The following is a 144,179-nucleotide window of genomic DNA, read 5'->3' as shown; positions in this document are numbered from 1 at the left end:
AAACTTCAAAACATGTCTTCTTTTATTAATCTTACAGCAATCCTATAGAGAAACAGCAATTGGCTCAGGAACCATCCAATAAACTACATAATGAATGCAGGATCTGAGTCTGTATCTGTACGTCCAAACTCACTTACCAGTTGATTTGTCAACTAAACTTCAGAATGGATGTTGCAATTCTTTTCAAAAAGAGTTTCGTTTTCTTTGGAAAGTTTCAGTGTTATACACGACTAACCACCCAGGGGTATAAAACACAAATTTCACACCTCAAAGATCGACAGCACCATGAAAGACGTTGTCTTTTTCATAGAATTCTACCCATTCTTAGGGCTGAATTGTCACAATCTGCCAAGCAGTGAAGCTTAATTTCCATTAGCAAAGTTCTTGTTAAGGACATAAAATGATAATGAAGTGATGACAACCGTTCTTTGTTTCTCTTTCAAATCAATAGCTTTTCTAATGAAGTTCTGGCACTAATTAAAATTGGATTTATTTATTTATTTTTACTTCTGACCTCAGGAGGTAGAATAGATTAACGCACTGACAGAATATCTTCAGAGGGTTTTGGTGCATAAATTAGTCAAAACCACCAAGCCATAAGAATATTGGTTTTGGAATCTGCATCAAAATGTAAAATTTTATAATGAGGGGTTTTTTTTAAATTTCATGGACAAAAACTTCTAAAATTCTTTTCACAGAGAACCTCATAAAAATGAAGAACCATTTCTAAATTCCAGAGGGCTAGTTACAGCAAAAACAGTGGTGAAATTAAACACAGGGAAGTATAAGCTTGAGAGGGGGGAAAGAGGAAATCCTCAGAAGGTACATGATCCAACGTCACTCATTCTCCAAGATATAGCTTTTTTCAGTGGTGGTGTCTTCCATGAGTGCTTCACTTCTCAATTTAGTTTCTGGAAAAACCAGTTGGTCAGAAATTCATTAAGAATCCGCTGACTTTCCAATCTGGACAAACATCATGAGAACACTGCTCAATAAAATGGCCCAAATATTAAACTTATAATCAGAGTTCCTGTTAAATGTGTCCTGGCCTACTGAGGAAAGGCAGATAAATGCTGGGGGAGGCAGAGCCTTTTTCTGTGGCAACATCTTGCCTTGACCTGGCACATTCCTGATTTAGTTTTAGGTCCCAGATAGAAATATTCTTGTTCCCTCTGGTTCCTAATGCTTCATTTTCATATTTCATGGCTGATGTTAGTTTTTCATTTTCAATAGATCTGCAGAACCTTTACTGGTTCTCTTAATGTTTTTCCCCTTCATTTTACTGCTGCTGAATTTAATCTGTTTTATTCATAATAATTGTTTTCATCTTCATTTGAAGTTTTAATTTTTGAATTGATGCTCTTTAGTTACTCTAATGTTGCTTATCACTGGTTCTACTGGTTGTGATTTAATTGCTTTTTCTTTTCTTTTGTGCACTTTTGTGCACTTTCTTTTGAAGAATGTTATGGTTGTGAGGTGGTATAATAATAAAATAAAATTGACAATTTGAGTTTGCTGAAAAACTACTGACCACTGACACTAAGTTCTTGGGCTTACTTGAAATGGCAAGTTGCAGAGCCTATTAATAAGTAAAACAGCTGAATTGGAAACCTGACATGCTTCTCCCAAGTATATTGCCTTGATTTATCCTGTACTACCTCTTTCATCCCTTATTGCTCCCCTAAGGGATGAAAGAGGTAGTAGAGATGTGATGGAAATCTGTAAAGAGTACAAAGGAACAAACCCCCCCCACCACCACCACAAAAAAAGGACAAGAATCACAATGAGGTAGAATATGAAACACAATTGACTGCAATAGAGGGTCTGGTGCAATCATTTCCTAAGACCTTGAGAAAACCATCAGGGAGAAGCACTCCAGCAATTATTCTGAAGTTATTTTTGGTGAGTCAGATGAGGCCTAGCAAATAGGAATTAAAACCTTGAAGGGGATAAAGGGAATAGAAGCTAGGAAAGAGACCTGAAAATCAGGATAGGAGTAAGAATACTAAAGACAACAGGGGCAAGGGGAGAGGCATCCTTTGCCAGAGTCTCCTGGGTTCTTCTGAAGCACTTCCTTCTCCAATGAAGTGGAGAAAAGCCAGGATGAGCTTTTAGCTTTAGGTCAGAGATGCTTTGGGGAAGAAGCAAGTGGGTATCAGAAAATACATCACTGGATGTCATGGTGACCTCATCCATCACACTGGGGACCTCAGCCTTAGCCTAATAAATTCAGTCAGTTTTGGTATTGCTGTTTCTCAGTTCTTGTTTATTCAAAATCTTTCATTCAATTATTTATAATTTCTCCCAGTTCTGTTCAATTAACATTCTCGCAGCAGTTTAAAAAAAAATCTAGTACCATACATAAGTGAACACTAGGGATTTGTTCTAATAGAAGTCCCAACAAAAATCATATTGGGCTTTTTGGATTTCATATCCTGCAATTTGAGTAATTTCACCATGTATCTGTTCCCAAAATTGTTTAGCTTGTGGTCATTGCCAAAGTATATGTTTTTACCTGCTTTTATTGACCCATAGTTCCAACATATGTGCTTATTAGTTTAGTAAATTTTATTTAATCTGTTGAGTCTGCTATTTTGTCTTGTAAAAATACCTTCCATGGCTGAAGCAGCAGCTGATGAGAAAACTATCAACCATTTCTTCCCAGAAACTGTATTAGCTACTAAATTTTCCCATTTACTAAAAGTGCTACAATTTACTGCTAAAGAGTAAGGCAATAAATTTGAATAAATGACATATAACAAAGCACTGGTCCTTTGTAGACATTAATACCTCAAATGTTATATACAGTATTTGGTGCGTATTTGAAGTACTCCTTTTTTGACTAATAAAATTACAAATTGAAAGATACTGAAACCATGTCGCTTCAGCATTCTTTAATTAGTGTAATTTCCATATTCGGGAATCAAGATAACATCTACCTCATGGTCCATTTCTTTCAGCATTTTTCTTCATCCAGGCTAACATCCTGTATAAGAACTGAGCTGGAAGACTGAATGTATAAGAATGCAGTAAAATGAAACATAGGCATAGCTCTCTTCAACTGAATGCCAGTTTGGTGTAGTGGTTAAGTGTGCGGACTTTTATCTGGGAGAACCGGGTTTGATTCTCCACTCCTCCACTTACACCTGATGGAATGGCCTTGGGTCAGCCATAGCTCTGGCAGAGGTTGTCCTTGAAAGGGCAGCTGCTGTGAGAGCCCTCTCAGCCCCATCCACCTCACAAGGTGTCTGTTGTGGGGGAGGAAGGTAAAGGCGATTGTGAGCCGCTCTGAGATTTTTTGGAGTGGAGGGCGGGATATAAATCCAATATCTTCTTCTTCTTCATTCTTGTTTAAAAATATATACTTTCCCATCTCCAGTCCTGATGGAAATGAATGGAGGATCTCCGTAGGAAAAATTCACATTTTACAAAACAGGTTGAGGAGTCGGGTGGTATCTCTGCCTGGCTGCTGCCTCTTCAGTAAGTCCCTGCTTTCCCAGTACAGAGATGGCCCAACATTCCTGCTAAATGTAGTGCCTTATGATGACTTATTTATATGTTATGGTGTGGATTCGTGTTCCTGGAGCAAGTTGTGTTAACTCTAATGGATTTGTACGTGATTTGCACCTAGCACTTTTCTGTGAACTTCAAAGTGACTTTGAGAAACAACAGGTGTAAAATCATTGCGTTTGGAAATGGACAGTTTCTTGTAGTGAAGAATGTGTGCAGTTTGTATTGCCTTATGAAATTATGAAACTGAATCTTTCAAAATTGTAAATAAGTTTATTTTTCAGAATTCTTGTGCATGGTAGTTTTTATTTTCCTGTTTGTCACACTGTGTATTCCTGTGGATAGTACTACTGCAGCAGGAGAAAAGGGCAAGGGAGTGAAATCATGGACATGGCAACATCCAGTTGCTGTTTCTGTGACAATCTAGGAATTTCCCCAGTCTCTGTGAATTTTACTGTTCCATCCCCAAAAGTCTCTGTGGTCTTTACTGCTCCATCCACAAAGGTTTTGGTGGGTTGCCAGACCAGCTACCCACCCTGCAATTAAGGAATGTACAGTGCAATGCTAAGTGGAATTACACTAAAGCCAAAGAAGTCATGGGGTTTAGAAGGGTGATTCATAAACCCAGTGTAAGAAATAAATAATAAAGGGGTAACTCTTAGAATTTCACTGCATATTGTCTCTAAAATGGAGGGGGGGGCAGCTTTCTACTGTTTGTCTGCAATTTAGCAGACAGTATCTTTTGGGTGTGTGGTAGAACCTCTTGAATTTCATCTTCAATGGAGATGGTGGGAAATTACAACAGGAAAGGCATTTCCCATTGAAAGCAATGGAAACTAAACATGAACAAAAATATACAGCTTTAATAACAACTTCAGTTAAACTAGGTTTTTTTGAAAAATGAAAATAAACCTTAAAATCTTATCGTGTTTGTGCATTTGTCTGCATCCATGCATGCACGCATAACCCTATATTATAACTAACTGCAGACAAGTACTTTTTTTTTTCATTTCAGGTGTAAGCTGATGAGATGAATAGAGATGAGAATGCGGTCAGAAATTGTTGTTTTTTCCTTTATCTTTAGCAATATAATTGTCCTCATTAAAGTTTCCTTGATTGGTCTGTACACATTACTTCTTTGGGGATGAAATGGTAAAGTAAGTAGACTCCATTGGCTAAGGGCACATGGCCAATTAAGGACTTAGCTGCCATCTGTGCAAAAAAGACTGCCTTTAATTTTTCAGTTCAAGGAAAGATGGCATCTGTGAAAATATTTTGTAGAGGAAGGAGTTCAGTAGGGAGACACATTAAACATATCTGTTCAGAGTACCTTGGGAGCCAAGTACTTTGTTTAATAATGTACTGTTCACATAAATGGTAGATTAATTTGTCATCAGGGCACATAAGCAGTAGCCAGTCCAAAAATCCCAGACAAAAAATGTTCCAATTCTGAATAATACTGTTAGCAAGATAAGCAATTAAAAGCTTTCTTTGGGGTAGATTCATATCCTGGATTAGACTTTTTTCCCCTTACACAGAAAAGGGCAGCAGATGCATCATAATCATGCTTAATCTTTCATATAGCATGTTTCGATGCTGAACACAGATCTTAGCTCAGTAATCCTTGCAAAAATCTTCCCAGTAGAAAAGAGACCAGAAGCACCTTAAAGACTAACAAAATTTGTGGAAAGGTATGAGGTTTCATGAGTCATTGCTCACTTCTTCAGAGTAGTGACTCAAGAAACTCCACATCCTGCCACAAATTTTGCTAGTCTTTAAGGTGCTACTGGACTCTTTTCTACTGCTGCAGACAGACTAACACAGCTTCCAGTCTTGAAAAAACCTCCCAAGTTGGACAAAGTTTCATATGGCAAGAGACTGCTCAGCCTTGACTGAATAGCTGCTTGATTAAAGCTGAGGTGAGATTTAAACTGGGGGCTCCTAGCAGAGATGCTAAACTGCTAACAGTAAGAGAGTTACACCCTTCTGAGTTCATTGAAGCCAGTGGTCTTAGAATGGTATAACTCTGCTCAGGATTGCACTGTAAACTGCTGAGCTGGCTAATGTAGGTTAAAGCATGGATAGCTTTTATGAACCTAATTTTTTGCTTCTCTGGATTTCAAAGAATTACACTGCCAGAGGCAAGAATGCCACCTCCTAAAATCATGGTGCTAATATCCTTTTGCTGGCATTGAGTCATGAAATAAATAAGTAATTCTGTAGTCTTTCTAAACATTAGGGATCTGCCAATATCATGAAATCAATGAGCTTAGACTGGCATAACTCTGCATTGGATGGCACTGCCAGTTATGTTATCACTCCCTTTGGTTTCAGTTCGCCTCATTTTCATTACTATAATTGATGCTTTTGTTTTGCTTACACAAATTTATGTGCGGTTTCTATGTCCTGTGCTGCTGACAGGCCTTAAAAAAACACTTTGTATCCTCTGTTAATAGTCATGAGAGGAAAATGGGTGTTAAGAAAGAGACGCTTGTGTGAAAATAAGAAACAACATTCAAATAGGATATCTGAATCGAACCAGCAAGTTTAGAAATTCCCTCTCATCTCTATTAAATATCTAGTCTACCTCCAAGCTGTCCAAAGACATTTCTATTTCTCCTTTCAGTAAACACGGCGTTGCCAACTCCAGGCAAGAGGTTTGGGGGCACAGCCTGGGGAGGGTGGGGCTTGAGGAAGAGAGGGCCATCCATGGAGTATAATGCCATAGACTCCACTCTCCCAAGCAGCCATTTCCTCCAGGCAAACTGATCTCTGTAGTTTGGAGATCAGTTGTAATTCTGGGAGATCTCCATCCCCACCTGGAGCTTGACAACCCTGTGTGTGTATAACATGCTGTCAAGTCATAGCCTTGGTGACCCTCCGTGAAGTTTTCAAGCCAAGAGATGTTCAAAGGACATTTGCAATTTCCTGCTTCTGCATAGTGACCCTGGTATTCCTTGGTGGTCTCCCATCCAAATACTGACCATGGTGGCCAAATCTGTTGAGCTTTCAAGATCTGATGAGAACAGGCTAGCTAGATCAGGGCTGACAACCCTAGGTGCTCATTATTGCAGGCAGTCTTTCGCAGAACAACTGTCTGTTTGCTGAGACCCAAACGCCGCTGCCAGTCTGAGAAGACAATACTGACTTTGATGGACCAAGGGTCTGATTCAGTATAAGGCAGCTTCATATGTATATATATATGTTCATATAAACTCCACAGGAAGAAGGTGGTGTCATGTTTAAATGCATGCCAGTGACATTCATATACAAAGCAGATGGCCGATTCTGGCTTAGGAAATATCTGGAGATTTGATAGTGGTGCCTGAGGAACAAAAAAAGTGCACCAGGGATAGCATGTCACAGTGTTCACTTTGCGAAGCTGCTAGTTGAACACGTGAACATATGAAACTGCCTTATACCGAATCAGACCACTGGGCCATCAATGTCAGTAATACCAAGGCAGAGCGGCAGCAGCATTCCAAGGTCTCAGGCTGAGGTTAGTTGCAATTCTAAGAGAACTTCAGGTGGACAACTTTAAAAACAGAGCTGGCAATTTAAGAGGGAAAGAGTGTGGGTTGGTTGAGTTCATCCTTCACTGCCCGCAGCTCTTCCCCCTTAGTTTGTCCTTCTGAAAGCTTTTCCTCAGGTTCATCTCTAATATCAGAAGTGGATCCACCTGGAAGAAAAGTATCTAGGGAGAATGTCACAAAAGAAAAAGCATGGTGCTTTTGGGGAGAGTGTTACAAAGGAAAAAACATGGGTTCAGGATCCTATACTTCTGTTCCCCTTTTACACCTTTGTAAATGCATGAGTGGGGCAGACCCCTGTGTATTGGGGATATAAAATATTTTGCCCAAGCAGATATTTGAGGCAGCAGTCCAATACCTAGTAAAACTGGATACAAAAATCAGTTTTGATGATACTTCTTTTTGTCTTCAGTTTGAATGGAGCTTAACTATGGTGGTGGTGATGGTGATGATGATGAGAAAATTGATGCATTAGTTTGCTTGGAGTTCCGGTTAAGTAAATGGCTAGTGATCAAAGTGATGTTCAGAATTTTACAGACTGTAACTATAGATGGAACAAAAAATACCAGATGTTCAACTGGATTCAGAAAAGGAAGAGGCAGTATAGATCATTGCAAATTTATGTTGGTTACTGGCGCATACAAGAGAATGTCAGAAGAAAATCAGTTTATGTTTCATAGATTATGGCAAAGCTTTTCACTGTATGGATTATCAAAACCTATGGTTGGTTTTAAAAGGAATGGATGTGCCACAGTGTCTTATTGTTTTGATGCACAACCTGTATTCTATTAGCACAGAATGTGTTGAAAAAGAAGTTTTCAATTGGCCAAGATGACAGACAAGGTTCCATTTTATCTCACTATCTCTTAAATCTATATGCAGAGAGGAGGAGGAGGACAAGGAAGAGGAGAGTTGGAGTCTTAGAACAGTTTACAATCTCCTTTCCTTCTTTTCCCCACAACAAACACTTTGTGAGGAAGTGGGGCTGAGAAATGAGAGAACTACTCTTGAGAGAACAGCTCTGAGAGAACTGTGATTGACCAAAGATCACGCAGCTGCTGTACATGGAAGAGTGGGGAATTGAAGAAGAAATCCTGGTTTGAGCAAATGCTGGTGAAAAGACTTGTAAGGTCATTTTCTTACATAAACACCCTGTGTGCATCATGGCCAAGAAGAGGGGGGGGAAGCCGCCAGGGCTCCTGCAACCTCTAGAAATGGCCAAACGGCCATGGTCGGTAGTGTCTATGGACTTTATAGTAGAACTACCCCCCTCTCGGGGGAAAACAGTATCCTGGACCGGGCTCTCACTCAAGCCCGCCTGGACACCCTGGTGGGGTGGATCCAGCTGGCGGGGGAAGTAGAGACCAACCTGAAGAGGGTGGCGATGCAACGCCAACACCAGTCGGGCAAGGGCCAGCCCAAAGCCACCCCAGTGAAAGCGGAAAGCCAGAAGTCCAAGAGGCCCTCTGGGGGGGGGGTGCCGGTGGGGCCCCGCAGGTGCTTCCAGTGTGGGGACCCGAGCCACCTCGCCTCCAATTGCCCCCAACCCCCGTTCGCCTCACCCCCCCAGGCGGGCCCCAAACCCGGCACCCCGGGACCCAAGAAGGCGACCACCGCTATTAGCCACAGTGTGTGTGTATATATAAAAATTTTTGCCACTGTGTGACACAGAGTGTTGGACTGGATGGGCCGTTGGCCTGATCCAACATGGCTTCTCTTATGTTCTTAGTCCAGTCTCATCAGATCTTGAAAGCTAAGCAAGGTTGGCCCTGGTCAGTATTTGGATAAACAAGAGACCACTGAGGAATGCCAGGGTTGCTATGGAGAGATAAGAAATGGAAAACCACCTCTGAATGTATCTTGTCTTGCAAAGTCTATGGCAGTGATGGCCAAATTGTGCCTCGGGAGCCACATGTGGCTATTTTGGGTGGCTCTTGGGTGGCTCTTGAAGCCCCCACTGCCCCCACTGCCCTGTCGGCTGGCTTGGAGAAGACATTTAAAGTTAAAGTTGCTTTCTTTCCACCTATCCCTCCCTCCTCCCTGCCCCATCTATTTGCCTGCCTGCCTTCCTTCCTTCCTCATCTGATGTTCACATCTTGCAGCTCTCAAACATCTGACATTTATACTATGTGGCTCTTATGTTAAGCAAGTTTGGTCACCCCTGCTCTATGCAGTAGCCATAAATCAGTAATGGTGACCTGAGATGGCATTTTCTACCACCATCATCATCTCATGACATGCACATTTATTCTGCTGCACATCAATCTGACATTGAGAGTGGTGAGCCAGTTTGGTGTAGTGGTTAAGTGTGCAAACTCTTATCTGGGAGAACCGGGTTCGATTCCCCACTCCTCCACTTGCACCTGCTAGCTTGGCCTTGGGTCAGCCATAGCTCTGGCAGAGGTTGTCCTTGAAAGGGCAGCTGCTGTGAGAGCCCTCTCCAGCCCCACCTACCTCACAGGGTGTCTTGTTGTGTGGGAGGAAGGTAAAGGAGATTGTGAGCCGCTCTGAGAATCTTCGGAGTGGAGGGCGGGATAGAAATCCAATATCTTCTTCTTCTTCTTCTGCCTTAGTAGGATCTGAGAGGCCTCCATTCACATCCCCATAGGGTTGCCAGGTCCCTCTCAGCAGCTTGCAAGTGGGTGGGTAAAGACTTACCAGAAGCAGGAGAGATGCCCACTCTGCATTGCTGGTAATGTGGCAACATCTCTTCTGGCATGTACCAGAAGTGATGTCATCACATTGTGATGTTGCAGTGATGCTCTGGTATTTGAGTAAAAACTCTATGGTAAAAATGGCTTTTGACAGAGATTTTGCCCAAATACCAGAGTATCGCTGTGACATCACAGACCTGATGACATCACTTCTAGTACATGGCAAAGGTGATGTTACCATGTGTCACCAGAAGCATAGCCTGGGCCTCCCTCCTGCTCCTGGTAAGCTTCTCCCCCCTAGCCAGTTTATCAGTGCTAGCAGTGGGGCCTGAGAGATGGAGTAATCCCCATCTCTAGCAGAGAGCTGGAAACCCTAAATCTCCGCTATGCCAGGAATTTGCTGGGTGACATTGGCCCAAACTCAGTCTCTCCCAGCCTAATCTACTTGAACCTGCCTTACACTGAATCAGTCCATTGGTCCATCAAGGTCAGTATTGTCTACTCAGACAGGCAATGGCTCTCCAGGGCCACAAGCAAAGGTCTTTAACATCATGTATTACCTGGTCCTTTGAACTGGAGATGCCGGGGATTGAACCTGGGATCTTCTGCATGAAAAGCTGACACTTTATTACTCAGCCACAGCCTCTCCCAGGGTTTTTGTGAGGATAAAATGGAAGAGGGGAAAACGATGAGCTCCTTGGAAGAAGGCAAAAAAAAAAAAGCACTAAATATGTAATAAGTTGGGAGAACATGTCTCTCTGAATAGCTGTCTAAATTCACTTTCCATTCTGCTTAATGAAAGGTTCCATGTACCTTGATTCCCTGCCATCTCTTCTACCGATTGCTGGTTCGATTTAATGCCAGCTTGGCTGTTTTGCATTTTTTATTTTTTGGGACCAACATACCAGCCTTCTTTTAATGAATCTCCACTTTTGGCAGACTTCCTGGGCCTGTCTTTTGCCAGCTTAACTGTCTGCTTTCATTTCTAAATAACTTTTAATTACTTGGGAGTTTTAAAAGTGTAGTGTACACAGAGAAAACTGTGGGCCAACAAGCCTCCTTGCATAATGAAGCTGTCCAGGAGAATCAGAAACATATCAGGGCAAAGCGCCTCTGAGCGAGCAAACATTTGTGCTACTGGGATCAGTGTTCCCTCTAAGATGAGTTAGTGGGAGCTAGCTCACAGTTTTTTAGTCTCCAGCTCACAGATTTCTGTCTTAGCTCAGGAAGGATGAGCCCAGAGCACACTAACTAATGCAGTAGCTCACAGCTTTAATGCCAGTAGCTCACAAAGTAGAATTTCTGCTCACAAAACTCTGCAGCTTAGAGGGAACATTGGCTGGGATGGGGAAGACTGCAGAGGGCTCATGGCAGAACTCATATAGCTGAAACATTTGATTAAAATTGGGTCAGATTCCAAAGCAGTAACAGGTGGGTGTAACAGGTATCCTCTGGATGCAAAGCAATCTTTGGAGTATTTTTCAACAGGTGTTTTGTTGTATAAAATCCTATGATGACACCAAGGGATTTTTTTTCCTGCCCAATATTCATATCTGCTGATACAGTCTTGGTAAGTCCAGATTTATAGGACACAAAACCATCATCTGAAACTTGGGCTGTAAACCCTTGGTATCAGGGGTACACACTCTTGAACTCAAGAGGTCTAATTTCTCATGGGAAAATTCTTGATTTGCACTGCATGGATTGTTCTTCCAAAGGAATTATTCACTATGAGGCCCACATTTGCCTAATATTGCTTGATTGTTCTTTTTACCATAACCTCCGTAAAGATTTATTTGGCAAGCTTTCTTTTTCTCCAGATTTGTCTATTCTGCCACCCTGTTATTATTTATTGAGTGATACTGAGGGGGTGGTTAGTGAGGCTGTGGCAAAATTTCTGGCTGACATCCTTAAATTTAATTCTGACCATGTTTGAATGTATCTGTAAGCTCGGTTTTATTTTGATTTTATCTCCAATGTTTAAATTTTTATATTCTGTGTATTTTTATCTGAATCTATTATGCCATTAAAGGTTTGGTATGGTATGGCCTAATAAAACGAAGGCAGGGGTGGAAAACGGGGCAAACTTGACAACAATGAAACTTTCCAACATCTGCTGAAAACCTGGGGGAGGGGGGGGAGAGAGAAAAATGGATTTTTTTTCTGGTCTCACCTCAGGCCTTTACATCTCTAGTTTTGTTTATGCAAGGTCTTGTGCATCACCTAGAGCTTTCCTCCAATGTCTTGCAGAAGTTCATGATGCACTAAGTTGAAAGGAGCTAGTTTTAGGGTTTTCTATACTCCTTGCACAAGTTCAGGGCTTTTTTGGTAGCAGGAACTCCTTTGCATATGAGGCCCATACCCCTGATGTAGCCAATCCTCCAAGAGCTCACAGGGCTCTTAGTGGAGAGCCTACTGTAAGCTCCAGAAGGATTGACTACATCAATGGGATGTGGCCTAATATGTAAAGGAGTTCCTGCTACAAAAAAAGCCCTTCCATAGTGTGTGCAGAAATCTTCCCATGGATCCAAGCCATTATATCTGCCTTCTCAACTGGCTAGCTTTTTTAAAATGCTGCACGGTCCAGCTGATGTTAATTTCATCCAAGTCCCCACTGATTTCAAGAGGGATATATATGTTGAGTATGTCCATAAGTATCCTGTTGAAATCATTGAGACTGAAATGCACTTAACTTTCATTGAATCATGTCAGTTTCAAAGAGGAATCTGAGAAAGGAACACCCTCTCCCTGCCACTTTCAATTTCTTGTCTGCTGCAGACAGAAACAATTAGATTCCAGTCCAACAGCAACTTAGAGACAGACAAAATTTCCAGGGTATACGCTTTTGAGAGTCAAAGCTCCCTTTGTCAGACAGGAACAAGACTCTATTGGGAATTGGTGTTGTTTCTCTGACAGTACAAAGATTTGACATGCCATTAAAAAACAAATCCTGTATCAAACAAATCCCTTTGATACTGCATCTACCGCACAGTTTCCAATGGCTCCTTTATACATCTATGTAAAATCCATTTTTGATGTCAATGCTAATCCAAATAAACTATGTGACAGTTTCTCAAAAAAGGTGGCACAGTCAATAATATACATTCCTGACCTGGATATCCCAGGATAGCCCGATTGTGTCAGATTTCAGAAGCTAGGCAGGGTCGGCCCTGGTCAGGGCCAGCCCTAGACTGTCTGGCACCCTAGGCAAGCCTAACTTCTGGCACCCACACACACATGCACTGAGAACATCACCAAGTCACATGAGGCACCCAATTTGGTGCCATCAGAAGGCGGGCGCCCTAGACAACTGCCTAGTTTGCCTAGTGGCAGGGACGGCCCTCGCCCTGGCCAATATTTGGAAGGCAGACCACCAAGGAATACCAGGGTCATGACGCAGAGGCAGGCAATGGCAGAGCACCCCTGAACATCTCTTGCCTTGAAAAACCTATGGGGTTGCCATAAGACAGCTGTGACTTGATGGCAACCCCCTTCCCGCCTTTCTGCATTATGCATCTAGCCACATGCTTAAATAATGTGCAAGGAAGCAGCTGGATCATAGCCAAATGTATTGAGTGGTGGTGTATCTTCAGGGTGATTTGCCAGATGTCTGTGGGTGTGTCAAAACTTTCTTCTATTTATAAATCTGAAAAGGTCGAGGACTTGTATGAAAACCTTTAGCATTCCAGGCCTTGGCAAGCTCCCAACTCATCAGAGTGCATTGGGACTTCACAGCTTCCTGAGTTGCCTCTCCTGGAATGGATGAGACAATTGCCGCCAATTCTCTACAACAATACTTGCCAGAAGCACAATTAGCAGTAGAGAGGTCCTGCCCCTGCTGGGAGCAGCACTATGTGTAGAGTGCTTTTGTTTTGTGCACTGGCGTTCGTGTGCAGTGCATTATTCAGGGTGACTGAGCATCATAGGAACAACAACTTTGTCATTCAGCATTTAAAGGTTAAGGCCTTGTTTGTAATTTATCCAGAAAAAATCTGCATCAATTGTATGACTCATGGCAGTGTTAATTAATCGGGTTGAGCCAGATTATTTATGAATCAGAGAAGAACGGGAAGGAAGATAGGAATGGACAGGAAGCCCAGGTGATGTATCTGTTTGTCCCTTCATTACAAAAAAGGGCATCAGAAGCTCCTGTGTAAGTGCCAGAAGAGACAATGGTGGGCTTCTTGATCCACACAGGACTGTAGCAGAGAGGGCTCAATTGCAGCTTGGTGTATGCTTTTTTCAATGGATAGTTCCTGCCATTGTTCCACTTTGTTGCCAGATTAGGAGTGAGAGATATTCAGCAATGGCTGTGTGATGGACAGGGAGAGGACGCCATGATCGCAAAGTGATCGAGGGGGTGGAACCCCCTGCCCTTCCAAGCAGGAACTGGGATCCATTGCGGGAGGGACTGCTTGATCCACAGTATGCAAGTGCAAGCAATACCCAGTACAAGCCACTGATACCACCAAGCCATGTCAGATTATGCCAGCCAATCAACAGACAAACCTATCAACCCCCTACTTCTGCTGCTGCCGTGCAATCCCTTGCAAAGGTGTGCCTAGACCTGGATGGCCCAGATCAGGCTAGATCAGTCTCATTAGATCTTGGAAGCTGGCCCTGGTTGATACTTGGAGTGGTGACTGCAAGGAAGTCCAGGGCTGCTGCACAGAGGCAGGCAATGGCAGTCTTCCTCTGAATATCTCTCGCCTTGAAAACCCTACAAGGTCACCATAAATTGGCTGCAACTTGATGGCACTTTCCTCCACCACCAAAGGCATGGAGTCCTCCACCCCCACACATATGACAGCCATCTCACCATTGGTCCTAATAGATCTGGGGAAGACCAGACTGAAAGGAAAATCATTGGGAACAATCTAGGGAAAGATGCATGCCAACATGGGAAGTAAACCAAAAAGAAAATGGAACAAGACCGTGACAAAAATTTATATATTTCCATACATACACACACACACACATATATACATATATATATATGCATTGTGCATACACATTGTACATACATTGTACATACACACACACACACATATATATGAAAAGTTTTGAGCAGACTTCGGAGGATGGTGGAAGACAGGAGGGCCTGGTGTGACTTTGTCCATAGGGTCACAAAGAGTCGGACTCCACTGTACGACTGAACAGCAACAACATATGAAAAGTATATAACAATTTTCCATACATATATGAAATTATCACAATGTGTGTATTTCATAATTTCATATATTTATGGATAGCGTAGGGATTCAGACTGCGGTCTCCCAGATCCTAGTCTAACATTCTAACCATTACACCAAACTGTCTGCAATAGCTTAATGATGCTATAAAAATCTAGGGATGCCAGCCTCCAGGTGGGACCTGGGTATCCCCTGGAATTGCAGTTCATCTCCAGATTACAGAGGTCAGTTCCCCTGGAGGAAAGGGCTGCTTTGGAAGGTGGACTCTATGGCATTGAACCCCACTGAGGTCTCTGTCCTCCCCAAGCTTCACCCCCAAATCTCCAGGAGTTTCCCAACCTGGATCTGGCAACTCTACTCAACACCTCTCTCCAGTGGCCGGGGAGGACCTGGCAACTTTAAATATAGCTAATAACAATAATAATAACTATTAAAGAACTATTACTAAAAAAAAGGTACAGAGAAAAGGACAGTTTTTAATGGCTGTTAAACCATATGATCTTTTTAAAACAACGATCCTAGTCTCTAGCTGTAATTACATTTTCATTTCACCTTAAACTGCCAATCATGGGCTGATTTTTTTTTTAATTCCAATTATAAAGGGGATTCCTAAATTATTTTATCACCATATTGCTCTTTGTGGAAACTTACTCTTAGATAAATGAGAGCAGAGCTTTTTTGGTAGCAGAAACTCCTTTGCATATTAGGCCACACACCCCAGATGTAGCTAATCCTCCTGGAGCTTACAGTAGGCCCTGTACTAAGAGCCCTGTAAATTGTTGAAGGATTGGCTACATCAGGGGGGTGTGGCCTAATAAGCAAAGCAGTCCCTGCTACAAAAAAAAGCCCTGAATGGGAGTGATTAGGAAAGCTTTGTTTTACCAAACAAAAGGTTGCATTATGAGTGATGGACAAGTAACTCTGAACATGCAGTTCTTTTTATAGTCTATAATATTATATATCATGCTTTTCTAAATCATAATGAATTGTTGCAAAACTTTGCTTAACTCTAATGAATGTCTGTTATTAATGCTGGGCTCCCTAATTGCACATTGTTTTTTTACTGCTTTTGTACTGATTTTCATGAACGAATTAAACCATGATATTCCGATCCTGTATCTTTTAAAACAGTTGTCTTTTCTCTTAGCATGCAGGGTCCCAGAAACAGATAACAACCCAGTTTTATGCACAGGTAATAGCCAGATAAATAATAAAATAATTTATATCTTTGAACTGTATTTCTTGAATTGCATATTGTATTTCTTGGATCTGACTCCTTTTATAGATATTGATACATGTAGGTTTTGGAGTCACATTTGCAAGGATGAAAACCAACAAAAAGTCTTAGTAATATGTATGGTTTCTCATTTTGCAAAATTTATTGTACAATGTTCACTATGTTACATAAATACATTCTGTTTCCATTTGTCCTTTAGCAATACAGCCTAAGTTCAGAGCTGGGGAATTTGTTGTACAAATTCCTCATTTGGAACTACTGTGCTAGATGAGCCCTTACTTTTCCAACATTTGGGCTCAGCTCATAAATTAGTTTAGCTCCATCAGCTGTTCCCATCTGTAGCAACCCTGGAAGCTACAGTTGCTAGAAACTTTGATGCCTGTGATTGTTAAATTCCAGGGTTTAATCAAAGTTGCAAAAGCATCCAAACTGTTTGTCATTACCATGTGAGTTTTGGGGGAGAAGAAGACAAACTGTTGTCTGCAGCTCAGTTGTAACTTTGGGAGATCTCCAGGCCCCACCTGGAGGATGGCAACTTACAGACAGACAGACCACCATTATTGGCATAGCAAGGATGGTAACCCAACCTGGCATACAGCTTGAAGCTATCAGGCCCATTCCCCTCATGACTTCAGCCAGAAGAAGAGAGAATTCACTCACCTGAGCCCTCTTCCTTCTCTTCTGTCCTGGCACTGGCAGTTTGCCCTGCTGCTGCTCAGCCTGAGAGGCATCCTTGCTTCAGACTTCTCCACCAAGACACCACCTCCATGAGCAGCAACCTCTTTCCACACCCGAAGGAATTGCCAATTGTGGTGGGTGAGTTTCTGACCAAGGGCAAATAAAGCCTGCAGATCTCTGCAGTGAGATGGCATCTTGTCCCTGGGGTAAACCTGTGTAGAACAGATGCCACAGTTCCTCCCTGCCAAGCTCTTCAGGCTACCCTGTCACTGATGCTGAGTGTCACCCATACATAAGATGTGGAAGTCTTATAACTCAACTGAAACAGGCATGAACGTAGGTGGATGTAGGGTTGGTTCCAACCAGCTTTTCTGCTGGTAAAAGTAGGAGGGGTTCCCTTGACCACCTAAAATCCCCGGCATCTCCAAAAAAGGGTCCAGGCAAATAGGTGTGAAAAATCTCAGCTTGAGACCCTGGAGAGCCGCTGCCAGTCTGAGAAGACAATACTGACTTTGATGGACCAAAGGTCTGATTCAGTATAAGGCAGCTCCATATGTTCATATGTCCATATGTTCATATATAAAAGGCTGTGCAGCGCGGGGTGGGGAAAGGGAAAGGAAAGGTCCTCTGTGCAAGCACCAATCGTTTCTGACTCTGGGGTGACATTGCTTTCACAACGTTTTCATGGCAGACTTTTTATGGGGTGGTCTGCCATTGCCTTCCCCAGTCATCTACACTTCCCCCCCGGCAAGCTGGGTACTCATTTTACCAACCTTGGAAGGATGGAAGGCTGAGGAGGATGGGGAGGCATGTACAAAAGCCACGTGGGATATAGAATGGAAGGGAATTGAGCAAGATTGTGTTAGAAAGTTAGATAGGCTTGGGCTGCAATCCTATACATACTTCATTCAAGAAGAAATTCAGCCCGTGAACAGATATGAGTAAGAATAGTTTGTGCATACATTACAATTTCTCCAACCCTCATTTCCTATTGTTTTTTTTTCTCCTTCTGAAGAGTGATTTGGAGATTTCTGTCAATATTTTTTAGGTCCTGAATTTACATATTGCCTCTGTTTAACTTTTTTCCATTCTCCAACTATAAAGTACACATGGCTTAAATATATAGGAGCAGAGCGCCTCCATTCTAATAATGCTGGTCGTCTGAATGGGGGAAAAAGATGAGAGAAGAAGACAATTCTTTGACGGGAATAAATGCCCCCACTTGACTTCATCTTTTTGCGTCTTGTCATTTGCATCACAATCCAACTCCTTTTGCAAGGAAAGAAATGATTAGCTAATAAACAGCAAGTGATTCAGATGCCTAAAATACATCATTGTCTCCCACCATAATTTACATTTGAATAAGCATTTGCTCTTATTAAAGTACATTTGCTTCCCTTAAATGGAGGGGGAGGGGAACAGAGATGATAATAATAAAGCAATCACGCCATGCTCTTCTGTGTTTTTAATTATACCGTGTTTGTTCCAAAATAGACTTGCCTTGCTGTCACCCACAGTATTCTGTTATGACAGCCAAAGGGCCGATGTGTAGTTAATAAAACATTATGCGCAAGTCATAATGTGCGTGCACATTTTTGTTTGCCGGTGGTAGTGTTTCCTCTGTGACTATGTGCCTATGAGGAATTTATCCCAGTCCATTGCTTTTCCTGTTAAATGTCACCATGCAGATTTTCGAGTGTTCCGGTTGTTTAAAAAGTATATTGATCATGCCCTTAGATGCTGTCAGTTTCTCTTTGAGGTGCAGAAACGCAACCCAGTCCTGAGCATAGCCTATCTTTGTAAAATGTCATGTGGTCCAGGCTGGCTGTGTGAGTCACACATCTTGAAGCTATCCAAGGATTGTAAATATCCAATGCATTAGGGTGATTTGGAAGGCAGGCTGTTCTCTGGCCTGTTATCGAGCGCAGTAGCATTTCCACTTTCATTTCTTCACTGAAGTGTCTTCAGCTGTCAGGTTTCTGCACAGAACTAAAGCAAAAAGGTGCAACCAATGTAAAAGCAAGAGAGGAATAGCAGAGATGGCCTGAACCAACACTGCAGTGAGCATTCCGCAAGGAATCCAATATAGACAAATACATGGTTTTGTTAAAGAATCATATACATATCAAATAGGTCAGAAATGGTCACAGGATACAGCTGTTTCTGAACTTTAAACTAACTGGTCAATAAGTGCAGGGTATTTCTGGAGCTAAAATCCGTATAGGGCCTTAGCCAGCCTTGAACTCTAGATGGGGCTGCAACATTTCCAGACTTCAAAGGAATGGAAAAGCAGGGGTTGTGAAAATCTGCTATAACTTTGTTGCTCTGGTAGCAGATTTTTAAACTGCTCCCTGTAGATGACCCTTTGATATCAGTAAGATTTGCAGCAATTATAGGGGACGAAAAGAGTTTAAAGTTTCCCTTTCTCCTGAGCCTTGAAGAGACAAGTTCATCAGTTGCATTTGTTTGTTGTAACAGTATTTATTAGGTTTCAAGGGGTGGGGGAGATAATACACACATCAACAGAAGGGGAGGGGAAAATATACAAGGGGTATTAATCCATAATCTATAAAGATCTACTAGCACAACTTCTATCAACAATTCTCTTATTTAACCTTGACATATAAAGGTCTATCACAATTCCTTATTCTTTTTCCATCTAATTTAATGTCAAAATTTAAAAAATTTCACATTATTGTGGCTACAGTCTTACTGTTCTAGATTTCTAATAAATATATTTCTAAATTCCATAATTTCCCCTAATCCATTCATATAGTGGAAACCAAAGTTCTTTTGCTCTTGGTTGGAGTTCTCCTTCAACGTGTCCATCAAAATATCGATTTCAGCTGCTTCTAAAAATTTTTTCCAAGAGTTCTTGTAAAGGCAGTTGCATCAATTGCATTTGCTAATGGAAACAAAGTCATTTAAAAAGAATACAAGAAAAATCTGTGTAGTTTCACCCTAATTTTGTGGGAAAGGATTGCTTGTAGCACCTAGACATGAACTGTGGTAACTATAATGTCTCACAAATGTTCACAAATAAGGAGCAGCTAGAAATGATCCTTAAGCGTAAGGATATGTCCCTGCCAACCAAGGTCAACATAATTCATCCCTGGTCACCATTGGTTGGACGTGACTAGATGGCACTAAACACACATAGGCTGATTCCCCACTAGCCTTGCTGCGGTCTTGTGCTCCCTTTTCCTGCGGTGCTTCTGCCTTGGAGCTGCAACTTGCCCTGCCTCTTTCCCAAATTCTCTCCATGGCTTCAAAATCCAGTTTTCAGAGGGAATCCTGCAGCCGCAGAGAGAACTTGAGAAAGAGGCAGGGAAAGTCGCAGCTCTGAGGCAATGTGTGCAAAATTGGGCAGAAGCACCACGGGGAAAAGGAGCGCAAGAAAGCAGCAAGGCTAGTGAGGAATCGGCCACAGGGTGCTATGGAAGTTCCTTCATCATAAGGCCAGAAGCCAGATAAATCAATGTATTTGTGTGAGGGGAGGTTGCTCATCCTTCTCCTCCCCAGTAGCTTTTCTCCTCTCAGTTTCTCTAGCTTTGGTGTCTCCGTGTGGTTAGAGCCAGTAAGATAGTTTAAAGTCTTTATTTCAAGCATTTCTATGAATCCACATAAAAGCACCTCTGCTGTAGAAGGCACCCACTGTTGTTGGTGTAGCATTGCTTCTTGAGGGATTCAGCTGGCTGATCAAATGTTATACCTATTCTTATTCAGAAACTTTCAAATAGGCTTGCCAATCCCCAGGTCCCAGCGGGGGTTCTTCCGCTTTCCCAGACTCCTTCCTACCCCCAGTCAGCTGGTCGGTGGGGGGAAGCCCCGCCCCCAGAGGACCATGTGCCTTTCTACCTCCAGAGGCTTCAGTCTCCGATTGAAAGGCTTCCTCTAGGGATGGTGTTTCTGTGTTACTTTGAAGAAGTTGGCAGCAACTCATGAGTAGAGAGGCCAATCCCTCACTTCAGAGTCACCAGAAACGGGAGGTGGGGGGAGGGAAACGTCTGCTGAGCACTTTATTATTCCCTATGTGAAGATCAATTCTCATAGGGTATAATGGGGAATTGATCTGAAGATTTTGCAGGCTTTGGAGGAGTTATATTTTGAGGTAGAGGCACCAAATTTTCAGTATAGTATCTAGTGCCTCTCCCCAAAGTACCCCCCAAGTTTCAAAGCGATTGGACCAGGGGGTCCAATTGTATGAGCCCCCCAAAAAGGTGCCCCTATCCTTCATTATTTCCTATGGAAGGAAGACATTTTTAAAAGTGTGCTGTCCCTTTAAATGTGATGGCCAGAACTCCCTTGGAGTTCAATTATGCTTGTCACACCCTTGTTCCTGGCTCCACCCCAATGTCTCATGGCTCCACCCCCCAAAGTCCCCAGATATTTCTTGAATTGGACTTGGCAACCCTACCTTCAAAGGAAGTTTAGAATACTAAGGGGGCACAGGTTAAAAACATAACATTTGTTATGGACAAAAGTACATGTGTTTATTACAAAAATATATATATATAAAAATCTTGTAGGGACCCAAATGAAGCCTCAGAAAATCATTGACATGACAAATGCACATGAAAGATACATAGATGACCTGATGCCTCCTTCAGAGGTCAAATACAACACAGTCCCCGTTACACTTATAAATCAATAAACTATTAATAGAGGACCCAAAATGGAATATTCCAATATGGAAATGAATGACACATTTTTGGGGGGAGGTCACTAATGTATCTGGCCTTATATCAGCAGCAATTACATATATAGCAAACTTGGAGGGAATATAGGGGAGTATGTGGGGGAGGTCCCTGCAGCTTTGATTACTCCAGCTTGTGCAGGAATGTCTAGAACAGATCCTTTGCAAGCTGGAGACACCAAAATTGCAGCCGACCTCGCCCCTGGATGTTCTCTATATACCTTCCAAGTTTGGTGTCTCTAATTCACATAGGATCTGTTCTAGACACTCCTGAACCTGCCACAGTAGGGCTGCCAATCCCCAGGTGGGAGCAGGGGACCCCCCGGTTTGGAGGCCCTCCCTCACTTCAGGGTCATCAGAAAGCAGGGGAGGGGAAGGGAAATGTCTGCTGGGCACTCCATTATTCCCTATGAAGATTGATTCCCATAGGGTATAATGGATAATTGATCCACAGGTATCTGGGGCTCTGAGAAGGCTGTTTTTTTAGATAGAAGCACCAAATTTGCAGCATAGAATCCAGTGCCTCTCTCCCAAAATACCCTCCAAGTTTCAAAAAGATTGGACCTGGGGGTCCAATTCCATGAGCCCCAAAAGAAGATGCCCCTATCCTTCATTATTTCCACTGGAGGGAAAGCATTTAAAAGGTGAGTGGTCCATTTAAATATGATGGCCAGAATTTCCTTTGGAGTTCAATTACACTTGTCATAACCTTGCTCCTGACTCCACCCCCAATGTCTCCTGGCTCCACCTCCAAAGTCCCCATATATTTCTTGAATTGGACTTGGCAACCCTATGCCACAGTCATTTGGACACGCATAGGTTCAGAAGTATTTAGAATGGATCTGTGAACTCTAGAGACACCAAACTTTTAGAAGATCTCTGGCTGACTCTTCTTTGCCTGCCCTCCAAGTCTGGTGAGGATTTGATTTCTAGGGTCCAAGTTACACCACCCCCCACCAAAGAAGATGCACCCAGGAAAGTGCTTTCTAGAGAAATGACAAGTGGTCATTTCCCCAGAAGGCACTTTCTTTGGGGTGCTGTAACTCAGACCCTATAAATCCAATCCTCACCAAACATGGAAGGCAGGTAGGAGAGAGTCAGCCAGAGACCCCTGCAAGCATGCTGGGAGGGGCATTCTATTACCTCACAACCTTCATAAACTGAACTGTTTGTGAGGTGGCTAAAAGTTTGTGACAGTCCATAGGGAGTGCCACAAACCACAAACCGAGCCACATTTTCCTGGTCTCTGCCCATCCCTAGTCACCCCAGAAGCTACATTGTACAAAGGGGGGGCATCCTTTTAAAGGAGCATGAAACTGCATGTGTTAGCCAAATTGCCTCTGAGATCAAATTGGGGATTGAAATTAATAGGTAAATGTCAAGAGCAGGATCAACAACCTATGTCTAGTCAGACTTCCCCAGAGACCCAGTGAAATATAAGGAGATTGATTGCTAAAATTCAATTTGTTTTATTGGAAATTAAAGACTACACAATCATACAGTTACACTAGCATTCACACGATCATTAAAGAACTAAGAATATATGGAGATGAAAATTGGATAGGGACATTTGCATTAGCAGGACTGAAGCAATGATCATGGGCAATACACATGTACCACTTTGCTCCATCCTAGAGTGCTTCAAAACGGCTAATTTTTGATCACAGATCATGTCTTTCACCTCGTGAGACAGCAGGATGTATCATTTAGAACTAATGTGCACTTTATCAGGGCAAAGAATTTGCTTGCTTGCTAAGTACCACCAGGTTTCTGACATAACAGAGGGCCAGAGAGCAGCAGATTACTTGGTCCTGGCCAGAGTAAGTGGGGCAGTCTATCTACACTACAGGTAGAATGAGGAAGCACACTAGTCTTGCACACATGACACATAGAGTGACCAGCCAATCAGCAGAGGAGCTGAGGCAAGCTGGCTAATCCTACCCCTGGTGGTGGCCTGGATGTGTTTCCCTGAACATGGGTAGAGCTCCTATTAGGCTAGCCGATCCTCAGGTCCCAGCTGGGGTTCTTCCACTTTCCCAGGCTCCTTCCTGCCCCCAGTCAGCTGGTCAGTGAGGGGAAGCTCCACCCCCACAGCTACCATGTGCCTTTCCCCTTCAGAACGCTAGGAGAAAGCTTGCAAAGGCTTCCTTTTTGGATGGTGTGTCTGTGTCTTTAAGGCTGAATGGGGGGCAAGGTGAACAGGCAGAACAACATGGCTGCTCCCAGTAGCTGTGAAAGCAGCCCAGACCCTCCATTTGTTGTACAAGCTTTTCAGAGGTTGTTTGTATAGTAAAGGGTAAACTTGAACCTTTGGTTTCCCTGTGTTATTGGAAGTTCAGCAACTCATGAGTAAATTGCCCCAGTGAGACCACATGAGTGTGGGATTGCAAACTATTTTATTTTTGCTTGTGTGTGTGTGTGTGTGCGCGCGTGTGTGTGTGAGAGAGAGATGATTTGCAGCTGTTTGGGTGAGGAAATGAAGACTGTATTCAGGAGAACTGCACTGCTGTGTTTTTATTTATTTAGTTTAAGGATAGTCTCCTGGCTCAACCTCCAAAGTCTCCCACCCCCACCCCCAAAGTCCTCAGATATTATCTGAGTTAGACTTGGCAACCCTAGCTCCTATGCATGTACAAATTGTACAAGTGCAAGCTCCTTCTCCAGGATTAAGAATATTCAAAATGCATACTTCCTCATTATTAGGCTTGAACTTGCACAACTGCAATCGGGTACTGTGCATGTTTGGGCAATATATGTAGGACAAGGACAATGTTCTCATTTCCTGCTCAGCCTCTGCACATATTGACTGGCCCCTTCTTACATCATGGGTATATGTTTACTCAAATGGCAAACTTCAGGACCATGACATTTCAGAGCTGAGGATCAATATAGTATATGGTATAGTGGAAAGCATTAAAATATGAACTTCCCCCTGAAACAGGAAGAGCTACAAGGATTACCAGCTCCAGACTGGGAAATTTTTGGAAATTTGGGGGTGGAGCCTAGGGAAGGCAGGGTAGAAAATGGACCTAGCAGGGTATATAACACCACAGATTCCACCCTCCAGAGCAACCATTTTCTCCAAAGAAACTGATCTATTCATTGGGAGATTTGTTGTCATTCTGGGATATCTTTGGGCCCCACCTGGAGGTTGGCAACCCTATTTACAGCCTAGTATTTTTTTTTCCACTTCTTTGCATATAGTGTTGCGAGGCCTACATGGTAGGAATAGAGCAATGCTGCATAAATGGTGACTTGCCTCCCTCTCTTCTTTTACTGCAATCTTCTGTCCTGCCCTAAATGGTGCCACATTGGGTCAGCAAACCACCAGGAATGTCACAGGAGTCAAATGAAGGTCTTCAGTGAAAATCACCCTCCCCTTTTCCACTTAAGAGCTAAACCAACATCACTGTTGGTTCAGAATCAATCACCAATCTGTTCTGTTTCGTATGTTCCAGAAAACTGAGTATTGACAAGAGGTTGGGGTAGATTCTGGGTGGCTGAATGGTGGCTCAGATGTAATCATATAGGTTTTTTTGCCTCCAGCACAACTCCCTCTGACTTTAAGAATATGATTCTGTATATAGATAGCTAAATTACAGAGTGTGCATGTAGGTGTGTGTGTATATATATATATATATCTGCAAGCATGTGCTCCTATGTATAATTACTATCACCCTCTTTAGGTCTGCAAGATTCATATGGATATTTTAAAGCCAGCAAAAAATATAATTAATGTTGTTGACACTTAGGAGGTGACATTTACCAGAAAGGAAAATAAAAACCAGAGGGGAACTAACCATGTATTTTCATACAAACACAAAACATGGGCTGCACTGGAGGCTTATTCTTTCTTAATTTAGTAAAAGGGACACCCATGTTACAATACTTGGCACCCACTACAATTATTTATTGGTATACTACACACAGTTATTCCCTTTTCATTTGAAATACCACAAGTGGTTAGACTGACATAGGCATGAAGCATGAGCTCATGGGCCCATCTGTCCACAAAATTTGCCAGAAGAGACTTTAGAAGACACCACTCAAGTGAAGCATCTTATAAGTTATAAGTGTTTCAACATGATAAATAAAACCTCACACATCAATGACAGCTGGGTTCAGCCGATAAATTCATTTCCCTACTTGACCGGGCTGAGAGTACATGGTCTACTGTTCTGTGGCAGAGTGGGAGGAGCCAACAGGTGTGTCTGAAGGGTGGCAGATCTTCTTAAAGGGACAAAATACCTTGAATCAGCCTCTCAATGATCCTGAGAATGGTAGTTCTGGGAGAAGGGATAGATATTTCTAACACAGTCACCACCCACACCAAATTCCAGGTTTGTAGTACAAATGTACCCTGAAATTGTAAAGAAAGAACTAGCAAAAATCCTCTAGGGGAAGGAAGCTGAGGTACATCTTGCAACCAGCAGCTTTGGGATCCCATTAGGACTGGGGTGGAAAACCTCCATCCTGAGGGGCATATGCGGCCCTCGAGGTCACTTGGTGTGGCCCTCGGGGATTGCTGGACCAAACCAAGCCATGTAGCAGCCTCCTTGGCTGGCCAGCGAGGATCATGGGGCCCAGCCGCGCTGTGCAGCAGCCTACCCAGGACCAGGCAGGGATCACAGGGCCCAGATGCACTATGTGGCAGCCTCCCTGGGGCCTGGCTGGCCGGCCAGAATTGCTGTAGGGCCTGGAAAAGTTACTGTCACTTTTTTCCTGGGTTATGTCGCCTTGAGCGCAGCAGGGTCCGCAGCTTGTCTTGCCTGCAGCCCCTCTGAATCAGGTGGGTGGAGGGGTGCCACAGATGTGACATCCACAAAGAGACCCTGAAGGGGTCTTCTTTCGGCATGGGACTTGTACAGCAGGTAGGGGCGCAGCAGCGGCTGTTCCTGTTCTTCTTGTATGCCCCAAAGCTCCCCCCGTCATGATAGCCAATACAGCAGAAAGAGGTGAACGCCCGACCGCTTGCTTTTCTTTCTCTCAATAAGCTTCTGATCTATCGCTTCTCTACCTCAAGCATGACAATTCTACATGGCAAGTAAGTGTGCTTTCAATATCACTGGCTAATGGGTCGTTTTACATAACAACAAGCGGGTCAGTTCAAAGAAAGGGAAAGAGGTCGATTACATCTCCACTTTCCCTGTGAATGAAAAGTTAAAGAACATTTTTAAACATTGGAAATAATTTGAATTAATCTGAATATAGATACTTAAATCAACCCAGATTATAATTGGATAGCTGTTAAAGAGGCTATTATTTGGCTGCAATATGGTATGAACAAAAATGAGATATATTTTAGAGAGATTTCTCTTTGTCGTCGGATTGAAATTGAAATGCTAACACTCAAAATCTCAGTTGGAGGAGATTTGGAAAGATGGACTACCTGAGTCTCTGAGCTACTTTTCAACTTGCATTAATAGACTGAGTTTGTTGACAGAGAAAAATGGCTTTGCCAAGCAAAATCTTTTATTAAAAAGACATTTTAAGCAGTATACATTCTCTGAAACAGGATCTTGGTTCATTAACAGAGTTGATTAAGAAACAAATGGGAGCTTTTGTGCTGAAAGCTAGTGAAATCTCAAATCTACACGAGCAGAGGGTTAAAGAGAACCTGGTGACGTCTGTGGAAGTGAAAAGGGAGAGTGATCCGCTGGGAAACGAACAAAAGAAAACCAAAATGGAACCCTATGGCGTAGTTAAAAAGAGAGACTGGAAATCGAGACTAATTGAAGTTATGTCAAGAGGAACAAAGGCTGTGGAATTCTTCCCACTTTTACTGAGAGGGATGACTGCATTAAGGAGAAAGAAGGTGCATCTTAACCAAAAAATCGTGATGTGGAAATTTTTCCGGAAAAAGGGTTTTTGAACTATCTCCCTCTCCGTGGATAGTCAGCTATGGAACTTGTAATAAGAACTGATATGCGATTTTAAAAGGCTAAGTGAGAGTTTTGGGCTATAATAAGTTGTTTCTCCTAGAGTAATATGAATATAAAAGCTAAAGGACTGAAAAGTTTTGAAAAGAATTTTATGTAAAAATAGTTAACAGATTAACTTTTAAGAAGGCAGATAATATAATTATTTTGTAATCTGGTAAATTTGCTTTTAATAGATAAAGATATTTGTTTCTTATGCTTATTATAATGACGGAATTGTTAAACTAACAAGCTAGTCCATATTTTGAATATGGTTGAATTAAGCAGTAAAACTAAGATGTGGAAATCTTTGAGGAAGAAAGATTTCTGAATTGTTGTTCCCACTGTGGGCAATTAGATACGGAATTTTTTAATAAGAACTGATATGTGATTTCAAAAGGGTAAGTGAGATTTTAAAGATGGAAAAGTTTTACAAAAATGTTATATAAATAAATAGTTAATTTGGATCAATTGTTAAGAAGATAGACTACATAATTATTTTTTAATTTGGTAGATCTGCTTGGGGTGGGTGGGGGGTGGGCTCCCTCTGGGTATCCTACCCCCCCAGGGAAAGTGTATGCGCAATACATAGCCTCTCCTCTTCCGGGGTAGTGAACGCTGCGTGGTCACTGTCTGGCTATGCCTGGCAGATGGTCACTGCAATGGCCTCTCCTGCATTACTGCATCCGTAGCAACACCATCTCGATGCCCCCCCCCCCCGTTTTTCACAGAGTTTGCTATGTCATGGTGCGACCGAATTGTCCGGCGGTATAACCGGATGGGCAGGCTGGGCCCACCAACCTCGCCAGCCTACGAGAAGGAAAACTCTAACATCAAACCCAGGCAGATAGAGCTTGTTAATGTAACACCTACCACCTGGAGGACTCGCTGCCGGCATCCCGGCTTACTGGGCCATGGCAGATGACCCCCAGGTGAAAGGGTGGAGCCACTACCGCGCACACTGCGCTTCACCTAAAAAATTCCTCTGCGCAGGCCTGAAGGGCATATCCACATACACAACCCACAACGCATCAAGTCCTGCAGCGATGGGCAAGGGGCGAAACGGCAGGTGGAAGGTGCCACTGGAAGCCGCAGTCCCGATCCTGCATGTAGACAGTTCAGGGTATTGGTCACCTGATGCTAACCCGGAGACGAAAGCATTTTTCGGCAGCACCCTGAACGACCAAGCAGCCTTATCTAGGGACAGCACTGCTTGCTCCACACGGAGAGGGGCCTACAAAAGGTGGCCTAAACAAAGCTCGTCTCCTCCCCCCCAGTTGGCTAGCCGCGGTCAACGGGCATCCTTACTTGCGGTCAAAAAATAACAACAAAGAAAAGGCATGCACCTGCCTCACAAAGTGTGCAAAGACTAAAGCTTGCGTGTTGGAACATCAGAACCATGCTTGACACAGTAGACAGTGGTCACCCTGAACGACGCTCTGCTCTAGTTGCCCACGAACTTCTCAGGTTGAATATCGACATAGCAGCTCTCAGTGAGGTCCGTTTCCCTGAGGAAGGTAGTCTTCAAGAACACGGTGCTGGCAATACCCTCTACTGGTCAGGTAAGTCAAAGGCTGAGAGCCGCCTTTCTGGCGCTGGCTTCATGGTCAGGAACTCCATTGCCTCCAAACTCGAAAACCTGCCAACAGGTCACTCAGATCGCATCATGTCCATGCGCCTCCCACTTCAAAACAAGCAGCATGCAACACTCTTCAGTGTGTATGCCCCAACCCTTCAAGCAGATCCTGCAGAAAAGAACAAGTTCTATGCTGATCTACACAACCTCGTACGGAAGACCCCTACAGAGGACAAGGTGATCATCCTGGGCGACTTCAATGCCAGAGTAGGTAAAGACTCAGAAGCCTGGAAAGGAGTACTTGGCAAACACAGCATTGGCAACTGCAATGACAATGGGCGCCTCCTGCTAGAATTCTGCATGGAGCACCAGCTCACCATCACCAACACTATCTTCCAGCAGAAGAACAGTCTGAAGACAACCTGGATGCACCCACGGTCCAAGCACTGGCACCTTATCGACTACATTCTGGTGCGCCAGAGAGACCTTCGAGATGTCTTACACACCCGAGTAATGCCCAGTGCAGAATGTCATACGGATCATCGTCTTGTATGCTGCAATCTCCGTCTTCACTTTAAACCCACACCCAGGAGAGGAGGTATCCCTCGGAGGAAGTTTCAGGTTGGCAGTCTCCAGTCAGCCGAAGTTAAAGCTGCCTTCCAGGCAAAACTCCAGTCAAGAATTGAGGATCCCAGTTGCCCCACAGACCCTTCTCCAGAAGCACTCTGGGAACACCTAAAAACTACCGTCCTGCAGATCTCTGAAGAAGTCCTCGGGTTCTCCACAAGGAAGAACAAGGACTGGTTTGATGAGAACAATCAAGAGATCCAAGATTTACTGGCGAAAAAGAGATCTGCCTACCAAGCACATCTTGCTCAGCCCTCCTGTCCTGGGAAAAAAGCAACCTTTCGCGCTGTATGTAGCAACCTCCAGCGCAAGCTTCGAGACATTCAGAACGAGTGGTGGACCAAGCTTGCTGAGAGAACCCAGCTGTGTGCAGACACTGGTGATTTAAGAGGGTTCTACGAAGCCCTGAAGGCAGTATATGGTCCATCATATCAGACTCAGAGTCCCTTGCGTAGTGCAGACGGCCAAGTGCTCCTCACAGACAAGGCATCCATATTGAACCGGTGGTCGGAGTATTTTCAGGTTCTCTTCAGTGCCAACCGCGTAGTTCAAGATTCAGCAATCCACCTCACCCCACTTCAACCAGTGAAAACAGAGTTGGATGAGATCCCCACTCTAGAAGAGACTGTTAAAGCCATCAAGCAACTGAAAAGTGGCAAGGCAGCAGGAGTTGATGGAATTCCACCAGAGATCTGGAAGCATGGGGGCACAGTACTACATAGCTCACTTCACAAAGTACTTGTCAACTGCTGGGAACAAGGCAAATTACCACAGGACTTTCGCGATGCAATCATCATCACCCTATACAAGAACAAAGGGGAAAAGTCAGACTGCTCCAACTACCGGGGGATAACCCTGCTCTCCATCGCAGGCAAAATCCTTGCCAGAATACTCCTGAACAGACTGGTGCCCACCATTGCAGAAGAACTCCTCCCAGAGAGCCAGTGCGGCTTCAGAGCTAACAGGAGCACCACCGACATGGTATTTGTTCTCAGGCAGCTCCAAGAGAAATGCAGGGAACAGAACAAGGCTCTGTATGTGACTTTTGTCGACCTTATCAAAGCTTTCGATACCGTTAGCAGGAAAGGCTTGTGGCAAATCTTGGAACGTTTAGGATGTCCCCCAAGGTTCCTCAGCATGATCATCCAGCTATACGAAGACCAGCGAGGCCAAGTCAGACACTGCAACGACCTCTCGGAGCCCTTCCCAATAGGCACAGGTGTAAAGCAAGGCTGCGTTCTCGCGCCAACTCTCTTTACGATCTTCTTTAGCATGATGCTTCAAAGAGCCGCAGTAGATCTAAATGATGATGATGGTGTCTACATCCGCTATCGTACCGATGGCAGCCTGTTCAACCTGAGGCGACTAAAGGCCCACTCCAAGACAATGGAAAAACTCATCCGAGAGCTACTGTTTGCTGATGATGCTGCACTCGTCTCCCACTCGGTATCAGCTCTGCAGCATATGACATCCTGCTTTGCAGAGGCTGCCAAGCTATTCGGCCTAGAAGTTAGTCTGAAGAAGACAGAAGTTCTCCACCAGCCTGCACCCCAGGAAGATTATCACCCTCCCTGCATCACTGTGGGTGAATCAGTACTGAAGACAGTCCAGCAGTTCAGCTACCTGGGGTGCATCATCTCCTCAGATGCCAAGATCGACAAGGAGATTGACAACAGGCTGGCAAAGGCAAACCGTGCATTTGGCCGACTGCACAAAAGAGTGTGGAGCAACAAGCATCTGAAAAAAGGCACAAAGATCAATGTTTACAAAGCGGTTGTGATGACAACCCTCATCTACGGCTCCGAATCGTGGGTTTTATACCGTCATCACCTGCGACTCCTTGAGCGCTTTCATCAGCGCTGCCTTCGCACCATCCTCAACATCCACTGGAGTGACTTTGTGACCAACACTGAAGTTCTCAAGCGGGCGGAGGTTACCAGCATCGAGACACTGCTGTTGAAGACGCAGCTGCGCTGGGCAGGGCATATTTCTAGGATGGAAAACCACCGCCTTCCCAAGATTGCCCTGTACGGCGAACTCTCCACCGGCCATCGAAATAGAGGGGCACCAAAGAAGAGGTACAAGGACTCCTTGAAGAAATCCCTTGGCACCTGTCACATCAACCATCACCAGTGGTCTGACCTAGCCTCAGATCGCAAAGCATGGAGGCACACCATCCACCAGGCTGTCTCTTCTTTTGAGAACGCACGCATAGCTGGTCTTGAGGACAAAAGGAGATTGAGGAAGAATCGCACTGCTACAGCACCAACCCTAAATCAGACTTTTCCCTGCAGCCACTGTGGCCGGACCTGCCTGTCCTGCATTGGTCTTGTCAGCCACCAGCGAGCCTGCAGCAGACATGGACTATTGCACCCTTCCTAAATCTTCGTTCGCGAAGCCAAGCCGAGAGAGAGAAGAATTATAACTGATATATTTGTATTCTTCTTTGTTTCTGTTTTTCCCATTCGGTATACACCCCTTCCCCTCTCTAATGTATCTATGCTTGTGCTTCTTTTTGTAGTTAAAATCAATAAAAATTATAAAAACCAAGAAAAGTTACTGTCACAGTTCAGTTTGCACTTGATTATCCCAGATGGTGTGGCCTAATATGCTAATGAGTGTGTGACCTAATATGATAATATTAGGGGATGTGGTCTAATATGCTACTGAGTTCCTGCTGGGCTTTTTCTACAAAGAAAAAGTCCTGGGCCTATGCATTTGCCTAGGGCAGCGGGCCATGTGTGTGTGTGTGTGTCAGATTAGGCTCTCCCCACATGACTTCAAATAGAAAAACAATTATTTGCATTAATTTTGCTGGCCTGAATCATTCTCCCTTGGCAGAGCACTGTTTTTTAAATTGATAATTTTTATGGCCCACGAATGATGTTATAAATATCCATATGGCCCTTGGCAGAAAAAAGGTTCCCCAGCCCTGCTTTAGGAATACAAGTGGGACATAAATTATTTTTTTAAAAAAAAAATTCAAACTATTCACAACTTCCCCTCTCCCATTCCTTCCCAGGAAATCATGTGGGAAACTACTTGTACATTTCCCTTTATATCTCCATAATAGAAAAAGTCTAGATTAAGAAACTATTTTATCAATTAAATGTTGGAGCTCAGGGAGGTGGTATAACATAATTCTGAGGGGTTATTGGCAACAGAGCCAGTTTCATGTAGCAGTTAAGTGCATGGGCTCTTCTCTGGGAGAATCAGGTTTGATTCCCCATTCCTCCATATGCAGCTGCTGGGTGACCTTGGGTCAGTCTCAGTTCTCTCAGAGCTGTTCCTTCAAGAGCAGTTCTCTCAGTGCTGTCTCAGTCCCACCTACCTCACATGATGTCTGTTGTGGGGAGGAAAAGGGAAGGAGATTGTAAACCACATGTAATTCCTATGAATAGGATTGTAATTCCTAAAAAGAGATTAGGTTGCCTTGCCAGCTCTGGACCAGGAAATACTTGAAGATTTGGGCATGGAGCCTGAGCAGGGTACACTTTGGAGAGGGGAGGGGAGGGACCTCAGCAGAATATAATGTCATAGAATCCATTCTCCAAAGCAGCCATTTTCTTCAGAGGAACTGATCTGGGTCTTCTAGAGATCAATTGTAATTGTGAAAGATCTCCAAGTACCACCTGGAGGCTGTAAACCCTAAAAGAGAATTGACAGCTTGGGAACTCTAGGGCATCACATCCCCCTAGCCAGGTGGCCATAAGTGCCTTTCCCCAGCTTTGGCAGTTCTGACCATTCCTAGAAACAGTAGACATGCTTGATTACTTTGGCTATTTTTAAAGTCTTGTCAGTCAGCAGAAGTATTCTTTTCCCCCCAGGTTCTGCCTGCTGGTTGCGGGTTTTTATCACTGGGTGTTTTATGTTATTGATTTTATCATTGCTGTGTTCAAACTCCCCCTTGAGTGCTTTAAAGTAGAAGGCCGGAGTGTAAATTTAATAAAATAAATTAATCAGTAGAACAACCCCATATGCCCAAGGGCACTTTTCTTACCCACATTCTGTATTTGTCTCTTTACAGCAAGAGAGCCATAAGTGATTCTCCATTCATCTCAGCTGCGCTCAGTCAAGGGAAATATTAATGAATAAGTTGGTGATAAGGATGATGAGCCATTTCTGTAGGCAAGGAACTAACTTATCTCCTATACTCAGTCCTGTCCTTCATCCCTGCAGTGCTATGTGCAAACAGAACCTAAAAATCTGTTTTGAAGCAAGACTTTTCATAATCTCTGGAACTACCTGGCCTGATAGATTCTCAGATTATATTAAAATGAATTACTTGCATTTGGAAACCTCTTCTAAGAAGATTTAAGCCATATCTATATAGCAAAGCTAAACATTATACACCTGCTAAGTAGCAATAAATGCATTGATCATCCCAACAATGTTATTTCAGTGCATCCTCTTCTAGCTCTCCAAGGCTAGAATTCTATTCTGTGTGGGAAAGAAGCACATAATCTAAGCGAATAATTTATTTCAATTTTTGACACCCCTCCTATACTCACAAGCAGCAGGGCTTTTTTTGTAGCAGGAACTCCTTTGCATATTAGGCTACACCCTCCTGATGTAGCCAGTCCTCCAAGGGTTTACAGTAGGCCCTATAAGAAGAGCCCTGTAAGCTTTTGGAGGATTGGCTACATGGGGGGGGGGGGTGTCCTCTTTTTACCAGAGGACATGGTATAAAACTTACACATAGTACTTTTTAATTTGTTGTTAATATGTTTAAGAGACTGATGTGCTCCCTGCTATACAAACAAGAGCCCAGCCACCTGAAGCAGAACGGAGGCAGGGTGCTTGGAATGGGGGAGCCCCATCTGTTCTGCTACAAGCTGAGGTCCATAAACCAAGTTTCTGCAGCTGAAACAGCAGTGTAGCATGGCCAATTAGCTGTTCTGAATATGTCAGCAGTATTTTAAACTGTAAATTTTAATGCTGTGATTTTAATAGTATGACTCCATGAGCCTGCTTTCAGGAAGGAAGGAAGGAAGGAAGGAAGATGTTGCTCCAGAAAAGGCTGAAGGCATAATGATGTGTAATGAAGAGAAGGTTGCCAATATGTATAGATGCCATGACTGCTTATGGATGTGTGTACAGTGAAGGGGCTGATGTATTTCAGGGTTTTGAGAGGCTTGAGGGATAGGTGGATGAGAGACTTCTGGGATTCCTTCCACCTGTATGAACCAGAAGAAACTCCTGGGAGAGAAGGAATCTTGCCCCCTTCCCTCCCATGCTGCTTTCTTGCCTCCCTTCCTGGCCACTCTGACCTCCCACTCACCTTCCTCCCCATTACAGTGTCTACTGTCTTGTTTGCTCCAGTGCTCTGGGCCTGTCTGCCTCCCTAGCATTCTGCCCACCTTTTGCTGGCTCCCCGGCTTCTCTGCCTGCCCATCTCGGGGCAGCAGCAGAAGATCCAACTCTCCCCCATTACTCACCTGCAGCACTGCCTCCTCCAGTTCTCTTGGCAGACCAATGGAGGTGTTGCCTATGCTAATGCAGACAATGGTCCTCTGTTTGGGAGGGATTTTAACAATACCCCTCCCCTTTTTTTTAACTGTTCGGGCTTTTCTGCAAACCTGGGGAGGCATTCACCAAGTTTTCTGAAAAATCTCTCTCCTGCCTATGTGGCCCTATCCACCATTTGAAGTATTTGCAGATGGGGCTATGCTTACTTAGATATCCTATACGGGATATCATAAATAGATCCCTGAGGGAAGGGCACTTTCCAACGCCGCTCAAAGAGGCTGTGGTCCGTCCCCTCTTAAAGAAACCATCTTTAGACCCGGCCCAATTGGCACACTATCGGCCGGTCTCAAATTTGCCCTTTTTGGGCAAACTTATTGAGAGGGCAGTGGCGATGCAGCTGCAGACTTTCCTGGAGGATGCTTCCATCCTTGACCCATTTCAGTCCGGCTTTCGCCCGGGACATGGGACGGAGACGGTGCTGGTCGCCCTAGTGGATGACCTTCAACGGCATCTGGATCGGGGCGGCTCGGCGGTGCTGATGCTGTTAGACCTGTCGGCTGCGTTCGACACGGTTGACCATCGGCTACTGAAGGGTCGCCTTGCCGACGCAGGGATTCAGGGGTTGGCTTTACAGTGGCTTTCCTCTTTCCTTGAAGGTCGGGGACAAAGGGTCGCAGTTGGGGGGGAGCTGTCCCGGAGGTGCACACTTGATTGTGGTGTGCCCCAAGGGGCGGTTCTCTCCCCGATGTTATTTAACATCTATATGCGACCTCTTGCCCAGATTGCCCGAAGGTACGGGCTAGGGTGTCATCAGTATGCTGATGACACCCAGCTCTATCTACTGATGGACGGCCAGCCGACCTGCGTCTCGGAAAATCTAGATCGGGCACTATATGCCGTGGCTGAATGGCTCAGACTGAGCGGGCTGAAGCTTAACCCTGCGAAGACAGAGGTCCTTTGCTTGGGTCGCCGCGGTCCGGAAAGGGGAATCCCCCTACCAGCCTTTGACGGTGCGCCGCTGATAGCGGCGGACAGGGTCAGGAGCTTGGGGGTGCTGTTGGAGCCTTCCTTAAAGATGGAGGCTCAGGTAGCAGCCGCTGCCAAGTCCGCGTTTTTTCATCTTAGGCGGGCAAGGCAGTTGGCCCCCTTTTTGGAGCGCGACGACCTAGCAACAGTGATCCATGCCACGGTCACCTCGAGGTTAGACTACTGTAATGCCCTCTACATAGGGCTGCCCCTGTCCCGAACTCGGAAATTGCAGCTGGTGCAGAATGCCGCGGCCCGGCTGTTATTGGGTCTCCCCAAGTGGGAACACATTCAGCCGGGTCTTCGGACCCTGCACTGGCTTCCAGTAATATACCGAGTCCGGTACAAGGTGCTGGTTATCACCTTTAAAGCCCTATATGGCTTGGGACCTGTCTACCTGAAGGACCGTCTTTCCCCGCACGTTCCCCAGAGAGTACTGAGGTCGGGAACACAAAATCTCCTTACTATCCCTGGGCCGAAGGAAGCCCGTTTGAAATCCACCAGAGAAAGGGCTTTCTCTGTTATGGCCCCTACATGGTGGAATCAGCTGCCGGAAGAGGTGAGGGCCCTGCGGGACCTTGTACAGTTCCGCAGGGCCTGTAAGACGACCCTCTTCCGGCTAGCCTATACCTAGCTTGAGAATTTTAATGTAACTTGCCGGATTTCTTTATATACAGTTGAAATATTTATTAATATTTATTGATAACCATGGTTTTATCTGTTTTTATCTGTTTTAAATGCTGATCCCTTTACATGTTTAAATACTGTAATTTTGTTGGATTATCACTGGAAGCCGCCCTGAGCCACTTGTGGGAAGGGCGGGATATAAATCCCAAATAAATAAATAAATAAATAAATCCTTGCTTAAGCCAGGATGAGAGATGGTGTTTAGTTTCTTGATGAGTTCTAATTCAGTATTTTCACAGTGTAAAATATCTTTGGGTACAGGAAAACTCCCCTAATGCAAATCAGCTGAATGTATTCCCTAATCTACTTCCTTGCTTCACAAACCATCACTTAAATCTAGTTAGAAGTGTTCATATCCTCCGCATGGGAACACAAATTCCATCAGTGGCAAGCTGAACAAGTCCAAGGAGATGCATAAGTGAGCTCCTTGGATGGGGAGCTGTCTTACTCTAGTGGCAGGGCTTGCCAGACTCTATTTTTTAGGTGTGTAAGATACTGAAGAGGAGAACAAACCACAAGTGATAGAGTAGGGTGGCCAAACTTCCTTAACCTCAGAGCCACATAGAATAAGCATCAGATGTTAGAGAGCTGCAAGACACGAACACAAATTAGCCACACATCTTTATGAAAACTCTTAATACTTTCTTTGCACAAAAAGATAAAATACATATGTATGTACTATATAACACAACCATTTTAGAAGGAGACTTTTTAAAAGAACAAAATCTGGGAATAACAGTCCCCATAAGATCAGCATAGGGAAGACTTGAGAGTCAGTCTACATTAAGTTCCTCATTTACCTCTGGGAGCCGCATAATATGTGTGAAAGAACCGCATGTGGCTCCCAAGCCACAGTTTGGCCACCTCTGTAATAGAGTTTATTAATGTTATAACTCTGAGCTAGAGAGCCCAGGCTAGCCCAACATCCAGTCTTGGAGGTTAAACAGGGTTGTCTCTGCTTAGTTTTTGGATGGAATTCCATCAAGGAAGCCCAGGGGTGCTATGCAGAGGCAGGCAAAGGCAAACCACCTCTAAACATCTCTTGCCTTTAAACCCTCCAAGGTTGCCATACATTGGCTGTGATCTGATGGTCAAAAAACCCCCAGCATTATAAGCAAAGTGCTGGTTATATAACAAGATATGCCGCATAATTGCATGCAAGTTTCAACATCCATCTATGCCTGGGATGCTCTCTCACAGGAAAACTGTTTAGAAGAAAAGAAGAGATTGGATTTATTTATACCCCGTCCTTCACTACCCAAAGGGGTCTTAGAGCATCTTACAATCTCCTTTCCCTTCCCCTCCCCACAACAGACACCCTGTGAGGTAGGTGGGGCTGAGAGAGCTCTGACAGACATTGCCCTTGAGCAGAACAGCTTCTGACTCAAAGACATTCCAGCAGGTGCATGTGGAGGAGTGGGGAATCAAACCTGGTTCTCCCAGATAAGAGTCCGCACTGACTTCAGCATTATCTCTAGCAATGCAGGGCTGAAGCGAACAGATAAAGAGAGAGAACGGAGGGAATGTATGAGGTTCTGTAAAGATTCACTGTTTCCTTGTCATACAATGGTCTTCTGCAAGTAAGTCTGTTACTGGACCTTTTGGCCACTACCTTGGGACGCTGATTGGGTACCTTTTCTTGCTGAAGTCTGGCACAGAGCCAGTTAGAGGTGAAATTTTTGCCCAGAGCCATGTTGATAGCAAGAGAAGAGCTAGCAACTCTACTCTAGTGAGAAGGGGAAATTTCCATTAAGCTTGTGACTACTTTTTCTGACTTAAACATCAAAGAGAGCATTCTGAGTGCCTAAGGAGGTAACTCTGAAGCAGAAATGGATCAGGGGGTCAGGAAAGTCAGCAACCTCCCCCCCCCCCGCCAACAAAAAAAATCATAATGAATCTGTGGCATCTCTGCCCATGAGTCATTACATAAAATTACGACTTTTACACTGTTAGCTGAATGATTGCTGAAAGCTGGGCTTGTCCATGGAGCAGGATAGAAGGCATCTTACACATGCAGGATTGGGACTATGATCTAGCAGTCATGGTGAATTTACACACTTTTCTCTATGTGTATCTGCATATGCATGCTTCTGATTTAGGAACAGACCTCTTAGGATTTGAGTTTCAAAAGTGAATGCACTCTGGATCAGAAGAGGGGTGACATTTTAATCTGTGCTTTCATTAAGATGCAACACAGCAGACTATGTCATTAGCCTTCAGCAACCAGCAACAGTCACGAACACCTTGGGCCTGTTTGTAATAAAACACAAGATTGCATGAGACAGTATTAGCTTTCCCATCGGCAAATAGCAGCCTAGTGTGTGACTGCAATTTTTATCCCTGGTGTTGTTTCTGTGCAAATCATGGGACTCTGGGTTTTTAAATACCAAAAAAATGGAAGTCTAGTAGAGGGTGAACCTTTACTAACCATGGCACTGAAATTACATTACTTGTAGGTTTTTACAAGAAATATTTGCCCAAACATCTGCCACAACAGCACCCCAAATGGGTGACAAAATTTAGAAATAATTTCAACAGGCACATCATAACAATAAACACACATTCTTTAGACAAATTCCGGGGGTGTCTCATATTTTGCACTTTGTGGATTATAACTTTCAAATTCTGGCTCAAAATTCCTTTAAAGGGTTTTGCTGCATAAACCTTTGTGCAGCTGATATTATGTTTCATATTGTTGCTAGTCTGGAAGAGTGGGGACATGGTGGACACTGTGGGCAATGGTGTGATGTCAATTTGGGGGAAACCCACAAGAGTTTTCTCACCTTTCTAGGAATTTCCAAAAAAACCTATGATTTCTGGGTAGTGCTTCTCTGGATGAGCTCTAGAACAAGACCACCTAAAAGATGTAGTTGAGTGATTTGAAATTGAGCTGGAGATGCATTTGCTAACAACAGCCAAAAAAACCATTTTGGCCTTTTGGGGGGAAAAGCAGAAGTAACATCACTTCAGGATAGTCCAACTAGATTTGGAAAATAGCCTTGATGATGAAATCCAGACCTCAGATTCAGCAGAAACTCACAAGAGCACAGCTCCTGAACCTTTCTGACAGCCCCCCTCCTTCCCCACACCTACCTTGTCCATTGAATAGTAGGTGCAGCTGTATAACAATCCCTGGATTAGGAGAGCGGGCAGCCAGCCAGCCACCAGGAGCTTTGCCAAGCCCCCAGCAGCCCTCATTAATCCCTGGAGAAGCCCGTGCCACCCTTTCTTCACTTCTTATGTGATTTTGGGCAGTTGGTGGCTTGCTGGCATTTTGACTGTGGAGGGGAGGCTCAGCAGAGCCCCAGGTGAGAGAGGCCTGCTTGGGCTGGCTGGATATCTAGCCAGCCCAAGCAGGCCATGCTTGCTGGGGCTCTCTTTTTGCGTTGGGTTGCTTTTGGCTGGTGGAGGGGAGGCGGCATATGCTAATGAATTATGCTAATGAGCTCCATCACATATTTTTCTACAAAATGACCCCTGATGAATTCAGCATGCTTTCTGTTATAGTTACAGGATTGGACTAGGAATTGGGAGACTGCAGTGAATCTGTGGTCTCTCATGGAAACACAGTGGGCGTTTTCGCACTGACCTTCAAGTGGCGCGACCACCCTCTTCACACCGGAGGATCTGCGCGGATTTCGCACAAGAAGCTCCGGAGCACCCAAAAGAGCCGGCGACTTCCGTCGCGAAACCCGCTCAAACGGAAACCGCCAAGAAGCAGGAAAACGTTTGAGCGGCTTTTGCGACGGAAGTCGCCGGCTCTTTTGGGTGCTCCGGCGCTTCTTGTGCGAAATCCGCGCAGATCCTCCGGTGTGAAGAGGGTGGTCGCGCCACTTGAAGGTCAGTGCGAAAACGCCCATTGAGTGACCTTGGGCCACTCACACTCTCTCAGCCTAACTTACCTCATAGGATAGTTGTGAGAATAAAAGAAGAGAATAATGATGTAAGCTGCTTTGGGTCCCCATTGGGGGAAAAGACAGGGTATAAATTAAGTACATGAGTTAATAAATACCTCCAGTTATGTAAAGAACTTTTGTGAAATATTTATTATGTTTTGATATTAATAAGACACAATGAGTTCACAGTTATGCATTTTTAAGCCTGTAGGCATGTTTCTATTTCTTTTCTCTTATATATTGCCCATTTTATTACTAATGAAGAGGATGCCCTAACCTGGTCACTGCAGAGACATACAACGGCAACCCACCTTTGAATGCCTCTTGCCCTGAACACCCCCAGGGGAAGGGGGTCACCTTAAGTTGGCTGCAGTGAAGACAAAAAAATTATAATTATTTTTTTCTAAAAAAACATTTTAACGTAATCCTGTGGGTTCCTGCTGCTGTTGTTTTTGCTTTTTTCTCTTGTGTTTCTTAACAAGTTTCCTGTACAAATATTGGATCCTCTGGTCTTCCTGGCTCTCAAAAAAGGAGGCTGAAATTTTCTGGCAAAGCCGGTGCGAGTAGGTTTCCAGAAATATCATGGCATAAATGATGCAATAAAGGAGTCCAACAGCAAAGATCACGGATGCATTCGGAGGGCACGGCCATTTCATGGAGCACTCAGCAGAGACAAAGGTCAAGTTCTGGTGGTAGCTGCGTTCAAAGGAAGATATAACTTGTCCTGTTGGGAAAGCGTCATTAAAAAGTTTCTTCAAAAATTCCAACCAAGTCAGTTTGACCTGAAAAACAAAGAGAACCGTTCTGTAGAAATGCCATTACAGAGCAAAAGAAACTTCTATTAAGGACTGCGGAAAAGTCATCATTAATTGTAAACCAGAATTCAGAGAAAGTTACAGTGCCATCCTAAAGACTTAATTCTTATAAATCCGTTCCAGTCACCTCTGCTTAGGATGGCATTGCTAGTAAGACACAACCATACCTGTTTGGATTAATGCCAAAGAACTATAAGGTCTTTTGATAGTGTTCCATGTAGCCACCCCCACAAATTCATTGAAACAACCAACAAATGAATAGATGATGAACAATACAATTTACCCTATATTCAAAAGTAACTGCAGTGAAGGGATCAGCTACCAAGGGAGCTGATGAGCTCCCCCTTACTCGCAATCTTTAAGCGGCAGCTGGATGAACCCTTGTTAGGGATGCTGTAGGCTGATCCTGCATTGAGCAGGGAGGTGGACAAGATGGCCCCTTCCAACTCTGTGATTCTATGATGGCACAATGATGTTTTGGCTTTATTTTGTGTTATGTACGAGAGTAACTGCAGTTATCAATACTGTTCTCAATGGTGTTCCTGCCTGGCTCATTGGAGCATGAAGGACTGAGCTTGGGGACTTGAACAGTGGGCAGTAGGATTCAAATCCAAACTGCCCTGCTCCAGTCACAGGCCCCCAGCTGGTTTGAATGACCAAAAACATGCTAGCTTGGGAATCCAGTGTTGTATATTGTTGGTCCAGCAGGCCCCGTTCTCCAGTCTTGTATGCAACCCTTTACCATGTGGTACCCATTAAAGAGCTTGTTATCACTTATGCTTCATCTCATCTGGGCATAGAACTCACTATATTATATTTTATCAATTCCTCTGAACTGAAAGTATATGTGGAAAGCACATTGATTTAATTTGTGCTGGTGGCAATTGTCACTTTGCACACCATGTCATACAGGAAAATCCATATAGCTCTTTGGAAGCTGAGCTGTGCAGTCTATGTTCATGGCCACAAATTTATAACACCAGTGGGTCATGCTAATGTTAAATCCATGTGAGGGTTGGAATTTAAGTCATATGTGTCTTTGGGTGTAAAGTACCGTCAAGTCATAGCTGATTTATGGCAACCCCATAGGATTTTCAAGACAAGATATGCTCAGAGGTGATTTGCCATTACCTGCCTCTGCCTCATGACCCTGGACTTCCTTGGTGGTCTCCCATCAAAATACTAACTGACTCCACTTAGCTGCCAAGATCTGACAAGATCCAGCAAACCTGGTCCATCAAGATCAGAGCTTAAATTGCATAGCATAACCCTTAATTGTGAAAAGGCTGCTTTAGAAATATGGGCAGGTGAATGATGGTAAGAAAGTATGAGCTTCGAATGCAGCATTTTATGAACCTCAGCCACAAAAATGGCACATGCGCAGAAATCCTGGGAAGTGGATATGTGATAGCACTGGTTTCAACTGCCAAGTGGAATGTTACAGGTCATTTCCAGACAATTCTAAGGGCTGGGTTTAACCAATGCAACCCCAAACAGTTAAGGACTGAGGCATCTGAAGAATCACTTCTGCCTACATGAATATTGTCCCTCTGATGACATTTCCATCACAGGTCGCACTCTCAGATATTAGGTGAGTGGCTACCAAGGTAGAGTCTCCTCTCTGCCAGGACCCCCAATTTATGGTTCTTCTTTATCAAGTATTTTAAGACTAAACATTTCTTTAAATGCCAGACTTTTTACCCATCTCTTTTCTTTTTAGGATATATTATGTTGTTTAATTGGTTGCAGGGCTTTTTTTGTAGCAGGAACTTTTTTTGCATATTAGGCCACACACCCCTGATGTAGCCAATCCTCCTGAAGTTCCTGCTACAAAAAAACCCCTCTGATTGGTTGTATTAATTGGTTGCATTGCTGATACTCCCACACCAGTTTAAATTATGTTTGTTTAGTGGTCCAGAAGACCTAAATTTTGGTGGGAAAGAAGGAGGCAAAATAAGATATTGCAAACTACAACTTGTTTTTGCTAGTTTCATATGCTAAGTTTCTAAGTGATGGCTACCATGAGATAGTAGATGGTAGAACACCTGCTCAGCATGCAGAAGGTCCCCTGGTTCAGTCCTTGGCATCTCCATTTAAATGGTCAGGTAGGAGCTGATCTGAAGAACTGCCTGAAACTCTGGAGAGCTGCTGCCAGTCAGAGGAGATAACTTCAGGGCTTTTTTGTAGCAGGAACTTCTTTGCATATTAGGCCACGCACCCCTGATGTAGCCAGTCTTCCTGGAGCTTACAGTAGGCCCTGTACTAACAGCCCTGTAAACTCCAGGAGGGTTGGCTACATTAGGGGTGCATGGCCTAATATGCAAAGAAGTTCTCGCTACAAAAAAAGCCCTGAATAACATCAACCTTGATAGACCAAAAGCCAAGGCTTAGCATAAGGCAGCTTCCTATATTCGTACCTTCATCACTGGTCCTCTCATTCCATGTTCTAAATAATGAGAACAGATTATTACCACCCTATAGTGGGTTCCTTTATACTTATCATTATATAAGCCTGATAATAGAAGCTTTCAATTGAGTCGTGTTCGGCGTTGACATCTTGACATACCTTCATTTAAAGAGACAAGTGAGAGGCTCTGATACTCACATCATATTTTATCTGGAATGTAATTGGCACTACAGGGAATCGAGAGACTTCAGCCACCATTGCTTGTGTCAAGTGGAAGGCAATATAATCTGTTGCTATGATCACCAGTGTCAATATCAGCATTAATGTGAGGAGAACCATGTGCCTTAAGCATGTCATTAATTCTTCTCGGGTCAGCTTGAGACCAGTTGACTTGATCAGTTTTTTAGGTGAGCAAACCAGTAGGTGAGTGGCTTCATTTCTCTGAGCCAAGTCTTCCAGCTTTTTGGTTATGTAAATATTGTCAAACTGGAGGTCAGTGAGATAGCTCTTCAGGTACCAAGCCGATTCAAAGATCAAGTAAAAGAGGATGAAGCCAGCAATGATCCGGTTGGCCAATAGCATGACCTTCTGGGCCAACATTTCAACATGTGAGAAATCTTCTTTGATCCTTTGGCTAGCCTTGTTCAAGTTCTGACTCAGCAGGAAGCTGTTGTTGTATGTTTCAAACTGAATATGGCCGTCTCTAGGTTTCACTATTTGATTTGGCATAAAATCAACAACTCCTTTGAGATAGCGGCTGAAATCCCAAGAAGCATTTCCCAAAAGATGTGTTGAGATAAGGAGGCTCTCTGAGGAATTCCTGCAGATGCATTTAATGACTTGCAATATGGCTTGGATATTGCTCATGATGTTGGGAACAATGTTTACTGCCACAATCATGAAGCATGCAGATAGAAGAAGCCTTCGCCCTTGCTTGGTCCCTAACGTAGGCACCATCATTGTGAACATGCAACGGAGAGGGTGTACCAAGAACAGGGTCAACAAAGCAAGAAGACTAACAGCGGTAGCCGTTGCACTGGAGAACTGGAAGGAATACTGCAGTGAGGAAAACATCCAGCGATAGAAGAGGCCTCCTATCGACACAGCAATACAACAGCATATCAGAAATAAGGACAGGAGCTGCTTGTGGTTTGAGGGGACGGGTGTTGAGTAAGCATGCCAGATTTCCAGGATGAAAGCTTGTATCCGTGGGAATAAAATATCCTGAAAGTAGGTCCAGATCTCCAACCTGTATCAGTAATGTACATTATTGAATCCAAGTTACTAAAACAAATGTTTGAAAATATTCAAAGTATACTAACATTTCCACTTTCATCACTCAGAATGATATGAGGGTTTTGTTTTTTTCAAATTCAGATAATTTATGTGCTTTCAATTCAATGGCTTTTCTGAATTCAGGGCTGGAGGCAACATCAAATATGAAATCTCATAAATGGACAATTATTGGGGCAGATTGGCCCTTTTTACTTTACCAGGAAAGTTTCTTGTGAGCCAGTGTAGAGGGCCACTAGCAGCCAAGCAAGATGAGCTGAGCTGATGACCCCCTGCATAGGCTCTTGCAGTACTTCCAGTGCTCCCCTTTATCCTGGAACATTTTAGGCTCTTTTACACTCATTTTTGTCACTCGTGTGCCCCATTGCATCTTCTTTTCCCCCACATATATTTTGCTCCCTCTTGTGGTTGCTTTGATATTACATCACCGTATCTCCAGCCTGGGCTAGTATTTGGAAGGGAGACCTCCAAGGAATACCAGGATCATGACACAGAGGCAGGGAATGGCAAACCACGTCTGAATGTCACTTGCATTGAAAACCCTGTGACTTTATAGCAAAAAAAAAAAAAATCTCCAGTATATTGCCCTGCAGTTTTAAAGCACAGGGTATATCTTGGAGTTACAACGATGTAATATTGAAGTGACCACTAGAGGGAGCAAAACACACATAGAAAGGGGGGTGGGACCCTGAAACAATAGGGGCACACAAGCAACAAAAATGAAAGTGCAGAAAAGTCCTTTATTATCCCAATCCACTGGGTCAGCTATGAAATTCAGTCAGATACTGAATACTAAGCCAGTTCCCAAACTGCAGTGAACATATGTATAAGCCATGTACAGTTTACAGTTGATTTGTATTTCCACAAATGTAAAGTAATTTTCATGATACTTTTAATGCATATACAGTTGAATGTGTGATTGAAATAACACATTTATCCAGGCACTGGTCTGTGGTTTGATTTGTAAAGTGAGTGCATGTTGGCTCTTGTCTCATAAATACACACATTCACTGTAACATGTGGACATGGGAATCCATCAAGTACTAGTCAAGTACTAGTATGCCAGCTATTGAATACACCAAAATACCTGGAGAATATTCAACTTCAAAACTGGGAGAAGGGGGTAGGGAGAAACTTGAAAGTGTTAGCTTGACCTATGGGGTCATCATAAGTCAGCAGTGGCTTGACTGCACTTTCTACTACCAGGTAAAACGGTATAGCAGTGGAAACAGTGGCATTTATTCACTTTTATATTTGTACTCCCCTTTTCTCACCAATGGAGACTCAAAGTGGCTTACAACATTCTCCCCTCCTCCGTTTTATCCTCACCAACAGCCTTAGTTAGATTGAGAGAGAGTGGCTGGCCAACAAACAAGCTACTATGGGAGAATAGGGATTAGTAAGGATGTTACAACACCACCAGCAGTCCACAAAGAGGGCATATAGAATGTAACAAATACTGTGAGAACCAGTCTGGTGCAGTGGTTAGAGTGTTAGACTAGGATCTAGGAAAACCAGGTTTGAATCGCCACTCTGCCATGGAAGCTTGTTGGGTGGCCTTGGGCCAGTCACACTCTCAGCTTAACCTACCTCACAAGGCTGTTGTGAGGATATACTGGAGGAGAGCAGAATGATGTAAATACTGCTAAACTGGAGAGGGGGGGCGGGTTGAGACATTTTAAATAAATAAACTGTTAATGGTGCTTTTTAGAATCTCTCTAAAGCAGCTTTCTAGGATGAAAAGGATCACACTACAGGTTGCTCAGTCACATTTTTACAGTGCTACATAAATAAACCCCTTGTTTAATTTCTGTTCAGGTCGTCAGACTTCTTGGAGCCAAGGGCTATAATCATTCCTCCTCCATGTAGCTTCAAACACCAATTCACATGGTATTTCTCCAAAGCAATAAATTAAATTGAATCTTAGGTACGTTTCCTCAAAGACAGAGTAGAAAGCCATTATGCCAACCAAATCACCGTAGGCTGTATTATATTAATCAAGTATTACCTTGGCAAACGCATTTCCCCAAGCAAGGCATAACTTAACCAGTTGTTCTTCTAGGGGACAATTTCTCAACAGAAGTAATAGAGCAGTTGTTCATTGGATTGTTTTTCTAGGCAGAGAAGCAGCTTGTGTAATAATTAAGTGAAAAGAACTACATACCTAATTCTGTGAAGGTGTCCCCAATTCTTTTGTAAATGCTCTGCAATCCTCCAAACATTCATCTTGCTGAAAAAAAGTATTCACTGATAAAGTTCCCAATCGACCAAGGGATGACCAAAAACACAGCTGGTTTCAAACAGAATGGTGTTTAAAAGGAGTAGCTGAAAATGGCTGAGAGCTGATCTGGTCTTCTCTCCACAGCCTTCTCCATTTCAGGGATGAGGAGATGGTTCAGTGGTAGAGCATCTGCTTTGCACACAGAAGGTACCAGTTTCAGTCAGTGAAATCTGCATCAAAAAGGCAAAGGTAATGTGAAAGACCCCTGCCTGAGACCCTGCTGCCAGTCAGGATAGACAATACTGACCTTAATCGAATAATCAGTACCTTAATGGGTATAAAGAACTTCATGAGAAATCCTGAATAAGACCTAAATACTTGTATCTGTTCCTCTTAAGAAACCTCTACCATGCTATATGTGTGTTCCCACTTAGATCCCTGGTTAAAACTACTGTAAGTATTACTGATATGAGTTCAGAAAAAGCAGAAGATCTATATTTCCAGTTTAGGATCTATTTTTACACTGTGGCAAGGCTGGTTGCTGTGAATAACCACTGGACTTTGGTGAGACATGTACTTGTCAGCTGATCCATCCCAGCTGGCTGAGATTGCAAGGTGTTTGTTAGAACAGGAAACAAAATTTCCACAGAGAGAACTCAATCCTGCTTGAAACCTCCTCCATAGACTGCAGCTGTAAACAAAAGAAAACAACAACAACAAAAAAGCAAACATTACTCTGGAATTATTAGAAAGAGAATGAAAATAAAATGGCCAGCTCAAAATGCCATTATGTAAATCCTTCGGACAGTTATCTTGGCAATATTGTACACAGCTAAGCTGAAGTTCCCTCCCACTTATCTCAAAAAGAATATTAGAGATAGAAATGACACAGAAGAAGTTACTAAAGTAGTTCAAAGGTTAATGTTAAACTTTTCTGTGTGCACCTGAGGCTTTTCAGTTTGGAAAACTGTTTCTGTTTAGTTTAGTCTCTAAGGTTATTGAGAGAAAAGGAGGAGGAGGAAGAGACTGGATTTATACGCTGCCCTTCACTACCTGAAGGAGTCTCACTGCGGTTTACATTCTCCTTTCCCTTCCCCTCCCCACAACAGACACACTGTGAGGTAGGTGGGGTTGAGAGTTCTAACAGAAACTGCTCTTGAACAGAATACCTCTGACCCTAGTAACTCTAGCAGTTGCATATGGAGGAGTGGGAATCAAATCCGGTTCTCCCAGATAAGAATCTGTACACTTAACCACTATACCAAAGTGAGGGAGATAACTATGGATGCTACTTAGAACTTCTTCATGGAAGAATAATCTTCAGATTGATCTCTCTCGCTCTCTAGGATTATTGTGGTGGGGGGAGATAACTATGGACGCTGCTCTGAGCTTCATGGTGGAAGAGACAGTTGCTCAGGGCCTGATTTGGCCCCCGGGTCACATGTTTGACACCCCTGCTCTAGAGAGTGGATGTCAATCCATGCAGACAGTGCTGAGTTTAGATGTACCAATGTATATAATCACCAACCATAGCTTTTGTTCATTTCATTTGTACATGAGGCATAACATTCCTGGAAGATTTTGCCTGTAATCATTTGTTCTGTTAAAGCTGTAACCTTCATAACCCCAGTTACGCTGTGCACTAGAGCTATTCTAGCAGTACAGAGAGAAACACAGGCTTTTTAAAATATAATTTCATCTGTGCCCAGGCAAGGATGCAATAGCAAGCTGAGGGCAGAACAGCAGAAACACATCCCATTCCAAGTTCAGGGAGAGAGGTGTTTTTTCCCCTTAATTAAATTTTCCACTTTAAAACCTTACAAGCTAATGAGGGCACAATACCTTAGCCACTATATTATGCCCAAAAGAAAGCAACAACCGAAGAGCCTCATTAATCAAAGAGAGGGGCTGTTGTCACAAGTGCTTCCCTCCACCTCCCCCAGTCTCTGACTCACATCCCTGCCTCTGACTCTACTCCCATTCATTAAGAAATAATTGGAAAATCCCATTTGGTAGATGCCTGACATGAATCTCTGAGTAATAAGGTGGTGGGCCAAAGCCTGGTCTGATTAGGAACGACAGAGGGGTTTTTTTTTGGGGGGGGGGCAGCTTCATCTTAACTCCCCTCCTAAAACTTGGCCATCAGACTAGGTGCATTACAATCTGCCAGTCACGTCCTCCCTCTCCATTGTTACATTATTTATCAGTAGAAAGAGGATGTGGCTCAGTGGTAGTGCATCTGCTTTAAACACAGAAGATCCCAGGCTCAATCCCCGGCATCTCCAATTAAAAGGACCAAGTAGGAGGTGATGTGAAAGACCTCTGCCTGAGACCCTGGAGACTCACTGCCAGCCTGAGTAGCCGGTGCTGAGCTTGATGGACCAAGGGTCTGATTCAGTGTAAGGCAGCTTCATGCGTGTTCATGTGTGTACATGATATTGAGTTTTGGACAGAAACAATTCTGCATTAGACCTTTAAACCTGATTCAGCCCTATTCCCAAACTGATTTTCTACGCTAGAATCATAGACTCATAGAGTTGGTTTCTATGATTCTTGAGCAGAATTATTGTCACGTACTTCTTGCCCTTGCCTCTAAATCACCCACCACAAGCATTTAAACTGGGGATCCACCAACTGTGCACACAGTCCCTGATGCACTCAATACACACGTCTGTATTTGTTTGTCGCAATTTTTATTCTTTCCTCCCCACAAGTGGGCTCAGGGTGGATCACAAGAACAACATGCAACAATATAAAAATAATTCAATAATTAAAACAGTTAAAAACAATATAAATTAAAGCAGGTAGCACTATCAGTTAAAGTGAGATAATCTCAAGAGCTAGAGCCATTGGGCCATTAAAGATCTTCTCAGTCTGGGCCGCCTAGAGATAGAGAGCTTCAGCATGAGAGGCAAACTTAATTGGAGGCCAACTTTTTTGTGCAAATTGGGTGACATTTGGAATTTCCCTGTGCCTATTGCCTCCATGCCATGACCTGGATGGTTCAGTCTTGTCAAGTCTTGAAAGTCTAAGCAAGCTCAGTGCTGGTTAGTACTTGGATGGGAGACCACCAAGGAAATCCAGGGTGGCTATACAGAGGCAGGCAACAGCAAAACACTTCTGTTTGTGTCTTGCCTCAAAAAGCCTACAAGATTGCCGTAAGTCAGCTGAGACTTGATGGCACTTTCTACCACCATTGCCTCCAAATGGATATGCTTAAGCTCTTTAGAGCCAGTTTGGTGTAGTGGTTAAGTGCACAGATTCTTATCTGGGAGAACTGGATGTGATTTCCCACTCCTCCACTTGCACCTGCTGGAATGGCCTTGGGTTAGCCATAGCTCTCATAGGAGTTGTCCTTGAAAGGGCAGCTGCTGTGAGAGCCCTCTCAGCCCCACCCACCTCACAGGGTGTCTGTTGTGGGGGGGGGGGAGAAGATATAGGAGATTGTAAGCCACTCTGAGTCTCTGATTCAGACAGAAGGGTGGTGTATAAATCTGCAGTCTTCATCTTGATCAGATTGTGCCTATATGTTTTCTTGCACATGGGACTTTTTTTGAGCAGGAATGCACAGGAACACAGTTCTGGTTGGCTTGGTATCAGGGGGTGTGACCTAATATGCAAATGAGTTCCTGCTGGGCTTTTTCTACCAAAAAAAGGCCCAGCAAAGCATCGTGCTAGGTGCCTAGTGCAGCTAGCCGCTTGTGCAGCTGAGTCAGGCTGCTATAGCTTGGAGTTGCTTGTGCCCAGTCCAGGACCTAAAGAACCTTCTTTACAGGAGAAAGGGGTCAGTCTGTTTGTTAGATGACTAAAATCTCCTAACTCATGTTCTCCAAATGGCTGATTTAAGAACTCAAGGGAAGAATACACACTAAGAGGACAAGATGCACGATCAATATTATGGCCACTTCAAGACAATAACAGCATATTAGGGAATGGTTTTCTCCTGATTTGAGCTGAACTCTGCTCAAACAAGCCAAGTATGTACCACCAGACCTACTACCAAACCTTATTTTCACATCCTCCTTTGGACTGAATAAGAGATTTTTACTATTGCATGTTAACGGAATCTCCATCCTTCTGTAAAACAAAAGGCCAGAAAATAAATACAAGAAATTGTCTATGGGTTTTTCTGCATGGGTGGAGGAGGGTGGGAATTCATGTCATTTAATAGAACTGTGGTTTAAAAAAGTAACTTTCAACAGTAAGTGTGGGAAGCTTGCAACAGAAAATGTGGGAAGCTTCATATTGCACAAGAAATGAAAGCCAGTCTCATCTCCTTTTTTCTCATACTGTCTATTTATTGACCTTTAATATCCTTTTTTGCAAAGGCCATTTCTGTTATCTTTTGGGTGATTGCTTATAGAACGGGGAATTAGAAAGTCTTCAATTTCAGTGATATTGGGAGGAATCAATCTGAGTTGCTGTTGTTGTTCAGTCACACCGTCAAGTTGTTTAATCTTGAAACTTCTGAACATCCATGAATATTCCAGAACACCACAGAAGGGAAGCTGATTTCAATGAACTGAAATGAAAAGTTATATTTATAAAAGAGAAAATGCCCTACATGAAATAATACTACTATTGTATTTGTGTTCATGAAATGATTGCTGAAATGTCTTTGTGTACTTTCATTTTCTTTCTCAGTGACTGATTTTAATATATTTTGCTGTTTAAACAGTTTTCCGAATCTTAATTGACTATTGCATCAAACTTGTAGGATTAGACTGATGAAAAAAAATGTCATTAAAATTTTGGCAGTTGTTAATAAAGTATTATTGCATTTCAGTTATAGGAAAGAAAAGAAAAGAAAAGATCCCCTGTGCAAGCACCAGTCATTTTCGACTCTGGAGTGACGTTGCTTTCACGTTTTCACAGCAGACTTTTATGGGGTGGTTTGCCATTACCTTCCCCAGTCTTTTACACTTTCCCCCCAGCAAGCTGGGTACTCATTTTACTGACCTCGGAAGGATGGAAGGCTGAGTCAACCTTGGGCCGGCTACCTGAATCCAGCTTCCTCCGGAATCAAACTCAGGTCGTGAGCAGAGAGTTCAGAAGAAGATATTGGATTTATATCCCGCCCTCCACTCCGAAGAGTCTCAGAGCAGCTCACAATCTCCTTTACCTTCCTCCCCCACAACAGACACCCTGTGAGGTGGGTGGGGCTGGAGAGGGTTCTCACAGCAGCTGCCCTTTCAAGGGCAACCTCTACCAGAGCTATGGCTGACCCAAGGCCATGCCAGCAGGTGCAAGTGGAGGAGTGGGAAATCAAACCCAGTTCTCCCAGATAAGAGTACGCACACTTAACCACTACACCAAACTGGCTCTCACAGTACTGCCATGCCTAATTGGGTTGCCAAGTCCAAATCAAGAAATATCTGAGGACTTTGGGGGTGGAGCCAGGAGACATTGGGGGTGGAGCCAGAAGCAAAGGTGTGACAAGCATAATTAATTTCCAATGGGAGATCTGGCCATCACATTTAAAGAGACCACAAACCTTGTAAATGCCTTCCCTCTACTGGGAATAATGAAGCATAGGGGTACCTTCTTTGGGGGCTCATAGAATTGGACCCCCTGGTCCAATCCTTTTGAAACTTGGCAGGTATTTTGGGGAGAGGCACAGAAACCTATGCTGAAAATGTGGTGCCTCTACCTAAAGAAACAGCCCCCCCCCCAAGATAACCGCAATTTAATTCTCCATTATACCCTATGGGAATCAGTCTCCATAGCAAATAATGGAGTGCACAGCAGGCATTCCCCCCTTGCTTTCTGATGACTCTGAAGCGGGGGGGAGGGCCTCCAAACTGGGGGATCCCCTGCCCCCACCTGAGGATTGGCAACCCTAATGCCTATTGAGGCCGCAAAAACAGCCAGGCAGTCCAGGTTCCTGAGGAGCAGAGAAAGAATTGTTGCCAGCAGCCAGGACTGCATCTACTACCTCTCAGTGGAGAGGAGGAACTATTGTATGTAGTCAGCAGCAGGCAGGGGAACAACACAGACAGAAAGAACTATGGGGGAGAGGATGGACAAAGAGAGAGAAAATATTTTAGTGTGTGAGAAAGTATGACAGTAGGGATGGGAGGGGGAGAATTAGAGCACTAAAGAGAGAAATTCAGTGACAACAACTGTTAGGGGATGGAGAATGAGAGAAAGATGGATAGCATTGGGGGGAGAAAGAGAGACAGAAAGAGTGATTAGATGTTGTGGAGAGGCAGAACAAAAGAAACAGAGATGGGAAGGGGGATAGAGAAAGACAGAGGGAAAGTGAGAGAAGGGGTGGGGGAGAGGGGAGGAAGCAAATTAGGGAATGGGATGGCTGCTCCGACGATTTCTTTGTGAGTCCCCACCAGTGTGCCCTCTAAGCTAAGTTAACGTGAGCTAGCTCACAGATTTTTAGCCTCCAGCTCACACATTTTTGTCTTAGCTCAGGAAAAATGGCCCCAGAGCACAATAATTTATGCAGTAGCTCACTACTTTAATACCAGTAGCTCACAAGACTCTGCAGCTTAGGAGGAACATTGGTCCCCACAGATTCTTAAGTCTGTGGTTTGGGGCCAGGGAGAAAGAAAACAAATTTTCCTGCAAACTTTGAGAACTCCCCTAGATTTGCAGAAAAATCTGAAAACATTTTAAAAGGAGGGGAATGTAACTCCCCAACTATAATTCCTGCAGAAACTATGGACCACTGCTCCTTTGTTGACCTGCTGCTGGGGGCTGAGGTGTGAGAATCATAGCCCTCACCAACTTGGGAGAAAGAGAATGAGGCTGCCAGTTTGGTGTCGTAGTATCTATTGTACCATAGTTTTCCCTCCCAAATTGCTAGAGTATCCGGGAAAACCAGAGTTTCCCAGGAAACATCTAGTGTGGCCAGCATGCAACATCACTGGCACAATGACATCACTTGCGGGTGACGTCATTGCGCCGGCAACATTGGGGAGGTATCCCCCACCGGCCCAATATGGGCCAGCAGGTTGGAAACCTCCAGGGTGGGAGAACCCCCACCTGGGCCAGGGGCTTGGCAGCCCTCGGGGGTGTGACCTAATATGCAAATGAGTTCCTGCTGGACGTTTTCTACAATAAAAGCCCTGGGTCCAGTATAACCCTGAGGCTCAGGGCTGGCCCTGCCACGAGGCAAACTAGGTGACTGCCTAGGGCTTTGGCCTTCTGGGTGCGCTGAATTGGGTGTTCCATGTGACTTGGTGATGTTATCAATGCAGAGGGGGGGTGGGGAGCAGAAGTTAGCCTTGCCTAAGGTCAGATGAATCCCATCAAATGTGGGGAGCATTACTTCTGCCTTTCCAGCACCTAGAAATCCTTCAGCGATCAAGCGAGGCATTGCTTATAAATTTTTAACTCTAAACCCTCCCAACTTTTCACATTATCCACCAATACATCAAAAGTTATTTTACTGTATTCTCAAGTTTATATATTTTAGATCCATATATTTTAGGCCAATGATCCTTTGATGATTAAGATGTTAGGATACACACCAGCCATATGTACAAGGAGAATGAGGAAGCAAGGAGCTTTAGCTTTTCTGTAAGACTTTAGAAGGTTATTCCTTTAACAGCACTGAACAGCCCAGAAAAAAATATTCCTAGTTTTCTGTTCCTATGGAGCAAATTCTCCTACCAAGCACATATCCTATCCCAGCCTGTGTGGTTTCCAATTAAAATTCTGCTGCTTCATGCAGTTCTTAGAGGCTAATTGGAGATCATTTGGGGAGCCAATAGACTTTTATTATGTATGTAGGGTTTTTTGTTAATAAATTACCATTTAATTTGCTCACACGCTCTTCCCTGCTGTGATATTTTTGACCAAAGATCATTTCTTTGCAACTCTTTTGACATCCCCCCTCCTTGTCACTTGCCAAAGGAAAGGCAGAGCCAAAATGTGACAAGAACCGCATTTTCAGTAACATCCCTGGAACAAATGAAGAGATGGGGCCAAAAGGACAGGCTTCATAATTGGATAATAATCGAAGCCAGTTTCTCCCCACCTCATGATTACTTTGGGACTAGGAGATGAATTTGCCAGGTGAAAGGGTATTTATGAACATGTGGAGCTGTCTTGTTGGTCCATTTAGCTCAGTTTCGTCTGTTCTGGCTGGCAGCAGCTCTTCAGAGTTTCAGATAGAGAAAAGCCTTTCCCAGAACCTGCTAGTGGTGGAAAGTGCTGTAAAGTCACAGTTGATTTACAGTGACCTAAAAAGTTAGGGCCTAGGGAGTAAAGGCTCACAGAGCATGGGCAGTTAGTAAAGTTGCTCTCAGTCAGTCAGCAGGAGAGGGAAGGCTTAGAACCTGACTGAGAGAACAATTTTCCCCTTTAAGAGATATTATAAAGAAATGGTTTGTCAAGTTGTTAATTAAGTTGTGGTTAAAGATATGGTTTAAAACTCTTTCCCTGGACCCTGAGTGAGTGTGTCTGGCCTGCTGCAGAAGAAAGGCCTGAAACTTGACTAAGGGCGTTTTCGCACTGACCTTAATCGGCAGCGACGCCCCTCTTCACCGCGCAGGATCTGCGCGGATTTCGCACCAATTGCCGCGGAGCACCCGGAAGTGCCGCAAAGTCCCGCGGCTTTTGCAGTGCAAATGGAAACCGCCCGGATTTGTGTTCAGATGGATTTAATGGTGAGTGTGACCGCACCCAACATCTCCATTTTGAAGGATCAGTTAGTCATTGATGGGAAAGATCTTGACCAGAGTGAGGTTCAATGTGGCCAAGTGCAAAGTAATTCACATTGGGGCCAAGAATCCCAGCTACAAATACAAGTTGATGGGGGTGTGAACTGGCAGAGACTGACCAAGAGAGAGATCTTGGGGTCATGGTAGATAACTCACTGAAAATGTCAAGACAGTGTGCAATTGCAATAAAAAAGGCCAACGCCATGCTGGGAATTATTAGGAAGGGAATTGAAAACAAATCAACCAGTATCATAATACCCCTGTATAAATCGATGGTGCGGTCTCATTTGGAATACTGTGTTCAATTCTGGTCACCGCACCTCAAAAAGGATATAGCATTGGAAAAAGTCCAGAAAAGGGCAACTAGAATGATTAAAGGTTTGGAACACTTTCCCTATGAAGAAAGGTTGAAACGCTTGGGGCTCTTTAGCTTGGAGAAACGTCGACTGCGGGGTGACATGATAGAGGTTTACAAGATAATGTATGGGATGGAGAAAGTAGAGAAAGAAGAGAAAGAAGTACTTTTCTCCCTTTCTCACAATACAAGAACTCGTTGGCATTCGATGAAATTTCTGAGCAGTCAGGTTAAAATGGATAAAAGGAAGTACTTCTTCACCCAAAGGGTGATTAACATGTGGAATTCACTGCCACAGGAGGTGGTGGCGGCTACAAGCATAGCCACCTTCAAGACGGGATTAGATAAAAATATGGAGCAGAGGTCCATCAGTGGTCCATCAGTGTATATATATATTTTTATATATATAATATATATAAAATATATTTAAAAATTGCCACTGTGTGACACAGAGTATTGGACTGGATGGGCCATTGGCCTGATCCAACATGGCTTCTCTTATGTTCTTAAAAGACTGCAGGAGACACTACAGCTGATTACAGACTGGCACTTTGGCTTGACTCAGAGACGCCTCTGAAGTCGACTCAAAAAACCCTTCCAGATGGCAGCATCTGGTGGCTGTCCTGATTGCGTACTCACCCCGTCCTCAAGGCCATTCCACCTGCCTCAAAAAGGCACCACAGCAAAAGCGGTGCTTTTTCACTGGGACATCTCTGAGGCGGCTCCTGGTCATCTGGAAGGCTAGGGAGCACCTGAAAAGCATATGGGGAGCCGCGAACGGGACCTGCGAGCATTCCAAATGCTCCCTGGGTGCCCACAGTCTGCCCCTTTTTCAAGTGCCATCCAGAAACTCCGGGGCGCTCTATTTTTGGCCAGCTTTATTTGAGGCGGCTTCAAGCCACCCCAAACCAGCCATCAGTTATCAGCCAGTCAAGGTCTTTTTAATCCTGATATATACATGTGCAGGGTTTGTTTTGAGCAGGAACACACAGGAATGCAGTTCTGGCTGGCTTGGTGTCAGAGGTGTGGCCTAATATGCAAATGAGTTCCTGCTGGGCTTTTTCTACAAGAGAAGCCCTGTACATGTGAGCTAGCCGCTCATCCTTCATGTGATTTCTCTATGTATGAGAAAATTCAATGCAAAGTTTGCTGTACATGGATGCTGCCAGGGTTCCCCGATACACATATCATCCATAATTGATGCGTCTGCAGTTAAAATGTATATGCAGTTGAGTCTGCTGCCTGAATGGAAGAACTGCCCTGCCACTGTGCCTCCTCCTGCTGAGAGAAACGGTCTTCTAGCACCATAGAGGTGCTCATCCCGCTGTGCTCAAAGATCTCTAGATCAGAGCCATTCTGTTTTGAGGAGGTTGTACCAGAGTGGATTTGTTTTACCCTAGAAGCTTCCAAGTGTCTCTAGATTCCAACACTGCTAAATTGGAGATATTCCCTTGAATGTGTGAAGCTGCCATATTCTGAGTCAGTGCACTGATCTGTCAAAGTCAGGATTGTCTACACTGATGGAAAGTGGCTCTCTAGGGTCTCACGCAGATGATGTTTCACACTATCTGCCACCTGATTGCTTTATCTGGGGACTGAAACTGAGACTTCTGCATGGCAAGCAAATGCTCTTTCACTGCTCCACATAGCCCTTCACTTTATTGTGAGTCATTGGATCCATCTCCCTAGATTACTATCTCTCAGGTTATAGCTTGAGAAAGATGTCCATTGCCCATGACAGACACCACTCAGGAACAGATTTATTCAGTACAACGGTGGCTGACTGGGATGATTTATTCGCTCACTAGTAGATGAGTAATGCAAAGGTTTGCACACAGACCTTTTTTGGAAATGTGAAGGGTTCCCTGGGGGCTGTTACACAGAGGGGAGAGAGAGGGGAGGGAGGCAATTTTGGTGACTGAACACAAAGTCTCAACTTCCTTGAATAAAAACATTTTTAACAGTTTATTTCTACCAGTGTGAAGCAATTCTGCCTCCTTGTGGCTAGATGCCCCTATTCCATGGCAGTCTTGCCTGTTGCAGTAGAAAAGAGCAAGGAAGTGTTGCCTGTTGAATATGACCCAGCTAATTAACTTGGAAGAGGCACTAGAGATCATATTGTGAATTTATGTTATTTACTGCAACATATGAGATAATTTCAGAAGAAAATAAGCTTCTCTTTCATAGAATGCAGCAAAGCTTTTGACTGTGGATCGAGAAAAGCTACAGCTGGTTTTTAAAGAAATGGTTGTGTCGCAGAATCTGAATGTTTTGATATGCAACTTGCACTCTGGACAAGAGATTCCTGTTAAAACAGAATATGGAGAAACACAGTGGTTTCCAGTTGGCAAAGGTATCAGACAAGGATTATTTTATCTCCCTAACTTTTCTGTCTATATGTAGAACATATAAGGGGATTAGATTTAGATGAAGGTGGAGTGAAAACTGATGGAAGGAATCTTAACAATTTGAGATATACAGATGGCACTGCACTACTAGCAGAGAATAATAAAATCTTGAAAATTAAATAAAAAGGTGCTAAAGAAGGGTAACAGATGAACATCAAAAAGGCAAAAGTAATGACTACTAAGGAATTACACAACTTTAAAATTGATGATGAAGAAAATGAAATTGTTAATGATTTTCTATTCTTTGACTCCATCATTAACCAAGAAATCAGAAGGAGATTGAGACTGAGAAAGGCAGCCATGAAGGAGCTAGAAAAAAGCATGTGTAAAATACATGTCTTCGGTAATCAAGATCATGATCATTCATACTACTGTATTCCCAATGGATGTGAAAGGTGAACAATGAAGAATGCCAACAGGAAGAAAGTTAATTCATTTGAAATGTGGTGTTGGAAAAGAGTTTTACAGATACCACAGGCCACACAAAAGACAAATAAGTGTCAAGGGTGGAATTCTAGCAGGAGCTCCTTTGCATATTAGGCCACACACCCCTGATGTAGCCAATCCTCCAAGGGCTTACAAAAAAGAACCTTGTAAGCTCTTGGAGGATTGGCTACATCAGGGGTGTGTGGCCTAATATGCAAAGGAGCTCCTGCTAGAATTCCTTCCCTGAGTGGAATGTAGATCAAGACAAGCCTGAACTCAGAAGCTAAAATGTCCAAACTGAGGCTATCATACTTGGGTCATATTTTTGAGAAGGCAAGAGTCACTGGAAAAGACAACAAAGCTAAGAAAAGCTGAGGGTAGCAGGAAAAGAGGAAGATCCAAAATAAAATTGATTGAACCAAGGAAGCCACTGAGGCCCTCAGTCTGCAAGGTCTGAACAAGGCTGTTAATGATAGGGCATTTGGGAGGCCATTCATTCATAGGGTCACCGTAAATCAGAAGCAAAGGATCTTTTTACAAAGATATCTTAATCATCATTATTAAAGCATATTTAACTGCAGGGCTTTTTTTTTCTCGGGGAACATGGCAAAACAGAGTTCTAGAACGTCTTTGTGAAAACAAAATTCTTTAAAAAATGTTTAAAAGTTCACAAGGGGCACCTGTGTGTTTCTTCTTCATTCCTTTCTTCAGAGTTCTGATGCTTCTTTTTCCAGAAAAAAGCCCTGTTTAACTGTAATACACAGGTAAGTGGAGATGTGGAATGGTATGCCATAGCCCAATCTCACCAGATCTTGCAAACTAAGCAGACTGGTTGGTACTTGGATGGGAGACCACCAAGGAAAACTTTGCAGAGAAAATTGGTGGCAAACCACTTCTTGCCTTGAAAGCCCAATGAGGTCACCATAAGTCAGCTGCAATTTGACAGCAACATACAGGAGCCCCATGGCGCAGAGTGTTAAAGCTTCAGTACTTCAGTCCTAAGCTCTGCTCACGACCTGAGTTCAATCCCCGGTGGAAGCTGGGTTTTCAGGTAGCCAGCTTGAGGTTGACTCAGCCTTCCATCCTTCCGAGGTCGGTAAAATGAGTACACAGCTTGCTGGGGGGAAAGTGTAGATGACTAGGGAAGGCAATGGCAAACCACCCCGTAAAAAGTCTGCTGTGAAAACGTTGTGAAAGCAACGTTACCCCAGAGTCGAAAACGACTGGTGCTTGCACAGGGGACCTTTCCTTCCTACACATGGCACATATGAATGTGTAAGTACTGCCCCTTGAAATATTCAGATGTGACTACCTACACCCTTTTCACCATGCAAGCATGATTCTAGTTCCACATAACTGCAGTCAAACAGGCTAGATCAGAGATTTTCCTTCTGAAATTTCTGTTTATATTCCTGTTTTTTGTTTTCAGAGATCTAACATCATGTGCTGTCCAGAGCCCTTTAACTTGACGTAGGTGCCTCGGTGTGCCTTCATAGTCTTGACCTGCAGAACCCTGAGTGTTTGCTCCATCTGGAACAATAACAAAGAGATTGCTTTGTTTATTTATGTTATTACAACATGTAAGTATTTTATTAAAACACTGATGTCCTGCCAGTTTGGTGTAGTGGTTAGGAGCACCAGACTCTAATCTGGGAGAACTGGGTTTGATTCCCCACTCTTCCACATACATCCTGCTGGGTGACCTTGGGCCAGTCACAATTCTCTCAAGAGCAGTTCTCTCAGAGCTCTCTCAGCCCCACCTACTTTACAGGATGCCTGTTGTGGGGAGAGGAAGAGAAGACCGTAAGCAGCTCTGAGACTTTGAGTGAAGGGCAGGATATAAATCATCCTCCTCCATCTTTCCTCTTTGTTCAAGGAGTGGCTCATGGAATTTCTCCTGTGACATGAGGCTCTCTACCTTAGTGAGATAGAATGGCTTTTGAATAATAGGCAAAGGTAGAGGCTGATCTCATGGTGCAGAGTGGTAAAGCTGCAGTGCTGCAGTCTGAACTTTCTGCTCACGACCTGAGTTCGATCCCAGCAGAAGCTGGGTTCAGGTAGCTGACTCAAGGTTGACTCAGCCTTCCATCCTTCCGAGGTTGGTAAAATGAGTACCCAACTTGCTGGGGGGGAAGTGTAATGACCGGGGAAGGCAATGGCAAACCACCCCGTAAAAAGTCTGCCATGAAAACGTTGTGATGCAACGTCACCCCAGAGTCAGAAATGACTGGTGCTTGCCTTTTACCTTTTTTTTTACTAAATAAAACCAGGTAGCAATTCCTTTTGATATATTATTTGGTGGTGGTGGAAAGTACCATCAAATCACAGCTGACTTATGGCAACCCCACAGGGTTTTCAAGACAAGAGAGGTTCAGAGGTGGCTTGCCATTGTCTGCTTCTTCTTAGTGACCATGGGCTTCCTTGGGGGGGGTCTCCCATCCAAATATTAACCAGGGCCAACCCTGCTTAGCTTCTAAGGAGGTCAGGCCAGCCGGGGCCATCCAGGTCAGGGAATATATACTCATAAATGCTTCAGGGAAGAATATAATTACTTACTGCAGATATGCTAATTTACAGTTACACTCCTATGACCATCTAAAGTCACACCTAGGATTTGTGCAAACACATCAGATCCATTAAGTAGGAAGTAAGTGTTTAATCATAACCTTTGAATCGTCCTCATGACAATTAGTGGATTTTGATATTAACAAAAGTGCAGTGCTTAGAGAGATAATCATAGCATTCCTAATACCTTCTCTGGATATATCTGTCTCTTTAAGCATTCTAATATTACCAGGGACTTTGGCAATTATGGGTCATGTATAACTGAAGAACCACTGCCTTAAGAAACTGACAAAAGGGAACAATTCTGTTAAGGAGTTAAACATGGTTGTCACCCGCTGATGATGCAAAAAGCTGGGACTGTTAGATGTGCAGTCCATGTATAGCGTATGCTGGCTGAGTGGCTATAACTGGCCTTGCAACAAGATCCATTTTGCTAATGCCATTCCAGTAGGCCTCAATCCCAAACACCATCCCCAAAGTAAGCCTAACTATAGCCATTGCACAAATCTTTGCTTTGAGATGCTGATGTGAGGATCCCATTCTGCAGTTTTCCCTGCATGGCATTTTTTAAAAGATCCACCTAAACCGCTGTGCCCCTGCAGGCATCAGATGCAAAGTGTATTAAGCTGAAATAGCAGGAATTGGGTTTGTTACCCTTTAAAAAAAAAAAAAAAAACCAGCCCTGAACTGCTGCCCTGTCTTTAGCAGCAATTTGATACACTGAAATTGACCATGTAAAATGTTTCCTACCAAATTCCCAGAAAAGTGTATCTCCTTAAGTGTGCATGCACATGCTAATAAAGGTAAGGCCAGTAAACAGTAAAAGTTGGGAGAAGACGATGGGTGAGCTGCTATAAGAGCCTGTCATTCTGAATAATGAGCCAGCAATGTACACCTGTGTACATCAGTACATTTATGTAATTTATAGCACCATTTTTTGGGGGGGGTAAGTATTTTTGTATTTTTATGTGCGTGTGTGTGCGCACCTGGAAGTCATGGTGGCTTCTGGTGACTGACCCCTACTAAGGGCCTGGAGGATTTTCAGAGAGGTGGCTGAATAAAGCCTGCCCGTCCTTCCTACTGGGTATTCCAAGGGGGTCTCCCATCCAAGTACTTGCCAGAGTTGACACTGCTTAGCTTCCAAGATCTGACAAGATCAGGTTTACCTGGGCTGTCCAGGTCAGGGCTTTACAACACCATCTTAAGCACAATTACACCCTCTAAGCCCATTGATTTCAATGAATATTACAAGGCACAACTCTTAAGGGTTTCAGTGGCACATTCTATGAATTGCCTGATTCTATTCATGTTTTATCCAGCTGCTCAACAGAATGATGCCCAAATTTCTTGGCACAGGACTGCAGCCTCTAGTTTAGCAAAGGGGCCTGTTTTTGTTTCCTTTCAATACCATGAATCTGACTGTCCTTTGTTTTGTGGGATGAAGCCTGGACAATACCTGCACTTGGGCTACAAAAGGATAATGTGCAGGATGGGGGGTGCATGCACCAACATCTTCCGGTGGTTCACAAAAATGTAACAGTGCAACAGACTAATGAATGCATTTTATTTTCAGTTTTCAAAATCATGGGCCTCAAGAGAAATCTGTCTGAGCTGACAAATGTTTTGGTTGGTTTAGCTTGACTTCATATTCATGATGCAATCTTAATGCAATTTTTATAGCAAAAGCAACAATGGCGAGAGAGGTAATTCTGATTCACCCAGTTTGCCCTTAGGAACGGATCCAGAATGATTTTAATATGGCAGGTTATCATTCAGTAATTTCTTCAACAGGTCAGACTCAAAATTGTTCCAAATATTTTGTAACAGTTAAAATGAATCACAAAGCCACTGCATTTATTTGCTGCATGTTCACTGCAGCAAGAATTCACTCTAACGCCTCCTGTCACCCACCCCTCCCCCAACAGTACAACTCCTCGTGCCACATCTTCTCATTTCATTTAAATAAATCCATTCCTTAACATTGTACATACATAACACAGGATCTTGATTACAATGGTGATTAGAATCACTGTCCATTTACAAGCACTTTCATTGAAAGTACCCAAATAATCAATGTTGTATAAAAAGTTATCAAAGAGTTAAACCCCCTACCCCATCCTTTAAAATCAAACCAAAAAGTCCTTTGCAAAGTGTTCACTCACTGAGCAGCTCTCAATTGTGCAAATTAGACTTTCAGTTTTGTATGTTTACGTTTGCATAGTTATGCCCAGTGGGGAGAGAGGGAGATCCTCTATGGGCATATTAATATGAGAATGTAATTTGGCACTGCCTATCTACAATTCTCTGGTCAGCATTAGGAACCGAGTAACATTATTCATCCCTTCTGTAGAACTCACTCACACTCACAACAGACACTCCAAAGCAGGTCACCTTTATCTCCATATTAATTGTGGCTGAGGGACCATGACTGTCCTAATGAGATCAGGATGAAGACCCAAGTGCAATATTTTAAGAGCAATTGGTATAATTTGAAAGTGCCCTCGCTACGTTCAATATGAACATACCCTTTTTTATGCTGCAGTGGTCGCCCCAAAAAGTGGGTTTTTGTGATTTTGGCATTGTTCAGTTAGACCTCTGGCAAAAAAAAAGAGGACCTCTGGCAAAAAAAAAAATGTTGTTGGCTAGCACCTACAGCCATCACTGTACTTCTCTCACCCTGGAACAGTTAGGCTACCATCTTTGCAAAAATTTGATAAGATAAATGGTGAATTTATAGGCCACACAGCATTCAGGCGCCAATGTGAAAAAGGCAAGTTATGAAGCCAGAATAACACTGTTGAAAAACACTGCATTGACCACTGTTAAAATGTCTCTGACAAAGGGAGCTCTGCCTCTTGAAAGCTCTTACCCTAAATATCTTGCTGGTCTCTAAGGTGCGACTGGACTTAAATCTAGCACTTTCAAAATACTTGATTTATCTTCTTCCCAAAGTGAGTTATTTGGTCCACAAGCTCATAGGTCAGCCTCAGAGTTCAGAAGTGCAAAGCAAATGCTTGGAAACACTCAGACTTCTTCCTGAATTTCTTAATTGTCTAGCAATTGAGGAATACCCCAAATGTCATTCTCAGTACTGCTCCTGAAGCAATAGTCTTCATGTTAGAGGACATAATCCCTTGCAAAACTTTAAGCATACAGTGTCCTGGCACACCTATTTCCATATCCTTGCATCAGTAGTTCTCTTCTTGTTGTCAGTGATATACATACTAAGGGTGCATCTGGAGTCACAGTTTTTGACTCTACTACTTACATTCACAAGAGGAGAATCTAGTTTGTCTCTCTTGATAGGTCACTAGTGATTTCCTAGATTTCTCATCCCAGAGGTACACATTTTCTTCTAGACTGAAGTTTTGTGTTGTTCCACTTCCAAGGGCACCCCTTCTCCTATTCTAACAAGAGGTGTTTTTTTTCTTAACTATTTTCTATCTGAATGAAGCTGCATCATTATACCTATGCAATCCTTCATTGAGGCACCAAGCTCTTTTTTTATCCCCTAGCAGAAACTACAAATGCAGCCGCTTCTCAATTATGTCTCAAGGTTCCTTCTTGCTACTAGCCCTTTTCTTAGCATATTGGCAAGACTTTATTAGTGTGGGTAAGTCAGAGTGTAGGTATTCAAGTGCAATTGCAAATATTAATGCCTATTAAAGCAAAATACATTTAAAGATTTGGAATTCTGGGAGGGGAAAATTAGTGTGTGTACAGGGCAAGTGCACAAAATTAGTTGTGTGAAAGCAAGCACAAATATAAAAAGAAACGAGGCAGGAGCACTTAAGACACACACACCTAAGACTCAGATCTGCTACCCATACTGTAGATGAAAAGAAAGGCCAGATGATAATTGCCTTGAAAGCCTTCAGCAAATTTGAGAAATGGTCTGAGAGGACACAACCCTGAACCCTTTGGCCACTAGGGGTGCATGAACCCAGTCTGTTGGCAAAATTATAATCCAAATGTATTGAAATGCCCAAATTCAGATATCACAACAAACTGTGGCTAGATTAAGGACTTCCAAAAGCAGGAAGTGTTTCAGTCTTGGTTGTTTTTGTTTCAGGGGGTGGAGGGAGGAGAAATGCAGGAATACACACACACACACACCACAAAACCAAGCTCATTCTCATCATGAACAAACTCTGGTTTATAATTCCAAAGGGTTCAATTTCATGAAGGCTAATTTGGGAATTAAAAAAAAAATAAGGTGCCACTACGATTCTTGTTCATTTAAACTCTGGTCTGTTCCCAACATCCATGTATGGTTTAGGGGCTCCTATAATTTTTCAACCAAATGAGCTGTCTGACAGCTGCACTTCCAAGTTGTTGCCCATCATTCATAATATAATGACTGTTTTGTTCCACTTTGTGAAGCTGTTCTCTCATTTGTAAGGGGCCTGTCAGAACCTGAAAGAATACAAGGGAGGGAAAATATGCCTCACTTTCCTAATTATTACATTTCCATTTGCTGCGTGTAGTCCCCCCCCCCCCCCAAATTTGCTACCTTATCTCAGAAGGAACTTTAAAACCCTGAGCTCTCAGTCATCAGCTGGAGCAAAGCCAGTTCATCTGATTTACAAAGTCTGCTCTCCAGACTTCTTTATTCTACACAGCGGCAGATGCAGCTGGGTAGCCATCGCCACAGACGAATGAGACGAAAGTGATCTTGTGCTCGATGCTGACTAATTTCAGTGCCCAAATCTGAAGGCGGTAGCTCCCTCTCAAGGTTGTTTTGTTCATGATTTACTCAGCGAGTTCAAAGTGACGTTTTGAACATCTTCCAGGAGGGAGGTAGTGGTATTTTTCAAATGTACATTGGCCCAGGCGGGAAACGTGCTTAGCTGGAAGATGCTATTGGCCCAAGTGTTGATAGCCAGGCTGAGAAGTAAAACCCCCATCAGATTCATAAGCAGACCAGTCTTTGCCTGTAACAGAAAAAACCCACAAAGGAATGAATTGCTTTTGATTTACAGAGTACACAGAATTTAAGGGGAGGGGCCATGTCTTAGTTCAGGGGTGGCCAACGGTAGCTCTCTAGATGTTTTTGCCTATAACTCCCATTAGCCCCAGCCATTGGCCATGCTGGCTGGATCTGAGTTGTAGGCAAAAAACATCTGGAGAGCTACTGTTGGCCACCCCTGGTTTAGTTGTAGGGCATCTGCTTTGAATGCCAAAGGTCCCAGGTTCCCTGTTAAAAGAATCAGGTAGTATGTGACATGAAAGACCTCTGCCTGAGACCGAGGAGAGCCATTTGGAGTAGTCAACACTGAATAAACTTGGCATGGCAACTAATTCCAAGCCAAATCCATGCAAGATTGGCAAGCATACAAAATAGATCCTTCCAGTTGCTTTGAGAGGACATCACAAACTCATTTCAAGAGATGGTTCTCAACATCATTCACCTTTGGGTGACAGTAAAAGGTGGTAATTAATAAAAACCACTGAGCAATTCTGAGTTTAGGTTGACTTGCAGGACAATCCTATACAGAGTTACAACCTTCAAAACCCACTGAAGTCAGTGGGCTTAGAAGGGTCAAGTAGGGTAAACGTGTTAATCTGTCTGTAGAAAAGAGTAACAGTCCAGTAGTATCTTATAGACTAAAAAAATTGTGGTAGGGTACAAACTTTTGTGAGTCAATGCTCCCTTCTTCAGATACCTTAGATATCCTTAGAAGGGTATAACTCTGCTTGGGATTGCACTGCTTTTAATAATAATAATAAATTTTTATTTATACCCCATCCTCCCCACCGAAGCAGGCTCAATCAATATTTTCAATCAAAATATGAGGCAGGCCTTTCTAAGAAGGTGCAAAATATGCTGAAAAGACTGAAGGTCACTTCTTAATCTATCTTGGTCCGATTTTACAGATTGGCTGGTCTCTATGACACATTGGGATGACATAAATAAATCCACTTTGTCTCCATTTCCGAATCAGTCTGCCAATTTATAAAAATTTACTCTTTGCCTATCCTTAGTCTGTTCTAGTTGCTTAGAATCTGCCTTCTTTGTGTGTGTTAAGTCAAGTCACGTCTGACTTATGGCGACCCTCTAAATTAATGGCATCCAAAATATTTTATTAACAGCCTTGCTCAGGTCTTGAGAACTTCCTTGACTGGCTTCCTTGACTGAGTTGATCCATCTCATGTTGGGTCTTCTCTTTTCCTGCTGCCTACAGTTTTTCCTAGTATTACTGTCTTTTCCAGTAAGTCTTATCTTCTCATAATGTGACCGAAATACAATATCCTCATTTTTGGCATTTTAGCTTCTAGGGAGAGTGCAGGCTTGATCTGATCTAGAACCCACTGATTGTTCTTTTGGGAAGTCCATGGTATCCCTAAAACTCCTATCTACTACCACATTTAAAATGAACCAACTTCCTTCCTACCAGCATTCTTCATTGTCCAACCTAAGTATGGTATATCAAGTAATTTCTCCCATATCAGGGAAGCCCTGTGTAGGAATTTCAGTTTGTGTCAAAGTCTGGCAACAGTATGGGATTTAATCCATAAATGGATAAATGCAATCTGCACTTTCAGTAAGGATGTGAGAGAAAAATTCTTCTTTTGCAGTTTTTGATGATGTTCCACTGGAGGAATTTAGTTTGATCTGATCAGTAAATTCTTGCTTGTTATCTCTTGGGGGGGAAAGCAACAGTTGGTTTTAATATCTTCAGGTCTCAGTAAATTGAAAGCTAATGAAGTCTGGCAGGAGCCAAAGGTGAGTCTGCAATTACCGGTACTTCACTGCTGGAATTCAGTTCTTTGAATAAATGTAGATGGTTGCCAACACAACTGCAAATGAACTTTCCCTCATCAGTCTGCACATTCATAAGCTACATTTATCGTTATTGAGCCTTAATAAATGAAAATATAATTACCACTGACTCACTGATTTTAGAAAACCCTACTACTGTAGAAAGAAGACATCCAGTGCAAATTTGGTGCCATCAGCTAAACAAAAAAACAGCTGCCCCAGACCCTCCAAAATGACTTCCTGGTAGGAAATAATGGCATCACAATTCTGGAATCTTGGGAGGAAAACAAAAGGAAACGAAATAATCCCAGGATGGTAACCAGAAATCCAGGGGTAACAGAGGTGGGGTGGGACACATCCTCTGAATTGGCTCCAGAATTTTTTCGGATGCATACTCCTAATTGATACAGATGAGTGTATGAGCCTCCCTGACCACACAGAAGCCTACTGGCTCATTTGTTATTTTCTGATGAATTCAAGGATACTAAAACATAAGCTCTGTGGTATCAACAGAATATAAAACAGCTTACCATATCTTTGACCATTAAGTGCCCAGAAGCAAAGGCAATTGAATTTGGGGGTGTGGAGACGGGAAGCATGAAGGCAAATGAGCATCCTATCGTTCCTGGAATCATTAAGTAGAGGGGATGCACTTTCAGATGAACGGCCTTAAAAGAACAAATCAAAAGTTGGGAAATTAGTAAGATGATATTTATTAGCTGGACTGTAGTCATCTGATAAAATTCTTGAAAAGACTAGCCAAGCAGTGCTGGTATGCATAGTGAATTCTATGTGTTTCCACTAGAGGATCTTATTTGAACACTCTAGTTAGACAGCCTGGCTGCTACTGTTCATTGGGTTCATTTCTCCAGAACCCTCAAAGTCAGATTTGAATCTCTTCACTGGAAATGCCAGGGGTTGAACTTGGGACCTTTTGCATGACAAGTTCTACCACTGAGCCATGGTCCTCCACTAAATGGTCTCTCATTCTTGGATCATGGATTTGGAACTGTAATCCAGCTGCTGCTCATCCTCATTTCTTTCCTTCCCCTGGGCTAGAATTAGGGGTGTCCACACTCAGAGAATGAAGCCCCTACTAGTTAAGTAGTGCAGAATGTCAGAATAGTGTACTTTGCCCAGTTTTTTAGTTACAGTTATAGATTCACCCAGACTCTTAATGGCTTGGGATCCTTCTAAACCGATCTAAGTCATGTTAACCTCTCTTCTAGACTTCTGCCATGATCTGCTTGACTATTCTAGTTCCCATCTACCTGGCTCCCATTTGCCCTCTACCTCCCCACCTCTCCATACAGAATTCCCTATTTGGATTTTTATATCAGCTTCTAGTCATGTTAATTGGGAACTTGCCTCAGAAGTTTTATGATAATGTTCATTGCTAACTCTTAAGAAACAGCAAGATTCCTGAACTCATAAACCACCAATTGCCTCCTATGCTAGCTGATAGATTTTGAGCAGTCAATGCTGGCCTTCAGCATAAATGCGGGCCTCTGTTGTCAAGGATATGAAAGTTGGCAGCCAGGCATGGTGAGACTGTACAAAGCAACAGAAGCATCTGTTGCTATTGTGTGACAAGTGTAGCATTCAATGCTACACCTGCAAAACATGGACCAAAAAGAAGGTTCCCTGCATTTATCAGCACTGTCTAGAGAAAAGATAGTAATGGTGTGATGGTGGGGAGCAGATAGCACCATTTGCCAGGTATACATTCTGCTATGGTCCAAAGCAGGGATGAATGTAAAAACAGATGGAAAATGCTAGGAGTCCATCATCTCTGTTTGGGACCTGACACTAACAGAGACTTTCCCCTGGCAACAAGCAGGAAAAATCATGGCATAGATGGATGACTTGGCTTGTTTTCAATTATGCTTTGCATTCTGGCAACAGGTACTGGGATTCCTCTTTCCTTAATGCCTAGAATGGTTAGTTAAATGCAAAGGAAGCCCACGCATAGTATTTACATGAATTCAGGCCTGTTCCCACATGAAGGTTTTCCTCTGCCTTGGTTTTCTTACAGAAGTGCTACCTGGGGGAGCACCCATATGTTCTCTCCTTAAATTATTTTTATGTCTTCCTCAGCTTTGCTGCAATCTTTCCTGAGAGGAGCCAGCACTTTGACTCGTCTTGTGTTTTAGAAGGATTGTAAAATGTATGGCACAGAATATAATACCCCAATGTGAATATCTAACAAAGCTCAACCGTGAAATGGCCGGTTCCAGCCTGTGGCCCCATTACCGGATTCTGAACTGGTGGGGTTCAAATACCTTGTCCACTGAGTCCGTTGGCTCGAAGAGAAGGGTGACTTTTCCCATTTGGAAATATTGTGAAGTGCGCAGTGGACTCAATCTTGTTTACAGCATGGACACTAGTTTCCGCTTTTAAGCAGTTTTGTACGAGTTAGTTTGTATAAAAAGTGCAGTGTTGCATGTTTTGAATGTTTAGGATTTATATTGAATGTGTTTGGTATTTATTGCTTTATAAAGTGTTCTTTCTATAAAGGAATACGCCAGTAATTATAGCTGTGTTATCATTGTTGTTCTGTTCTATTGTGGATTACAGCTTCCTCTTTATTGCTTTGTGTCTGCATTTGAAGCAGCAGCAAGAGCTCCACAGAGACTCACTCAGAAGTAGTCCAGAAGTCAACTTTATGGCATTTTCATTTGTGTAGCTAAAACCTTCTCATCTGCAGATGATGCCATGTGTTTGTGCTGTTAATACATGCATTAACCAAAACCAAAAGGGAAGTCATGTAGACCATTGCAAGCTTTACATTTGAGCTGATTTAATCCACATGTATGAGACAGGCCTACACTGATGCAGCTGCTACGTAGCTGAGAGATTTGTTGGCATCTCTTACCAGTTCTGCAAGGACAGGAAGGAAGATTATGATTGTGGCTGTGTTACTAGCAAATTCTGTGAATAAGGCAATTACTACAGTGATGAGAATAACAGCTACGGGAGGAGGGAGATTCTCCAAGGGGTCCAGGCGGCCTCCAATCCAGATGGACAAGCCTGACTCCTGCAGCAAGAAAGAAAATCCAGTTTGCATAAGAGAGTCGTCTTGACTGCGTCTTTTGTGATTTTCTTAGTTCTGCTTGCAAAATGATAAATTACAGCTGTGTCATGCCTTTAGTAGGGGATTATAGAAAGACATAGAGGCTAAATGGGATCTTAGCATTCAGAGGCAAAATATCTCTGAATGCCAGTTGCAATGAAAAGGGATTCTTTGGCCTCCATGCCCTCCTTGTGGGTCTTGACCTCTGATTGACCTCTGCAGAAAAAAGGGTGCTAGAATGAAGAGGAGGAGGAGATTATGATGGTGATGATGATGATGGTGATGATATTGGATTTATACCCCACCCTTCATTCTGAATCTCAGCGTCTCAGAGCAGCCTACAATCTCCTTTACCTTCCTCCCTCGCAACAGATACCCTGTGAGGTAGGTGGGGCTGAGAAAGCTCTCACAGAAGTTGCCTTTTCAAGGATAGCTTTGCAAGAGCTATGGCTGACCTAAGGCCATTCCAGCAGCTGCAAGTGGAGGAGTGGGGAATCAAACCCAGTTCTTCCAGATAAGAGTCTGCACTTAACCACTACATCAAACTGGCTCTCGCCAGATGGACCTTTGATCAGATCCAGCACAACTGCTGTTATGATCAGATACTTTCACACCCAGGGACTGGGGGCGGGGGCAGAACACCAGTGACCACTTCACCTCCCTTTCTAGCTCACCAGCATGGTGTTAAGAGTATTGGACTAGAATCTGGGAGACTGCTGTGGAAGCTTGCTGGGTACCCTAACAAAGTATGCATGGGATGTTGCCCTCCAATTTGAGAGCCAATTTGTGGTTAAGTGCACCAACTCTTATCTGGGAGAACTGGGTTTGATTGCCCACTCTTTTCATATGCACCTGCTGGGGTGACTTTGGGTCAGTCATAACTCTCTTGGAGCTGTTCCTCCCAAGAGGAGTTTCTGTCAGAGTTCTCTCAACCCCACCTACCTATCTGTTGTGGGGAGGGGAAGGGAAAGGAGACTGTAAGCCACTCTGACTCCAAGTGAAGGGCGGGATATAAATTCACTCTCTTCTTCTCCAAAACTCTGATTCTACTTCAAATTAAGGCCAACTTGCATGTAATTGTCCTCTCTGTTTTCACAAGTTTTTGTGAAAAACTGGAGATCATTACCACATTACCTATATGTCCCCCTGCCACATTTCATCTACAAAACAATCTTTGGAGGTAGGTTAGACTGATACAGACTAATTGGCCTACAATAATGATAGGCTCTTCCGCACTCTCATTTTCACAGCTTGTGTGTCCAAATAACCAAAATGCTTTGGGCATTTTTCTTTTCTGCATGAATGTTGATATTACAGTTGGCTGATCATTGATCATAATTGATGATGATGATATTATTATTACTATTACAGAAAACATGACAGAGGTACTGCAATGTATTATCAAAGTGACTACTAGAAGGAGCAAAACACATGTGGAAAAGGGGGGGGACCCAAAGCAACAGGGCACACAAGCAACAAAAATAAGAGTGCAGAAGAGCCCCCAGTGAACTTCAGTGCAGGGGTTTGAATTAGGGTTTCCCTAGTCATAGTCTTAACAATCTAACCCCTCCACCACTCCAGCTCATAATGCGTAGGTACAGTTTTTCCAGGAAAAGTCCGTACCTAGAAAACAAGAGATATCAGAAAAGTATACCTCACATCCTTTGGCCATAGCAAAACCTCCTCCAAGCAACAAAATTATATTCCAAGGTACACTCTCTTCAGCTTTTCTCCATGATAGCAGGGGTCTGTTTTCAGTGTTTGGTGCTACACAAACAAGTTAACAATACAGAAAAGAAATGGCATTATTTTTGATCTGAGTCAAAGGCTCTAGGAAGTCCTCAGGCTCAGATGCTCCCTTCCATCTCCCTCTCGTGATTGTGACTTCCAGCAATACTCTTCCAATCAAACACAATGATAACCTATAATCCACCCCCCCCCTCTTGTTTCTAAACCAGAAGTCCAAACTGTGGTCCAGATCTGGACTGGAAACTTGGTTGGCAGGCCAGGGAACAAGCCACAATTTATCATTCTGTAAGATTTGGATGTCACAGGAATGCAGAAGGCATTAGTCTCTGAGCTGCCTCCAAAGGGGGACAGCAAGGGGAATGAGCAGGTGAGCCTGAAGACTCCCAAGATGCCTTCCTATAAAGGCACACCACACTTTGCTATTTCACCTTAATATGATTTCACATTAATTCCCATACACAGAATTTCATATTGGCATGTGCATACTGAAAGTCACAAATCTAGGTAACATACCCATGGTCATGGTTTGGGGGTTGCTCAGTTTGGAAAATGATGACTAAGGAAACGTAGTAAAGGTTTACAAATCATGTGATGATAAGAAGTGGATAGAAATTATTTCCTTGTCTCAGAATTCCAAAACTTAAGAGTCATCAAGCAAAGTATTTTGGTAGTAGTAACTTTAAAAGGTTAAAAAACAACTGAATGCATAACTTGCTTATGTCACAAGATGAAACTTGTGGGTTTATTTTTTTAAAAGGGAAGAATTCATGGACTAACCAGAACCAGAGAGGAAGCATACTGCTGAATACCAGTTACTGGATTAAAAGAGTGCAAGTACGATTCTTACACTCCTATTCATTTATTAATTCATTTAGTCCTTCCCCCAAAAAAACCTTTGTTGCAAGATCATCCAGCGAGCTTCATAGTAGAAGACTGGAACCTGGATCTCTCAGACCCCACAATTTTAGCCATTTATAGCCTTATATATGGATTAGACGTGTGTCTAGCCAAGAATATTTTTTTCTGTGACATGAACTGTGAAAGGAGTGTAGCTATTACACAAGTATATCCGCTGGTGTGAATAGGAAGTTACTCTGAAAATTGCTGTGTTTAAATGCTTAGGACAGGCCACAACAAGCACAGTCGTAGCACCAGATTACAAACACACGCCAGAATTGCAGTAGACTGTTTTCTGACATCACTAATTACAGATAAGCAAGTATATATATTTAGACAGCCATAAAGCTAGAACAGAGCTGATGATCTGGTTTAACCCACAATCCAAACGGAACCCAGATGCTTTCTATTGAACCAGCTCTGAAAAACTAGTCCCTTTTATGGAAAAGACTGGGCATACAATTTTCACCATATCAGAGATAATTAAGCAAAAGGCCAAACCTAATTGACCCCGAGTGTCATGGACTCTAACTTTGACCCTGAGTGTGTGATCATATATGCTGCTGAGGCAGAAAATAAAGTCCCTGTTGATTTTGTCTGTCTAGAATATTTTTATCCCACCTTTCCTCCAATAAGTGCTGAATGGTATACCACATTCCTTTCTCATTTTACCCTCATACCAACCCTGTGGTATAATTTAGCCCAGGAGAGTGTAAGCAGCCCAAAGGTATAAGAACACAACAAAAACACTGCTGGATCAGGCCAGTGGTTCATCTAGTCCAGACATGTCAAACATACAACCCAAGGGGTGGAAGCAGTCCATCCAGGATTCTTATCTGGGAACAACGTCCAAAAGTGGACCAGAAGGGCCTATATTAGGGTATTCTACCTTCTGCTGAGGTGCCTCCTGTCCCAAAATGTGGGCCTTCCCCAGGGTCTTCACCCAGATCTCCAGGGATTGCCTAACTCAGAGTTGGCAACCATAAGGGGTGAGGAGGGATGGTTTGACCACAAGATCTGCACAGCCAGTCCCCTCAGAACCTGCTGCTGCCCTTACATAGGCGGGCAAGGCAGCTGGTCCCCTTCCTGGAGTGCGGCGACCTGGCAACAGTGATCCATGCAACGGTCACCTCAAGGCTGGACTACTGTAATGCCCTCTACATGGGGGTGCCCTTGTGCCAAACCTGAAAGTTGCAGCTAGTGCAGAACACGGCCGCCAGGCTGTTACTGGGGCTCCCCAGGTTGGAGCACATTCAGCTGGAACTGCGGGAACTGCACTGGCTGCCAATAGTATACCGGATTCGTTACAAGGTGCTGGTTATCACCTTTAAAGCCCTATATGGCTTAGGACCTGCCTACCTTAGGGACCGTCTTTCCCCACATGTTCCCCAGAGAGTACTCAGATCAGGATCACAAAATCCCTGGGCCGGATTACTAATCAACCAGAGACAGGGCCTTCTCAATTGCAGCCCCCTGCTGGTGGAATCAACTGCCAGATGAAGTGAGGGCCTTGCGGAACCTTGTGCAGTTCCACAGGGCCTGCAAGACTGTTCTCTTCCAGATGGCATTTAATTGACACAGCACCAGTATTTAAGCGAAGTGGAAGAAGGCCGTCGCCACTGGAATAGCACCAATTCAATATTCTGTTTTAACTGTTTTAACCACTGAATATCTGTTTTATTACTGAATGTGTAATTTTAATACTTATTAATTTTAATTGTCTGTGGGATTTTATGTTGTAAGCCGCCCTGAGCCTGCTTTGGTGGGGAGGGCGGGATATAAATCAAATCAAATAAATAAATACATTCTGAATAAAACTTTGTTGGTTTAAAAGGTGCTACTGGACTCCTACTTTGTTCAGACCAACATGGCTGCCCACCTGAAAATTCTTTATATTTCTGCAGCCCAAACTCTGGTTGCCACAAGTCCTGTATTAGGAAGCAGTTCACACAAGCTTTTTCAATAAGGGATAAAGATAAACAGAAGTACCCTACCTGATTGTTTAGCACACTGGTAAAAGTCTGCACATGAGTCATGCTTGAGTTACTGGCAACTGTTTGCCTCCATCATGTTTCTGTCTCTAAAGGATGTCTAGGAAGCCCTTAAATCTCATAAAAATCCTTTTCTGCCATTCCCTTCACATTCTGGTTCTTGTAACACCTCACCTATCCCTCCACTATCTCTAAAGCTTTTGGTTCCATCCTCTAGAGCCATAGGCTGTAGATCCTTCTTCAGACTGACCTTGGGACCTTATAAGGGCTCTAAGGGACCCTGTTCTGATGAGCAGGGAATGCAAAAGTCAAGTCACCTCATCTTCCATAACATCTCTATAATACCGCCCCAGATGTTTCTGAGCAAATCTGCTGAGGTTCTTCTCCTGAAACTAGCCCAGGATGGAGAGGGAGGGGAATGTGATAAGAGTGTGTTCAGGGGAGGCAGTGACATTTAACACGGAAGAGAGCACTCCAAAAGGAAACATAGCCATAGGCTGGGTCAAAACTGGCAGCTTCGGGTGTCCCAAAGTAAGCCAGTAGAGCCAATAGAGGGGAAACCCCCCTGGGGGCAGTCAAACTGTGCACAGCCCACTGCTGGGACTGGGGCAGGCCATGTGCATTCTGGAGGAACAGTCAGACCACTCAACCACTTGAGTGGCGCTTCCCAGGCATTCCTCAGCCGTTCAGAAGAGCTAGCTTTTTTGGACGCTCCAACAGTGCTGGAGGATGAGGTGATTACGGGAGTGGGACGGTCTCCAGATGATAGTATCTGGAATTGATTTTTTAATCCAACTGGGGGCTGTCCCTCTGCTGCCTCAAACTGCTGGTCTGGACCCAGCCTTAGAAACTGAAGACTTCCTTGTTGTGTGGTTAAGAGATATTATGACATCAGCAGACAGCGGACTAAGGGAGCTATGCTAAGCAAGTCTGCTTGGAAGGAAGTCCCATTTTATTCTGTGGAGCCTACTTCCAGGAAACTGGAATTACATCCTAATTCTCTCTCTTCTGCCCTTTCTGTTTGAAAATTCTGAGCTCCAAAATGACCAGGCAATTAAAGGAAGCAGGTGACCTACCTGTACTCCCACATGCATACAGAGAGAGTCAGCCAACGCTTGCATACTACTCAATACTGAAAACCCAGAAAGTAAGAACAGGGTCTTGGTGTTGGGGGACCAGCCACTTACCTTTCAAGTCAAACCACCATTTAAGGGATGGCCTTTTTGAAGGGAAGAAGAACAATATTGTCACTATTGTGACTCCAGTAACTGCATCTGTGACAAAACTAGCAAAAAAAAGGGGAGGAAGAAACATGTTGAAAGCAGGAAAAAAAAGGTCTTCATTATTTTCATATCAGGAGTGAAAGTGAATCAGGATCTCCCAAAGAATATTTTGCATCAAATGTTGGTAACATTCATGGTTTGTTTATATGCTTTTAAATTTCTCCTGTAAATTACTGCCCCAAAATGGGCTACTCTCCTAATGGAAAAACTAGCTATAAGCCTACATGAAAATTAAAGTAAACACACACAGAATCATAGAGTTGGAAGGGACCTCCCTAGTCCAACCCCTGCACAATGCAAGAAATTCACAACATCCTCCCCAACCCCATCCCAGTGACCCCTGCTCCATGCCCAGAAGGTGGCAAAAAAACACCCTCCAGGATCCTTGGCCAAACTGACCTGGAAAAAATTGCTTTCTGACCACAAACATGAAGTCCTCATGTCTTATAAAGGCTTTGCACTTTGACTGTTGATGGCTTTATTGATCACATAGGCCCAATGCCACCCTCTCCCTCTGTTAGGAGATCAGAAGGGGTTATCCCTAGGACAAAGGCTCTGGGAGAACCCTTGAGCTGACAACACAGTTCAGAAGGAACCTAATTTGGAATTATGATTTCTTTGTGACAAACTGAGACACCTACAGAATGAGTTCATTAGACAATCCTTCATTTTCAGTCAGCAGAAAAACTTAAGCATCTTCTTATGAATAGCAATTCACTCAGCTGCTTTGTTAACTTTTACATACTTGATCAATTTGATGTGGAAAGAAGAGCTCAAAACTTTCTTTCCAATGCATGGACTATGGCTGCAAATCAGTTTGTCACTCTGCAATTTCTTGCTGAAAAAAGTTTGGGAAGCAATGCATTCTGAGATTGCTGAGAAGTTAAATGGACTATGTAATTTAGCCTAAAGTATGTTTATAGATAGCATTCCCAAAACCATATGTCAATTGAGGACACTCTCATTACTCGCATCAAAAAGTCACTCTTCTACAACAGATAAACACTTAGAATGGCTTTTTCAAGAGATGTATGAACATTTAATCTATTGAATCCATTCAAACTGGACAACACTGTGAAAGAAACCAGGTGTGGCCATGCAGGTCTGAAAGAAATTCCCTATAGCAGGGAAGATGTATCTTACCCTGGTGTGAACAAGCTTGCCCAACCTGTGATAAATTTCGGGTCTCTGGAGAATAACAGGATGGCAAATATGCAGAAGAGAACAAAAACTGCCTGTTCTGCAAACCTGCAGGAGAAGAAAAAGCAATGAGTAATTCATCAGATTACACACACACACACATCCCGCTTGCTTACAAATACCATTATGTTAACTAGATGGAACTTTGAATAACAGGCTCCTACTGGGCTCCCAGTTTGTGAAAATATTATAACCTCTGGGTCAGCAATGCCTTGTACCAAAGATCAGAAAAGGATTTTTTGTAGTTAATATGTTCCAGTATCTCAAAAAAATGTGTGAAATACTTGCATCAGCCACGCAACCATATTAATTGACTGTATACAACATGATTAATTTTTTATAGAATGCAATTTTAAAAATGTGAGCATTTGCGGGACGTTTTAAGATGCAATTACTGGTATTGTGTCTGTTTCCTTCCCTTTTTAAAGCAAAAAAAAATCTCAGCAGCTAATACACTTGTGGGGCAGAAGTCTGGGGGACAGGGTTGGAAGAGAAAGCAATTTTATATGGTAGCACTTACATGGGAACTCACTCAGTTATACCTTATTCTTCCAGGCTTTATATAACTAGCAATTCTCGGATTCAAAACACAAAATTTAAGAGCAGGAGAAATGCTGACACCATGCATAAGAAACCTGGAGTTGCTAATCAAATTGGCAGTGGCTGGTTTAATGGGCTTTCAGTGCTCTTAGAAGGTGGAAAAGAGCCTTTGATTCTTGATATGACATTCTGCAGGTGGCTGGAGCAGGAAGAAGGACAAAGGCTAATTTCTTTCATTTAGTGCTGGCAGAAGTGACTTCCCAAGAAACATTTAAATTAATAATTAGATAGGTTGACTTGAAACTGGTGTCATACCAGATGAGACAAGTCCTGTGACTGTAACAGACATTCATCATTAAGTAGCATCTGCCCAGGACTGAAGCTATGAGTTGTGTGTGTGTGTGTGTGTGTGTTGAGATATGCTATAGAGGGGACCAGGAAAATGGTACAGTGGCTGAAAAGTTAAACCCTCTCCCCAATAAAGTGCATCCCAGTCTGTATCAGCCCCTGCATTTTTGCTCTTGACCAACAAAAAGCACTTGGTAGTTCTGAACACAAGACCCACTTCTCATCTCCTATGATTTTAACCAGGGCTTTTTTTTCTTTTTTTGGCAGAATTAAGTTCCAGAACATCTTCATGGAAACAAGATTATCAAAAAAATGTTTAAAAGTTTATGAGGGGCACCCGTGTGTTCTCCTTCATTTCCCTCTTGAGAGTTCCGGCACCTTTTTTTCCAGAAAAAAAAGCCTTGCTTTTAACTTATTTCTTTTTTAACTTAAGAAATCGTTAGCAACAGTTTCTGCTGACAAAAATATTAAATGAAAGGAACACTGTCCTCTGAGAAACGTTTTAAACCGAATCTTCTTAATTGCTTCTGTGCAACCTGAGCAGAACTCCATTGGCTCTTCATATTCATTAACAATTATTCATGAAGTCTTCAGCAGAGCATCATTAGTTTGCGGGATCATTCATGAACATTTTACTACAAATATTCAAAACTCAGTGGGCTGGCTAATTAGAGAATTAGTCTGTTCCTTGGCTGGTGTAATTTAGAAGGTGTAATTAACTAACACATCCTCAGCTGTGATGATTCCAGTGGACTCTGCAATTTGAAATTTACTTTTGAGGTGTATTCGAGATAGGCTTTCTTGAGTTACCGTAACATAAGTTGAAAGCCAAAATGTTTGTGAAAAGTAAATAATAATTTTAAAAGAATGAGAAAGTGATGGGACAGAGGTTTCCAGTGATTTTTTTTTTTAAAAGACAGAATAATAAAATTGACACAAAAAAGAGTGAAACTACACATAACTTTTTTTCCCCCCTGGCATTCATTTCAAAGTAATTCTTGTTCTTCTGAAAATGCACCTGAAAGGGATAATTTTTTTAAAGGGAAGAGTGCCATGGAGAAGGTGGGGAGCTCTTAAACTTTTTTCTCTCTGGTGTTTTCTTGCTGAAAAAAAATCGATTCTCAAGCTGCTTTTACCACCAGTGGGGAATACGCTAGTTCCTTCAGAAGAGTACAAGCCACACAGCTGGCTTTATTTATCAGTGACAAAATAGCACCCCACCCACCCACTCATGAACATGAAATAAACTATAATGTCTAACATGGCACCAAAAGACAAAAAACACCTCATACACACACGGAAGATAGGATGAAAGTGCATTTTACCTCAGCAAGCTTATGCTCCCAAGTCCATATTTCCAAGATAATGTCTGCCTGAGTGTGGGTAAGTGGGATGCCATTTTAAGCAGAAAAATCAGTTTTGGGGGGAAGATGCGATTAATCCCCCCCACACACCTACCAATTTTTTCCTGCCTCCTTATCAAAAGGAGGACATTTTCCCTTGAGTCAAGGCTGACTTCTAATCTTAAAGCCTCATTGTGGGAAGAACAAGCTAAAGACATTATGATGGGCATATGAATTCCTATGACTTGGGAAAGCCCAATACATTGCAGATACAAGAGAAGAAGAGATTGGATTTATACCCCACCCTTCACTACCTGAAGGAGTTTCAGAGAGGTTTACAATCTCCTTTCCCTTTACCTCCTCACCACAGACACCCTGTGACTCTGAGATAGGTGGAACTGAGAGAGCTCTGACAGAAACTGCTCTTGAGAGGAACAGCTATGTGAGAACTTGTGGCTGACTCAAGGTCACATCAGCAGGTGCATGTGAAGAAGTGGGGAATCAAACCTGGTTCTCCTGGATAAATAAATAAATGAATAAATGGTAATGGCCCTCTTGCCAGTATGGTGTGGTTGTTAAGAGTGTCAAATTAGGAACTGGAAGTTCCACTCTACCAAGGAAACCTGCTGGGTGACACTGGGCCAGTCATCTCCTCTCTCAGTCTAACTTACCTCAAAAGGTTGGTTTTGAAAGGAAAAAACATGGGCGGGGGGAGAACTGTTCTGGGTTATGTTTTTTGATCATGCTTAGAGCTTGACAGAATAGTAACTATCATATTTACAGAATGAAGGTAGTCCAATGGCACCTTTAAGACCAACAAAGTTTTATTTAAGGTATGAGCTTTTGTGTGCAAGCACACTTCTTGCACACCAAAGCTCATAGCTTGAATAAAACTTCATTGGTCTAAAAGATACCATTGGACTCTAACTTTATTCTATTCCTTCAGACCAACATGGCTACCCACCTGGATATCTACATGTCACATGCCTGGGAATTTTTCAAAGCAGGGAACTCCAAGAATACATATGATTGACAAGACACAGGGAAGATATGTGAATTTGCCTTCTCAGAGGAGATTTGTTCCTGCATCCTCCCTGGCAAACACTTTAACCAACACTTTAACCAAAACACTCCCTGGATCTCTATAACATGCTTTCTAGTTTTTGACTCATGACTCATTCCAGGCCACTTATTTCTGAGCAAAGAATATGAAGACTAGGTTTTCAGCATCAGAAGTCAGTGTGTTGTCCACTGAGCTATACTGGCTCTTGGTCCACAGCAGCCACTGACTTTGAAATAGTTACTAATGAAACTAGCCAAGGACTGATTGCCTGTGATGGGATACTGGGAACTAACATGAAAACTGGATAACAAAGTCCAGTGGCACCTTTAAGACCAACAACGTTCTATTCAAGGCATAAGCTTTCATAGGCACACACAGAGAGAAACAATGAAATTAAAATTTCCAGTCCATATATATAGGTAGAGGGTGAGCAGCAAATTAGTATACAGCATAATAACAGGGGTTTAACAGGTGAAAGGACCAAACTGGAATAACAACCTTAGTTTATATGGTCACCATTTGTTTGGGCTTAATTCCAGGGGAAAACATAGTGAAGGAAATAAATGTCAAAAATGGAGATAGATGAGCAGATGTACCCTACTTGATTGTGGAATGCTGAGAGTAATTAACTGAGACCTTGTTGTTATGCTCCATCTATCTCTTCTCAAGTGTGGATTCTCCTCTCAAGTGTTATGCTCCATCTATCTCCTCTCAAGCATGACTTACTTGTGGATTCTCTTGCGGGACTTGGCTGGCCATCTCCTACTGAATTTAAAGCTAGATGGACCACAAGTCTCACCCAAGCCGGAAACTCTCATGTTTATTTGTCTTCTTATGCTCATGTATTTGATATATTTTATGTGGTAATTAATTATTTTATTTTATTTTTATTTATTTAGAATTTATATCCCGCCCTTCCCACAAGTGGCTCAGGGCGGCTTATCTTATTAATTATCGTATGGCAGTGTGTGTAAGTAATAGCCAGGAGATCCTAAGATTGTCTGGCAGCTAGAAGTTCTAGATAGCTCTTTTAGCATTATGCACCACTAGGTGGCAAGCTAGACTAATTTTTCAAGGCAAGAGACATTTAAGAGGTGGTTTGCCATTACCTGCCTCTGTATCATGACTGGTATTCCTTGGAGGTCACCCATCCAAATACTAGCCAAGGCCAATCCTGCTTAGCTTCTGAGATCTGATGAGATCAGGCTAGCCTGGGCTATCCAGGTCAGAGAAGCTCAGCGTGATGCATATCATTTTCCCCTCTTCCATTTTATTCTTAGAACAACCCTGTGAGGTAATGCTGAAAGACAGTGTCTGGCTCAGGGTCATTCAACAAGTTCTGTGGGAGTAGGGATCTGAAACCAGATCCTAGTCCAACACCACAGCCGTAAAAAGCAAGCCATATAACACCATGCTGTTACACTACTGCTCGCAACAGTCTCATGGTAACACCGCTGCCTCTTCCACGGATATTTTTCACCTCTGGTTTATTATTACATCATTGTGGTTGTTTTGTGACTTACTTTATTGGACCCAGTTTCTGATATTCATCTTTTATTACTGATTTGGCTTTGGCTTCGGCATCAGCTCTGATTTCTGATTTCTTTGTTCTCCTACCAACATGGGAAGAAGGAAAAAACATTCTTAGCTCTCATACTCTTAAGTACATGCTGATATTTCCCCATTACTCCACAGTAAGCCTCCTTGTGGAAAAAATTATGTTATGGATGATTCTCTTATCAGAGCATTTGTAGGTTAAGGATCATTCACTTGGGGGCTGTTTCATTGAATATACAATTCACAACTTTTGTTGACAGCTATAGCTTTTTATTTTTCAGCTTTGTGGTTTTAAGGCTTTAGATTGTTTAAGACTTTAGCTAAGGCTTTAGTTTTATTTCTCAATTTAGATTTTTTTTAAAAAAAATTGTAAATCACCTTGTTAGCCACCGGCTGAAAAATTAAGACAGATACCACTAAACAAGCTGAATAAAAATACATATGTTTAAATATGCTTAAAGCTAAGCTTAAAGCACAGTTAAAATTTTGTTACATCTGCTTTACAAATGAAGCTTTTGAGGACCTTGCAAATAACACATTTTACCAAGCATGACAAAAACAAACTTTCTTTAAACAACCATGCCCCCCTCCCTCTCTAAGAGAATTTTTGATTTTAAAGAAGATCCCTCATAACAGGCATACATAGGTTGTAAACTGGATTGCCAACCTTCAGGTGGCACCTGGAGATCTCCCACAGTCACAAAAGATCTCCAGACAATCAAAATCAGCTCCCCTGGAGAAAATGGCTGCTTTGGAGGGTGGACACCAAGCCATTATACCCTGCTGAAGTCCCTCCCTCCCCAACCCCCACCATCCCCACTCCCCCCAAATCTCCCAATATTTCCCAACCCAGAACTGGCAACCCCACTTATATAGGAGAATCATCTGCCAGTCCTATTTTAAGTACAGCACTAAACTTCAAATGCAAAAAGCAATGGCAGAGGAAGAAAGCTACAATAAGGTGAATTGCTGTTTCATTTCCCTTTTATGAATCAGCAGTTGGGTGAACACAGGAAAATAAATCAGGGAAACAGTACAAGGGGGAGGCTAAAAAAACAAAACAAAATCCCTTAATTGAATGCTGTCATCCTAATCCATATCTGGCTTCCGTGCGTCTTTTTTTTAAAGTTTTTTTTTTTAATTGCTGGAAGTGCCACAGCATATCAGGTAGAATTCTTTGCCTCTGGAGAGCCACTGCCTGTCAGAATACACAATTCTGAACTATATACCAATGCTCACTCAGGCTGAGACATCTTCATATGACACTCAAACAACCACAGAAATTTGGGTTCCAATTACCTCAGCTTAAAAACTCAAGAGGCTACTGATCTTACTAGCTGTCACTGTCCTCAACCTGCCTGGTGGAACATCTCATCTTACAGTCCCTGCAGAACTGAGTCAAGTCCTGCAGGTCCCGGATCTCACTAGGAAGAGAGTTCCACCAGGCTAGGGCCAGGAATGAAAAAGCCCTGGCCTTGGTTGAGGACAGACAGACCATTTTGGGACCAGGGACTACCAGTAAGTCGGTACTGGTTGAGTATACTCTGAGGGGTATATAGAAAGGGGTGGTCCTGCAGGTACAGTGGTCCCAGACTGTTAAGGGTTCTGAAGGTGAATACCAAAACCTTGAACTGGATTTGGTATTCAGTCTGGAGCCAGCACAGCTGATGAACACAGGCTATATGTGAGTTCTCAAATTAAGCCTGCATCACTACATAAACCCATCAGACATATAGTCTACGTTTTGCTTCAGATGCTATAATAAATATGAAGAGCATTCTATAGGAAAAGGTAGGTTGCATTTATTTGTTTGTTTATTTAATTAATTCAATTATATACTTTGATGTTTTTAAACAGTGAAAACAGCAGCTGTTTAAAAGGGGGGGTGGATTAGGTTTGCCAGTCCCCAGGTCCCTGTGGGCGATTCCCCTGGTTTTTCAGGCTTCTCCCTTCCACCAGCCAGCTGGCTGGCAGGGGAAAGCCCTGTTCCAACAGCCACAATATGCCTTTCTACCTCAGAATGCTTAGAAGACATTGGAAGCCTAAAAGAAGCTTGGAAACCTGGAATGTGTGTGTGCCTTTAAATCTCAGTAGGAGCAAGGCTGAATCGAGGTGGGGAAAGCCGGTGGAGCCACTTGGCTGTTCAAAGTGACTTTGTGAAGCTGTGAAAAAGGAAGAAAGCCCAGTCCCTCCATTTGTTTTATATTCCTTTCAGAAGTTGTTTGCATAATAAAGAGTAAACTAGAACCTTTCATTTCCTGTGTTAATCTGTTGGTGGAAATAGGCAGATTTTATATTCAGCAACTCCCATGAGTAAATTGCCCCGGTGAGATCACAAAACTGTGAGCTTGCAAACTGCATTTATTTTGGCTGCTTTGTGTGTTTGGTTGGGGCGGGGTTCACTTTCATTTAGTGAAAGTGCAGCCAACTGCTGGAGAACGAGGAAATAAAGACTGTATTCAGGGAACTGCACTGCTGTAATTTTAATTTATTTGTTTGTTTTAGGGAATGGGAAAGTCTCCTGGCTCCACCTCAACGTCCCCAGGTATTTTTTGAGTTGGACCTGGCAACCTTAGGGTGGATATAGTTGCAAAAATATTTGAATTTAGTTTTTTCTTACCCAATGATGCTTTTTAAAAAAATTTAATCTCAAGAAAAGGGCACTTTTTAAAATGCTGATAGGTTGAAAGGTCAAACCTCATCTCTTTTGCCCACATGGCCCCAAGGCAAACTGAAGTTCCACATGCTTATATGTTGCATTTTAATAGCAGGTGCATGGGGTTTACCTCATCTGTTTAAATCTGAAACCACAAGGAAGCTGATACTGTACTCTGGTGCATAATATACTTTCATCAAGAGGACAAGGATCAAATCCCTCCTCATGGACTAATTGAGTGAACATCTGCAAATCTTTGTCTTTGGTCAGTGTTCTCCATCTGCTAAAAATGATCTCTTCTGTTGAGTGAGGATTTCATTTATCTAGAATATTTTTTTTCTGATCTGTGTGGAGAACGTCCTTTTTCTCTATTCTTGCACATACTAAAAGCTAAAAATGCACAATACAAAATCCATGTATCAGGACACAGGTTCCAAACCATGGTTATGTATTCTAGCTGGGATTCACCTTTTGAAAGCTTTTTGTTTCTCTGTTTGGCTGAAAACGGGGTGCAGGGAGTGAGGGACTTCGGGCTTCAATCCTGCAATATTTTTGCCACCAAAAGCAGTGGCAAGTGTTCCTATTTGCCCCTTCACATGCCTGAGGATGCACATGTGGTGCCAAAGGAAGGGGCAAACAAGGCAAAATGGAGAATTGGAAACCTTTTTAACAGTCAGTCCCTGCTAGAACATATAACCAGGGTCGTTAGGAACTCGTTTCCTGACATGTGGATTTTGTGTTGTGTATTTTGTCCCTATGTCCTGGAGTGGACTAGAGCAGTTTAAAACACAGGCATGAATTAAAGGAACAGACTTCTCACAAATGCCACACTCAGCAGAACACCAAGCAACAGGGCTGCCACCTGGAGATCTCCCACTATTACAATTGATCTCCAGACAATCAAGATCAGTTCCCCTGAAGAAAATGGCTGCTTTGGAAGGTGGACTTTATGACATTATACCCTGCTGAGGTTCCTCCCCTCTCCAAACTGCACCCTCCCCAGGCTCCACTCCCAAAACCTCCAGGTACTTCGCAACCCACAGCTAGCAACCCTAGGAAAAACCCACTGCCTGAGACCTTAGAAAGCAACTTCTAGTGCAGGGCTACATGGAGTAATGCTCTCACACAGCATAAAACCACTTTAGATGTTCTAATGGGCATGTCTCCTCAATTATTAACATTCCTCAGTTACTGGCAATTAGTGACACATACACCCCGCGTGCATCCATCCAGTTGAGAAATTGCATTTATATTCATACGTTTTCCACATAAAGAGTGGGCCACAGAGTGGACCACATATTTGATGGAACTAATCATCCAGTTAGTTTTGCAGGTTTGACAAAAGTCAGAAGAAATGCCAGAAATGTGTTTTAACAGCACAGTAATAAATTCCCCACAGCATGCTACATCTTGCGTGCAATAAAGCAGAAATATCTGTTATATCGCCTGTCCTTAATGCTCCAAGGGAAGGAGTCCATTGGGAAGGATGTTGTAAATACCCAGATTAGAAAAAGATTTGCAATAAAACCATGTTACTGCTCAGTGACAGATTAACAAATTGTGTTACAAAATCACTGAAGTTTAATCCCTGTCACGACGTAACACATTCTGGGCCAAATTTCCAACCACAGACTTTATACCTGCAAAGACAACGCAGTGTGAACACCACGCCTGAAAAAAAATGGCAAATTAATTGCCTAATCATAAAGTTTGCATCAGAAGTGCCTCCTTGCCCTGATGAACTCAAGCAAGTGCAATACATGCAGGTACCAGAAAGCTCAGAAATTAAGTGGTGTATAATCAAAAAGAACATTTTTGAGAAAAAGAGAGAATTCTACCATCATGAGTTCTACTGTAAATATGGCAAATTAGGAAGCTCTGAAGACCTCAACAGTGCCAAAACCATCACTGAAATGTTATTTGTGATCTTACATAGGAAAATGCAAAGTTAAAAAAAATCACAAGTCAAATGCCCAACTCAAGGATCCGAGCACCTCTGCAACATTGTTTGGATACTGACAGTGTGACAATATGTAGAGTTACTCCAGTCTAATCTCATTTATTTCCTTAAATCTGCCAAGTTTATGAATTGTCCTTATGACTGCTGAAATCTCTCCCTTCTTTATTGAACTGAATATTAAATACATTAATTATACCAGTTCTGCCTTTGATCCGCTGTTGCAGTTCCCACTGTGTTCATATCTTATTATTAAGAATATGTGTTAACAGTATGCACTATCTAGACAAAAATGCCTCCAAATACAAATATGAACTTATTAGACATGTCTTTCCCCAGTTTAAAAAAAGGGTGCATTAGGGGGAAGAATGACAGCCTGTAGACAGGTCAAGGTGGGTAGCTACAGCTGCGATCACACACACTAAATAATGCACTTTCAATCCACTTTCAATGCACTTTCCAATGGGATTTTACTGTGTGAACTGGCAAAATCCATGCATTGAAAGTGCATTATTTAGTGTGTGTGATCACAGCCCACATTAATCTGTCTGTAGACAGCAGTGGTGGTGGTGGAAAGTGCCATCAAATCACAGCTGATTTATGGCAACTCCATAAGGTTTTCACTCAAAGGTGGTTTGCCATTGCCTGCCTTTGCGTAGCAACTGTGGTGCATCATTGAGGTCTTCCATCCAAACACTTGCCAGGGTTGACCTTGTTTAGCTTCTGAGATCTGACAAGATCAGGCAAGCCTGTACAGTCCAGGACAGGGCATAGACAATCAAAATTCAGAGAAAATAGATACTCCCTTGAAAAAGTCCTGTATTCCAAGGTATATCAACCATGAACAACCTAAGTTATTTTCTTTGAAGTGATGACTAAAGTATATAGGTCTCTACACATCAGAAGGTGATACACTGTATGTTATAATTTGGTAATAAGACAGTAACAATAAATGATGTCTTCTATTCAATTTTATTGGTAGGAGCGGACTTCAGCAGGGATTCTTAATTCAGTCCTATAATTTTGATGTGACAGAAATTTGATCCGCTGTATGCAGGGTAATTGTTTGGTAGCCGTGTGTGTGTGTGTGTGTGCCATCAAGTCACAGCTGATTTATGGAGTCCCCAAAGGGTTTTCAAGGCAAGAAATGTTCAGAGGTGCTCTGGCATTGCCTGCCTCCACATCATGCCTCTGGTATTCCTGGGTGATGTCCCATCCAAATACTAAACAGGGTTGACTCTACTTAGCTCCCAAGATCTGATGAGATCATGTTTGTTTTGTGATTTGACCTGTACCTGCAGTTCTAAATAAGGACCACGCTGAGAAACACTAGTCCAGGATGTTGCCTGTCTTTTCAGTTCAGAGATTGGTTTTTAAATCTTATATTGTTTGAGGAAACAGAAAAAATATATGTCCTCCATAATAAATGCCCTTCAGCCGCTTCCACAGACTAATCGCTTGTACTCACTGCATGAAGAGCTCTCTCTCTCCCTCTTTCTCTCTCCTTTCGGCAGCTCCCTCCCTGTCCACCAGTGAGAATTGAGAGGCAGATTCTCCTCCAATTTGGATCAGAACCACAGCATGCTTGGGGGGAAGCCTTCCATTCCTGAAGCATTCTCCTAACATGAAATAATCCCAATGGAGAAACCAATGTGTATCCCAAGGTTAGTCACATGGGCAAAATAGCTTCCCCCCCCCCTCTCCCCTACTGTACTATTTCTGGTCAGGAAAATCTGTTTGAGAAATGGACTACTACTTTGACCACAATTAGAATTACAGCTAAGTTATACAAACAAAGCAGGCAAAAAAAAAAGTACCTTAAGGTGATACATCCATATAGGAAGGAGATCCAAAGCCATCCAAAAAACAGAAAAAGCACCATTAAGGGAAACGCAAACACAAACCAAGAGCCAAAGTTTACAACATCGCACTCTGGAAAAAAGCTTTGACAAGAAGAGAGACCAATTAATATATATATATACTGGGAGAAAGAGTGTTACATATGCAATATGTTTCTTTAAAACATTCCAAAAGACAATTCATGAAACTGATTTCCTTGTGGGGGTACTTTTTCTTTTCTTTTTTAAATGTTACAGGGCAATATAGCATACAAAAAAATCCAGATATGAATACCTGGAATATCCTAATATAAAACATCCCAAGAGTAGCCAAAACTTCTAATGGCTGATTTACACAGTATTCTGGCATAAATTACCTCTATATTCAGAAAGCCCCTTGTATATGTATACACACACACCTTGTATTCACAATGGGTTAGATCCAGCAAAAATTTCCACTGATGGAAGTGGTGATTTTTATGTCCATTCCCCCCTCTTGCAGCAGATCTCCAACTCCCTAGGGGCCATTTTGGGCTGCAGCAGAAGGAGAAAGTGGAGAAATGACTTCAGTGATGGAAATGCCTTCATTCAGCAGAGGTTTTAAACAGGATCCAACCCAATGTGTACACACACACACACACAAATGTGTACACATTCATACACATATGTAGATATATATATACATGTGCATTCTGGATCACACATGATGCACTACAGCTATTTAAAGAATGCACAAGAGCTCAAGACTCATTTGTGTGCTCCATTGCATGCAGAACTTGAAAACTGCCAGAGAGAATGGTTGGCCTGGCCTTGAACCACATATAAGAACCCTACAGCCACTTCACCAAAAACCGTTCTAAAGCAGTACTTTGGAACTGACTTGAATTTTAAAATTGGTTCAATTATATTTTAGTTATCTTGGATTGTATAGGTGGGGAAATGTTTATGTATTTTATTGTATTTTATTGTATTTTATGTTTTTTTAGGAGGGTATTTTATACTATCTTAGGTATTGTAGGAGGGTTTTATATGATGTGTTATAGTTTTTATATTGGTCTATGACTGTAATAAAGTTCATTCATTCATTCAAAGCAGTACTTCCAGCTCTACCTACCACTGTTCCACCTTCCCTCCAATAGCCCTCCGGGAACTACCTTATCCCAACCCCCAGCCACAGGTCACGCTGAGGCTGTCATTGTCACTTCCTCCACTCTCAAAAGGAATGCAAAACAGGCAAAAATCAAATTCCCTGCCAAATCCCTACAACATATTAATTACCAAAGTAATCTTTGTCCACACTGCCCAGGCACCACATTTTTAGCAATTAAATGCCATGTGCAGTTCCTGAGTCACACTTTGGCAACTCCTACTCTTGGCAGTGCCATTACATCAGTCCCTTCCCCCATACCTCTTTAGCTGCCCCAAAAGAAGGAGATTTGGTGCTGTTCCAGTCAGTGTTGCTGTCCCACCAATACTGGCAGAGTAAGGGATGGAAATGAGGAAACCTTTCCAAATGTTAGTCTTGTATTCTTCTTCCTTCCTTAAGTCTGAGGAAACGTCAATGGTCACATCCTTCTTCTCCGTCAAGTCATTTCTTTAAAACATTCCAAAAGACAATTCATGAAACTTGTTTCCTTTTGTGGGTACTTTTTCTTTTCTTTTTTAAAATTTGGTTTGCTTTTGCTTTCAGGGATGAAACTTCCACTGTGCTTTTGTCAAAAATACCGACAAGGGATTTTCTGTAAAGCTACACTACTCAGGGTCTGAAAGCGATAGAATCCAAACCAGGCCCATTGAATGACTTTTGTTTAGATGTCTGTTCTAACAGGCAGCACTTACTCTGCCTTATAGTGTTTCACATGTAAGGCTTAAATCAGCTTGTTTTGTGTAAATATAAAATGTATAGACCCCCTGTTCATTTCCTGTCCCTTTTCTACCAAATATTATCAACAGGATACCTGAATTAAAAATGGTTCTCTTCTGCTTTCTATCTTGCATAACACAAGTGAAACATCTCAAAGTTAAAAAAAAAAAATGTTAGAATCAACTGCAAATGCTCATACAACTCAAGCCTATACACATGTCTTGGAACGTTTGTCCATAAATTCCATTGTGCTTGATAGAGCATACTCACAGATATGTTTAAAATTGGTGGAATGGATGCCTGAGGCAGAAAGGCAGCATAGAAGTTGATTAAAATAATATTTTAAAATAAAAACAGCCTCAGTTTCACCCTCCAGATCTTGGGGAAGAATATTTTCCCTTCAACTATGCAAGTCTGCCTGCCTGTACATCCCACCCCCAACTTTGTGGAATAGCCTGGCTGAGGTGGCCAGGAAAGCTAACATGCTTTTGCCTTTCCAAAAACTTGGATGGAACATTGGCTCTTCATCTTGTTACAAAACAGTTACACAGGAGGAGTATCTCTCATTAATGGTATTACACTTGACCTTCCTTCTAAAAGTTCTTCTATAATTTTTTCTACAACTTTTTGGAAATTGCATTGCAAACATGCAATTTTTTTATATATTATTCTGCATTATATTTTTGTGAATCCCAAGTGAATATTATGTGCTCAGGTTGTAATGTTACATTTATTGTAATTTTGCAATTTTAAATAAAGATCTTTCTAGTGCAAAAACCCTATGTAAAACAGAATTGTTCAAGAGGGCTTTTAAATAAAGGTAATAGAGCTATATTATAATGAAATGGTTCAAGAAGGCACTTTTATAAAAGGAACAGGACTGTGAACTATATGACTTGTGCTTTATCTGTTTGCATTATCCTGCCCTCACTGCAGAGTTTTCCATTCCTGTAATACAATTTTCTGCCTTGTTTAAATGCATGATGATATGTTATGCTTTGTTTCAGATTTCAGTAGTCCTAATCCTGTTACATTGCTTATTAGATGTTTCACCTTACCGATTGCACTGACTTTGAGTAATCCACCTTGAGTCTGAGTGAGAACTAGAAATACAGTAAATAAATGAACCCTCCAATACAACCAGTAATGATAACTTACTCATCAACATTGGTGAGAAGCTGCATCTCAGTCGACACCGTGTGAAGTTTATTATGCTGCATGGGAACTGGAAGAGAAAGCATTGAAAAGAACTCTGAAATACAAAAAATGCTTCCTAGACCATATCTATAAAATGGGAGATACCATCTTTGCTTAAAATAATGTTGCATTCCAAATTTTGGGAATAATTAAAATATCACCTGAGGTACAATGAAATCAGTTCACTCAACTGCAAGTAAACAAGTAACTGCACAAGCAGCGAGAGGTAAGTGTATTTGAAATCTGCAGATATGAAGCTGCCTTTATACTATCAGCTTAGTGATCAATCTTGCTCAGTACAATCCATCCTGGCTGGCAAGAGCTCTCCAGAGTCTCTGGCAGAGAAGGGTTTTCCCCAGCACCTGCTATTTATGAACTTTCCCCCTGATAATACAAAAGATTAAATGTAGGGGCTTCTGTACTCAAAATGTATGTGTGTGTAAAGGGCCACCAAGTCACACCATCTTATGGCAACCCCAGCAAGAGGCTTTCAAGGCAAGTGAAAAGGAGAGGTGGTTTGCCATTGCCTTCTTCTGCAGAGTCTTCTTTGGTGGTTTCCCATCTAAGTACTGACCCTGCTTAGCTTCTGAGATCTGACAAGATTGAGCTATATTTTAAACACTGAGCCATAATGTCAAGCATGGAAGTTTCAGATAACCAAGTAATTGTTTAATACAAAGTCTCTGTTTATTGATAATCCATTGTTGCTTCAAGGTGGAACACCCTGAAAGTGATACAAGTTACTGTATGGCATGAAGCTTTAAGGGTTACATCAAAGCATATAGAAGAGATAGTTTAAAGACATAACAAGGACAGGTGAATTACTACAAATATGCAACTTGCTATCTCTGCGATTGAAATTTCCCTCGGTCTCATGCATTCTTGTTACAGTTGATAGTTACTGCATGGAAAGCCTTTTCGGGAGGCGCCTATCATCAAAGCATGGCATTCCTACATTTGCTGCTCAAAGGTGGGAAAAGGAAAAGGGAGGTGAGAACAGAGGGGGGTTATGTAGCTTTGATATGCAGTTACAGGGAAAGGAAATCTAAAGGAAAGAACAATACTTAAAACTTAATACTGAATATAAACCACATGCTTGACACATAAACCCGCCTTACTTGCTGATAATCTCTGACAAATTCTTTGAATGTCTGAATACCTGAGGCATTGTGAGCCTTCATTCATCCTGGTCCAAAAATGAGGAAATATAATTCTGTGGACTTCTTAAGATGATACGCATGTTCTCATTTTACAGGCATGTGCCAACGAATGTTGATGGATCACTTTTAACCAGCTTTCAACATTCACCAGTATATCTCAGCATTTTTAGATATCCAAAAAAATGAATCCAGGACTTACATTCACAGGCAAACACCAACGTTTATCAATTTTTCACAGCTACTTATGAAACAGAACAAGTCAATTTACCACAAAGGAATCTGAGGAGAACCCATAACTCGGTGGTAGAGCATCTGCTTCCATGCAGAAGGTCTTAGGTTCAGTCCCTGGCATCTCCAGTTAAAAGATTTCAGGTACCAGGTGATGTAAAAGACCTCTGAGTCCCTGAAGAAATGCTGGCAGTCTTAGTTGACAATACTGACTTTGATGGACCAATAGTCTGACTCCATGTAGGCAGGTTCTTCTGTATTTGTTCCCCAAAACTATGGTTTGTTTCTGGTTCTGTCGTGTCTTTTTCTTTCACTAAGGTGAAGTGCGTGTCTCTTCACTGTCACACATGCAAAGCCAATGTCTTTCAATTAACTGAAAAGTATCTAGTGTCTGAGGAACACAATATGCACCGGAGGCCTGCCTATACAATTAAGAGGGACTGCTAGAAATAAGGCTGAGGTACCAAGCCCACAATCCTAACCAGTTGTAATGTCAAAAGGATGCACCTACACATCAATCCTAATGTTTTTGTAACCATTTGGTTGTGGTGGCACATGTTCCTGTTTGACTGTATATACAGACATATGAATGGTCTGACTCCAGGATTCTATTATCCCCATTCTTGTATCCCCATTCTCTTTTGCCCCTCTAAGGAGATACCCTTGTCACATGTTGTTATGCTTAGAGCTTGTTTTCTGCCAGAGCCCACGGGAGTGAGAACTCCCCCCTGGGTTGTCCAGGGCCCTGGCTGACCCAACCCACCACGTGGCAACCCTGTGCTCTCAGGGCAGGTGATGTGGCCTAATATGCAAATAAGCTCCTGCTGGGCTTTTTCTACAAAAAAAAAAAAAAGCCCTGGTTATGCTGAATTTCCAGTTTTTACAGAAGTGTTGTGAGTTTTTAGTATGCCGAGAATGGAATATTTAGAGTTGCCATTTTTTATTGTTTATAGCATTTGAACGTATACTTGGCATTTGAATGATTTGGGGGGGTGTATTTTAAGGGGCAGCACTGCAGCTTGGAGTTGAACATCTACTTTGAATGTAAAAGTTCAATCCCTGGCATGTCCAATTAAAAGGGTCAAGTAGTAGTGAAAGTTCTCTTCCTGAAATCCTGGAATACCATTGCCAGTCAGAGTGGACAATACTGAACTTGTTAGTCCACAGGTGGCCAAACTTGCCACATGGAACAAACATCAGATGTTTGAGAGCTGCAAGGAAGGAAAGGTGGAAAGAAAACAAATTTAACTTTAAATGCACTCTTCAAGCTGCCAGGAGTGAGGGTTCAAGAGCCATACATTAATTTTGAAAGAGCCACATGTAGCTCCTGAGCCCCAGTTTGGCCACCTCTACGTTAGACCAATGATCTGACTCATTGTAAGGCAGTTTAATGAATTCATAGGTAATTAGTTTTTTTTAATTATCATTTTCTCTTGAATGCAGTATATTGGTGAGTTTCATTTCCCATAAACTGTGTTTGGGATCACTAAACACTGGAATGTCCTCTTGTTTGGAATGAATACTATTTGGACCCAAGATTTCCCTATGAGAATGTTGCCTATTCTTATCCATTTCCATGTTAGGAAATCACAAGAAAGGTACATCATGGTCAAAGTCTATGGACTTGTTCATCCTACTGTAAAAGGCATGTAAGTGTACACTGCTCAATGCTCCACTGACTTTTGTAGTGTCATGTGTTATATTTCACTTATTCATCAGTGCAGTGCTCAGTGAAGTAACACAAATGAGGTTCACTTCCATGAATCCAATAATAAATTGGCAAACAGAGGAAGGAAGAACACAAATTCACTGGCAACCAAGTTGGTCTCCCTTTTCTCTAACGTATTGACATCATTCAAGTCTTAGGTTTTATACAGACTATTGCCTGTGAAAACATTTAAGGTGGTATATAACCATAGCTTGTAGTGGCTACACCCAGAAAAGTCCACATGGAAGTGCAAAGCCCTTCTCCCATATACAAGGGCACCACCAATGCTACCTTGCAGTAGCAGCCCCTCCCACTTAATAGAATGCTTCTTCAAAAGACCTTCTGACCTTCCAAGGTAGCTTTTCATGGGTCTGCCACTGGAAAAGGAATCCTGAAAATGCATGCTTAGACCTTTGAATACCAGCCAAAACTTACAATCTTTATTTCAAAATATTTGCCTGGTTTCTGAAGTGATTTAAAAGTCTATTTAACCACACAACCTAGGCTTCCATGGTTTTGTGTAATACCAGATTGATCTGTTTAGGGGACAAAGTGGTTATTCCACAAAAAGTGGTGGTGAGACTTAAGAGAAGGGGGCAAAGCATGCACATGTATCCTTACTCGATGTTTGGGGAAATGAAGCAGCTTCCCTCCTTGGGCTCATGGTTAGTTTCCATGAGATATGAGTTCACAGGTGAGAGACCCTGTATCATGGTGATAAATGGCATATATGTTCTCTTCTCTTCCCACATGGGTGGTTCCTGCTCCAGATAAAATCATGGGAGTGTTAGCTCTCCATATCCCTTACTATTATTACAAGTGGTCTGGGGAAGAGTTATTTGGGCCCATTGCAGCCTTTTGCAATGGGGCAATCAGTTCTTTCCTTGGACCATTTACATTCAGGATAACAGTGAGGAGGGAGAGGAGCTAAAGCTCCTTCTCCATGAGCTCTGCAGGAACAGCACACAGAGGAAGAGGAGAAGACCGAAGCTGTGTATGATTGTCATGGAGCATTTAATGGAAATTGACTTGTACAAATGGTAACCATATAAACTAAGCTTGTTATTCCAGTTTGGTCCTTGCATCTCTTAAACACCATTTATTATGTTTATGCTAATTTGCTGCTCACCCTCTACCTATATGTGTGGACTTCACTGTATCTGAAGAAGTGTGCGAACAAACAGAAGTTTATATTTTGAACAAAACTTTGTTGGTCTTTTGTTGGAACTCAAATTTTGTCAGATCTTACAGATATTTGAGTTTGATCTGAATTGACCCATGTGACGCCATTTACACTAGCAGTATAGAACTTCAATTAGTGGAGGTGAAATAATTTCTACCAAATCCCTTTTCTACTGCAGACTCCCCTCCCCCCTCCATGCACACACCCACCAGGAACAAAATCTAAAAGACTTCAGGGACTATAACGGGAAGTCCCATTCTGTAATTGTCATTCCATTCACAGTACTTGAATCTAATACACTTAGCATTCATAGGCAGGGGAAAGACAAGGAGCAGAAAGCCACTCCTGGTTTTGCCAGCATTTCTTGATGTGCTCTTCTTTTCACATCCATCCTTCCCATATTTGTCAGAAAGAAACCAGAAGACCTTGCTTTAAATTACACGTGCAGCTCATCAGGGTTGAAATTTGCAACAGATAACACTGAATTGCAATGTAAAAATTGATTTCAGACTTATGGATAATGAGATGCAAAACAAAATTATGAAACGTCCTAATTTAGGGAAGAAAGAAAAGATGCTTGTGCTTGGTAAATGATTTATCATATAAAATAAAGTAAATTCCTAGGCTGAAATGTTGCCAGAAATTACCTAGGTGAAATATGATGATGAAGAAGAAAAGACTGGATTTATACCCCACCCTTTACTACCTGGAGCCTCAGAGCAGCTTACAATCTCTTTTCCCTTCCCCTCCCCACAACAGACACCGTGTGAGGTAGGTGGAGCTGAGAGAAGTCTCCCAGAACTGCCCTTGAGCAGAACAGCTCTGAAAGAACTGTGACTGACTCAAGGTCACATCAGCAGGTGCATGTGGAGGAGTGGGGAATCAAACACAGTTCTCCCAGATGAGAGTCTGCACACTTAACCACTACACCAAACTGGCTGCCATATGCTCCCTTAGTGCCATAAAACTATTGTGAGCCATTTTTCACGGCTGCTTTATGCTGCATTACTAAGGAGTTAAACCCATCTAAGCCACTGACTTCAATCGATTTAGAAAGTTATAACTGTGTTGAGAACTGGACTGCTAGAATATCATTCACCATCTTCTAGTAGCAACCAGCAAAACACTTCCAGGGTTTCAGCTTTTAAGATTCAAAGTTCACTTTCTCTTACAAATGGCAACAAGAGAAATGATGCTTTCTGAGTGCTGCTTGAGAAGCATTGATTATTCAGTTCTTCAGATTGCAGAGAAATGATCTTTGGATTGGATGCCTATTATGAAGTACAATGGGATGTGTAATCCCATCTATCCTTGTTGTGTAACTAGCTGCTCATAGATACTCTGTTTATATGAGCACATGGGCTATATTTTTGCTCAATCCAATTCACTGGATTTGTTCCACGCATTGTTGTTTTTGCTGAATCTAACCCAATTCCCTTCCTTTCTATAGCTTCTACACTACATAGCTTTCATCCATGAAGATCAATGATCCATGGCATAGCCTTTTTTTGGTGATTCGAGGAAACCTCCACCTCCATTTTTCACCAATGGAAAAGCTGGCAGGAGTCAACCCTTGAATACATGTGAACACATGAAGCTGCTTAATACTAAGTCAGACTCCTGGTCTATTAAGGTCAGTATTGTCCACTCTGATTGGCAGCTCTCCAGAATCAGAGGAAGAGGACTTTCACGTCATGCTACCTGACACTCTCACCTGGAGATGCTGGGGACTTGGGATGTTCTTCATGCAAAGCAGACAATCTATCACTAAGCCAAGGCTCCTCCCCTAAGTACAATTAAGTGCAACTAAGGCTTAATCATAGCTATTATTTACTTCTATCCAGGGGTGGAATTCTAGCAGGAGCTCCTTTGCATATTAGGCCACACCTCTCTGGTGTAGCCAATCCTTCATGAGCTTACAAGGCTCTTTTTTTGTAAGCTCTTGGAGGACTGGCTACATCAGGGGGGTGTGGCCTAATATGCAAAGGAGCTCCTGCTAGAATTCCACTCCTGCTTCTGTCCCCCTCCTCTTGAGGTGTTAGTACTGTTGAATTTGCAATTTTAACATGGAAGTAAAGTCACAGAAAAATGCTGGAGAGGCAGAGAACAAAGATCATTAACATAATATAGAAATTAGGATTCTAACCCATGTGCCATAGTCTTCAGAAAAACTGCCTCCTGCTTTATAATTAGTGAATACCCCTCCCAGGTGCCTAGAAATATTGTCATTCATTATGCAAGATTTAAATGACTGCTATGTATTTAGACTTTTTTCTCATTCAAGCTGAAAAGCCAATGACTTTTCTGAATATCTTTGATTTTCACCAGAAAAGCCAGTCTAACATTTAGTTAGAATGCACTTGAGTTCTTGTTTTATGTGTCTGTGTATATGTGGGCAGGGGGGCTGTTGTGTACTGAATTTGAGGCTTCGTGACAGCCTCGCACGCCTCTCAGTGACCATGGGAAACCGAAGTCTACCTTGATGGATTTGAATTCCAAGCTTAAACCAATTAGCAGTTGGGCACAAAACTTGACCGCAATGATTTGGTATGGGACTCTGAGGGGCAGTTCGTTGCATGTTTTATAAGAGGGGTCTCGGCCCTGCCATGTTGCCTTTTAGTATATAGTATCAATAAAGCATGACCAGTGTTGAACTTCACTGCATCAAACTCACTATTTAACAGGGGCAGAATGGGAAGTTAAAAGGGCCTTTGAGCAAGCCAAGCTAAGTGGACCATCTTGTGCTACAAGCCATCACAAAATGACCACTCAGGCTACCATGGGAACTGGCTCATCCACTGTCTCATCTTGCAAATTAGGGGTACTTCAGGAGAAGGAAAATGGTGGGTTGATGCCAGTCATCATTGGTCATGAAGAATCTGAGCCAAAGTTGCTGGTTTCATTTGCTCCTGGCTACCAGTAGCCCCCAGGGACAGCAGACAACCAGGAAATTTCCTTCTATGTAAAATGGCCCTTCTTTCCCTATTGTTCACCCTTGGGCAAGTTCCCTGACTATTCTGCCTCCTTCCCGGTGCCACATGGAAAAAGAACACAGTATCCATTAGACTATGCATTCCTTTTCCACTGCATAACCACCTCTCAAAACAGTTGGAATTAGGGAAAGAAGAAACGCTATTGTTTCTAAGTACCACATCTCATTTTCTGAATTTACAAAATCTACTTCGTCCTGACATGACATTTCACAAACTCTGGCTGAAAGTCCATACATGATCCCTATGCATGGCGCATGTGATTGAGGAAAGCAGCAGAAAAAAGAGCTTATTGATTACACATTGCAAAGTTCTCTTCGCTCATAAGAGAACCCTGTTGCTATACCGCCAACTCAGCACTGTATTACCAAACTTATACAGCCTGAGATTTCATAAACACCCCCCCCCTCCGTTTTGGCTGAGGACATGAGGTTGCCATTGGCAATGGCCCCACCTTTGAGGCCTGATCATCCAAGCTTTGAATTAGACTCATAAGGCCTCAACTGTTGTCAGCTAGCTCTCCCTCCTACAGACTCCCTCCCCCTTTACATTTGTTTGGAAAATATTTCTTTGGGAAAGGTGGACTGGGGAAAGGTAGCCAACATGAAGCCCATTAGAACTGCTTTGAACTTTGGTGGAATTGTGAGCTCAGCTTGCAGTGGGCTTGTGGTGTGGTGGAGGGGCTCTCCAATTCTGTACTACTTCTAATGGACCAATTTTAATGGGACATTTTAAAGGCAAGTACTGAAAACTGCTATTTTAATACTGGGAAACAGTAATGTTCCAGCACTGTGGGTGTTTAAGAAGTGGAATGTTACAAGGCTTCCATTCAAGAACTCAACTGCTGGTAGGCTTCCATTTTGCCATTAAAATGTCACAACACTTGTAGCGAACCCTGAAACAAGCCCATCTGACTTACCTTGGTTTTCCTCGTGCTCCCTGCTAGAGGTTTCTCTGTCTCCAAAGAGACTCTTCAGAATTGCTGTTGCGATTGGTAGCATCATGGCTGTTGAGGCTGTGTTACTCAGCCACATAGACAGGAAGGAAGTTGTCAACATCATTCCTAAAATGAGCCTGAAGGAAAGGGAAAAGGAAGGGAAGAGAGGGAGAGGGAGAGAGAGAGAGCGAGATTTACAAGACCATGTTTGGGGGAGTATTTTTTCAGCCTTATAACATTAATCAGAACAAAGCTGTCTCCAGCTATACTCTCTAAAATATAACTGGGATCAGTGTTAATCTAGCTATACTCCCTAAAATATAACTGGGATCAGTGTTAATCAGATTCCAACAATGCTGAAGTAGCTACAGTTTCCCTCTTCTGCTAGTCAAGAGGGAAAAGTAAAGAACTTTTCACATGATTTAAACAAACTCAGTTCTGTAGCTCTCCACTTGTATGAATCTAGCCATGCATGATGGCCTAATCAGCGCTTGACCTCTCTCTCCTATTCGCACAGTTCCAGGCAGGCAGCAATAACAAAAGACTTATTGTGATTCAGAATGCAGTTCATGCTTATGTTGAACCACATTGGATACGGCCCCACACGTGTCATGCCCCCAGTCCACCATCAGTCACAGCATATCTAGTCCACATACAGTAGTGAGATATCTGGCAGTATCTTTCTTTTTTTGACAATTCTGGGCAGATGTACTCTTCACAACTGATGGAGGAAGCCTTCAATGACTAAATGAGAACAAAAAGGGCTGGGGCTCAGTGGCCACACATCTACTTTGCATGGAGGACATCTCTTGTTCACTCCCAGCAGCACCTCCAGTTAAAAGAAGCAGAAAACTAGTGATGTGAAAAGCCTAGGACCATGGAAAGCTCCTGCCAATCAGAGCAGGAAACACTGGGTTTGATAAACCAATGGTCTGGTTCAGTATAAGACAGAGACACAGAGGTTGCAGAGAAAAGGCAATTGCTGGCAATTTTTAATGCGAGCACCCCTACACTTGAGTAGTATATTCACACAAGCTCAAATACATATGTACGGCTGCAGGGCTTTTTTTTGTAGCAGGAACTCATTTGTATATTAGGCCACACATCCCTGATGTAGCCAGTCCTCCTGGAGCTTACAGTAGGCTCTGTACTAAGAGTTCTATCAACTCCTGAAGGATCAGCTACATCAGGGGTGTGTGGCCTAATATGTAAATGAGTTCCTGCTATGAAAAAAGCCCTGGATGGCTGTAAGTACAGTCAAATTGTGACTTATGGCAATCCTAGGAAGACAAGTCAGAAACAGAGGTGGTTTGCCATTGCCTTTCTCTGCAGAGTGTTCCTTGGGGGTGTCTCTTCCAAGTACTGACCCTACTTAACTCCTGAGAGCTACGAAGCTGGCCTACAGCATGCTACCTTCCCTCCCCTCTAACACATACCAAGAAATAATTAGAAAAGAAAAACAATAAAATAGAATTTAAACATGGTGCTAGCACCAGGAGTGAGCATGTGCAAAGATTCTGAGAATGGACTCCATTCCCTCAATCTCTCTCCCCTCTTGAAACACGCCCCCCCCCGGGCACCACCCCCCAGTCTCTAAAAATCTCCCAAGTTGGCAGCCCTAGCTATGCTGTTTTTTACAGGAATCCAGAGTTGGTTACAACATTGTAGTGATTCTTTTTTTCCTTTGTTTTTTGGGTCTGCCAGAATACCCGGGATAATGTGACCATTTAGAAAGTCACATTCTGTTCCACATAGCATAGATATTAGTGGGTAAGAGGGAAGAAGGGTACCATGACTGGGAGGGGGTAAGAATATGAGTCAGACTATGTGGGAAGAGAAAGTGAATGTGGCCATGAATCTCTTCTCTTCCATTTGTGTAATTTATTTGCCTCGTTTAATTATTTTAAAAAATTGCTATTCACCTTTCCGTTATGGGGCATAAAAAGCAACAGCAGTAATCCAACGATATGGAAAAAATAATCATCACACAGACTCTATCCAACAGCATTTACGCAATCTAATTCCATATACTGCTTAGAAATCCAATTGAAGCTATACTGGGAAATCACATGTTCCCTATAACCACATGTTCTGCAATCTGAGAACTAAGGGAAATGTGACGCTCTTACAATAAAAGCATTGCCATAATTAATAACAACTGTGCATTTATTACGCAAAAGAACAAAACAATTATTTGGAAAGGCTTAGTTTTACAGAGAAAATGTCACTAACAACAGAACATGGCCTGCTATGGTTTTGTGGATCATTTGTGCAATTTTTTTTTCATGGTGTTCTCCTTTGTTTCATGTAATTCTCACACACTATGTGAGAATCCATACACACGCACCATGTTAACTGGTGAGGGAGAAAGGGCATTGTATCATTGGCATAAACCATATCAAGGCACTACCAACCGATTTAGAATGTATACAGCCAGAGTCTATCTGTATTCTCCTTTTTCTTGAAAGTCTTGAATCTGAAACCTTGTGTAGAGTTGCCAATTTCTGTGCAGCTGCCAGAGTCACTAATACAGTGTTGATTCAGTGACACATATTTACTTTAAATACATATTTGCCAATGTGATTTAGCAGTTAGTATGTCTGACCAACCCCACAGCAAGCTCAGTTCAAATCCCTGCTCAGACGTGGGGCTCACTGAGAAAGCTTGAGCCAGTCATGCTCTAAGCCCAAATTACCTCACAGAGTTGTTGGAAATTTTAAAATACCATTGCTTTCTATGCAGGTAGACCAGGTCTCTAGATTGGGGAGGCCAGATCTACACCCATAGAAAATAATGGCCCTTTAAAATTTAGAGGGCTGAGGCCTTGACTCTCAGCTGGGGAGCTATCCCTGCTCTCTAGCCACTGCTGTATTGCCAGCACGACTTGATTCCAAACTGGTGAGAGCCAGTTAGGAGCGTGGCCTCTAATCTGGGAGAACTGGGTTTGATTCCCCACTCCTCCACATGCACCTGCTGGTGTGACCTTGAGTCTGTCACAAATTCTCTCAGAGCTGTTCTGCTCAAGGGCAGTTCTCAAAAGAGACCTCCACCAACCTCACAGAGTGTCTTTTGTGGGGAGGGGAAGGGGAAAAGAGATTGTAAACTTCTCTGAGTGAAGGGCAGGGTGTACATCCAATCTCTTCTTCTTCCAATGTTATCTGGAGTGATAACAGCAGAACCAAGAGTTGTGCCCGAGAGACAATTCTGGTGCTGAATCTTCCCAGCCCAACCCAACACTCTAAATATGGGCATGTTAAGGGGTCATATGCCAGTCTGACTATACACCAATAGTAGCAATTGTGCGGCCTAGTCAACAGATCCTTTTGATGGGTCCACTTTGCTCAGATTCTTCTTCTTCACTTTTGAAATCAAGCTAACAAATTCAGTAGCTGCCTCAGTCACCTGGCTGGCTGAACTCCCACGAACATGAGGATCCTCAGAGCAATCCTGCGATGCAGATTCCACTCTTCAATGGCAGCTGCCATGATCAAGCCACTCAGGAAGAGGAAATTGGTGTCTAAAAAATACTGGGGGCAAACTTTGTTGGCAGGGAGGATCCCCAGGAAAGGAAAGAGAATTATGGGAAGAAGAGCCGTCACGGACAATGGCAACGCTTCAGTGCACCAATAAAGAGCCATGAGTAGAATTACATAGAGACATTTTCCTTCCTGAAAGAAAATGAAAGGAAACAAAGGTAAGAGATAATATTATGTACTGTTAGGTCTTGGGGATGTTTTAAAAAAAACAACCCTCTCCAATTCTTATCTTCTTGTCTTTACCTTACTTATTTTAATACCAACCCCACAAATCAAACAACCAGTATTTCTATTTTTATTTTATGGAGATTCAAGGTTGCCACACCAATATCCTAGAGTATCTCAGTTCATTAGTTTATAGCCAGCCTCCTCTCCAGAGCTGAAGAGAAGTTCTTTATTTGTATTTATTTATTGTATATTTTACTCTGCACCTGTCTACTTAGTCTAGGGGCCTCCAAAGCAACAAGTTGCCCAAATGAAAACTACAATCCATTACAACAACACAGAAACTCTTAGCCAACAGGAGAAGACCTCACCCACCTAATCCCCCCCAGATGCAAAACAGCAATCAGATGCTGCCAAAGGCCTGGGAGAATAAAGAAAATCAAGTACTGTAGGTGCCTGAAGAACTTGTCTGGAAATGGTATTCTGAAGCCTGCATGCCTCCACACAAATAGTGTTACCAACTAGCCTGGAAAAAATGTTCTTTCCCTTTAATAGCACTTAATGATGGCATTCTTTAGCTCCACGACATGAGAAGTTTCACTGCCTATTTTCAAACATTAAGTCTCTAATGAAGGGACAGAACATTTTTCTCCAGGTCTGCTGGAAACCCTACACAGGAAAAACCCTCTTTCCAATTGCCACCTTCTTTCTTTCATAACAAAAAGCACCTGAAGGAAAAAATAGAGGGTCACCTTCTGAATTTCTAATTTAATTTATATCCTAGGGTGGTCAACCATCTTTGACTTCTCCAAATCAGTGAAAGCTCTTCCTCGCCTCTTTTTTGTAGTAAGAAACTTAAAATCAAGGAATCCATATTTTCATGCATATCTGCTTCTCAGTATTGGGAAATGGTTCATCATGGCATGCTTCGGTTCTAGGGATGCCAATCTCCAGGTAGGGCCTGAGGATCTCCCAGGATTACAACTGATCTCCAGACTACAGAGATCAGTTCCCCAGGAGAAAATGGCAGCTTTACAGGATTGATTCTATAGTGGGGCTCCTCCCTTCCCAGGCTCTACCCAAAAATTTCCAGGTATTTCCCAGCCCAGAGCTGGCAACTCTATTCCTCAGCAGGTTCTTCATACATTGCTCATTTCGCTACAAAGTACATCTTGGTCATGGCAGCCACCTTCTCCTTGGAGCAGTGACTTTTGGAAAATAAATAACTCCGCAACTTGATTAATGCACAGATCATTCATTTTTGGTCTCAGATACAAACTTTCATATGCAGCTTGTGATTCAGTTAATTTTCCAGCCGTGTAAATGATTGTCAGCAAAGAAGAAGGCAATGTCTTAGGTTTTTTCCACAGTTACACAACAGATTCTTTATATAAACATTTCTATGCAGACAGAAAGGGAAAGTAAGAATATTATGGTTTCACTTTTCAAAGTGTTCTCATAATTCCAGGAGTGCCCACAGGTTCAACATGGTTGAGGACACCTATCCCACGGCTTACAATCTCCTTTACCTTCCTCCCCCACAACAGACACCCTGTGAGGTGGGTGGGGCTGAGAGGGTTCTCACACCAGCTGCCCTTTCAAGGACAACCTCTGCCAGAGCTATGGCTGACCCAAGACCATCCCAGCAGGTACAAGTGGAGGAGTGGGGAATCAAAAGAGATTCCCATACATCTGAACCTCCAAAGCAAAAAGTGAAACTACTTAGTAGATAGCCCATGGGTGCTAGGGAATGCACCAGTCTATTTCCTGTCACCCATTTCCTTCTTCCCTAAAGCAAAGAGTTTTGGCTATCCACCACCTCATTGGAGCAGAAATTGTCATAAAAGGGCCCAGGAAGCATCACCTTTGTGTCTGCCAGGAGCTCCATATCCAAGAGACCTGTTTGAAACCTCCTAAAATTTTGTGATGCCTCAGCCTGCAATGGCAGTGTTACTCAGAAGCTTGGTTTCTGCTGTGTAAGGGGAATGTTGCTTATGGGAGAAAGTCAACATGAGGCTTGTTGCTTTAGAAAAGAAATAGAAGCCAATTGTTGTTAACTCCATATAGGGCTGCCAAGCTCCTGCCAGGGGCAGGGGATCCCTAGTTTGGGGGGCTGCAACCCGCCAGCATGGAGCAGGCTGCTGGGGGATCCCCGCCCCCAAAGAACCCCATCATTGCACAACGTGCCCTGTGCAACAATGTCAACCAGAAGTGATGAAATCACACAGGGCACATTGTGCTGGGGATGCTCTAGGATTTGCAGTAAAAACTCTAGGGTACCATAGAGTTAGCATAAAAACATAAGAGAAGCCATGTTGGATCAGGTCAATGGCCCATCCAGTCCAACACTCTGTGTCACACAGTGGCCAAAAAAAACCCAACAGGGGCCATCAGGAGGTCCATCAGTGGGGCCAGGACACTAGAAGCCCTCCCACTGTGCCTCCCCAAGCACCAAGAATACAGAACATCACTGCCCCAGACAAAGAGTTCCAACAATATGCTGTAGCTAACAGCCACTGCTCCATCAGTGGCTATTAGCCACAGCATGAATACTGTGAATCCTAGAGCTTCCCTGGCATAACATGCCCTGCACAATGACATCACTTCCAGGTGACATCATCGCTTTGTGCATGGCACTCCTATTCTCATAATTCCAGGAGTGCCCACAGGTTCAATATGGTTGAGGACACCTATGCCAACTGTTGACCATCATGTAGTGCCCACTCACAGGGCCTGTTCCAGTGTCTGGAGGTCCTACAGCAAGAAGCTATGTGGTGCCTCTCAACCCCCAACTCCCTCTCTCAGCCAGCCAAAAATGGGTGCAATGGCTGGTGCCTGCCACTGTTTGCATGCATTCATGCTGCTACTCACCAGCCTGAGCATGCAGCAATTGGTGCTAGGGATAGTCAGAGCCTCTAGGGGAAGTGGAACAAGAGGCAGCAGTTCTTCTCCTTCTGCTTCCACTCCAAAGAACAGACACCTTGGTCACCTCAGAAGGTTTTGGTGATGCTCACATCCTCCTTAACCAGGGAACACTGTCTGCTCTTAGCAGAAATGGCTGCTCAGACAAGCGAGCACATTCTGATTGCTGGCAGAGGCAAACCAATCTGCCAACAGTCTGCCATTTGCCCACCACCGGCAGGAAGACCCCTTGCCTGCACACCCCCATCCCCTGCTAGCATTGAATGGGATGGTGGAGGTAAATGGAGGGTCAAACAACGTACTGCAACATCATTTCTGGCTGCATCACTGGAAGTGACACTCCACTCTAGGGTACACTTCAATATAGTGACATCACGCAAGCTATGCAGCCAGAAGTAACTCACAGGATCATAGGATGCCTTTAGGATAAGTCCTGCCACTGCCATTGTGTGCACTAACAGAGGAAAGGAAGAGGGGTCCAATCCCTTCAGGGGGCCCAATCCCAAGAGAAAGAAGGCTGGCAGCTACATAGCAGTGGGCTCTTACTCATTGCCAAACCATACCAATCTCATGCTTAGTCCACTCTATTTGCGTGGTAAGAAGGAAAGTCCAAAGTAGGCAATAGTTTCAGGAGGGGAGCTGTGTTGATCCACAGTAGAAGAGCCATAAGAACATAAGAGAAGCCATGTTGGATTAGGCCAATGGCCATCCAGTCCAACATTCTGTGTTACACAATGGCCAAAAAAACCACAGGCTCCATTAGGGGGTCCATCAGTGGGGCCAGGACACTAGAAGCCCTCCCACTGTGGCCCCTCAAGGACCAAGAATACAGAGCATCACTACCAGACTGAAGTCCAATAGTACCTCATAGACAGACCACTGAAATTTTCAGGATATTAGCTTTTTGAGAGTCAGGTATCTGATGAAGGGAGCTTTGACTCGTGAAAGCTTATACCCCCAAAATCTTGTCTCTAAGGTGCTATAGGATTTGAATCTAGCCCTAAAGTAGAAGAGATGACCAAGCCATAGTTCCACCAAGTGCTCTCCAGGCATCATGGCAGGCTTTTAATGGAGAACTTTCCAGCAGACAGATCTCAGGCTTTAGATCAGGGGTGGCCAAACTTGCTTAACATGAGCCACACAGAATAAACATCAGATGTTTGAAAGTTGCAAATTTAGGTAGGTAGGTAGGTAGGTAGGTAGGTAGGTAGGTAGGTGGAAGGAAGGAAGGAAGGAAGGAAGGAAGGAAGGAAGGAAGGAAGGAAGGAAGGAAGGAAGGAAGGAAAATAGATGGGGGAAGGTGGGAGGGAGGGAAGAAGAGGTGTAAAGTTAAAGCCACTTTAACTTTGTGTGCATTCTCCAAGCTGCTAGCTTGGCCAGATGTGATTCCCGAGCCATAGTTTGGCCACCCTTGCTTTAGATCCACAATTCTGAAAAGCTTGAGTTGAGCTTCACTAAACAGACAGAAATAAAACCTTGAAAATTTCAAAGGGAATAACACATTCTGCAGTAAACTCAGTAGAAATTATTTGTCTTCATTCAGAGGAATCATCAGCTTAAGAGGCTAAATAACTTTTTTATTTTAGCTATTCAGCCACAGGTTTAGCTATTCAGGCACAGCACAAGGAGACTTCTCACTAGAATAGGGATCAACTGTTACACAACTCTTTCCACTCTGGGCACTGCACTGCCAGCTAATGCCCATTGGCTGTTTCAATCTCCAGTTGAAAATGGATATTTCCCTGACACCCAGTTACATGATTTTTGAAACCCTAGCATAGTGTTCTTTTTTCATCTCTGACACATTTTTACAATTGCAAAACCAGCTATCAGTGTATCATTGAAATTATTTTAAAAAATCAAAGCCTCCAAACTTCAGAGTATCTTAACAACATGTAGCTAAAGAGAACAGAAGGCCAGCATTCTACCAGCTACACAGCTTTTGAGGATATGATAGATCTGATGCACAGATTATCACTGATAACCTCAGAACAAGAGGACTTGGACAGGAGAGCCAGTTTGGTGTAGTGGTTAAGCGTGCGGACTCTTATCTGGGAGAACCGGGTTTGATTCCCCACTCCACCACTTGCACCTGCTAGCATGGCCTTGGGTCAGCCATAGCTCTGGCAGAGGTTGTCCTTGAAAGGGCAGCTGCTGTGAGAGCCCTCTCCAGCCCCACCCACCTCACAGGGTGTCTGTTGTGGGGGAGGAAGGTAAAGGAGATTGTGAGCCGCTCTGAGACTCTTTGGAGTGGAGGACAGGATATAAATCCAATATCTTCTTCTTCTTCTGTCTTCCATCCTCACCAACTGCCATTTGCATTTCTGTGCGCTTCTGCTCAAAAAAAAGCCCCGTATTTTGGCAAATTCAACTGGCTTCCTATGCTGCACTGCTTGGATGGGAATGAGCAGTCACTCTGCCTTCTGACCCAGCTGATACACATGCTAAACAGAGTCAAGGAAAACACCTGAACACATCAACTGCCCATCAACAATCCATTTTTTTTTCTGAAGTCAACCCACTTAGAGAAAAAACTGGGCTAGTCTATTCCGCAGAGCAATTAACACAGGCTTATACTAGAACACGTAGTTTCTGTAGGCCCCCCAAATATTTCATGGGACTATTGATCCATTAAAGAATTCAAGGAAATATGGAAGTTTGTAGAAATTAATTTTTTTCCCCTGGCCAATATTGCCAGGAACTATTCAACAACACACCCTTCCTCTGCCCTCAACCTGAACTCGGTAAAAAGCTAAGAAATGCAGCTTGGTCACCTCCTGTTATGCAAAAGAAACAGCCAAGCTGTGTTACAGCAGCAGCTCATACTGCCTCCAGTTTCCCCAGGTCTCCAAGACTATCCTCATTTCAATTAATGCAGTGTCCTGGAGTAGCTCCATTACTGCAGTGGAGAACTTTTGTAACCTGGACTTGGATGACGGCTACGAACTCCCTACTGTGAAGCCCTGCCTTCCGCACCTACTGCCAGTTTCAAGCTTGCATACTGCTGACAGCCACCTTCATTAGAAGCTGTCGTGACAAGGCTTTTGCACACCTCATTAGCTACGTCCCTTGTGCCCCTGCCAAGAACATGGGCACCTCCTGCGTTGCCTGCTCCCCTTGCAATTATTCACCACTCACAAAAAGGGCTTACTGGCTCCTTTGGGCTCCTACCTTAAGCACCCTGCAGTTTTAGAAGCAGTCAAACATGAATCAAGGCATGGCTAAGTGTTTCCGGTCCATAACATTTTGGGGGGTTTTAAGCATACTTGGTAAGGAAACTTTGAATTTCAGCTTTTTAAGGAGCAATCAGTATATTCAACCGCAGAGCCTATCTAGACGAAAGTGCCTTTCCTATTATGATAATTCTTCTAGTTGTTCGTGCAGGATTGTAAAAAGCCTCTTGCCTCACTGCCAGGATAGCTTTAAAAACAGCCACTGGCGGCCAGCCTGGCAGGAAAGCTTGAAGAGAAGAGTTCTTCCTTCTTTTTACTCACAAATGTATAGCACAGCAGGCCTGCAATGATAGCTAAGTAATTAATTAACTAGTTAAAGCTCTTTTTACTGGTAAGACAAATTTTTTCAATTAATTGGGAGGGGGAATTTTAAGGACTGTTTAAATGTATGAATTTGAAAATCTGCCCTGCATGGCCCAAGCTAGCCTGCAGAAACAAGCAGGGTGGCCCCTGGTTAGTAGTTGGTTGGGAGACCACCAAGGAAGTCTAGATTTCCTCCAGAAAGGCAGGCAATAGCAAAGCACCTCTGATTGTCTCTTGCCTTGAAATCCCTAGAGGACTACCATAAGCCCACTGAGACTTGAAGGCATTGTCCAGCACCGCACTTGCAAATCCATACTGGCAGGCACCTTTTTAAAGGAGGCATTCTCCGGTATTCTGCATCTACTGAGATGGTTTTGTTTGTTTGGCTTTTTTTGTAGCAGGAACTCCTTTGCATATTAGGCCACACAAACCCTAATGTAGCCAGTCCTCCAAGAGCTTACAGTAGGCCTTGTACTAAGAGCCCTGTAAGCTCTTGGAGGATTGGCTACATAAGAGGGGTGTGGTCTAATATGCAAAGGAGTTCCTGCTACAAAAAAAGCCCTGGTTATACTCCACCTTATTTATGCAGACTCAACAATGCAGTTCTGGAAGCCGCCCTGAGCCACTTGTGGGAAGGGCGGGATACAAATCAATAAATAAATAAAAAAGTTCTAGGTTGCAAGCACCAAAATAATAATGGCCCAGTTAATGAAGTTTTTAAAACATATAGCTGGTGCCTGCTGAGACACACCCATCTAAAAACAAAGAAATGCTATCTAACTACATTTTATCTCGCTGTTCTTCCAAGGAACTAAAGGTGACATACAAAATTCTCTCCTCATCTCTTTCATCTTCATGATGACGCTGTACGGTAGGTTTGGCTGAGAGGAAATGAATAGCCTGAAGCCATCTATTGAGCTTCAGGGCTGAACATGAATTTGAACTGGGATCTCTCTGATCCAACATGAGTGTCCAACATTCTAATTACTATACCAGCATTTCTTTAGCATCCAAGGCTCTATATGGGTCTACAAGATTATTCCACAGGGTCTATGTGCCCATTCTATTAAGAAAGGATGAGCCATTATCACAGCAGTTCAGCTGATATGAAAACGAAGCCCTCTCAGTTTTCTAGGAATGGGGTCAGGGACTCTGTCTCAGGGAAGTGCGCCAGAATCAGCTTCCCTTTTCATCGTTTCTAAGGGCAAGAACTCATAGAGTTTCTACCTGCAGTCACTTTGCTTCCATATCATTCCACAGCACTGAGAGATGCCAGCCTCCAGGTGGGACCTGGGGATCCCTAGAACTACAGTTCTCCAGACCACAGAGATCAGCTCCCCTGAAGAATATGGCTGCTTTGGAGGGTGGACTTTATGGCATTGTACCCCACTGAAGTCCCTGTCCTCCCCAGGTTCCATCCCGAAAGCTCCAGGAGTTTCCCAACCTGGATCTGGCAACCCTACCCACCTCCCAATCCTTCACCAGTGGCCAGGGGGGACCTGGTAACAGTAGCACTAACCAGAAGATATGCCCTAGGAACTCTTAACAAGGTGAATGGCAACAAGGAGGTACAATCCTAATACAGTCATTTTAGTCTGTTCCAATATAAAATTGAACTGGATTTCAGTCTGTTTTCTAATGGAAAGGGTCTCAGCATAGAGAGACACCACTTTGCATCCAAAGAACGCAATGGCCAGTGGCTATCAAATATCAGAAGTTCTGATTTCTCTAAATAACTCTCAGAATTTCTCCAGGCTCCTTCCCTAGCCTGTTTACCCCTACCTAGAAGCTATAGTTCACAAAGAAAGTTCTGTGCAAAGTCCCTTCTAATCAAGGGATGGGATTGTGTAAAGCTTGTGTAAAACTTTGCTCAGGGCCTTTTGAGTTGTGGCCCAAGAGAACCATATGTCCTTTGAGACCTTATAGTCAGTATAAACATTCTTCTTTAACTTGCTTTTAAAACATAGCTGATAAAGATCAGGCAGTATTGCTGTGAGATTCAAGAAGATAAAAAGCTCCCATGGGTCATGTACAGCACGCTGCACATTCTTTAAAAAGAGGCATCCAGTGTGCTGTGCACCAGTGAGCGAAGAAGAATAAGAGAAGATATTGGATTTATACCACACCCTTCACTTGGGAGTCTCAGAGCAGCTTACAATCTCCTTCCCTTCCTCTCCCCACAACAGACACCCCATGAAGTAGATGGGGCTGAGAGAGCTCTCAGAGAACTGCTCTTGAGATAAGAGCTCTGAGGGAACTGTGGCTGACCTAAGGTCACCCAGCAGCTGCACGCGGAGAAGTGGGGAATCAAACCCAGTTCTCCAGATTACTCTTAGCCACTACAACAAACTGGGTCTCAGAGAGAAGGATAGGGCTTGGGGACCATTAAAATTTGTAATCAAAACAGGGGCTCATGGGATGCTAAAATTTCAGAACTCCTGCACAGCACCAACCTTACTTTCCCACTTTAAAACTATCATTCAATTGATATTTATATAATTAATAAACACTAATGTACATAGATCTAATCAATGGAAACTCATGCAGGCTGATGGTATTCTACTGAAGCTTAATTTGCATATATAACTGAACTTTAATTTATTGTTTTCTTTTACTAGAATAACTTTTAATAAGCTTGATGCTTGTTTAATGCAAATAAACTGATGTTGCCTTCAAACCCAAATGACTGATCAGCTCAGATTTAAGACAACTAAACCATTTTGTGGGCTAGTAACTCTTTTCAGATTCAAAAATATTCTATTTGTTCATTTCTTGCATTTGATCTGCTGTTTAATGACAAAGAATGATATACTTGGGAAAAGCCTCCAGCTTGCTAGCAGCAACCTAGTAGCAGCCAAAGTACATCTAGGCAGACTTTTTTCCCTCCTCTTCCATCCTGCAGGTATTTAGGTTGGCCAGAGTCAGAGGCACATGTTTTTTGGTAATAGCCAAAGACAATTCACCCTTGGCTCTTAGCATATGACTTGTAGTAGAGTTTCCAGGATTGGGTGGCTACATGGGGGTACTGTCATGGATAAAGTTTCCAGTGATTTCTAGAGTGGACATTTCTAGAGTGGACTTCCAGTGATTTCTAGAGTGGACTGACATCACCTAATGGCGATTTTTAAATTATTATTATAAAAGGAAGTACTTCTTCACTTAAAAGAGTAACAAACACATAGAACTCAATGCCCAGGAATTGGTGGCAGCTATAAACATAGAAAGCTTCAGGAGGGGAATGGATAAACACATAGAGCAGAGGTCCATCAGCGGCTATTAGCCACAAGCTATGTGGAATACTATATCTGGGGCAGTGATGCTCTGTATTCTTGGTGCTCCGGGGAGCAACAGTGAGAGGGCTTCCGGAGTCCTGGTCCCACTGATGGCAGTTGTGTTTGGCCACTGTGGGACACAGATACCATTTTCGCACACAGCTTACCATGCGGTCACGTTCCTGTTCTCTCCGCAGCATCTGTCGGATTTCCCATTATCTGCGCCGGAGTTATAGGAAGTACTGCGGCTTTTGTGTAGCAAATGTAAACTGTGTTTTAACAGTTTACGTTTGCTACGCAAAAGTCGTGGCACTTCCTGTAACTTCGGCGCATATAGTGGGAAATCCGACGGACGCTGCGGAGAGAACAGGAATGTGACCCCGTGGTAAGCTATGTGCGAAAACGGTCAGAGTGTTGGACTAGATGAGCCATTAGCCTAATCCAACATGGCTTTTCTTACGGTCTTCTGCTGGCCACAGGAATGGCAGTGGGAAATAAGAGTCAGAGGCAGGACACCCCCTGGCCCTGGTGGGAAGATGGGAGCTCTGGCTCATTTTTTGGGAGCTATAATCTTCAGCTTGGTTTGTTTGCTGCTTTACCCATTTGAGTCTGCAGTTTGAATCCCCACTTTTGTTTGAAGATTTGTGTCCCTCCATGGAGAAAAACAGCCTGAAGATGCTTATTTAAGTGAATGAATGGTTTTTGCACAACTGCAGCCCATTTCTGGAGGTTTTTCTCCTCAGCTGACCTCCCAGGTTCTTGTCCTTAGTATTTAGGGTGTTCGGAACGAAGCATTTGAACCAGATTGACATACATACGCCTGTTTGAGCAAGGAGGGTCTAATATTTGTCTATTAACTATGTATAATTTTAATGTTGTTTTATAATTTTAATGCTGTTTTAACCATTGTATTTTGTATAATGTCTCATTGAATGTTGTTAGCCACCCTGAGCCTGCCTAGGCAGGGACGGTGGGATACAAATAAAATTTAATAATAATAATAATATTTTTCATGAACCCAGAGGCTAGTTCCATGATTATCAGAACTTCTTGACAGGTGCTTTTATTGTCTAGGATGACACCATCACCAGCAAAGCCATGTGACTTTGGAGGACCAATGCAGGTCCATCTTAATGAACCAGAGGCTGCATTTTAGAGGGCATACTTCCTAGCCTTTATGGTGGTAGAGAAAATTCAGGTGAAGGAATTGTGGTGGCTGTTATGTCCTAAATAAGCAAAGGAAACAATTTCCACAACAATCATGTTTTCGTAACTACCTAATCCAGTCTCTAGCATCTGATGATCCTTTTCTTCTCTGGCACGTGGCAATTCTGTATGTGTAGTCATGAGATTTGTTTGCTCCAAGCAAAAAGGCTGCTGGCGTTGCTGGTCCTCACTAGCCATCTTGATGTAAACTAGCAGGCCATGCAAAGATGACAGCTTCCACCTACGGTGAAGAAGTCATTCCACCATGGGCTACAGCAGTCTCTGCCATTCTATCGCTTTTATGAGTCATTCCTTAAGGCCAGTGGTCTACTGGGAAAATTCAAAACATATTTGCCACTGGTATGCCAAGTGAGAAAATCTGTACAAGCATACACATTAAATGCAGTCTGCAGTTTCTTACTCCTTCTGACAATCTGGGGAACAAAACTCCACCGATAGATGAAAACCCTAGCATTCCACATCTAACTGGAGACTCATACAATCGTAGAAGTGCACAGAGCACAAGCTTCTCTTCATCTCTGCATGCAGTCCAGAATCCAGCCACATGAAGTTCCTTTCCCTGCTGTGAGTCTGCCTCTCATGCTCCCCTTGGCATTTTCTAAGAAACTGTGAAAAATGTAACCTGTTCCTTCTTTATTTTTTTTCTTGTAGCACTTACTTGACGGCTGTGGCTTTGCAGAACAAACTTGAGCACAGCCCTCAGTGTCAGAAGTTTAATCCCACTTGGGAACAAAAAAACAACTCTGGCAGCCACAATAAAATAAAGCTGTTTATTTTTAACCCCGAGAAATCTATTTACCCAGAGCACACAAAAAATATCTTGAGAGAGTGCAAATTCTATGACAGGCAACCACAAGGTACAGAGAGAAACTGCAGTTTCCCTCACCACTAAATTGGGATGTAAGAGCCAACCACGCTGGATTGGATCAGATCCTTCTAATTCAGCATCCTGCTTCCCACAGTGGGCAAACAGATGCCCCCTGGGAAGCCCATTAGTTTCCATCCAGAGCAGGGAATTGGGGGGAGGCATTTGTTATTTATTTACAAAAATTGCACCCTGCCTTTCTGCCCTGACAAGGGCCAACAAAACATACAATGACAAAATCAACCCCACTCAAAAAAAACACACATCAATTTTTAATAGAGTTTTTTTCTCTGTAGCTCCTGTGCAGTTGAGCAAGTCTGGCAAAGCAAACTGTTATGCAGAAGGAAGCAAGAGAGAGGGAGAAGGAAGCAGATGACAACCAGTTGCTCAGGGGCCTGATTTGGCCCCCACGGCGCATGTTTGACACCCCTGCTTTAAGGTGCTACTGGACTCTTGCTCTTTTCTGCAGCTACAGAAAGACTAACATGCTGCTACAGACAGACTAACATTAAGACAGATATTGAAAAATGGTTAGGAAGGATGATAATTGAGGGAATGAAACAAAGAAGTCTTCATCCACTGGCAGAAGACAGCCACAGAAAGTGACAGACAAATCACACTGTGGAGAAAGTTCCAGAGCTTTTGTGCCATGACTGAGAAAGCCATCTCCTAGGTTGCTGCCAACCTAATTTCAGGAAGTGGGAGCACCTAAAGCAGAGCCTATGAAGATGACTGTAGTAGTTGGGCAGGTTCACAGGGAGTAGGCAGTCCTTCAGGTATGTTGGTCCCAAACCACAGATGGCTTTGAAGATCAAGACCAGCACCTTGAACTGTGCCAGGAAACAAAGTGGGAGTCAATGTAGATGGCCCTAGACTGAAGTGATATGGTCCCTAAAATGCACTCCAGTCCACATCCAACTGAAATGTCCAAACACTTCTCATGGGAAGGAGAAGGAGGAGGAAGAGGATGGATTTATACCTGAAGGAGTCTCAGAGCAACTTACAATCTCCTTTCCCTTCCCCTCCCCACAACAAACACCCTATGAGGTAGGCGAGGCTGAAAGAGTTCTGACAGAAACTGCTCTAGAGAGGAACTGCTGTGATAGAGTTATGACTCACCCGCAGTCACTCCAGCAGTTGCATGTGAGAGGTGGGGAATCAAACCCGGTTATCCCAAATAGGAGTCCATGCACTTAACCACTACACCAAACAAATGCACATAGAGTGTATTTCACTAATCTAAACTAGACATAACCAGGGCATCCATCACAACGGCCAGATCTTCTCCCCCCAGGAAAAGCCACAGCCAATCAAAACTGGTAAAAGGCACTCCTAGTCACAGATGTCATCTGTGTGCCCACCGGTATGCCTGGGTCCAATATAACTCCCAGACTATGGACCCATTCCTTCACGGGCAGTACAGCCCCTTGAACATAAGCAGGTAGGGCAAGGCAAGAAAGACTGATGTCCATCAAATGTCCACTGTCTTCCATATCAGCAAAACCAACATCCACAGCATAAATGTAGTTGCCATGATGAGTTCATTGTACTGGTGAGTTACGGCCATGATGAGGTGGATTGTGGATATTAGAGGGGGACATTTAATGTACCCTGTGCTAACTTAAAAACATGGACAACAGAAGGTATCACAGATTAAGCAACTACACAGGCAGGTTAATAAGTGAACTTACATTGTAAGTTTACCCCACGTTGAGTCAAGAGGGATGGCAGAGTATAAATATTATAATTAATAAACAGTAAATAAAACATTGAGAAGTTGGTGGCTGATACAAGGTTTTATTGTGCTGTTAATGAGCATGCATAAATGAACAACTGCAATTAGTTGACTTTCATGTCAGTGATTTTCAGGGAAGCTACTCTGTTCATTCAGCTACAAGTCACAAAATGGCATGAAATCAACTGATGTCAACCAGTCCTGGCTAATGCAAATTAGAGAATCCCTCGTGTGTACTAAGAAAAACAATCCATGCCAGTTTGCAGTGTTTGGGGTGTTTTTACTATTTCTTTCTTTGACACTCATAGCATTCCTAACCCACGTTTGATCTTCTGGCTCCCCATCCCTCAACAGCTGGCCTGCTAGCAATATCAACACAGCAATTCTAAGCAGGTCTACTCAGGGGCTGGACCCTGCTGTAGATTTCAACTAACAGGAGGGGCGGAATTTTGCTGACTCTTTTCTTCCTTCCACTGTGGATTCCGTCCTCCTGCTGTTCTTAGGGGTCGGATATCCCCCAGCAGCAGCATTTCTGGGAGACTTTTGAGCTGTACTGAGATGGAGGCATTGAGAAATCTCTTCCATGGATCCAGCCTCAAAGCCTGTTAAATAGGGCTTTCTCCTAAGAAAGTGTTCTTAGAATTAAGCTGCAATTCTGCCAAGCCTCTCCAACTGATCCACTGAGCCTCCCGGACATTTCTCCTCTCATTATTGTTTGCAGGATCTCCCTGTATAACTAGAAGTGGGTGTCAGTTCCCCTGTTGCTGCCACCACAGTTCCTTATGTTGCTGCACTGATAAATGGCTGTCATGTGTGAACAGAGCAATGGCCATATAGACCCAGTGAGGGGCCAGCTGTTAGACTGATGGCCTGAGAACCAGGTTCAAAGCCCTACTCAGCCATGAAGCTCTTTGGGTGACTTGGGACCAGTCACCCTCTCTCAGACTAACCTACGTCACAGAGATGAGATGAAAATAAAACAGAAAGGGGAGAACCATGTCAGCCACATGGGGTGGGAGAGGGGGGAAAAAGAGGTAACTGCTTCGTCAACTGCCACAGAAGCTTTTACCCTGAACATGAATGTGAAATCAATGCTTTCCAGCTGAGGGGGAGGGGAGGCTTGTATCCACCAGAAGCCTCAGATGATAATGAACAACAGGTCAGAAGGTGGGAATTACACTGACCTATTCATAATCAGAGTACTACCGCAGAGCAATCCTCAGCTGGTCTGCTCAGAATCCTACTCAGGTCTCTTCAATGAGACTTAGTCCCAGGATTCTTAGGTAGAACTACCTTATTGATCTTCTCTTCCTTTTGCCATATTTTGCCAACGAACATAAGTAAAGCCAGTTGAGCCTGTATGCTCCCATCACAGCACAACATAAACCATCAAGCCAATCAATCAAGATACTCAGGATGTGCTGTACAAAATGATTTTGCAAACTTGGTTGGAGAAAATATGGACTGTGATCTATACTGCTGTTTATCTTATTGTAAGTAAAGGTAGTCCCATGTGCAAGCACCAGTCGTTTCCGATTCTAGGGTGAAGTTGCTTTCACAACATTTTCACGGCAGACTTTTTACAGGGTGGTTTGCCATTGCCTTCCTCAGTCATCTATACTTTCCCCCCAGCAAGCTGGGTACTCATTTTACCAACCTCGGAAGGATGGAAGGCTGAGTCAACCTCGAGCCAGCTACCTGAACCCAGCTTCCACTGGGATGGAACTCGGGTCGTGAGCAGCGCTTAGGACTGCAGTACTGCAGCTTTACCTCTCTGCAGTCCTATTTATGTAATTTCTGTACTGGTTAATGTGAATACTGGGGGGGGGGGGCTCCCTCTCCCTCTGGGTGACCTGCCCCCCCAGGGAAAGTGCATGCGCAATACATCACCTCTCCTTTCCCGGTGTAGTGAACGCTGCATGGTCACTGTCTGGCTATGCCTGGCAGATGGTCACTGCAATGGCCTCTCCTACATTACTGCATCCGTGGCAACACCTTCTCGCTGGTCCCCCCTGTTTTCACAGAGTTTGCCACGTCATGGTGCAACCGAATGTCCAGCGGTATAACCTGATGGGCAGGTTGGGCTCACCAACCTCGCCAGCCAAGAGAAGGAAAACTCTAACATCAAGCCTGGGCAGACAGAGTTCGTTAATGTAACATCTACCACCTGGAGGACTCGCTGCCGGCGTCCCGGCTTACTGGGCCATGGCAGATGACCCCATGGTGAAAGGGTGGAGCCAGTACTGCACACACTGCGCTTCACCTAAAAATTCCTCTGCGCAGGCCTGAAGGGTATCCACATCCACAACCCACAAAGAATCGTACTGCTACAGCACCAACCCCAAATCAGACTTTTCCCTGCAGCCACGGTGGCCGGACCTGCCTGTCCCGCATTGGTCTTGTCAGCCACCAGCGAGCCTGCAGCAGACGTGGACTACTGCACCTTTCTTAAATCTTCGTTCGCGAAGTCAAGCCAAGAGAGAGAGAAATGTGAATACTAATGGTATGCTTCAGTTCTTCCTGAGGGTTCCATATTTCTAAAATCCTAATGCCTGTTATTGAATGTCTCATTGGAATGTTGTACTATTGAATGTTGCCCTGGCTCACCATGTGTAATCTGCATTGAGTCCCTGTGAGAAAGGTGGACTATAAATAATGCAAACAAAGAAATCAATCACAGCTGCCTGCCCATGTACAGTGGCCTGTCAGGTGTTTGACAATAGCTGATCACTTCTGCAACTTCCAAGGAGGCAGCAGAAACTGATGATTATTGCACCTCTGGATCTACCATACAGGTCCCCTAGGTTGCAGCACATAACCAGTGGTGCAGACCTGCAACCATGCAAAACAATGCTCGATAAAAAGGTAAAGCACCGAGTCATTACTGTCTCATGGGGTGACGTCAAATCATGCCATTTTCATAGCATACTTTTTACAGGGTGGTTTGCTATTGCTTTCCCTAGTCAGCTACATTTTATCCCCAGCAATATGGGTACTCATTTTACTGACCTTGGAAAAATGGAAGGCTGAGTCAACCTTGAGCTGGCTACCTGAACCCAGCTTCTGCCGGGATCAAACTCAAGTCGTGAGCAGAGCTTGATAATTCAGCATAAATCCCTGCCATGTAGGATATTTTGACTATTATTTCTGCAAAAGTCAAAGTCTGGGCACCTTTAAGGAGAGTTTTCTCCCTGTTTGTTCCTCAAATCCTATAAGTAGGCTTGTATCTGCAACATCTCCAGAAGACATTACAAACTATTAAAGTTGTTTGTCAAGCTAATGTGCAATAACAAGCTAATATAATGAGATATTTGCAAGCAGCTAAAAGGAATTAAATATGTAATTCTATTTCTACTCTTTGAACCAAATGAAACATTACATATGTGCTTACAAAGCCCTGAACAAATATTCAAAAAGGAAATTATGAACAGCAAATCTTTAAAAAAAAGCTCTTCCATCCTATGTGCTATAACATCAAATGAAGCAATGCATTGGTCCCCTCTCCCTTATTCTGGAGCTGCTGTAAACTTAAGAAATAACAGCACAATCCTGTGTCTTATCTAATTAAGTACAGACCCAAAGTAGATGTCTCAAGTAGACATGCCCCACGAAAATCTACCAATCTTTCACAACCCATGCTTCTTTCAAATACTTCCTTTCTCATCCCATCCTCTCACAAGGGTGTCCAAATTATGGCTCATAGACCCTTTTCATTCATCACACGAGGACATAATTTTAAAAAAAAAGTATGTCCAAATCAGGAGTTGTCAAGTGTCCAGGCCAGCTCCATGCCTTCATATTCAGAAGTAAACACAGGTGCTCCAGCGCCATGAATGTCTCAGCTGCTCTAGCATTAGTAAAAGGGAACAGAGTTTTGTCCTTTACCAGCCCTTGAGCTGCTGAGGCACGTGTGGCACAGAAAGCAATACATGGGGTAGGCGTTGCCCAAGGCCAGGCCCATGCCCACCAGAAAGTCTTTGTATCTCAGTATGGCCCTCAGACCAAAAGATTGGGATTATTATTATTATGTGTGTGTGCAGGTAGAAAGGTCTCACAAAAACAGTGATTTCGGCTGAAGATTTCTAAATATGCAGTGGTAGAAGACTCAGTAATACTGGAGCTGTTCCATTTTTGTCAGGATCCTGTTATTGCAAATCTGTTACAATTTCATTTTTTAAAAACCCAAAAAAAGGAAGGGTCAGCCATTCTAGCTGTTGTAGTTTTCATGAAAATCTCCTTTGGAGTTTGGGTAACAGTCACCTCTTCCTAGGCTAAGGGGGAGACAACACCCTGCTCAGCCTTACCCTCTGGTGAAGGCTAACCCAAGGTTTCTGCTACCATAGATTAATGAAATGCCCTCTTTGTTTTAATAAGTACTGGTCAGTATTCATTCTACAGCACATTATGTAATCAAAAGCTGGCAAATTTTAGCAGATTGATTTTTAATACCTGACATTTCTTTTGCTTCCTCGCCAATACCACTGTACCTATGTCACAAGCAGTTGATGGAGATTAGAAAGCTCCCTTTTGTGTCTCCAGGAACAAGGGATCTTGCCCAGCCAACAAAGTACCAAGCAGCTCCTATGAATTTTACCCCAAAGTGGCTCGCTCTCACCAAGCCTGACAACCTTGGAATTTTGGAAACTCAGGCAGATTTACCCTGGTCAAAATTTAGATTGCAAACTCCTTGGGACAGCTATGGGGAGTATGCGCCCCCAATACTACAGAAATTACACCGGTTACCAATCTACTCCCAAGCCCCATTCAAGGTGCTGGTTTTGACCTTTGGGACTGGGGTATCTGAAGGCCCATCTTCTCCCACATGTTCCTGGCTGGGAATTAAGATCACCAAAGAAAAGCCCTTCTGACTGTCCTGTCAATCAAAGCAGCTCATTTGCTGCATACCCAAGAGAGGGCAGCTCCATGATTATGGAACAACTTCATCAGGGAGGTGTGCCTGGCCCCATCACTTTCGATCTTTAGGAGCAGATGAAGGTGGTTTTATTTAGTACTGCATGTGATTAACTTCCTTGGTTTTTTGCTGTCAAATAACAGGTGACTTATGGTGACCCTGTAGGATTTTCAAGGCAAGAGATGTTCAGACGTGATTTGCCATTGCCTTCCTCCTTGCCACAACCGTGGTATTCCTTGGAAGTCTCCCACCCAAATACTAACCCATAGCCGACCCTGCTTAGCTTCCATGATCTGATGAAATCAAGCTAGCCTGAGCTATCCAGGTAAGGGCAATTAACTTACTAGCAGTCCTAAAATGCGGTTTTAAATTTTGGTGTATGTATTTTTATGCAATGTTTTATTTATATTGTAAGCCGCCTTGAGTTCCATAAAGAAAAAAGGCAGTTAATGTTTTAAATAATAATAATAAAATAAACAAGAGTCTTGTAGCACCATTAACAAGTTTTTTTTATTGTGGACATTTGTGGACTAGAGAACAGATGCCTAAATGCTCAAGAAAAACACACGCACAAACAAATGGGGGGGAAAGACTTCTTTTTCTTTTTACAACATAGGTAGGAAGTGAACAGATCCACCATTAAACAGGATGAACAAAGTCCAGAGATGAAAATGCCCTCCTTGAAATTTTCCTTCCAGCAGCCCCTTCTTTGTTAAACCAACATCCAATCCTGTGCACACTTATTTGGGGGAAAGCCTAAATGAATGCAGCAGTGCTGATATATAAGCCAACATACATATAATCACACTGCAAAAACGGCATATGCTTTAAATTACCACATCTTTCCCACAGCAATGATGGGGATAAAGAAACAAAGGAACACAGAAGGAGGGCTGTATGCTAGAGCCAACAGTCAGTCTTCATTGCTTACTGAAATATTTCTAGACCGCCCTTCCCCAGAAAAAAGTGGGCTCAAGGTGAACTCAATGCATTTTACAGACACAGTTGGCCTCAAGGCATAGACTATTATATAGCTCAATAAAACCAGGGCTTTTTTAAGCAGGAACGCACAGGAAGGCAGTTCTGGTTGGCTTGGTTTCAGGGGGTGTGGCATAATATGCACATAAGTTCCTGCTGGGCTTTTTCTACAAAAAAAGCCCTGAATAAAACTATATCTAATAATTAATAAAAATTTAAAATACACTCAACCAAAATCCTGACCAGAATGGGCTGCCACCATCCTGACCACCCTATGGGAGGGGAGAGAGGGAAGGAACTGGCGTGAGTTGGTGTACATGCAGGAAGAAACATCTTAGAACTAGATGGGCCAGATTCCTTTCAATTTATTTTGAAGATTAAATGAGAGGGAAGGAAATACATATTCTAATCATTCCTATTCCTTCGGAGAGGGAGGGGAAAAATCAAAACAAAGTATGCATTATGAAACAGATCAATATCCTTTTGCCTAAATACCAGCATCAATAGCCTTCTTAAATTTGTATCAGCCAAAATTGAGATAAGGCTGATTAGTCAAAGAAGTAAGCAAGCAAGTTAGTTACAGTTTCACTAGCTGGTTATTCTCAGAAATAAAAATAACAATGTCATCTTTAACAGTTCTATTGATTGGAATGGTATAAAATAACCATTCCATGCCTTGCCAAGCAGTAAGCAGGGCCGGCCCTGCCACTAGGGAAACTTGGTAATTGCTCAGGGCACCAGCCTTCTGGAGGCACCAAATTAGGCGGCCCCCCACATGATTATCAGTGTGGGGAGGGGTACCAGAAGTTAGCCTTGCCTAGGGTGCCAGACAGTCTAGGGCCAAGCCCTGGCAGTAGGAACAGATGGGGGAAACTGTGAGAGTCTCATGACTTGAGAGACAACTGGAGTTGACAGAACCAATTCAGTTATTCTAGTGACAGGATGTCTTCATCACATGCCAGTGTCTTTTTGAGGGACTGGGATGGGATTGCGATTAGTATGAAAATATTATAAAACAGACCCTGCAGGGCAGATCTGCTGGAATGGTCACAGGACACAAAATGGGATGCTTGTACATGGTGTACTGCAACCAGCTGCAGGAAGTAGCTTTCTGGCTAAGGAGGAAAATATAAACACTTAAAATAATAGCTCGGAAGACAGCAGTGAGGCCTGTTGCATGGCGTTACATGTTCCCCAAGATACCATGTGCTGTAAGTGATCTACAGTACAGCTCTTTCCCCATTGGCTTCAATGAACTTAGAAGGCTGTCCACTTAGGTGGCACCGCTAGATTTAGGGTCAGGAACAGCAGGCAAAACAAGAGAAGACATACCTTGCCAGAGACTGGGAACTATGTATGCCCAACTGCTGGTCTCTTTGGGGCTTATGAATGCTCATCTGAAAGCCTCCATCAGTACTTGGCAAAAGAGAAGGTAGCCAGTATGCTTTGGAGAACACTTCTATTTGATTCTCTCTATACTGATTCTTTAATATCTTTTCAGCTCCAACAATGATATGTCCTCTTTTTGGCCCAGGCTTATAACAATAAAGTAACAGATATTCTCATATTTTGATATATTACTGTTTTATTGCTTTCTCATGCTACTCAGATCAAAGGTTTGCTCAATTTGTTAATTTTACTATTCTGTCACTGGATCTTAAATTTGTACTATTTTGCACTCTAAACCACTGCCTACCAGCTATATGTAGCTCTGCTCACTGTACCTGATTCCTCGTCTGATGACGTGTGCTTCTAGCACACGAAAGCTTACATTCTGCATAAAACTTTGTTCATCTTAAAGGTAAAACTTGAGTCCTACTTTGTTCTACTGCTTCAGATCAACAAGGCTGCCCACCTGGATTTAACCACTACATGTACTTTAAATTGGAGGGGGGGGAAGGGACAGAATCTGTAATTAAAAGCCTCTACCATGCCCCAGTATTGTTAAGGCAACCTAAAGTGCTGTCATAGGAACAATTACAAGAACTGCGATAGAAACTGCAATCAGGACCAAAAGTCCAAAAGCAAGTATAGCACAGTCTCTTTACTAGGACCGACTGAGCACAAGCTTTTAAGCTCATGAGAACTTGTTATCATGCTCTTTATCAATAAACAAATAAAGAAGGGTGGGATATTGTGTCTGATGGAAAGCCCAAGTCTGCAATTGTCATGGGACCTAACTGCACAGGAAGTTGTCACAGGCTGGGTCTATACACGAGGCTGAATCCTGTATAAAATCTGCATTGACAAAATAAATTTCCATCAGTTGGCACAGGCTGGTACCATCTGCTACCTCGCACTAAAACCCCAAGTTCTTCATGGAAATGTTGCTCCAGGGGTCCCCTGGCATGGAAGGGGGTGTCAGGGGCCTGCTGCAGGAGAGAGGAATCAGCAAAAATCATGACCTTGTGCCTACCTTCCATCAGTGGACATTTCCTGCTAGATGGAATGCTATGGTGGAGTGGTGAAATGATAGAATAGACTCTTCTGCCTCAGACTTCAGGTGAAATATGCCACCTTCAAATGCTCTCACGTTTCTTCAACCCCCAACAAACCTCTCCCTGTCAATACATCAAGGAAATCTGCCTGTTTCCCTGCCTGGCCTGAATGTGGGAACTGCTACTGCCAGAGGCAGTAAACCTCTGAATCCCCATGCCAGGAGGCAACATCAGGGGAAGGCCTTGGTCTCTATGTCATATTGTTGGCTCGCCAGAGGAACTGGTTGGCCACTGTGTTTGACAAGATGCTGGACCAGATGGACCACTGGTCTAATCTAGCAGGGCTTTAATGTACTCCCCTCTCCTTCCCACTGGTTTTCTATTTCCCAGGAATTTTGCCGCCCAGGGAGAATTTTAAAATGTGGTTCTCCACCTGCAGCCTGACATGGTACATTCCACTCTATTGTTTCTGCATTCTGCCACTCCATTTCTGCTGCATGGGGAAACCAGGACACAGTCTTCGTTGCCTCCACACTTTGGGAGCATTTTCTACGAATAAGCCCCTATCTGTGAGCCAACTGGAAGGGACTCAAGTCTGTCTTGGAAACAGACTGACTGAGAAACAAGACACCAAGAATTACTGAAATGGTGCTTTTGACTGTCCGACTAACTTGAAGAACTGACATAAAACAAAGCATGGATAAGGGAAAAAAGGCATTCCTGAGGGGGGCTGTGGACAAAATCAAAGTGAGACTTATTGTCTTGTGATGAGAACGAGAGGGAGAACCAGTCTTTAAACACAATGGCAAGATGAAAAGGTTGCAATCCAGAAATGGGATTTTTATGCTACCAGGAAGGATGCAGGAAGTGTTCTCTAGAAATTGGGGACAGATATCAATCTTGAAAGGAAATGTAATGCTCTGGATTGAGGGGAGCATTTTAATGAAACAAGGCCATCTGGCTCTCCAATAGAGAAGCACAGAATACTATACATGGAGCAGCAAAAACAAGGAAATAACCTCCCCTCAGCGCTGTTGCCACACAGAAAAATGACTCAGGGAGGCAAAGTAGGAGCCCTTCTTCCCTCAACAGCAATGTTCCAAGTCTGGTTGGGCTCTACTTTAAGTGTAGCTGAGCGGAACCCAGGCCCAACTTGGTAACAACCCAAACATGTAGTTTGGTCCATAGTCTGTTATGAAGAGGTAACAACCCAAACATGTCGTTTGGTCCACAGTCTGCTATGAAGCCAATGACAGGTTCATTTTCAGAAGGGAGTACAGCTGGAGGGGGCCAGCAAGAAAGTGTTGTTGGGTTAGAATTCAAGGGGATGTCACGTAGACCAGACAAATAAAACAGGAGGGAAGAAAAGGAGAGGGGAAGAAAGGAAATGTCTGAGAGGACAGATTTTCTTGACAAAGCATTTTCTTGGGGAAATTTATTTCATAAGAAGGAAAGAAGCCACATTGCTCTCCAAGGTTTGTTCTTGTTTCTTCTCTCAAAGGCAATAAAGAAGAGTTGGTTTTCATACCCCACTTTTCTCTACCTTAAAATCTCCTTCTCCACGTCTCCTCACAACAAGCACCCTCCTTATAAGGGAGGTGGGGCTGAGAGAGTTCTGAGAGAACTGTGACTGGCCCAAGGTCACCCAGAAGACTTCATGTGAAGGAGTGGGGAAACCAAACCCAGATCTTCAGATTGGAGTCCACCACTCTTAACCACACCACCATGCTGGTTCAATGTTTGCAAATGTTCTTGGTGGGAGCATGAGGTGGGAATTATCATCAGGGGCTTCAACAGGGACATCTGGGCTATCTTCAAATGATCATTCTTAGTGGTTCCCCACAAGAAGCTGTAACAGGATAAGCAGAAAAAGGGCAGAAAACAGAGACACAGGAAGGCTGGTGATGACATGTGGGCATTTCTTCTCAGGAAAGACGGGAGAGTTCTTCTTGAGTAACAGGAAAAGTATTACCATTTTTCGACAGAAGTCCTACATGACAACTGCCCAACAGTGATTACAGGCAAAAAGTCACCAGGGGAAGCCCTTCAACAGAAATGCAGAGATGAGGTCAGCTTCCCCTGTTGAGCCTGCAAAGAAGAGGCTGACAAGAAAAGCTCTAGTGGTTTATTCAGACCCGTCTAGTCCAGTATTTCTGATTCCTGCAGCAGGCAACCAAATGTCTCCCAAAGACCTACAAGCAGGGCAGGAAAATCAACCTGTGGCTAGCCTGCCCCTTGTCTCACCCTTTGGGTGAAGAAGTACCGTACTTCCTTTTATCCATTTTAACCTGACTGTTCTTGTATTGTGAGAAAGGGAGAAAAGTACTTCTTTCTCTACTTTCTCCATCCCATGCATAATCTTGTAAACCTCTATCATGTCACCCCGCAGTCGGCGTTTCTCCAAGCTAAACAGCCCCAAGCGTTTTAACCTTTCTTCATAGGGAAAGTGTTCCAATCCTTTAATCATTCTACTTGCCCTTTTCTGCACTTTTCCCAATGCTATAATATCCTTTTTGAGGTGCGGTAACCAGAATGTACACAGTATTCCAAATGAGACTGCACAATCGATTTATACAGGGGCATTATGATACTGGCTGATTTGTTTTCAATTCCCTTCCTAATAATTCCCAGAATGGTGTTGGCCTTTCTTATTGCAATCGCACACTGTCTTGACATTTTCAGTGAATTATCTACCATGACCCCAAGATCTCTCTCTTGGTCAGTCTCTGCCAGTTCACAACCTATCAGCTTGTATTTGTAGCTGGGATTCTTGGCCCCGATGTGCATTACTTTGCACTTGGCCACAATGAACCTCATCTGGCACCTTGACGCCCACTCGCCCAGCCTCAACAGATCCCTTTGGAGTGCCTCACAATCCTCTCTGGTTCTCACCACCCTGAATAATTTAGTGTCATCTGCAAACCTGGCCACTTCACTGCTTACTCCCAACTCCAGATCATGAATGAACAAGTTAAAGAGCATGGGACCCAGTACCGAGCCCTGCAGCACCCCACTGCTTACCGTCCTCCACTGTGAAGACTGCCAATTTATACACACTCTGCTTCCTATTAATTAGCCAGTTTTTGATCCACAAGAGGACCTGTCCTTTTACTCCATGACTCTCAAGCTTTCTAAGGAGCCTTTGATGAGGAACTTTATCAAAAGCTTTCTGGAAGTCAAGGTAAACAACATCTATTGGGTCCCCTTTGTCCACATGTTTGTTCACCCCCTCAAAGAAATGTAACAGGTCAGTGAGGCAAGATCTTCCCTTACAGAACCCATGCTGAGTATTCCTCAATAACTTGTGTTCATCAATGTGCCTACTCATTCTGTCCTTGATAATGCTTTCTACTGACTTTCCCAGTATTGAAGTCAGACTGACTGGCCTGTAATTTCCCGGATCTCCTCTGGAACCCTTTTTAAAGATGGGGGTGACATTTGCTACCTTCCAGTCAAAGATATACTGCTTCTGAACATGGAAGCACACGGCTTTTGTAAAGAAGCAGGGAAACAAGATGGACTTTTAAAAGTTCCTGTGGTGGGCTGAGTCTCTTGAATGAGGGGTTGGGACGGGGGAAGGAGGAAGCTGGTTATTGGGGGTATTGCTAGCTGGGGGGGGGGGGAGGTTACCTTGAGGGGCAGGCTGAAGAGGATAGGCAGCAGGACCAGCGGGGAACAGAGCAGCACCAAGAAGCTGCGGATACTCCACACTTTCTTCACTAAGGCTCCCAGCGCTGCCATCACCCGAGACTGGCACCCGGAGGAGGAACCGGCAGGAGAATTCGGCCGCAGCGCCAGGACTGCGGTTTTATCCCGAGGGAGGGAGGAGGGCGAAGGAGGCCGGGCTCTTGCCTCAAGGCGGCGGCACGGGACCCCTCGCCCGCCAGCCCGCGCCCCCCTCCCCCCCTTCAGTTTGGCAGAAGGCGCGTCTTTCCTCCAACCCGGTTGACCGTCAGTCCCACCCTGCGGAGGGGAGTAAAGGGAGAAGCTGCAGGCGGGCGGGAGCGAGGGAGGGGACGAGGCACGCCACGCGCCAAGAGGAGCGGCACGACTTGGGGCAGGCGGTGGCGAAGCACGAGGTGCGCTGTGTTTACAAGAAAGGGAAGTAGCGTAGTCAAGAAAAGTGCCGGGCGGTCTTCCGTAGAAAACGGCGACTGGGTTGGCTGACGAGAGCCAATAAGGATTGTGAAAGCCACGCACGATAGAATCCAAAAGCGCAATAACGCCTTTTCATTGAGACAAGTTGAATAACCCGGAGCAGGGTGCAGGCGTGAGAGGAGGGCCGAGGCGGCTTATAGGAAGAGCAGGTGCTGCGCTTGCTAAAAGTTCCGGGGTTCAAGCCCCAGCACCTGCGGGCAGGAGGAGACCCCCGGGGGGGGGGGCTTTGCCTGAAAACGTTATTTTCAGTCACAGACTTGAGTCACCTGACCTTTTAAGACCGGTGGACTGATTCTGCCCAAGACATCTGCAAAGTACTGGCGGGCTTGCACGTTGTCTTGTGTTATTTGGTTGTCCCTTTTGGTTTTGGATTTTCTTTAGGTCACCTTTGCGGTTTGAAAAACCTCTTTCCACACAATAGACTGACGGGAAGAAGCAGCAACTTAGAGAATGGTGAGATATTTTTCCAGGAAGACAGACAGTATAAACCAGACCTGCATGGATTCGCAAGGTGGAGTGTTTTTTTTTTGTTTTTTTACAAGAACCCCGCCCTTCCAATCCATCATCAGATCAAAGAGTACTTACTGCACAGCTTTGTGGTTCCATCTTTATTTTTAAAAAAAATATTCATAATTTAGTAAACTGCTTTGACTTAGTTATGTGTGTAGAAAAGTGGTAATATATATATTTTTTAAAAAAAAATTAAATATTGAAAACATGGGTCTTCCTGAGTTTGCATGATTTTTTACATGAGATCCCATAAAATACACTATTAAACCATATCCATGTCCAGGAACTGAACTATTAAAAAAAATAACAATTTCTAATGCTTTGTGGCATCACAATGCAGAAAACTTGATCCAAGGCATGGGTTCCTCACAATGTTCACAGAAAATCCCCTGGAAGGTTTGCATGGAGCCTAAACTGTACTGGCATGCACAGTCCAGAACACTGGAAAAGCAGATGTGTATACATACCGGTGACTGGATAGTCATACTAGGGCAAGGCAGATTTATCCCCATTTATTCCCCCCTTTCTCCCCAGTAAGAAACCAAAGTGGTTTTGGGGGGGCATAGCTCAGTGGTAGAGCAACTGCTTAGCACACAGGAGGTGCTAGGTTCAATCCCCAGTATCTCCAGTTAAAAGGACCACGTAGCAGGTGATGTGAAAAATCTCAGCCAGAAACTCTGGAAAGCTACTACTGATCTGAGTAGACAACATTGACCACGATGGACCAAGGGTCTGATTCACTATACAGCAGCATCATGTGTTCATGTGAGGTTTACTGCCTCTGAACATGGAGGTTCCCTTCAGTCACCATAGCTAGTAACCAAGAATTGACCTCTCCTCCATAAATCCATCTAATCCCCCTGTAAAGCCTTTTATGCTGACATACTGGTAAGGGGCAAGTGTTCCCTGCTGTAGGCACACTCACCTCTCCCAGCCTATACTTTGCATCTTAGAATATTTGAAATTGGTTTCAGCAATGACTTGCATGTGTGAATTAACAGGCAAACATTGTAGCAGGCATTGAGGGTTTTCCAGTGAAGTTTGTGAGTTCACAGAGTGCACAGTGCAGTTCACACCAATCTTTAAGATCCCGAAAATCAATTCACTTTGCCAGAGAAAACAATACCATATGTGGCAAAACATGTCTGCTCTGCCCTGCAAGCCTTCCTAGGGGTTCCCAACTCCCTGGAGGAGCTTTTCTTACCTTCTTGGGTAGCCTAGCACTACCACTTGCCCTTTTGTAAGGAATTGCCCACTAGGAGGGGCAGGATTCCCAGCTTTCCTTCCACATTCAGACAGCACCTGGTCATTGCGGGACAGATTAATGCCTTGGGCACCCTTGGAGGAGTAGCCACTTGCCTGCCTGCCCCTGCTGCTTTCTTCAGATGGCATATTCAAGGCGGTGGAGGTCTAAATGGTACAGAAAGCTGTTCCCAGCATCAAAATTGTATATTTATTGAAAAGAAAATGTTTAGAAGCATATTTTTAGCAAAGCACCAGATTTGAGAAAGAGATAGAAAGGAAAATGGTAAAAAAAATCTGCAAATTCTCTTTCCCTCTATCTATACATGCCCTATCAGCTGTTAAACTACAGGACAGCCTCTTTAGCTTAGCTGTTCTAGTTCTCTACAGAGTTACCATTACCTCAGAGCTTGCTTCAAATGTCCCAGGTAACCACATGGTCAATGGCCACCTGCTTGTAGACCAGAGCTCAGAGTTCTCAATGCAGCATCTATTCCTCTTGTGCAGAGATTTTATCATCTCTTGATTTCCCCCTCCCACTTGACTGATCAGCCCAGGTCAGAGAAGTATCTCCTCCAGGCCCTTCCTGGACAGTATCCCCCAGACCATTCTAGCCTAAAGTCCTTCAAACTCTGTTCCCTGCCTGGACAAGAGGGGAGGGCTTGACCCTCTCCATTGTCGCTAGCTAAATCTATTTGTGTATATATACGGGTAAGCTGGAAAGCCATTGCACCGACTCCACCCCTGCCCACACACACACCTGTTCCCAGCCAAGAGTTGGGGCAACTTGTTAAAACACAAAAGGGAGTTTGGTTTGTTCCCAACCTCCCAGTAGAGAAAAGGGCATTTCTTCACATATTTCATCTGTAAACTGATGTGTGGATTCTGCGGATACAGACCAAGGGCTACTTCTCATCTTAAGGCTGCCCAAGGGAAACAGTTGCATAATGCATCCAGTTTGGTTTGCCTTCTTTCCAATTCAGACATCTGGTAGCTTGACTATGCATGTTTGCTATCAAAAAACAAAACACCACCCACCTGTGACAATTTAGCCAGAATTCTGTGTTAAGAAAAACTATTCTGCAACCTATATTCTGTAGTGACATAGCCAAGATTGTTGAGGCTTATTATCCTGCAGAGATAGCATGGAGTAGTTTCTGCATGCCCTAGAACAGCGGTCCCCAACCTTTTTGGCATCAGGGACCAATTTTGTGGAAGACAATTTTTCCACGGACGTGGTGGAGGGGCAATGTTTTTGGGATGATACAATTGTGCACTTTATTTCAATTAGTTTGGTGTGGTGGTTAAGTGTGCGGACTCTTGTCTGGGAGAACCGGGTTTGATTCCCCACTCCTCCACTTACAGCTGCTGGAATGGCCTTGGGTCAGCCATAGCTCTTGCAGAACTGTCCTTGAAAGGACAGCTTCTGGGAGAGCTCTCTTTGGTCCCACCCACCTCACAGGGTATCTGTTTTGGGGGAGGAAGGTGAAGGAGATTGTGAGCCGCTCTGAGTCTCTGAAATTCGGAGTGGAGGGCAGGATATAAATCCAATGTCGTTGTCTTATTAGTAGTATTATTACTACATAAATATATAATGAAATAATTATACAGCCCACTGCCTGGTTGCTAACAGGCTACAGACCGGTACCAGTCCATGGCCTAAGGGTTGGGGACCCCTGCCCTAGAAGATCCTGGAAAAGATTGCAAAAAAAAAAAGCTGTAGGCCTTTTTTAAAAAAGCTTACATTTCATATGCTTTTTCAACGTGTAGCTTAGTTTAATTTCTGATGTTGTTCCTATTCCACATTCTCTTACTAGGACAAATTAATCACATGCTGGGTGGAGTAGCTCAGAATATTTTGTCATTGCTCAAAAGACTGTCTTTAAAGAAAAGCTCAGTGATTCCTGAAGTCAAGGAGTAAGAGATATTGTGTAAACGGCAGTTATAAATCCAACATTCTTCACTATATACTGCCATATATTATAAAGAACAATATTCTAACGTAATAACAATTGCACCTATTTAGGCAAGCATTCAGCTGAGTATTTGGATTTCCCTGCCGGGGACTAAGATTTAGTTGTTAGGCTGAATTGAAGATGTTTTCCTCTTTGATTTTATCATAAACTGACCAGCATATTGGGGCAGAGTGAGAGATATACAACTCCTTCTCCAGCAACTCATACTAATAGGGTTTTTTTAATGGTATTTTCCAAACAACAAAAACGATAGAAAAAGTTGAGCTCTTGGTTGACCAGAAATGAGTATCAGAAAATATGAATTGCCCCCTTGGTAAAGAGGGACATTCCGAGCCCAAAGAGTTTTGTTTGAAATGAAAGGTGAGATTCTCTGGATACCAGACTTTAATCCAAATTCCATCCTTGAGTGTTGCAATAGTAAAACAGCAGAACACACAGAAGTACGCTGTGCTTAAGAAGCAGTTTGCAGGCAGCTCGCAGTTTTCAGTTGCAGTCAGTTTGGTGTAGTGGTTAAGTGTGCAGACTCTTATCTGGGAGAACCAGGTTTGATTCCTCACTCCACTTGCAGCTGATGGAATGGCCTTGGGTCAGCCATAGCTTCTCACAGAATAGACTTTGAAAGGGCAGCTTCTGTGAGAGCTCTCTCAGCCACACCCTCCTCACAAGGTGTCTGTTGTGGGGGGAGAAGATAAAGTAGATTGTAAGCCTCTCTGAGACTCTGATTCAGAGAGAAGGGTGCGGTATAAATCTATAGTCATCATCTTCTCGGGTACTGCAAAGGATTTTGCAAAGGATTTTGAGCATGTCTGGCATGCTGGATCAATAAGATCGACACCTGCATTTTAAAGCTAGGCTAGCACTAGGTTCTTAGCCCAAACAGCCTCAGGAGGCAAGTATGAATGGCAAACCACACAGGCTCTTAAAGACTGCAGGCAATGCCCCCTTCAGTTCTAGTATAGCACATCTTGGGGGTGCCAGATTCAGGCAGTCCCATGTTGAAAGAACAAAAACCAGCCTCTCCATGGAATGACTCCTGTCAACCCTATGAGCAAAGAGATGACTGTAAGGAGATGAGAACCTCATGCATGTGTATTGGAGGTTTAAAAAATTCCACCATGAGTGTTGCCGAGTGCACAGGTCGGTTCAAAGAGCATCTCATTCGTAATCATCCTGCTGCTTCAAAAATGGATGTTCGTATTATTGCTCCAAATGCAAGGGCCTCTTTTAAGAAGTTAACCATTAAAAAGGACCCTGATCGGTATTAACAAGAAGTATTTTAACTGGAGCATAGCAGGGGGTTGCGCAGGACACAACATCAGGAGGGTAAAGGTGATGCTTGAGATAAATCTTCCACACCAGAAGGACACTTGAGCTTTGGGAAGCTTAAGGGGGGGGAGGGGAGCCACTTGAAGAGCAGGCTTCACATAACCTGCAAACAGGACTGGATGAACATTGTACATCATATCCAGGCTAGAGGTGCTCTAGTAAATGAACATTTTGAATTGGTCTGTTTATTAACCAGGATTTTGAGAGCACAGATTCAACACCAAACCCTGCTATACAATGTTCCCTCTAAGCTGTAGAGTCTTGTGAGCAAAAATTTGTGAGCTACTGGTATTAAAGTTGTGAGCTACTGCATAATTTAGTTTGCTCTGGGGCCATTTTTACTGAGCTAAGACAAAAATGTGTGAGCTGGAGGCTAAAAAGATGTGAGCTAGCTCACACTAACTCATCTTAGAGGGAACACTGCTGCTATATACTTAATCATCAGATCTGTAAGTCTGCCAGGGAAAAGAAGCAATACTCATTTGCAGCCTTTGTTGATTTATCACCAGTATTTGACTATATATAGATGGAGACTAATAATGGTAGAAACTTGCTGAGACCATTGATTAATGTATTTAGGAACTGATCCTGTTCTCTGCTGTGAACCACTAGCAAAATATATTGGCATGTTCTTGAAGCTAGCTAAGGGGATGCTGCTTGTTCCAGCACCATTGTATCTTTTCTGGGGCAGCATCAACCACTGAGAGCCCTATTTTGGTACTGGAAGAAGTCCCTAAATGGCTCAGAAGGGCCATGCAAGACAATTTGGGGAAACAGTCAGCGTAAGTGTATAAAGCAAGCAGGGAGGAGGTGGAAGAGCATCAGTACTGAATGCAGAAGGTCCCAGTTCAACCCCTGACATCTCCAGTTGAAAGGGTCAGGTAAAAAACATCCACCTGAAACCAAGGAGACTTGCTGCCAGTCAGAGTATGAATAAACACAAGAAGCTGCCTTATACTGAATCAGAGCAGGGTCCGTCAAGGTCTGTATTGTCTACTCATACTGGTAGCAGCTCTCCAGGGTCTCAGGCAGAGGCCTTTCACATCTTCTACTACTATTTTTTTTTAGCTGGAGATGCCAGGGATTGAGCCTGAGACCTTCTGCATGCACAGCAGATGCTTCACCACTGAGCCACAGCACTCACCAGACTGTAGCAGCCTTGATGGGCCAAAGGTCTGATTCAGTATGCATGTATTCAATCCATGGACAAACCCTAGCACAGCATCCAAAAGGCATAGAGAGTCTGAATATAAACCCAGTGTGTGCCACAAACCAAGAAATGCCTTTTAGAGGAAAGTGCAGCAAAGATACCCAGTTTCAGTTTATTTGCCTGCTTAGGATCCTTCTGGAGTTAATGTCATGCAAAGCCTTTATATTCCACTTGGTGATTCATCTGGAATGACCCAAGCAATTTTCTAAACATCTAGAAAGCTGATCTGGACTCTGAACTGCAAATGTGGGCACTTGTACAATGTTAGGCCTGGTCAGAACCAGCAAAGCTTTAGGCGAAGACAGCATTGTCATGTAGTGCAGCTGAGAATCCTTGGATCCTTTCTCAGATTTGTACAGCATAGAGATGGCCCTCAGAGCCTGTAAAGTGGACATCATAGCTCTGTGGCAGCACATGGGGTCTGCCTGCACAAAGCTCTGGATTCCGTTTCCATATCTCCTGCTAAGGGTCTCCGGCAACAGAAAGATCTATCTGAAACCTTGCCAGTCAGAGTATATATTTGTTATTTACTTCATTAATACCCTGCCTGTCTCCCCAATGGAGACCCAAAGCAAATTAGATAATTCTCATCCATTTTGACCCTGTCAACAACCCTGTGAGATATGTTAGGCTGAGAGTGTGTGAGTGGCCCAAGGTCACCCAGCAAGCTTCCATGGTAGAATAGGGATCTGAACCTGGGTCTCCCAGATGCTAGGCTGACATAATAACAATAATGATGGCAATAATAACAAGTGAGCGATAATTAATGGGTCAGCCCTGACCTGGATAGCCCAAGCTAGCCTGATCTCAGATCTCAGAAACTGTCAGCCCTACTTACTACTTGGATTGGAACACCAGAGTTGCAACTCAGAGGAAAGCAACGGCAAACCACCTCAGAGCATCTCTTGCCTTGAAAATGCTACAGGGTTGGCTGCAACTTGATGGCAATTTCCACCACCAATGGTTCAATCATGCCATTAGTGATACCACTGTGCATAATAAAGACAAATGGGTTGAGTCCAGGTTCCCCACCCTATGTCCTGTTTAACAACTGCACCACATGCACAGTGCTCACCCAATTCAGATCACAACTGCAGGGCACCCAGAGGAGGATTTTAATCTAAAAAAGCAAATGCAATTTCAGGCTGTATCAGCAGAATTATAGTGTCCAGATCACATGAAGTGATGTATCACTTTACTCTGCCCTGGTTAGACTTCACCTGTGTTTAATTTTGGGTACCACAATTCAAGAAGGCTATAGACAAGCTGGAACATGTCCAGATGAAGACAACAAAGATGGAGAGGGCTCTGGAGACCTACCAGGAAAGGTTGAAGGAGCTAGGTATGTTTAGCCTGGAGAGGAGATGACTGAGGTGATATGATCACCATCTTCAAGTACTTGAAGGACGGTCATATAGAGGATGGTGCAGAGTTGTTTTCTGTTTTTCCAGAAGGTCGGACCAGAACCAATAGGTTGAAATTAAATCGAAAGAGTTTTTGGATAAAAATTAGGAAGAGCTTCTTGATAGAGCATTTCCTCAGTGGAACAAGTGTTTTCAACAGGTGGTTGGCTGTCCTTCCTTAGAGGTTTTTAAACAGATAGCCATCTGACAGCAATGCTGATTCTGTGAATTAGGCAGATCAGGAGAAGGAGGGCAGGAAGGGTTACAGCAGTGCTTAGTTCTTGTGGCCCTTTCTTACATGCCCAGGGAAATGCTGATTGCCACTTTTGGGCTTAGTCAGCAACTTTACTCCCAGCCAGTTTGGCAAGGGATTCTGGAGGTTTTTGCCATTTTCTGGGCAAGGAGCAGGGATCACTGGGGATGTGGGGGATTAGAGGTATTTGTGAAGTTCCTGCACTGTGCAGGGGGCTGGACTAGATGACCCTGGAGATCCCTTCTACCTCTGATTCTATGATTCCCTTTGCTGTTCTCCCAAGCTGCAACAATCCCAGGGGTGTAATATTTCCCCCTCTAGGGAAACACATTTGTATACATGTGTTTGCTCAACATGCCAAATAGGGGCCATCAGACAAGTTCTTATCGGGAAAATATTGCAGAGGGAAAGGCTGAAGTCCTTTCTCCATATGCGCAGCAGTTGCAATCTGAATCAGCCGCTCCACGTGCAGGAATTGAGGACATCTTGCAACTCATGTGTGACTGTTACACAGGACACAAACTGGGGACCCTGGATCCAGCCTGTGTATTCCATGTGTGAATTAGCAACTTTATTCTGTCTATGTATCCCTTTTGTTTTTTGCTAACTTTTTAAAACCAGTAGTTGCTATATCAACCTGATCTGGATAGCCTGATCTCATCAGACCTCAGAAGCTAAGCAGAATTGGTCCAAATCAGTATTTGGATGGGAGACCATCAAGGAATACCATAGTCGCTATGCAGAGGCAGGCAATGGCAAACCACCTCTGAACATCTCTTGCCTTGCAGAACCATTACAGAAGAAGAAGAGTTGGTTTTATACTCCACTCTTCACTTCTCAAAGGAGTCTCAGAGCAGCTTACAATCACCTTCCCTTCCTCTCTCCACAATAGACACCTTGTGAGGTAGGTGGGGCTGAGAAAGTCCCAAGAGAACTGTGACTGGCTCAAGGTCACTCAGGAGGCTGCTTGTGGAGGAGTGGGGAATTAAACCTGGTTCTACAGAGAAGAGTCTGCTGCTTTTAACCACTGCACCAAGCTGGCTCTAAGCTGCTTTGGGTCCTTGTTGGGGAAATAGGCAGAGTATACATTAATTTAATAACATATAAAAAATACTATAGGGATACAGTTCCAATTGAGTTTTTAAAAAGCTGGCCAAAAGTCATCAGGCAGAGCCCAGAGTAGTGGTGGCAGCAAGCTCAAGGGTATGCTCAGGAAAACATGCAGTATCCCTACTTGTGGTTGCTCTTTTACCACTGTAAACGCCTCTGCATTTGCACTGGCAATGAGTGCACAAGCCACTGCCTTCCCAAAGCAATTATTATATGCCAAAAATGTGGCACCCCAACACCCCCCACCCGCGAATCTTGCAACATGGTGCCATCTCGCTGTCAGGCAAAGCTGTTCTTTTGATTACCATAACATGAGAAAGTAGACAGCATGAAGAGAGAAGAGATTATTCCTTTTCGCAATCTAAAAAAGCAAGAAAACCCCAGCCGTGAAGCCACAGGGCAAAGAGCAGAAGATTCAGCTTCCATCTCAGACTTTATAATCAAATTGAAGAACAGATCAAAGCCGTAAAAAGAAGATTATCCACTGGATGTTCCCCTTGCCTTGTTTGTGTCAGGAGAGAACAAGGACAATCTCGGAATCAAAAGGAACTGATCTAACATTTTGGTTCCATGGCATTCTTAATATATCAACACCTGTTTCAGACACCAATTAAATCTTACAATATGTCTGGGAGACAGGGGGGAAATGATTAGGTACAAAAAAACCCCAAGTTCTCTTTTGTAGATAAATTACCCATCAAGAGAGTTGTACTGAAAAAGTGAGGTACTGAAGAAGTGAAATGGCTAATCAACATCAAATACATGACAATTAAAAAGTGAATTTGCGAAAATGGACTGTTTAAAAAAAAAAACACCTTCCCAAGACCCACTGCTGATCACATCTGGTGGGTGGAAGGGGAAGGTGTTCTCAAGCAGCTCCAGCCACCCCTCCCCCCCCCAGTGAACTGCTGAGACTGATAGAACCTAGGAGAGAAGTTGTGTGCCAATTTATATTTCAGATGTGAAGTTGTGCCTGGAATGCCATAGCCACTGCTGGGGCATCTTAATCCTAATGGATACTTGACAAATAAAGCACTCCGAGGAAGACAGAAGGAAATCCTATCAGCTGAATAAAACAGACACTTCAGTCCCTATTCATCCCACCAACCTGTGTGCTTTAACTGCCGTCAAGTCACTTCTGACTTACAGCAACCCTGTGAATTAATGACCTCCAAAACATCCTAGCATTGCTCAGGTCTTGCAAACTGAGGGCTGTGGCTTCCTTGATTGAGTCAATCCCTCTCATGTTGGGTCTTCTTCTCTTCCTCTGCCTTCAACTTTTCCTAGCATTATTGTCTTTTCCAGTGAGCCTTGTCTTCTCATAATGTGATCAAACCCACCAACCTAAGACTTAATAAATGTTACTTAAGCAAAGGAATAGGGCAAGGAGATAGGTGTCAGGATAGGCAAAAGGTCCTTCCAGCCACCACTGTTTTTCCTGGGGAGGGGTTCATCCTCAGAATTGCACACGCTCCCAAAAAACCCCTCGTGGTTACAAAAGATGGGCTTGTGCTGTTGCCCGGCTTTACAAAGCAGTGCAAAGTACTCCCTGGGTCACTTCTGCAACCTCACATCATTGACAGAACTGTTGGCCCTTGAAGAAACAGGACATGTAAGGAAGCGCTTCCATTTGTTCATTGGCTGGGACTTTGTAAATAGTGACTTTCCTGTGTCGACCTTGGAACTTAAAGGAGGCTTTATGCTTTTATTGCATTGCCTGTCTTGCTTTTCTCTACTGAACTCAGTCAGAGCTTTAACGTATGGTTTTGTTAGCACTTTGCAAAGCTGAGGGATAGTGCAGTTCCCGCACATCCAAATGTCTGTTCTAGATAGAAGCAAAAGCTACTCAGAAATGGGTGTACATCACTTGGGCATATAGGCTGTAATGCAAAGACACAGCAAGTACAAATGCTGCAAGGATGATGAATAGTCTGTATTTGCAAGCTAGATAGTAGTCTCCTCTGCTTCCAGCAGATTCTCTGCTGATGTGGAAGATAGGCTTGGAGCCAACCGCTTGCTAATCCATTCTGACAGGTGAAGGTCAGCTTATATCGGGGTGCAGTGAGTTCGTGACAATGCACCCAACCTATAGAGATGCCATATTGCCTCCTTGGGTTCCCACCATAAAGATTTCATGCTCCTTTTCCATAATCAGAGCAATGTCCAATAGCAACTTCATTGGGTCTATTCCCTTGTGAACACTGCAGACTTAAGATATTTTTGTAAATTTGCTTTATTCACAATGATACTGGGAGAGCAGATGGAAAGCACATGGACAAACAATGCTAGTCACAAAGCAGTGCCAGTCTGTCCCAGAATCAACAGCACAACCCTGTGCTGCTACGAAGTTGATTCTTGACAGCCCCCTCTCAAATTCAGTAGCCTCCATGCAGACAAACTTTGTCATGACAAGATCAGTGGGGCAAGTTAGTCATAACTAGTGTTATGCTGCATGTTCATAACTGTTGATGTTCAGGTCAAGGATTTTTACTCTTTCTAACGACTGTGCAAATACTCCCCCTTTCTTCAGTCTTGTTTACAGCACTGATTCCCACAACTGCTCCTTCTTAGGGCATGGTGTTCCTCTGGATTCTGTTGCTGCTGCTTCCTGAGTTAGTTGCCGGTGCAATTTCATCCCAACAAGAACACTTCTGCAGGCAAGAGAATGATCTCTGGCAGGCTGACATCACAGGATGACAAGAAATAAAATCAGAACCAATCAGAAATAGTTAGATGATGACACTTAAGCAAAGCTCAAATTACAGGGAGGAAGGGGTACCCAACCTTTATTTAGGGGCCTTGTTAGTTATGTGATTTGGCCTTCATATATTTCTGTTCATGAATCTCCCATGACACTCCACCCAACCTGCAATTCTTAGCCATGTCTCTTTGTCTCTTTGTGTCTGGCTGAGTCTGATCTTCGGATCACTTTGTTTACTCTCTCCAAAGCCAGCCATGCTATATGACCCTGCCAGGATCTTTCTTCACCCTGCAAGCTGCTGACCTCCCATTCTCCTTTCAGAGACTTGACTGGATCAACTGTTCCCTCCATTCAGATATTTTCTTGTCACACAGTGCTAAATAGTTTTTTAAAGCAGTGTTTAAGCCCATTCATATCCGTGGACTTAAAAGCATGCTTCACATTGTACTGGACTGGGGCCAATATATTTAGGATCAGGACTTTGGTCTGCATTGTGTATTTAATGTTTTCAAATATTAGAGATTTATCTACTTAACCTTTGATCCTATTAATACAGCCAGGGATTTCAAAGCAGTTCAGAACAACTAGTAACCATTTTGAAAATAAAACACATAACAGTTCCACAAGACGTATCAGTAATCTTTATGGTGTCAGTATTCAGATATATAATACTGTTTGTGCAAATCAGTGAGACTGGTAAATAGCCACTTGTCTGGCCAGCTGTGGCACATAAGAATTGCCTTCCAAGCAAACATGCAAGGATACTTTACAAAAAAGCTGCTTTCAGATTACAAATGACTAATATAGATGGGGATATGAACTAGTTACTTCAGGAGACTTATGTCCAGTTGTATCTACATTCGGGTTTTACCATTGAGTGTCTACCTATTCTTAAGAGAGGTGTGATAACTTTTGGGATCAGAAGGGCAGCAGGAGATATGAACTGGGGGTGGGGTATCCGCTGCTCTTACCAGGGGGCTAACAATCCTTCCCAGTGAGCTTCCATGGCAGTGGGAACTCAAAATCTTGGTTTCTTTCTCTGTCTCTTCCAAACCTATTCCTTTAAATTCACAGTTCTGCTGTGTCTTTTCAGCTAGGAAAGTCATCTCACCCAAACTCTAATGGGTGCTTCAACATAACCATCAGAAGACTATCCCCTAAGAGCAGGTAAAGGAAAACTGGACTGGATCTAGATGAAGGTGGACTGAAAATTCTTGGAAGGAACATCAACTATTTAAGATATGCTGATGACACCACATTACTAGCAGAAAACAGTGAACACCTGAAATGATTTCTGATGAAGGATAAATCA

The 144,179-nt window shown here is 43.2% G+C and overlaps 2 protein-coding genes across 3 annotated transcripts; both read right to left on the bottom strand.

Annotated features, from left to right (window-relative positions):
- Positions 1-39,016: 39,016 nt before the first annotated feature.
- OCSTAMP (osteoclast stimulatory transmembrane protein) lies at positions 39,017-47,171 on the bottom strand. The gene is made up of 4 exons (XM_060232974.1): positions 47,143-47,171; positions 44,117-45,167; positions 41,141-41,478; positions 39,017-39,050 (listed from the first exon to the last, which is right to left on the bottom strand). Exons 1-4 carry the CDS (start codon positions 47,169-47,171, stop codon positions 39,017-39,019), a joined length of 1,452 nt encoding a protein of 483 aa, XP_060088957.1.
- An 18,812-nt stretch (positions 47,172-65,983) lies between these two features.
- On the bottom strand, positions 65,984-130,764 carry SLC13A3 (solute carrier family 13 member 3). 2 transcript variants are annotated; one of them, XM_060230855.1, is made up of 13 exons: positions 130,609-130,764; positions 104,795-105,060; positions 101,375-101,529; positions 93,148-93,214; positions 91,534-91,719; positions 90,105-90,230; positions 83,641-83,730; positions 78,767-78,871; positions 77,528-77,625; positions 73,358-73,470; positions 71,506-71,667; positions 69,161-69,298; positions 65,984-66,801 (listed from the first exon to the last, which is right to left on the bottom strand). In XM_060230855.1, the coding sequence occupies exons 1-13, from the start codon at positions 130,717-130,719 to the stop codon at positions 66,613-66,615; spliced, it is 1,806 nt and encodes a 601-aa protein (XP_060086838.1). In that variant the 5' UTR covers positions 130,720-130,764; the 3' UTR covers positions 65,984-66,612. The 2 variants fall into 2 exon arrangements, with proteins under 2 accessions (XP_060086838.1, XP_060086839.1); XM_060230856.1 differs by lacking the exon at positions 90,105-90,230.
- Between the last annotated feature and the right edge of the window lie 13,415 nt (positions 130,765-144,179).

Source organism: Heteronotia binoei, chromosome 2 (assembly GCF_032191835.1).
Source record: "Heteronotia binoei isolate CCM8104 ecotype False Entrance Well chromosome 2, APGP_CSIRO_Hbin_v1, whole genome shotgun sequence".
Taxonomy (NCBI): Eukaryota; Metazoa; Chordata; class Lepidosauria; order Squamata; family Gekkonidae; genus Heteronotia; species Heteronotia binoei.
This window is presented reverse-complemented; position numbering and strand designations above follow the sequence as displayed.

Bases quoted from the DNA above. Each gene is read 5' to 3' on its own strand.
- OCSTAMP (XM_060232974.1), bottom strand. From the start codon at position 47,171: ATGGCTTTCTACTCTGTCTTTGAGGAAAC. The intron at 45,168-47,142 runs GTACCTAAGATT...TTACTGATACAG, and splicing joins TACTCTGTCTTTGAGGAAAC to GTTGGAGATCTGGACCTACT. The intron at 41,479-44,116 runs GTGAGTATCAGA...TTTGTTTTTCAG, and splicing joins CATTCCAGATAAAATATGAT to GTCAAACTGACTTGGTTGGA.
- SLC13A3 (XM_060230855.1), bottom strand. From the start codon at position 130,719: ATGGCAGCGCTGGGAGCCTTAGTGAAGAAAGTGTGGAGTATCCGCAGC. The intron at 101,530-104,794 runs GTGACTGAGGCA...CCTTTCCTTCAG, and splicing joins GTGGGAGTTCAGCCAGCCAG to GCTCATTTTAGGAATGATGT. The intron at 93,215-101,374 runs GTAAGTCAGATG...TTTCTCTTCCAG, and splicing joins GGAGCACGAGGAAAACCAAG to TTCCCATGCAGCATAATAAA.